Genomic DNA, 144,179 nt, shown 5'->3' on the forward strand with positions numbered 1-144,179 from the left:
CAAAATATTTCCATTACTTTTTAAAAGTGTTTTAAAAGTATTTTTATCGTACTATAATATTATATCTACAATAATTTTTAGACATTTTGGTGTCTTGATTTATAGAAGCTTGATTTATCTGTTTTTAAAGATGTTTAAATACCCATAGAAACCCATTCACTATAAAACTGTGCCATTTTTGCTTAATTCATTTAACAAAAATAACTGTTTAAAAAAAAAAAAAATTAATTGGCTATTTAATAATATCACTTCTGATTTTGATTGAAATTAAGATATTCATGCATAAATATTGAATTAAATCATGGGTCCCACTTTATATTAACAGACTTTAACTACTAGTTACTTACAATACACACAAAAACAAACACAATCTACTTATTATGTTAATTTTGTATTGCATAGCACTTCTGGTGCTATTGAGGTGGGATACTGGTAAGTTAGGGGACTTGGTTGGGGGTATGTGGAGGTTAATGGTGGGTTAGAGTGTAAAGGGTGGAGTAACACTTTACACACTATGAATCATTTACTAAGCATAAGCATCTAGTGAATTCATTATTTGTCAAGCATTAACTCCACATTAATAAACGTTAGTAAGCAGTTTATAACTGCAGCTGCAAATGCTCTATAATTGTATTTTTATACTTTGTTAATGATTTATTTTTCATTAATAAATTATCGCATTATTTACAAACCATTTGTATTTAAGAGTAGTTGAGGGTTTTTAGGATAATTCAGAATGAGTTAGTAAATTATTAATAAACTATTTAAATCTAAATTTATATATCTTATTATTCTGGCATATATTAATAGTTAACTAATATGTTAATAAATGCTTTATTAACTCAACTTCATGCGATTTTGTGACCTAATCTAAAGTGAGGACTAATGGTGCTTTATAAATCCCTTATAAATGACAAATAAAGGCTCAGAATCAAGTGAACAATAATCTTGGCAATCTTTTCTAAAAAGTAAAATTACTGTAAAGTTTAAACAATGCTGAATGACAGGAGTGTCAAAATATGACATAAAACTGGATAAAACAAAAACAACAATATAATAATTTAACAATATATTAAAATGCAAACTCTACAGAAATTTTATTTTAGATAAGGTTGCAAAGATTTATTTTTTTCATTTGAAGTACAGTTTTATTTGTGTATCTTTAAATGAATATGAATGACTAATGTCATTTTTCCTGTTTAGAAATTAACTGAGCCTTTATTTGTCATTTATAAGGGATTTATAAAGCATGAATAGTCCTCACTTTAGATTAGGTCACAAAACTAGATGAAGTTGAGTTATTAAAGCATTTATTAACATACATAGTCACCATTAATATATGCCTGAATAATAAGACATATAAACGTGGATTTCAATAGTTTAATCAATCATTTACTAACTCATTCTGAATGATCCTAAAAACCCTTATCTACTCTTAAATACAAATGTTTTGTAAGTGATGTAATACTTAATTTAGTAATAAAAAATAAATAATTAACAAAGTATGAAAAATACAATTATTAAGCACATTTTAAATATGCTTGTAAGTCAAGAATAGAGCATTTGTAGCTGCAGTTTTGAACTGCTTACTACTAACGCTTATCAATGTAGAGTTAATGCTTAACAAATAATGAATTTACTATTTGCTAATGCTTAATAAATGATTTATTGTGTGTAGTTATTATAAAGTGTTACCTAACTTATTTTATGCAAGTTTTTCAATGCCTGTATTTTAGTGTTTAAGTTTTAGAAGTTGCATTCACAGCATGACTTACACAAAACTTTAATTATGTCTCATCTTCATCTTTTTTTATTTTTTTATATAACTATAAGACATCTAACTTTGTCAGAGTATATTCTGGTCAGTAATTATGCCAATGAAATCCTCACTGCCTTGAGCACAGTGTTTGTGTCTAACCATAGTGTTTTTAAATGTATGAGAAAGTCTGAAGTAAACACCATTTAAGAAACACATCTAAATGGGGTCAGATGAACCAATACCAGCCTAATTAGACTGGATGTACTTCAAGTCAAAATAAAATGAACATTTTCTTCTATTTTCTAACAGCATGTTACTTTTTTCTGTTGATGAACACTGTACTTTTCTTACAGTACTGTATTTTTACATAACAGCTTGCTATAAAGTGTTGCCTTTGTGTTTTTAAGTTAATTAATTACACACACAGTTAATGTCAGAATTTGCCCTCCTGAATTATTAGCCCCCTTTATATTTTTCTCCAATTTCTGTTTAACAGAAAGAAGATTATTTCAACACATTTCTTAACATAGCAGTTTTAATAACTAATTACTAATAACCAATTTATCTTTGAAATGATGACAGTACATAATGCAACAATGACCAGCGATCTAATCCTTACAGATTGCTGGTAAACTCAAAGATTGTATAGAACTACAATTACGTCTGTATATGGACTACACGATCCAGTCCTGCACCACACACACACCTGTTCCAGTTTCCCACTGCTTGCTAACACACACAGCTGAAGCTGTTCAGAACTGATTACACTGACTTTAAAAGCAGCACAGAAACACAGCAGTTGTGGAGCCTTGTTTTACAGTTTTGGGACATTACGACGCAGTTTCCTTGCCTTGCTTTGCCGTGTTTTTGACCCTAGCCTTGTTTTTTTGTTAATGTTTTCTTCTGCCTGCCCGTACTAACCCATCTCCTGTGTTTTTGACTACGACCCTTGATTTGCCTTCATACATCTGTTTGCTCCTGATTGTGACCGTTGCTTGGCTGATCATTCTCACTAATCCTGTGTTTGGATCCGCACTAGTGTGTAAACGTCCCACTCACATTACACATATTTTACTAGATATTTCTTAGGATATTAGTCTTCAGCTTAGTCTTCAATTAAATTTTTGGTAAATTTAAGGCCTAACTAGGTTAATTAGGCAAGTAAGGGTTATTAGATAAATCATTGTAAAACAATGATTTGTTCTGTAGACCATATATATATATATATATATATATATATATATATATATATATATATATATATATATATATATATAAAATATTATGAAAAATACCTTGCTCTGTTAAATATCGTTTTCAAAATATTTGAAAAAAATAAAAAATAAATAAATAAACAATCCGTTCACACATATTTATGAAAAATACTTAAAATGCTGTATGCATGCCAGGCCTGTAGTCGTCACTTTGTGAAAAAGCACTTGTGCAGATAAATAATCTACACCACGGTTGTTCTGTTTTTCCAAGTACTTAATAATGCACTTTTGAAACAGATGCGAAAACAACACAACTCTTGCTATTTCTTAACACACCTACGATACGGGTCTAGTTAAGAACACATTTTGTGTTGTTTTGAACTCAACCAGCGTGTTATTCTTCTAAACACAGACTGTGTGTTAAATTATTTAACGTTTTGCCAACAAACATCGAAATAAACTTCCACAGAAACTATTGGAATGCTTGTGGTCAAGTTCAACTCTGCTCTAGTGTCATGGGCGCTACTCAAATGTGCATTGACTGTCTAAATCATTCATTGCAACAAAATACATTTTGAGAATTAATTTGAATTTTGAAAATGCATAATTATAATAAAAAAATAACCTGACATGTTAAAATGATTTAAGCAGCAATCTAATTGGCTGAAAGTTAACACACATTGTGTTAGGGAGACTGTTGTTGTATTTCACTTCTTCCCTTTACACACAATCAGTTAAAAAATACACAGGATGTATTAAAATAGCCATAAAACAATGTTTTATGTTAATGAAATCATTTATTAAAAAGTTTCATCAAGTCTTTTTTTTATGTGTAAACATAACCGATTACAAGCTCACATTCAGATCAGTCTCTATTCAATCACCAACAGATGGACTGAAGCAAGAGTTAATTCTTTATTTTATCTTTATCTATGGTGATGCTTTAGATATGAATGCCTCAACCAAATAGCTTCAGCCTTTAAATTCTGTTTATCGTTTCAGGTTTGTTACAGGTTGTTGTAGACTAAATCACCATTATGAACTGTATGCCAAAGCTGAGTGTCCTTCTTTGAATGCACACTGGATTCTAGACTCTGGTCTACAAGGCTCTTCTTGGTCTGGAGCCTTTATACCTATATGTTCTCTTCTTTACAGGTAAAAATGCCCTACGTTCAAGTGAAATTTAGCATTTGTCTGTTCTCCATGTTCCAAGTGAAATAGGGAAGCGAGCTTTCAGTCATGTCGCCCCCTCATCCTGGAATACTCTTCAGTCTGAACTGAAATATCTGAGCTCATCCCGATAAAATCATCCCACTCTGTCCTTTATGTCAAACAACAACGATCCATTTCTGAATGTATGTGTTTTTAATATATTGTAATGTGAATGGCTGAATAACCAAACTGTACTTTATATTATTTTTCTTTTCTTTGTTTTTAAAAAAATCACATGCTGCAGACCTCTTGGCCAGGTCCCCCTTGTAACATAAAAATCTCTGATAGTAAGTTTGTAAAGATTTATCACTACTCCAGTTACACTACAACTTTGAGAGAGATTAGTTACCTAGAAAACTAATCAGTTTAAAAAAAAAAAAAAAGTTTCACATCGAATATGATCTAATTTACATGTATGAAAGAAGCATTAGTTCACATATGCGAAAGCTACCTGAAAGTCTTCCTGTGACTGGTAGCGTTGTGTGGTTTTCTCAGCTATCAGCTCATGTTTGACGATCTGTGCTTGCACCCTGCTTTTCGCAATGATTAAGAAGCGCCAACGTTTGCAGCCTCTGGGATAACAATTTCATTAACGGAGGCAGCCATGTAAACAATCTTATTGGTGGCCAATCCATTTTCCTAATTGCTAAAGCCTTCATTAGGACATTTTATCTGGTCCAGTTGCAATTCTGAAAATGTTAATGGACGTTATTATGCTATTATGGTAATGGGCATTACTCTTACACACAAATACGCTTTGACATTACAACATTTTCCACATACAATTCAGCAACAAACAAGGAAGAGACAAATAGTGGCTGGCAGCGACGGAGACGCTAGCATTATTCAGCCGCCGAAAGCGTGGATAATTAACAGGTAGCTATGATTTGTTGCTGTCATAGCAGGAATGCTCTCATTGGTGTAATCAAGATCTTGACTCCAGTCTCAAAGGCTTTTTTGGTGTCAAGTGGTGCGACTACGTCAAAAGTGCAACCTCCTTTTTTTCCACTAACTCTCTCTGCCCTGTTCATAAGGAGTGAGCCCTATTGCAAATTCCTGCCCATGGTGCACCATGTCTAACCTGATTATCACTTGAGCTCAATTATCAGGTCACCCGCAGAGTGTGTTACTGCAGGATTATGGTTTAATGAGCTTACCTATAGGAGTTCACACAAAAAGCATCACCCCAATTACATACAATATTACATTCTGATGTGCCGGCAGAGATAGGAAAGGGGGGAAAAAACACACCTTTTCGAGTGCAGAACTGCCAATTGTAAAAACATAACCAACCCTCACCCATCCTCCCCCTCCACCACCACACACTCGCGACGCCAAAAGAATAACACTCCATCTTGATTGCATTCTCATGTGAGACAATCAGCAGGAATAGACAGCGCCTTTTCTTTCTGTTTCTTATTCCCGCCACATTTTCCTCACCTCACCCTGATCGCGACGGCTAATGAACAATCTCACCAAGTGACTAACAAGCCCGTTTCAGTAGCTGGTCTGAAAAGAGCTTTCACTCAGCCAATGGACAATGGCTCAAAGAAAAGCAGCAACTAGTCACTTTACCCCATATCAGCATTTTTAACAAAGAACTCAACTATAATGGAGTTTGACAAGAACATTCGAACATTCAAAGTTGAAGTCATGCTTCTAAATGAAAAAAGCCAGACTCCATTGCTATAATGCACCGTATTGATACCAAATGGCCCCCCGGGGTGAGTGATAAAGGGATCTAAGAGAGATGGATGGTGGCGTCTCATCACTGATGGGCTTCCAGTAAATATGACATTAGAGCACAGAGCGTGTATTAGTACCAGTAAAAGCTGATACATTAAAGGACTGAAGATGCATTAATTGAGACGGTCACAGTTAAAACCATCAGACATGAACTACATTAGCGACTGGGAAACGTTAAAGCGCTATAACTTGTAGAGACGCCATGCTTCTGTGAGTACAACTCTAATATTTATTTCACATTGAGTTATGAGACGAACCATAAAGATGCATCCTGACCTCAGAAAACTACTAGAGAAACCAATAGAAAAACATGCACTGTACTGAGCAAATTTGTTGGTCTGTATAGCTTCAATTAGGAATATGCATGCTGTTCTTTTGACACCAAATCAAAAGGTTGAATGGAAAGATGCAGAAAGCCTACACAAGATCTTAATAAATGTAACAGTGTGGGCAGTGCACTGGAAGAAGAACTATTAAATCTCATAATGAGTACAGTACTTTTGTAACTTGGCTATTAGTTTTTTTTGGTGTCCGGAAAGTCGAGAAACTAAACAGCCATCAGAGACAGAAGCTTTGTGTACTAAATAAGTTAACATTGGTAGAATGTTGTCAATGCTGCCAATAAAAGTGATTTATTAAATATTATTACACGGCTCTCTGGAATACTTGATTATTAAGAGACTCGTCAGAAAGGCAAAGGTTAAAACATGAACAGACAGGAGTATGCAGGTAATCCAAAGCATAATCAAAGTTATAGGTGGATGGTCAAAGCACCACGAACAAAGGTCAAAACATGGCAAAGATAACACTTATGCTTTCCTTACACCAGACGCGAATAAAGCGTCAAGCATGAGTGATTTTCATGTTAAGTCAATGAAAAGACACAAATAGATGTCCTGCGGTGCGAATGAAGTGGCACGAATTGATCATTTTGTGTGTTTGACGCACTAATTGAGTGTATCACATGAGTTGCTTGAGTTGGAAAATCTAAACCAAACCAATCAGGAGCTTTATCTTGTAGGGGTGTGATTATGACGTAGCGCCTGTTGTTGGTGTCCCAAGGGGAAATTCTCTGGTCGACAGTGGACAACAGTTTATTAAACTCGGCTCGGCTCAGTTGGAAGCACTTCTGAAAGCCTCCATCATTCAGGTATAGTTTCTGGAGGAGTTGATAAATTCACAGAGCTGGGTGCACCTCTGAAAGGGTCTAGCAGACTCAGACACGGCTCCAAACAAATATATATGCCGTTTTAGCCTTTATGCTCTTACTAAAACCCATGTTAGCCATTTAGCAATTAAACCAGAGTCACCAGGCAGACAGAAGCCCTGACCATGATGAGAATCCGTGTTTATTGTAAGGTGAATTTAACAACAAGACCCAGCAAATAGTGTGTATAAGTGAGGTGTATTTACAGTCCTGGTAATTAGTCCTTATAAGCTTAGCTGTTGGTTAGCAATCAGTAGTGATCTGGAACTGGTGTGTGTGAGATACAGGATGGGATATGCAGTCCAATTCAGCGGCAGATGTATAGTAGGGTGGATGATAGTAAGTTTCCTCCAGTGATCTGCAAGGGCTAGATAGCTGGTGATTATGATGACTTAAATTTGATTGGACAATCACAAACAACGTACGTTATTCCCAGTTAACGATTGGTGAAATTAATATGACAGGCTTATTTGGGTACTACAATTTTTCTGGAACAAACATATTTCTATTTCTGTCACACTGCTTTTCTTGACAGTTTGGCACCATCTTGGTCACCATCAAAGTTTCTTTTAAAAGGCTTAATAAAATAACCAAAGTGGCCAAATGTTTAATAACAGAGCTGGTAAAGTATTACAGCTTAGATAAATCTTTTGTGGCAAGTATTCATGAAATAAGCTTTGTGTTGGCCTGCTGAAAAGTCTGTATGGCTTTCTTCCCTGAGAATAAAAAGATTATGCCTTACTTAAAAGACTTGGACTTGAATTGTATGCATTTTTATTCCAGTTTTGGACTACAAAATAAAAAAATACAAAATAAAAACAATGTTTTAAAGTCTCTTTCTGGGATCAATAAATACACTTTTGACAGTTAACTGAATTGTGAATTACCACAAAATATACAATATCATTGATTTTATATCATAATAAAGTCTACTTAGTTACATGCTGAACTTTTCCCCCTTTGATTAATTTGATTAGACTGAAATATAAAAATATATATATATATATATTTTTTTTTGATTTCTGTGACTACATTAAATAAACTCCTTCAATACGATGATTCACCTACAATAATTATAAAAATTAACATCACCCACTTGCATATATGCATGACCTTTTGGCTAAGAGGCTTCTGATTCTTAAAATTATATTACACCACTATTTTAGTGGTTTACTCATTCTCACAGCGCCACAGGTAAACTAATCTGCCTAGCAACACTATCAAAGTCAAAGGACACACAACCAATGGCACGTGCTCCCATCTGCTATTTATTTGCAATGCAAACAAGCTCATAATGCAGCACACGAATGCAGTTAAATGAAAAAAATAAAATAAAATTCAACATGCAGTTGTAAACAAGTGCCACCTGGACATACAAACATTAAATCTGCTTTCAGAGTACATTTACACGACAGAAATGCATTAAAAATAAAACGTTTCACATACAAATGGATGGTATGTGTCCTCACAGATCCGCATAAACAACTAAAAACCACTGTATTATGCATACAGGTCAGTAATGGGCAATGTCTTTGCACATACAGTCCTGTAATCTGACATGGTTGTTCTTGGTTGTCAAGTACTTACGCATGACTGGAGAGCATATAAAAATGACATCAATGTATTATTTGTTGGGAAAAAGTAAATTACAAAGAAATAAATCTTTTAAAAATATTTTTTTGTCTTTATTTTCATAAAGAAAATGTATACATATTGCTTAAAGGTGACATATTATCTACTGTTGAGTGTGATATGTTTTGCATATTAATGAAGCAGAAAGTCTTATGCTTTTAACGTTGTGCACAGCATTTGTAGAAAAAGAGGATGTATGTATGGGTGCGGCCAATACATACTGGAGAATGGACTGGAGAACTGGAGAATGATTAACAAGTGTCGAATTTCATAAAAGTCCACCTGTTATTATATTAGCTACCTATATAAGTTGAAGTCAGGAAATGAAAGCTGTTGCACACCCCTAAATGTAACTTGCATTGAATTGAGGACAACAGAATACTGTGAATTCATTGTGAAAACCTCTTTAGACCTTTTTTATTGAACATGCATGGAGTTGACTAGATATTTCAACATATATTTAAAAAACTATCCATCCATCCATCCATCCATCCATCCATCCATATTTGAAAGCAATGTTGAGTAAACTCTTATTGCAGGAAATATATTTACATCAACATGTCAGAAATTTGTCAACAAACAGAAATATTATACTGGTCCTCAAAAATTCTCACAGCCGTTTGATTGTTTTCAATGACATTTGCTTCTCTGCCAGGCTGTTGATAGGCTTGTCGTTTGCAAACGAAAAGGTTGCCTGAATCATATAGATAGCCTTGTTAAATATGCTTTGAGAACAGAGGGAGACAGCCCAGTATTCATCTCTGTCACTTGTGAACCGCTGACTGACATCCTGTGGTCTGGCTTAAGACTAACAGGTACTAACTGTGACAGGTGAACTGAAGTTGCTCCCTGTAGAAAAGGCACAAAGGACCAGAAGACACAAGATTTAGTTGACAGCCTTCTTTTCAAACTTAATTTTCAGGAAATGTGTCATTGCTCATATCACTCTTTTTTTTTTTTTTTTTTTTTTTTTGATATCATTGCAACAATTGCAAACTGAAGATCAATTTATCACCCACCGTTACGTCAAATTGAATTGGAGCGTACACTGCTGGTTTTGCCATTCAGCTGGAAAACTAGCTTTCACTACTTTGATAAGGTAAAATTACTTTTTAAAAAGTCAAATTAAACTTTAAAATTACATTTTATGTCTTAGTTGCTACTAAGAACATTTCATCCTCTTTTTTGCCACCGACAACATATACGCCTCCATTAAAACACATAACGATGAACTCAGTAACACTGCTTTTTCTCTCATTTTGCAGGATAAATATTCACTCCTTTTTTGCTCAATATGGTTCTCGAACAGTGCCATGGTTTATGAAGCTAGCAGCTACACAATTAGCAACAGATGGTGGACATAATACTTCTAATTGTCAGATCTATATTATGTGCAGTGCTCAGAAAAATGTTTTGATCCAGCCGGCATCTTATTTTTCAAGACGCTGAAATCCTTGTGCATCAACAGAATCTGCGTGCCAAAGCAACAAGCAAGAATTTGATTTAGACAACCCTGACAACTATTTTTTCTGAAACATATTTGCATGTTTTTAATGTGATTTAGACAGGATTAAAATGTCATGGCAAAATATCTGAATATTAGAACCTCATTAGTTGTCACGGGCAAGATAAGAACCTCAATAAATCCTATTTAAAACAAATAAAAATAAAGAGTCACACTTTATTTGAATGGTCCATTTGTTGAATTTAAGTTACATTGCATCCACATGCCAACTAATTTTAAGTAGATTATAAGTAGACTGTTAGGTTGGAGTAAGTTAAATGTCTGTTGAAGGAGCAGTATATACATATTAGGGTTGGGCGACGTCAACCAATTTGGCATCTATTGTGATGTTTAATGTAAAACATCGCGATGGACAATGGCATCGTCGTTGTGGGCGGAGGTGAATTATTATGAAAAATTAATTAATTCATAACAAATTAATTATTTGAAGCCTACTGTTTCAACTACCTGACCCGCATGGTCTTGGTTTTACCCATAACCAAATAATAAATAAAGAAAGAAAAGTTACACACAAATTACCACTTGTCAATAACTTTTTCCACTGGACTGTCAGGAATAGGCAGAATGATCCGGGTCTTTAAAATGGCGTCAACAAACTTGATGGTAAAAAGGTACACAACCAACAGGAACTAACAAACAGTATTTGAGGTTTTTCTAAAACTATTAAGTACAAGCTAGAAGCTAGCAGGTGCGCAGTAGGTAGTGTTGTCGCCTCACAGCAACAAGGTCGCTGGGTCGCTAGTTTAAGCCTCGGCTGGGTCAGTTGGCATTTCTGTGTGTTGTTTGCACGTTCTCCCTGCTTTCGCGTGGGTTTCCTTCGGGTGTTCCGGTTTCCCCCACAGTCCAAAGACATGCGGTACAGGTGAATTGGGTTGGCAAAATTGTCCTTTGTATATTAGTGTGTGTGTGTGTGTGTGTGTGTGTGCGTGTGTGTGTGTGTGAATGAGTGTGTGTGTGTGTGTGTGTGTGTGGATGTTTCCCAGAGATAGGTTGTGGCTGGAAGGGCATCCGCTGCGTAAAAAAAAATGTGCTGGATAAGTTGGCGGGTCATTCCGCTGTGGCGACCCTAGAATAATAAAGGGACTAAGCCAAATATATATATATATATATATATATATATATATATATATATATATATATATATATATATATATATATATATATATATATATATATATATATATTATTTGCAACATGTTATGAGCTGTCAAACAGCATGTGTATTTCCTAATAAATAGCAAACTGTGGCATGCTGCAAAACATTTGCATCTTGTTTTTTATTGATGATGTCACCAGCGACTAGTCGATGTCAACTCAACTTTGATAACATAAAAGTCACACAGAGAAAAGAGTGTGTCTCCTACAGTTGCTTTGTCAAGTCCACTCCCCTGTGTGGAGCACACTCAGAATTGCACAAGGTTTTCCATAAAAGTGTTTATAATGTTCTCAGCTGGTCTTACTGTTAGAAAAGTTCAATAATCTTAAGACCCATTTGATCTCTGTGAAGAACCTTTTGTGTAGGATGGAAAAAATAGTAATTATTTTTATCATTAAGCATAACCATAAGAACAGTGGAGGTCAGATTGACATGTGCTGACTGATTTTTCACAATGAACGATTTCTATTCTATGCATATTGTTTAGTGTATATATTTGACACTTTTGTGTTACTATTCTCTACACGTTGTCTCACCACTGGGTTGCGTTCAGTGAACTGGAACTTTTTCCAGCAATGACGTTGGAAATGTTCAATAGTTTTTCCCTCTTTTTTTTCTGTAAGCACAACTTTTAGGGTGTATGTGCCTACACAGAGACAGACTTTCAAAAATAAACCCACAGTGCTTGAAATAAAAAAAAGTGACAACTAGCCCCTGTTTTCTTACATGCTGTAGGTTTTAAAGAAAATAATCTAATAGAACAGCAGAGAAATGAAAGACACAGAAATAACACTTAGTGAATTCATGCTCATTTCATAGCCTTAATGGCATCTACTCTTGGATGGCGAACCTCCCAAGAACATTTTAATTAACACAGTTGTCTGTGCGTCTGGCCTCCGAACTCATGTACTGTGCCCGCTCTCATGAACTGACAACCCGCGAACAAGAACCAACCACAGCACGTCTTTTAAAGAAGGTGTTGGATTAAAATGAAAAGAAGTGGTGGTTCCTGCCTCACTAAAATAGAAAACGAATAACACATACAAAGGAATTTCATGCAGGAGGTAATGATTTGGTTACGTTTATTTATATTGCTAAAGCTTGTCGCAGAAAACAAAATGATTGTATATTAACTTTTATTCGCTAAAAAAAAGCAGCAATAAAGAACACAGGGTTTTTCTTCTTAGAGAAGTGTAATAATTATGCTGCCATCCAATAAACTTGTGTTACAGGGGAAACTGTACATTATGTATGGCTTGCACATAAAGCCAGCGCTTAGTGCTGTGTGATTTAGACAGAATGCAGACAATTAAACTTCAACGCTAAAGCTTGAAGGTAGAAATGATAGGATTTTTAAATAACAAGGACTTGTGGTTAAGGATAAATGTACTGTAGAACAGACATGACACAAGGATGCATTAAATCCATCAAAAGTGGCACTAATTTGACAAATGTCACATACACTCACTGGCCACTTTATTAGGTACACCTTACTAGTATCGGGTTGGACCACATTTTGCTTTCAGAACTGCCTTAATCCTTCATAGCATTGATTCAACAAGGTCCTGGAAATATTTCTCTGATATTTTGGTCCATATTAACATGATTAGAGTTGCTGCAGATTAATCAGCTGCACATCCATGATGTGAATCTCCTGTTCCACATTACCACCTCCCAAAGGTGCTCAATTGGATTGATTTCTGGTCACTGTGGAGGCCATTTGAGTACATTGAGTACTCATTGTTATGCTTAAGAAACTAGTCTGAGATGATTTGCACTTTGATATAACGCGTTATCGTACTGGAAGTAGTCATCAGAAGATGGGTACACTATGGTCAAAGGAATGGACATGGTCAGCAACAACAGTCATGTAGAATGTGGCCTATTTGGCGCCAACAACCATGCCCCTTTCAAAGTCACTCAAATCACATTTCTTTAAACTGCAGCAGATCGTCTTGACCATGTCTACATTCCTAAATGCATTTAGTTGCTGCCATGTGATTGTCTGATTAGAAATTTGCATTAACGAGCAGTTAAACAGGTGTACCTAATAAAGTGGCCTGTGAGTGTATATTCCAGTTACAGAAGTTTGCATGTCAAATAAATGCTGCTTTTACTGTGTGGTCCATTGATAATGATATTCAAAGTTTTTTTTTTTTCACACTTTAAAAAAAAGTAACATTATTTTGATAGTGCGTTTGTTAAATTTAAGTTACATTGCATCTACATGCCAACTAATTTTCATTAGATTATAAGTAGTCTGTTAGGTTGGGGTTCGAGTTAGTATACTTGCAACGTTTGTTATAGTGATTTAAAGGTCTGTTGAATGTCTGTATCAACAGATATTAAGCACACAGTCTACTACAGTTTTTCTTGATTGCTTTGATTCAGCCGTCAACTGAAACTCCACATTTTCAAAACAGTTACCACACAGGCCTAAACAGCGGCACTCAAGGTCAAAATGACACATTTTGCTAGCGAAATGCTGTGACCATGTAAAAAAAATTAAATATGCAACAAAAGCTAATTTTGCATTCAAACAAGTAAATGAGCTCTTTTAATCAATCATTACACAATGGACAACAACATACAGATATTGTCAGTGCCATTTGTTGTCTTTCTATTTGGGCTGTCAAATTTGCCTTTTTGCAAAGAATTGGATCCAAAATAAGATTTTTTATTTTTTTTTATCAAACTGTGGCTGAAAAAAACTGAAATACTGTTAAAAAAACAAAACAGACAAAAATAATAAAATACTGAAAGTATTATAGAAAACACATGTAAACCAAAAATCAGGCAAATCTATCAGAGTAGAAGACATAGCCGCTATTGACCTCTTCCATCCATGCTGGCAAAGAACAACACAGACCGGCCACCTTTTTTATAAGGTTTGCAGACTGAAAGCCAATTGAAGATTGTGTCAAAGTGGCAAAACAGTGCTTCAGTGATTTCATACTAATCTTGATAGTTTCTAAAAGTTACAGCAGGAATAGATGATTTCTGTTTGGTAACCATAGCTAAAACAAAGTTTGAACTGCTTTAATGACATCTGTGTTTACTGTTTTGAAAAATGGTGGGGAAAATGTGTCAACCCAATGAGAAATAGTTTACACATTTTCAAGACAAGTCTTCTGCTCTGCTGGGATAGTGATTATGAAAATGGAATGGATCCTTGTTTCTTTAATCAGGTCAAAGCAAACAAGAAAAACTGTAATACCCAAATGGACCATTAAAATAAAGTGTTAGCTTTTTTATTTTAGGTATTACCATGTTTTTATGGACTTGTGGATATCAGCATGCTAACACATTTGTCCATATATCTTCACAATAGCACAAAAATCACATTGTGAATAAAACCGCCCAGCTTTTCCCCCATTATTTTGATGTCAAATGTTTCTGACAGTGATGAACATGGTGGAGAACCCAACTGCAGCGAAAAGTGAAGTTATCATCAGATTTTAAATGATGGAAAGGCATGCAGGACAAAACTCAAGATGTTTTCCCTCAACATTAGCAGCGGTCCTGCCAGCACTCTCTCCTCCTGTTCCTCATGGGCCATTTGTTTGGCTGGATGAAGCCATGTTTCCAGTTGAGGAGCCAATCAAAGAGCACGGAGGCTCTGGGCCAGTGATGAGTTTTTCTGGCTGGCCCTGTCTGACAGCTGTCCTATCAATCCCACTTTGTGTTTCCTAATTTGAAGTTGGTACAGAGCCCAAAAGCAGATGTGCACAGAAGACATAACTGGGAATACTACCTCAGCGCTCACCCCAGGACAAGAACAACAGATTTTCAATATGAACATACAGTTCCATGCACATTTTACAAGATTACACTTGTATCTAATACATCTCCAGAAAATGTCAGGAAATAATCTTTTTCTACTGATTCTAAAGATTATGCATAATACAGTTTTCAGAGTAACTTTGTTAGACATCTGCCGCCAAATCACTAAAATGGGACAGTCATAAATCCTTTGAATAGCAAACCAAGACCAAACTAAAGGGTAAATCATTTACCATGTAGTCATCTGGCAATCTATTCAAAAAAATCCTGTTTCTTGAAATACTACTCTTAGGTCCTCAGAAGCAAAAATCACAGGGCTTGTTCACACAAAAGCAGAATACAGTTGTCAGTGCTGTAACTTAGTCCTTAATTTAGTTACGTTCACACACAATTTGGTTATTTACAGGACTGACAACTGCATCTGACTGGACTGAGTCCTGCAGTGCGAGTGGAACGAAATTACTAGTCTTTCACTTCAGAGATATAGATACTCAGCACGACATGTACTGTACCCACCTAGCATGCTCTGGGTTATTACTGTATAGCATGTGTACTTTAAAAAACCTGCAGATATGAGATTTATGTCATATAAAGTCTTAGATCCAGTCAGTTTTCACAGGTGCAGCTCCCTCCATTTGTGTGAACAGCTTTAAGAGAAAATGGACTTTACTTCAGATATAGAATATATTGAAACCAAGTGTCTTATAAACAAGTGTGTGAACAGGACATTTCATCCTTCATCATTTCATCATCAGTCCAAATGCAATTTATGAGCATATCCTTGTCACAGTCTTGTCTAGTGTTCATGTCGTCACCTTAGAATTATAAGGTTCTATCTGACATTTAAAAGAAATCAAGTTATTGATATTTAAATTATTATATTCTTAGTAAATGACAACTTATTTATATTATGAGATGGGTTTTTATTAGTTATTTACATATTAAGACTTTTTGTTTTAAAAAACAAATGTTACACACATACTGTTTGCTGTATGGAATGCTAACTATTTGAAGCTCAATGTCTCAAAATCATTCAGAACGCAGATAGAACCTAATAATTCCAAGATGATGATGTGTCTGTTGTCATGTGACGTCCTAGTGTGTAATTCCATATGGTTCTGTGTTGTTCCATGTTATTTTGTGATGATTGTGCTCCTTTCTTCTGTTTTCCCACCAGTTAGTTCCATGAGTTTTACCCATGTACCTCCCCTGTGTGTTATCAGAGTTAATATGCCCTTTGTTTTTACATTGCATCCAGTAAGTATCCATAGTGCTTCACTTTTTCCACATTGTTACAGCCTATTCCAAAATAGATTGAATTTATTCATTTCCTCAAAATTCACACAATACCCCATAATGACAATGTGATTTTTTTTTTTTTCTTCATTGTTGCAAATTTATTAAAAATAAAAATATATATATCTAGATCAGCCTTGCCTGACTAAAATAGTTTTAAAATATAACATTACCTGTCTGAAATAAATACTTCAGCCATGGTGTCATGCTTCGTCCAGCATGCAAAAGTAACTCTAATATTTATTCAGGATTTTTAAAAATTTTGATTCAGCATTTAATTTACCGCGACCGTGTCTCGTGTGCACATAAACGCGTAGCGCTTATGGCAGATCTGCATGAACAGAGATGTACAGATTTACATATCTACCTTTGTTGACAGACAGTTTGGGCTACTTATCTTAATTTTGGGACTTGTTGGCCTGCCAATGTTTAATTGGATGAAAATGTTTTTGTTTTATGACTTCTTTTCATATACATACATTTAGATCATTTACTTGAATCATTATTATTGGAATGTGAAGAGAATCCCCTGCTGCACCTTTAATGTGCTGTTAGTTAACACTAACTATTTTAACAATAAATACTGTAGTAAAAGTTCTGTTCATTGTTTGTTTGTTAATAAAAATATTAATTAGTACAACATGCACAAAAAAAAAAAAAACTGCATGTAATTACATATATGTTGACCCATCCTTTACGCCTTAATACATTAAGCCTACCAAACCTATCCCCAATCCAACCCCTATCCCACCTAGCACAAGAAATGTTGTGCAGTTCAATAGGAGTACAATGTGCTTATTTTCTGATGAAAGTGCCTACTGTACAGTAGTAGTTAAGGCCACTTCTTTTTAAAGTGGAATCGAAACAGTGACTCCAGTTTTCTTTAAAGTCAGCATGAGGTTGAAGAAGTTGCTGAGACTTTTATTTCAGCATGTGGATGTATTTTCAACTAAAACAGGAAATTTCACATGAGCTTTAATTCATCACCAATGTAGCACACTGTTATTACATCATTACAATCTAAAAAGGGTCCACAACAGACATTAAAAAGGATATTCCTCCTTATCTTCACACAGGGTGGACATGCACAGAGTCAAGGATGTGTTGGGATTTAGGGTAATTTTTAGGCCTGGAGCAATGGCAGCAAATCGGAGAGGGACTCATTAGGAGTAGAAAGGTGAGTGTCAGCAAGGCGCTCAGGGGCCTGTGTGGGGGAAAAGGGCTACTGAGCACTGGGACGTGGTGGCCGCAGGCGGGGGTATTAATTGAGAGAGATTAAGTTGCTCTCGCCCTCGCCTTGACAACACCATCAATAAGGGCTCTCGAAGTCGTCCCCAGACTGATGTTCTCGCTGTTGCACAAGGAACTGTGCGACAGGGAGAGCAGCTGGCGGAGGACCTGTCCATGGGAACGCAGGGCCGATGAAATTGAATATGGAACAAGGTCACCTGGGTCGCCCCGCATCCTCGGCGCATCGCCCCGATCACATCAGTTTGAAGGAAAGTGGATGTGCTTGATGCTTAGATTACTTTGGGAGGATTCGCGTGGACAGGTGAGGCCAAGAGGATATTGACATGGAAGAGACTATTGAGAAAAATGAATGACAAAAAAAATAGCAGGGAAGCTGTGGTACAGTTATGAGATTCAGGGAGTCATCTCTTTTTATAAACAGCAAAGCAAATTAGTACTATGATGACTATACTATGCTAGCAATAAAAAAATGATTATAACAAGGTAACGCTTTAGTTTAGGTCACAGTTCAAATAAAAAAAAAAAGTTAACTAACACTACTAGCTTAATAAACTACTGATTTGCTGTTTGTAGTCAGTAAGGTAAACATTTTAGGTTTTGGGTAGAATTAGGGATGCAGTATAAGATCATACTTTAAAACTACTAACAAACAGTTATTATCCCCTTTCACACAGTGGTACCGGTAAATATCCGGAAAATTTCCGGAATGTCTTTACCCGTAAATAAAAAAAAAGCGCTGTTCACACATGCAAGAATGTTACGTATTTTTTTCTGGTAAAGACCATTCAGACATCCATTCCAAAATACCGGTAAATTCTGACATCATTAACCAGAAATGAGCTCTAAACGGCTGCGCTTGTATTTGTAAACATTTGACTATATTACAAACTCTGTGAATGGATAAGTATTGTGAACAACTTCGATGAAAACATATAGTGAAACACTTTCGCATGTCCAGAAGTTAATGGTATGCGTGTGTACTGGCGCTCACATGCACACGCCTCAGAGCTTGAAGGTAAACAAACAAGAGCTTATCATAAGCTTTTTACCAATATTTTTTACACCGTTGGCATTAGGAAGGACATAGAAATGTTATCTGACTAACATCTAGCAGCTAAATGTGTCTGGAAATATATTCACAGGCTTTTATTCTAATATACCACTCTGACGTGAATGCGTCTGAGTGTTCTGATTGGCTATATATATATATATATATATATATATATATATATATATATATATATATATATATATATATATATATATATATATATATGTATATATATATATACACATATAATTTTCTATTCAACTTTTTCTAATCAACTTGAGTAAACTTTCATTTTTGGGTGAACTCTCCTTTAAGACATGGTGCTTTGCAACTATGACAACTAACAGGCATTAGAAAATTCATTATTATCAGAGCCACTGATTGGAGTATGCATGACTAATACACTACATTAGCTCAAAACAAGAATGACATTGTTAGTTTTGAATATTAACACTTAACACTTTTAAATGGACTATATTTAAAAAGAAATTAGCTGATTGTAGAAATTGCAACCTTGACCTTCATTCATCAAGGGTATGCGTGTACCTGTTCCTTACAGAGAACTTGCACAACATACATTTCAGATTTCAGATACATTATTTTATTTTATTTTTTTATTTTTATTTTTAATTTTTTTGTCATGGCCATTACAACATCTCCCAATGGGAAAAAATAAATAAATTCAGTGTCACTTTATTTGGTCACACTTTATTTTAAGCTAGTAACTATTTATTTAAATTAAGTATTTTTATTCATGTGCTTACTATATGGTTGTGGTTAGTATCTAGGTAAGGTTTTAGGTTAATTACATGCAATAATGCATATTTCCGTGTACATTAATTAGTATAGTAAGTGTAGGGGATGTGTAACCAAGTTAAAGTGTTACCCTTAATTTTGATGGTTCCTTTAACACATTTTCTTGATTTTAAGTTTTATTGCAACTAGGACTGCACAATATCATTTCAGCATTGAGATCGCAATGTGCACATTCGTAATAGTCACATCGCAAGGTATGGTTGAGTCTGATTTATAGTTGAACAGGAGCCACAGAATTGTATTTAATTACTGTATTTATAAGTTATTTATACGACTTATGGAAAAAAAATTCTTACATGTAAATTTTCATTAATTTTTCCAAATATTTATATTTCAAAGTAAAAACTTTTTTTTTTTTAATTGCCCCACCGGTGGATAATATATCTTGTTTTTAGAAAAAAAAAAAAACTCTTAATTTTGATTTATTTCTTCTGAAGTTGAAAACAATTTATTTTTACTAGATTCAAGAATTTTTTCAATATTTGGACTAGAAACAAGACAAAGCAAAGAAAAGCATCTATTTGCATTATGATTTTTAAATTTCTGTACCTGAATACTGTTAGACTCCCCACATTGTAAAAAAAAAAAAAAAAAAAAATCCATAATTTTACAGTTTAGTAACGGCCGTTAAATTACAGAAATGTACAGTAAAAAATTACAGATATTAAATTACAGAAATGTTCCTAAATTTAAAATTATGGTAAATTTCTGTAATTTAATATCCATTTTTTACAGGTAAATTTCTGTAATTTAACAGCTGCTATTTTACTTTTTAAATTTTTTTCTGGCACCCTAGCTGCTGGAAATAAACCGTAAAATAACAGACTTTTTTAAGTGCAGAAAAATCATCAAACAGTGCTATCCGAACTATTAGTTGGCATTTAGTTGCAGTGTAACTTAGTCAAAAAAGACCATCAAAATAAAATTATACCATATTGTCATGTAATTGCAAACTATTTTAGTCGACAGAATGTTTAATCAAGGAACCAAGTGTAACCAAATAATATTTTATGATGCACACGCCATCTCAGTATAGGAAAAACATGTATATTTTTGGATACATTATACAAAGAGCAGAAAAGCGTAAAACAAATCCAAAAACAAATCAAATGATGTCCTTTGGCTTACATCCCATTTCTTCAATTAAAATGCACAATATTAAGATGGACTCAGAGTTTTCATATATGTTTGTTTCTCACAGGCTGCATTCTTGGCATCTAGTGAAGCAAGTGAACTTGAGTGAAACTTTGTTTTTTAGGACTAATGGTTAATGATGTGTGCTGGAAAAATGCCAGATAAGGAAGTCGATAATTCATCTCAATGCGGAATAATTTAGAGGGAATAAAAAACTCATGATGGCAGAACGCCTCAGGGCTGGATTCCCTCAGCATTTGGCAATATCTTTGATGATAGAGACATTCAAAATAATTAGAACTGACAAAAAAACAGCATTTACAATTGTTTGACTATTTAGGACGGTGATAAAAATGATTTCTCATCCGGGAGAAACAGATGTATTTGACAGCCGCATGGTGGTGTGCTGCGGTCCTCTTTACGTTTATAATTACAGCTCAAATCCATGTAATTGTTTCTTTTGTTTGCATGCCAATTTATCGAAATTGTTACAAATGCAAAGTGCTGAACCAGTAAATTAGTTAGACTGTATCTTAGTGTTTACTACTGAGTAAAAATGTCCTCTTTTTTTAATTACTCTATTCAAAATACCTCCTATTAACGACACACTTGAGAAGACATTGTTTATTGTTAATCTCTTTTTTGTTCGTCTTGTTTTTTTTTTTTTTTTTCAACTTACGACAGCTGAAGAAACAGCACATATTGCAAAACTGAAAAAGGTTTTCAATTATTCCTTTAGCTGATTTGCAAGTATAACAGCTGTGGTTACCAGATAAAGTCATCAAATATTCAATCTGTCATATTGCACAGACTAGTGGGTTGATCTGAATTATTATATCTACACATTTCCTTGCTGTTCAGTCGGCTGACAATTAATATTAATAGGCATGAGCGAGAAACACGTCTCGGAAAGAATGCATTCTCAAATACATTGACCCGCACGTGAACCTGAACCAGAAATTTATAGGAAACAGACAAATACATCACTGTAAAGCAAAGAGAGAGAAATATCATGCATCTCATTTGCCATCTAAAACAGCCACCTGGAATTTCATTTAAACATTTATTTGAGCTCAACATCTGCATTCCTCGAATCAAAATCACAGTCAGCCCTCGTAATATTTAAAATGACAATTTGCAGATTTCCTGACGATTGCTTTTGAATTAAATGGACTATTATTAAGCAAAACGCAAGTATAAAACATCCAAAAGTATTAAACCAGGAGATGGTGTTGCCTATATTATCTTAAAACGGCAAGGAACTATTTAGAACCATCATATCTGCATATGATTTCAATCTTTGAAAAATATATTTACCCCAAAATAAAAATGTCGAAATATTACTTATACTGAACCTTACAAACCTTTCTTTCATCACTATAAATATTTGTGCAAACTGTACTTAATTTAATAAAGTAATAAAACGTCTCGGGTTACGTATGTAACCATAGTTCCCCGAGAGGGAACGAGACACTGCGTCTAACCAGAACGCTAGGGGAACACCTCTTTTATACGCGTCTTGAAGCACATGTGAAATCAATCTAATGTAATTAAGCAGGTGTCGTCAGACCAGAGAGTATAAAAGCCTGTACTGAGCATTCAGTATCAACTTCGAATTTGCTTGAAAGAAGTAACAGGCAGAAGAGAGTATGGCGGAATACGCAGTGTCTCGTTCCCTCTCGGGGAACTATGGTTACATACGTAACCCGAGACGTTCCCCTTCTAGGGAACTTCAACACTGCGTCTAACCAGAATGCTAGGGGAACGCAATACCCACTAGGCCAGACTCACTGCTGACTGTGAACGCACACTACGCAGTGAGAATAGAGGACCCTGGTGAGGGGTCTACATCAGGTTGATAGTGACGCACAAATGTATGTTGAGTCGACCATCCTGCCGCCAAACAAATGTCAGAAAGGGCTGAGCCCGAAATAGAAGCTTTGGAGGCCCCGACAGCCCTTGTGGAGTGGGCCTTAACAAATTTAGGTGCAGGGCGTCCAGCAGCCTGATAGGTAAATGAGATAGTCTCAACTATCCAATTACTTATTGTCTGCTTATTTGCCGGACTCCCCCTTTTTGAGGGTCCGAAGCAGACCAGTAACTGTTCACTCTTTCTCCAGTTGATAACCCGGTTAACATATGTATTCAGAGCTCTAACTGGGCAGAGTAAGTTTAACTTCTCTTGGTCCGACGACTGAAATGGGGGCGGGTGAAAGGCCTGTAGCACAGCAGGTCTCGCCACATGAGTGGGCACCTTAGGCACGGACCCCGGTCTGGGATAAAGAAAGGCTTTGGACATGCCTGGAGCAAACTCCAGAAATGAAGGTGCAACCGACAAAGCCTGGAGGTCACCAACCCTTTTCAAGGAAGAAATAGCTAATAAGAAAGCTGTTTTTAGTGTCAGAAACTTATCTGACGCCTCCTGCAGTGGCTCAAATGGGGGAACAGAGATGCCCTCGAGCACCAATGTTAAATCCCATGTCGGTACCCTGTGTGTGCTGACAGGCCTTAGCCTTATGGCTCCACGAAGGAAGCGACGAATTAGCGGATCCTGTCCTAGTGACTCATCATCTAGGGGAGAACGGTAGGCCGCTATAGCTGACACGTACACTCTCAGAGTGGATGCAGCTAACCCAGCAGACAGGCGATCTTGGAGAAATTCCAGCACTGAGGCTACCTGGCAGCTGACTGGGTTCAGCTGGTGTTCTCTGCACCAAGCTGAAAAGAGAGCCCATTTTAGGGCATAAAGCTTCCTTGTGGAGGGAGCCCTGGAGCTTAGAATGGTCTGAGCAACCTCGGTTGACAGTCCATACTCTATGAGGTGGGCCCCCTCAGAGGCCACACCCACAGTTTCCACAGGTCGGGTCGGGGATGAAGTATCATTCCTCCCGCCTGGGACAGAAGGTCCCTCCTGATGGGGATCTCCCACGGGAGACCCGCCAGCAGGGATATGAGGTCCGAAAACCAAATTCTGGTAGGCCAAAATGGGGCTACCAGCAGTAACTGTACTCCGTCTTGACGGATTCTCTCCAGGACTCCTGGGAGCAAAGCGACCGGGGGAAAAGCATACAGACGTAGCCTCGGCCATGTCTGAACCATGGCATCCAGTCCCAGAGGGGCTGGATGCGAGAGAGAAAACCACAGTACGCAATGCGTGGTCTCTTGGGAAGCAAACAGGTCTACCTGCGCTTTTCCGAATCTTTCCCAAATGGTCTCCACCACCTCGGGGTGAAGTTTCCATTCCCCGGATCTCACCCCCTGCCTCGACAGGAGATCTGCTCCCATGTTTAGATGGCCCGGGACATACATTGCCCTGATGGACAGAATTTTGTTCTGGGCCCACAGGAGGATCCGATGTGCTAGTTTGCATAGCATTCGAGACCTCAGACCCCCCTGATGGTTGATGTAAGAGACCACCGATGTGTTGTCCGTGCGGACTAAAATATGATGGCCCCTTAGATCTGGGAGAAAGTGTTTTAAGGCCAGAAACACGGCCATCATCTCCAGGCAGTTTATGTGCCAGTAACGATGATGTTCTCCCCATCGTCCCGCTGCGGGAAGCCCCCTCAGGGTTGCTCCCCAGCCCGTTAGAGAAGCATCTGTCATAAGCATAACACGATGACAGACAGCCCCCAACACTGGGCCCTGGGACAGGAACCAGTGCATTTTCCACATACTTAAGGCTCGAAGGCAGCGCCGCGAGACCTTGATCATGCGGAAAGGATTCCCTTTGAGGGAAAACCCCCTGGATTTGAGCCACCACTGCAGGGGTCTCATGTACAGCAGACCGAACGGAATTACGCTGGCTGCTGCTGCCATGAGACCCAACAACCTCTGAAAGTGTTTCACAGTGATGAACTGGCCTAGTTTGACTCTGTGTACGGCTGACTGAATTGAAGCGATTCGTGGCGAGGACAGACGTGCTCGCATCGTCATGGAGTCCCATAGCACACCTAAAAAAATGGTCATTCTGGCTGGAACAAGCACACTTTTTGCGGTGTTCAACCGAAACCCCAACCTCCTGATATGGGTGAGAACGACATCTCGATGCCGAACTGCCATATCGTGAGTCTGAGCTAGAATTAGCCAATCGTCTATGTAGTTTAGGATACGTATACCCTGCATACGAAGTGGAGCTAGTGCCGCTTCGACTACTTTGGTGAAGGTTCGAGGTGACAGAGCTAGGCCGAATGGAAGAACCCGATACTGGAACGCTTCGCCCCCGAAAGCGAACCTCAGGTATTTCCTGTGTTGGGGAAGGATGGAAATATGAAAGTATTCGTCTTTCAGGTCTATCGTCACGAACCAGTCCTCGGACTGAATTTGTGACACCACGTTTTTGATGGTTAACATCCTGAACCTGAGGGCCCCGACGGACCGATTAAGATTTCTCAGATCTAATATGGGGCGCAATCCCCCATCCTTTTTGGGAACTATAAAATACCGGCTGTAAAACCCTGACTCTCTGTTGAGTGGGGGAACACGCTCTATTGCGCCTTTCTTTAATAAAGCCAGTACTTCCTGTTCCATAACCAGAGCCTGTTCTGGCTTCACTACGGTGGGTGTAATACCATTGAAGTGAGGTGGGCGTGCACAAAACTGTATTTTGTAGTCTTGTTCCACTGTGAACAGGACCCACTGAGACACCATCGACAGGTGTTTCCACGCTGCCAGAAAATGTGCTAGGGGTACCAGCCTCTCGAGACTGGCCTCTGGTTGCTCTTGGACCCCCCGAAGAGGGGGTGGGGTCCCCAATGCCCTCAGACACTGAGGAACACCCACCCCGGGAGACACAGAGCCCCCCACCAGCATACGTGGTGAGGTGGTCTCTCCCTTTCTCCACGGACCCTTGTTTAGTGAGGGCGTCGAATAGTGCTCTCGATGTCCAGGGGGGGCTTGGGAAGCCTGACTCCCAACACGTCAGGACTTCCTTTTATCCTTCGCCTTCCTCGAAACTATTATAGTCCTCGTGGGAATTTTAGGGGAAGGCTCAGGCTGAGAGCGTGCTCTCCAGGCCCTCTTTTTCTGAGGGGGAGCCCGGGAAGCCACGCTCTCCTTTTGTACCGCACGGTATGAGGAGCTGGTTGACGGCTGGGGCTGTCTTTTAACAGCCCCTTGACTTTTTGGTCTTGGGGGAAGAAAGTCCCCGAGGGAGCTCGAGCGTTTTTTGACTCGGTCAAAGGATTCGGCGACACGATCGACGGCCTTGCCAAAAAGCCCTGAGCTCGATATTGGAGCGTCCAGGAAAATAGCTCTGTCTGTTTCTGACACCTCTGCTTGTGTCAGCCAGAGGTGCCGCTCAGTAGTCACCAGGGTGGCCATAGATCGCCCCAAACTAGAGGCCGCCTCTTTAGTAGCCCTTAAAGCTAAATCCGACGCCCGAAGAGCTTCTCGAAGCTGTTCGGGTGTCGCTCCCCCGCCATCTAGGCACTCTTTAATTAGGTCAGCCTGATATGCCTGCAACACTGACATAGTGTGCAGGCATCCGACAGACTGACCAGCCGTCATAAATGCTTTGCCGATAAGACCTGATGTTATTCTTAATGGTCTAGACGACAAAGGAGGGACCCTTGCAGATTTTAAATCTGGACGCAGATGACGCGCTAAATCTTCTTCTATTAAAGGCATTTCTTTACATGCTTTTTCCCCAAGCCCACGAACTGCTGAATAAATAACCGTTTTCGGTGTCATTAAACGTGCTGAATAAGGATTTTCCCATGATCTCGTAACAGCCTCATGTAGCTCGGGGCAAAAGGGGAGGTCCCTCAGTGGAGGATCTACTCTGCTGGGTAATTCTCTTTCATCCAGCATTCCTGTCAGACGCAGCTGTTGCTGCTCACGTGCTGGCTGCCACTCTATTACGTCAAACCTGTCAGCAGCACGTGAAATCACCTCCACTAACTCCTCATATTCCACTGACTGGGGCGGCAGATTCCCCGACCCTCTTTGCGTTTGCTGCTGCGGCGTCTCTGTTTCCTCGGAAACGGAGGACGCCGCCCTCCCACGAGGCGCAGAAGAAACCGCAGAGCGTGCTTCTGACGCTCCCGAAGGAGGATTAGATCTCACGGATCCAGAAAGAGAAAGGACAGAGTCCGTCTCCATCTCATCCGCCAGATCTAGCTGCGAATCCCACGACCGAAGTCGACGCTCAGCCTCAGCACGAGCGGGACCCGAACCGCGAGGGGAACGCGCCACGGGAGCTTTATTAAAAAACTCCCTTCTACTACGCAGCACTTTGCGGGAGAGAGCGTCACAGTGCCCACAGTCAGCATTCTCAAATGCTGCCAGGGCATGCTCCTCTCCCAAACACTCTAAACACATATCATGTGAGTCACCAGCCGTAATAAAGCGAGGGCATGGAGGCACACAACGTTTAAAGTTTTTTTCTGCCATATCAAAACAAAAAAGTAAGTTGTCAGTTTTTTTGTTTTTTGTGTATGGCAAGTCAGTAATGAAAGTTCGCTGAAAGAGGGTGTATTTTCACGTGCGTGCTTCTTGAAAGCAAAGAAGTTGATACTGAATGCTCAGTACAGGCTTTTATACTCTCTGGTCTGACGACACCTGCTTAATTACATTAGATTGATTTCACATGTGCTTCAAGACGCGTATAAAAGAGGTGTTCCCCTAGCGTTCTGGTTAGACGCAGTGTTGAAGTTCCCTAGAAGGGGAACAGCTTTTAATTACAGGTTGAGAACTCAAGGTTCAACAAAAGTATGCAATGCTGTCTTTAATTGTGCATTTTAACTGTGGATTCAGGAAACGTTAATGGTGCGACCATAGTTGGCTAATAATGCTTTTGGGAGACATAATTGAGATTTATCATGTGAAATATACTGAAATGTAAACTGTTTAATATCATCTTTTTTTTTTTTGTCCAGAAATGCAGAGGAGTGTATAAACATCAACTTTGAAGACCACATTTATTTAAACAAATCCCTAATAATATTCTATATTTATATTCTTCTATATTTTGTACATTTAAAATAACTGTTATCGCTTTCCGGAGATCGCTGTTTTCCACTATACTTGGACTACACTTCCGCCTTCTCCTGGACTACATTTTCATACATGCACTTCTCCCAGACACTCACGCCTGCTCACACATTTAGCTTAATTACATTCACCACCTGAACCTGGTCATAGACTGATCACACCACTTATAAGCCACTCATGAACCCATCCTGTTTGCAGAGTCTTGTTTAGCCTAGTGACATTACAACGCGTTTCCTTGTCTTGCCGTGTTAGACCTTAGCCTGGTATCCTTGTTATCCTGTTTAGCCGCCTGCCTTTCGACCTGTTGCCTGTTTACCGTTTATGATTCTGGACTGCCTTAATATACCCGTTAGCACCTGTATGACCACTGCTTGCCTGACGCTGAATAAACCTGCATATTGGATCTTACCTCAAGTTACATCTGTCATTTCCTCCCCGGCCGTTACAATAACAGTTTTCTAATTAACTAAAGGCAACAGTTATGAGACTGTAATTCTGCAGTCTTGAGTGCCTAAATATTCCAGAAATCATTCTAATGCCAATGCAGAATTGCTGTTAAAGAAACATTTCTACTAAAAACAGTTGCGCTGCTAAATTTAATCTGATATTTTTCTCAGGGCCATTTAATAAATAAAAGATCATTTATCTAAAACAAACCTTTTGAAGCATTACACATTTATAAGTACCTCTGATCAATTTTTACACATCCTTGCTGAATAAAAATATTCTGAAAATATTTCCAACCCTGCATTTTTAAATGGTGTATTGTGCATACTGTACACCACTTTCGGTGTGATTTAACAGTCCCTTTTTACAGTACAAATTGTATTCATAAAAGATTTACACAAACATCAGTCTGCTCTTGATGAATACTGTAAATAAGAGCTATCAATATTCAGACAGTAATTCCTATTTTAAAAAAAGACATTTAAAATTATTAATTCACGAAGTCCTTGAGCAACTATCACATAAACAAACAAACAAACAAACTAACAAACAAACAAACAAACAAGCAACCTCGGGTCATCTTTAAATGACTTACTAAACAAATGCATGCAAAAGCCTTCCTAGTTACGCAGCCTTCCTGTAAAATAAATCTCAGCATGCCACAGCATACAGCAATGTTCCACATGACAGCTTTCCAGTGCCCTCAGTGCCCACCTGACAGCGTCTGTGGGCGGGCATTACTTCTGAAGAAGTCTGTTGATTATGTTTGTGATGGGAGCTGTCATTACAGCAGTTCCACACCTGTGGAGCCCAGGTGCGCCACTACATTCATTTACGGCACACTGAGAATTAGTCCAACCGCTCCGGCCAGGAGAGGACAGACTCCACGGGGCAGAGCAGAGGGAAATAAATTACCATTTTCACACAGAAGAATTGAGACGGAAGAGAGAAGTCAGTCCTCCGCACATGCCTCCTCAAATTAGGTGCCACCTGTAATTCAGTTGCCCATGAATCTTCAGCCAAACCGTTGGCTTTGAGGCTGGCACGGTATTAGTTATTAGCCACAGGAGCGCTTTGAGGACAAGAAAAGGCATATGTCAACTGCCAGGGGAATGGGTGCTCATCTCTGGATTTTAGTCGAGTCTGACTGCACACGAAAGATGCATCTGAGTTACGATGACAGGATGCAATGGCAGAACTATAGGTCTTCTGTTGACCATGACATGCATTAGGTTGAAAGTACCACAGGGTGACAGGCGGCGGAGTAGAGCGGCAAAGGCGGAGATAATAATATGCTTTACCTAAACTACAAACACAAGCCCCAGAAATGGAGGACAGGCTGGCAGGAACATGACAACACACTGAGCGCCTGATTGGATTGACAAGACAATTAATTCAGAGTCAAAGTCGCCGTCGTTTCACTGTCATCTCTCTGCTGTGTGACTGGAGGAGATATGAAGCACGTGCAGACCATGTAGGTGATATTTACCAGACAACGGCTTTCACAAAAGTTTTGGGATGCACATGAAAACATGCAATGCAGTGTTAAATCAGAGAAGATGTTGTAAGGCAGTTAATACAGAAATAAACATTCACACTTTGCATTAACATGTAATTTCATGTTACATGTTTTGAATCAATGGGATTAGCCCAGTGGTGTCCAAACTCGGTCCTGGAGGACCAGGGTCCTAGAGAGTTTAGCTCCAACCCTAATCAACCACACCTGAGCTGTCCAATCAAGCTCTTACTAGATAAACTGGAAACCAGGTGTGTTAAAACAAGTTAGAGCTAAACTCAGCAGGACACCAGCCCTCCAGGACCAAGTTTGGACACCTCTGGATTAGCCAATTATAATAATAATAATAATAATAAGAAGAAGAAGAAGAAGAAGAAGAAGAAGAAGAAGAAGAAGAAGAAGAAGAAGAAGAAGGAGGCGATTTTATTTATTTTATTAACATCTTTAGATACTAATTCAAGCACACTTAAATTTATTCATGGTGTTTTTTTTTTTTTTTTAATGAATTAACTTGGAATCAAACCACTGGCTTCCTGTTGCTTTATCTTTTAGAGATTATATTATTATATTATATTATATATATTTTTTTATACTTTAGATTATTAAAATGCAGCATAATTATTGAAATTGACTATATGAACTATTAGATTTCTATAGAATGGCCACAGCAGTCATTCTGACCATTCATATAGTACAGGGTAGAGTTGCCTCAGCTGATCGTAAGTTCTTTCTCAAGCTGCGATCACACTGCACTTTTCTTCCCATAGACTTCCATCCGTACGCATGCGAATGCGTCAGACTGAAAACGCAAGCTCATGCGGCAAGATTCACAGGTCGTTGCATTAGAAAGTTCAAGCTAAACTCTGACCTGCTAAATCACATCACTCGATTGCGTGAGACCAATCAAGGATCAAAACATGACCTCTCTGGACAGAAATGGAAAATATTGGACCAATCGCTTTGTTTTTTTAAATAATCATCTTGATTTCTAATCATCTTGTTCAATCCTGCCCCTTTTTGCAGCGTCGTACAACAGAATTTCGCATGCTCAAACTCTAGTGTGACCGCAGCTTTAATCTGGAATGTAAAGTTCACACTAGTTCACACTTAGTAACTACTAGCTAATTTGTAACTAAATTTGTTCTCACAGCATAGTCATCTCATGCATAGTCACATTAAATGACATATTTTCCAATAAAAACATTTAAATCAATAAACTGCTTTAAAATTCTGCAACTAATGCATCGATGTATAACGGTCCTATGAAAATTTAATTCTAAATGACATTTTTCAAGCACATTGAATTACAGTCAGCCACTAATAATAACAAATGCACACCTGCATCGCAAGCCATGCACACAAAATACACATGAAGTTATCAAAACATTAAACTTAATTTTTTTTATATATATTAAACATATGAAGCTACATATGGAAGAGCAGGAAGAAGAACTCAGTTATAAAGAAATTCTCGTTTTAATTGACAGTTACAATTAAGACAAAACACTCCTTAAACTCTTACTATTACACTCTTCTTTCATAAACCGAAATAAATGCAAGATTTGGGAGAAAAATTAAGGCTGAGGGATCATTATGATCAAGAGCTCCTCAATGTAAACTAATCTTGCTGTCATCTCTTTTCTACTGTTATACATGTTTGGAATCTAGCGTTACATTTAAACTAAGTTCAGTGGTGCAACACAAAAATATTTAGTAATGTGCAAGTTGTGACTTAGTGTTCCTTTAAGTCACAACTGCAATCGGCCCCAGACGAATAGAATAGAATCAAATACCGAATATATTTTGTCACATCATGTTTAGAATCAAAGAATGAAGTATTGTATGTCTGTCATTTTGGTTTAAGAAGTCATTACCCTAAAATACATTATTTTATGTGGTACAGCCTATAATTGTGTATGAGTTTAGATCCTATTGGCAACATGGTGGCGCAGTTAGTAGTGCCGTCGCCTCACAGATAGAAGATCAATGGTTCGAGCATCGGCTGGGTCAGTTGGCGTTTCTGTTTGGAGCTTGCATATTCTCCCCGTGTTTGCGTAGGTTTCCTCTGGGTGCTCCGGTTTCCCCCACAGTCCAAAGACATGCGGTACAGGAGAATTGGGTAGGCTAAATTGTCCATAGCGTATGAGTGTGAATGAGTGAGTATGGATGTTTCTTAGAGGTTGGTGCAGCTGAAAAGGCATCCGCTGTGTAAAACATATGCTGTATAAGTTGGCGGTTCACTACGCTGTGGTGACCCCAGATTAATAAAGGGACTAAGCCAAAAAGGAAAGTAATGAATGGGTTTAGAACTAAAGGTGTGTACCTCACTTTGATCAGCAAGCAGGAGTGCAGTGCAGTTTTGGTGCAGTGCAGTTATGTTTTTGTTATTAGAAAGTTGAGTTTTTGTTAGCAGAATGTTGCTAGGGAACAGAGACAGGCATATTCAAAGGCACAGGAAAAAGTAGTGGATGCTGAAATGCATGCATAATGACCATTATGGCCATTCAAGGTAAAAATACTCAGAACTCAAGTGCACTGACCACTATAGACAAACACTTGAAACAGTGGGTAGCCATTTTTCAGAGGTGTCGTAATAAAAATAAACCAATATTGCAATATGACTAGTGTGATTATCACACTGCAAATGCTGCAGTATAATTTAATAAAGGTTTAATGATGCTTTAAAATTAAGTATGCCACTGTGTTCTTCAAGTTTTTTTAACCTAATTTCATAGTTTTGAATTGCACTTTGAAATAATACAATGGAAAATCCCGGCTATTATATATCAAATGGCTGTATTTACCAGATGCTAATAACATCTAAATAATAAACAATTAAAAATTAACTGGCTAGTAAGTAAACCACAATGAAATATTTTGATGTGTATCATATACAAGTACTTTTTAAATTCCAAAAAAAATATAAAAAATGTACCACTGAGATCAGATCAAACAGCTTAATTTGATAGGTTTCATCCTTGACATCCTCGAGAGTTATCCCAGGTTGAACAGTCCCTCGTTCTGTGTGGTCCACTGGGATTTGGCTTTTCCTGTTGCTCAAGGCTCACCTGGGGCCTAAACACCTTGACTAAGCTCTAACTGGGGCATGAGCTGCATTCATGCACACCGCCTGCACAACACACTCACTTACAAATGTGGAACAAGCTCCAGTTTGTGTAAAAATATGTTTACATTAGCCGTTAGCTGAGAGATACAATGGCGTTACCTTTTCTAAATTGCCACTCTATTTTTTTTTTCCATTTCAGTCAAATTCGAAACCTCGAGTGAACCTGAGAGAGCACTGAGCCAAACACGGGTGTGAACTAAAAATCTTCAAGTAGACAAAAGCACACAAGAGAAAAGAGAATGTTAGCATCTAATCAAGTGAAACGCGTGACAATGTGAAACAATATCAGATGTAAAACAAGAGGAGCATTAAGTGGGCTTGAGGGAGCGAGAGGATTCTCCATTTAATTTCCAGCACTAAAAATACTGAATGAAAAGCACAGTGCAAATGACTCAACACAGATATGTAAAAAAGAAAAAAAAAAGCTAAATTAATCACTGCTGTTTTGTTTGTGGGCTTCTCTGGAGAGGCTACTCAAGCTAAAGCTGAAAACTAAAGCAGCTCTTCCTGTCCAAGTCTATATGTGGCTTCTCGTCAGTATGCTAGCAGTGTCCATTTAACCCTCGGGTTGGTGACTAAAAGCGTCTCCTGCATCGAGGGACTGGAGTTGAGCGAAATGACATCCTATGGAGCCGGCGTGATTCTGGCACTATAGGACTAGCATGCACCATGCATCAATCTTTCCCTCAATCAATTGCCTTAATGAAGAATGGGCCGGAATTAAATCTAAACCTCTAATAACACTAATGGTGGCTTTCTTTTTTTTCCCAACAGTTAGAAGCCAAGTGGCTGAAGCCTCAGGGGAAATACCCTTCTCTCGAACCATTTATAATCAATGATTAGCTACTGATCAGTGATTAGCCAGGCCAACTTTAGACTCGATCAAAGCAGAGGAGCCCGCAACCTTAACATTCAGACGTATCTCCTAGACATGAACTCAAATATCTGGTTTAATTTCTGTTCCTTTTGAAAGTCATTTAATAACTTCCTCTTGTCGGAAATGAAGAAACAGCGGGATGGCAGAAAATCCTGGCACACTCCGTGCAGTCAGTCTAAGTGGTAATGTAATTTTTTTTCCAAGGCTAATGGACTTGGATATAGCGTTTTGCTTTGACAGAGCAAGACGAGAAGTCAAAGCGGCCACTAAGAATAACCCTGGCGGCATAGGAGGAGGTGATATCAGTCAATGAGCAGAGAAGAAAAAAGAGAGACATTTACCTTTCCTGCCTGTCTTGGAGTTGATACATGGATGGAAAGAAGATGCCTTTTAGTGTCCTCCCATTCATTAGGAGAGTCTCGTTAATGCAGACCCCCAGGTAGGGCATCAATTTCTCCAAACATCTATACCTTCGGACCCATTAATGTGACAGAAGAACAAGATCAGATGGCATGGCTCGGGACTTAGATGGCATGACATACAAACCATACAATTGGCAGAAGGCTCTGAATCATAATTTTATTCATGCAATTCAGCGTCACATGATCTAAACCACCTGTTTTATTTCTATGGCTACATTCACACTTCTTAGTGCTCAAATCAGATTTTTTTTTCCCCCCATAGCTGTTCACGTTGTTGTTTTAAATGTGGCCAATAGCAGATATGAAGTGTTAACTAATCATGGCTAATCATACATCAGATCATACATGAGACTAATCATACATCAGATCTGTATTAACACATACAAAAGTGACTGGTAAGAATTAAAAAACAAAAAAAAAATCTGATTTCTTTCGAATTGCACTGTTCACACTGTCATTACAGGAGGGTTGGATTTGGGCCACAGTTTTCTGCCGTATGAACATAGCTGAGACAAATTAAAAGAAGTGTGACTTCCTGCTACCAATGGGGCTGCAAATAAATTCAACACAGGCTCATCCGAAATATGTGCCCAGGGCTTTTGAGAATTGAGAAATATGTGCTCATGGGTATATATGTCTGCATCTTGAGTTTAAAACAAATGCTACGGGCAGTACCACTGGGTGGGGGATACAGCCACAACTTCCAGGAGACTTGGGATGTCTACATGGTTTTTGGTATCAGACAGGCTGGTCTGAGTATTTCAGAAACTGTGACCTAATGGGATTTCCACACATAACTACAGAGAAAGGTCAGAAAAAGAGAAAATATCCAATGAGCAGCAGTTCTGTGAGCACAAATGCCTTGTTGAAGCCAGAGGTCAGAGAAAAATGTCCAGACTTGTTTGAGCTGATTAAGAGACAACAACCGAGGCATGCAGAAGAGCATCTATGAACGCACAACATGCATGTTGAACCTTAAGGCAGATGGGCTACAGCATCAGAAGACCACACTAAGTGCCACACCTGTCAGCTTAGAACAGATAACTGAGACTACAATTTGCAAAGGATCAACAAAATTGGACAATAGATGATTGGAATATGCCTTGTATCAACAGTTCAGGATGGTGGTGGACTTGATAATGGCACGTATAATTAAATGTGCACCAGTAACGTATTTGAGGTTGTCAAAAATGTACACAGCTGACATGGATTTGTGAAGAAAAATAAATAAATAAATAAAAATCAGCCTTTATGTACTCTAGGGCAGAGGTTCTCATCGTTTTCACTTCAGGGCCCACTTTCTCTGATCATTTTTTGAAGGCCATCCTGTCTGACATTTTCTCTAAAATGTTTGTATGAAATGCTTATTTAAACCTTTATTTATTAACATATAGAATACATTTGTTTTGCCTTCTATTATTTTCTATTATATATAATAATATATAATTATTAATAATATTAAATAATATATAATAATTATAATAACACAAAGTTTTTGTACTAGTTGTAGACACGATCAGGAGAAAGTGCATTACTTTGATCATTTTAATATAGCATATTAACTTTTAAAGACCTAGAGATATTTTGTGGGCACCTAATGGGTCTATGTTATTAATATTTTTTTAAAAGCAGTTTTATTGTTATTTTAGCAGTCAGCCTTAAGTGTCTTATATTATTTTAAACAGGGGAACCTGAAGCTTCAATCTGTATCATTTAAAGGTCCAGTCTAAAATATTTTTTGGTCCAAAAACATATGAACAGACAAAAAATATTCCAGAATTTTAAGAAAACCTTTTTTTTTTTTTTTTTTTTTTTTTTTAAGTGGCATTTTCTAGTTATTACAAACAAAACCTTATGACGTTTTTTTTTTTCTTCTTTAGAAATACACGCTACAATGTTTTATACTTCCAAAATAAATTGTGTCTACATCCACCATTCACTGAGCAAGTTATAGCATTTTATTTCAATATTATTCTAAGGCATTTTTCAGTGGGAAAAAAAAATTGTGCATTTATTTACTGACCATGTATTTGCCCAAAAGTTTTGGGAATGAACTAAACAGAAAGATTGTTACAAAATAACAGAACACTGAAGCAATTTGACTTTTTCCAAATAATATATTTTCAGTTACCATAAACAACACCACTTATAATGAACAAATATAGAATAAGAAAATAATAAATAATGCGTCGAAGTCCAAATAAACATGGTGCAAATCGTCAGTAAAAAAAAAAAAAAAAAAAAATAGATATAAATATTTACTATACTACAAATAGTTACATAACTAAACTAGATTCAATATGGACCATCCTTAGGTTTTATGTGCCAGCATATGGTGTTGACCCTGCTGCTTCCCAACTTTTGCATTGCATACAAACAGCCGCACCGTCATTTGCGTCCTTTGAAAACAGCAAGACCAGCACTTCATCTTTGCTGTGTCACTGTTTTGTAATGTTTTTGTGCTGTTGTGCATGCAAAAGTACTTAGTATGAGAATTATTTCATGCAAAACTTTTTTTTTTTTTTTTGCATTTTATTTAACCGTGCTTAAATGTATAGCCTATGTCTCATTCCAGGTTGTTCAAACAGCTGATTGCTGGTTCACAAAGCGAAAGCTATGCTTATTGGTTGAGAGAGAATGAGTTTGAACCAATCTGGGCATGGAGGAGGGACAAGGCATCATGTCTGGTTTGTCCGGAGTCACAAGCCACGAGCGTTCCTTTGTCAAACCAGCTTGGTCAAAATGTGATGACGTAACAACACTAATTCCGGGGCATATGAAGGTCAGTGAATGTAATGTTGTACAGCGATGAAAAGCTGAGACTCTCTTCTTTATGCCAATCTTTGAATTGTATCAGCGGATCGGATCAGCGGATCAAAAGTTATTAAACATTTAGGAACAATACTTATGTTTAGCCACAGGCACCTGTTTCGGTCATTACGGGTTAATAATGTTACATGTAATAATGTTACATTAATAATAATTTTACATGGCCTACCTGCAGGATCAATGAGGCCACTAGGGGGCCACAGCTGACTGGTTGAGAATCCCTGCTTTAGGGTACATGTTTCTCTGTTCTCAAAAATGAAGCCCTGGGCACATATCTCCAATGAGTCTGGGTTGAACAAAGTCAAATAACCTGTAAAAAAAGAAACACCAATTCAGTGTTAGTCTACAGTACAAAAGTTTTCAAAAAATACAATGTTGTACACTATAAACATACACTGTACAGACTATATGATTATGAGGCCATACAAAAACAATTGATCAAATACATGATAAAACTGCAGCTGGGTAACGTTCGAGGTTACAGAAGTAACCCTTCGTTCCCCGAGGAGGGGAACGGAAGTGCCATGAATGGGAGGATTCGGATCAGAAGCCGCTTATCTGGAGAGTATTGAACGGGCCAATGAATGAAATTAATTGGCAGCGTAAGCTTGCGCAGGTGTGCGACATCTGCAATTATCTCAGCATATAAGCACACCTGAAGCCAGCAGATGACATCCTTTTAAGCTGAAGAGACTTTCAAACAGCTAAGGGACAGTCATTATGGCGACGGAATATGGCACTTCCGTTCCCCTCCTCGGGGAACGAAGGGTTACTTCTGTAACCTCGAACGTTCCCCTTCGGTTGGGGAACTTCAGTGCCATGAATGGGAGAATATGGAAAGCGCCATAATGACTGCACCTTACCAACACCCCCGATGAGGAGATAGTCAAGCAAGCGTGACGCACCCACATCATGGGGGGCGCGGTCCTCCAACGTGTCCCTGGCCCTAATTTATCCTACTTCAACAGAAGTTTTACGGATTTAGATATATTTTTTGGGAAGTCGTGAGCATCTAGATAATTCTAAGCGTGCAATCCCGATAGGGAGGACGCTGCGGAGGCCATCCGTTACCCAAGGGGGGGATAGATGGCAGAATTTACCTATGGACTAGCCCTAAAAAGGGGGAGTACGCATAGCAAAAGAGTGGTTAGCGGAGAGGGAAGACACGGGTCCACCCAGGGGGGGGACTTAACCGTGGCGGAATAAGCATATGGGATCGCCTAGTGGGGATCACGCATAGCAGGCACCTATACCCAAAACGCGGGCTGACCAGCGGGCAGACCTACAACGTAGTGGGCCAGCAAGTGACTCCTCCGCTGAGTCAGTGCTGGGGGCCACGGAGGAATCTGCAGGGCTCACCTGACGGGGAACTTTACTGACAGATAAAAAAGGCGCACGTACCTCCGTGTTAGGGAGAATGGCGCCGCAAGCGTGTTTCAACACCCTACCGAGTTGTCTCCTCAATCACCAAAGGGTTACCTAATACCCTTGAGGAAACCGGCTCCACTCGCAGATTGTAAAACCTTGCAAATGTGTTGGGTGTCGCCCAGCCCGCAGCTCTACAGATGTCTGTTAGAGAGGCGCCGCGTGCACGCGCCCAAGAGGATGCAACGCTCCGAGTGGAGTGTGCACGAACTCCCGGGGGACACGGCTGACCTCGACTCGAATAAGCGAGTGAAATGGCATCCACAATCCAGTGGGATAATCTTTGTTTTGATACGGCACTTCCCTGCTGCCGACCGCCATAACAGACAAAGAGCTGCTCAGATGATCTAAAATTCTGAGTACGGTCCACATAAATGCGCAGAGCGCGAACTGGACAAAGTAAAGAAAGGGCTGGGTCTGCCTCCTCCGGGGGCAGCGCTTGCAGGTTCACTACCTGATCTCTAAAGGGGGTGGTAGGAACCTTGGGCACATAACCGGGGCGGGGTCTCAGGATGACGTGAGAGTAATCCGGCCCGAATTCCAGGCACTAGTCACTGACCGAAAATGCCTCCAGGTCCCCGACCCTCTTGATGGAGGCCAACGCAACCAGCAGAGCTGTCTTCAGGGACAGAAATCTTAGAGATACTGATTCGAGTGGCTCAAAGGGATCGGATCGCAGACTCGTGAGAACGAGGGCGAGATCCCAAGAGGGCATGAGAGGGGGGCGAGACGGATTAATTCGCCTAGCACCCCTAAGGAACTGGATGACCAGGTTATGCTTTCCCACGGTGCCGCCAGCTACCGCGCTATGATAAGCGGAGATGGCGGCCACGTAAACCTTGAGAGTGGAGGGCGACAGCCTGCTGTCCAACTTCTCTTGAAGGAAAGAGAGCACAACACTAATCTGGCAATTTCGGGGGTCTTCTCTGCGAGAGACGCACCATTCAGTGAATAGACTCCACTTCAGGGCGTAGGCGCGCCTCGTGGAGGGGGCTCTAGCCCGAGTGATGGTATTAACCACCGCAGTCGGTAGGTTACCTAAGTCTTCCTCGCGTCTAGGGACCACACGTGGAGGTTCCAAAGATCGGGGCGAGGGTGCCAGATGGTGCCCTGTCCCTGAGAGAGTAGGTCCTCTCTCAAAGGGATCCGCCAGGGGAGGGCCGTCGCGAGGAGTGAGAGCTCTGATATCCAGGTCCGGTTGGGCCAAAGGGGCGCAACTAGCAGAATCTGTTCCTCGTCCTCCCTGACCTTGCACAGAAACTGCGCGAGCAGGCTCACTGGGGGAAACGCATACTTGCGCATGCCCCGAGGCCAGCTGTGGGCCAGTGCATCCGTGCCGAGAGAGCCCTCGGTCAGGGAAAAAAACAACTGGCAGTGAGCGTTCTCGGGGGAAGCAAACAGATCGATCTGGGCCTCCCCGAATCGCGCCCATATCAGCTGAACAGACTCGGGGTGGAGTCTCCATTCTCCAGGGCGTAACAGCTGTCGTGAGAGCGCATCGGCTGCACAATTGAGCGTGCCTGGGACGTGAATGGCGCGCAGCGATTTCAGCCGCGGGTGACTCCAGAGGAGCAGACGGCGGGCGAGCTGAGACATGCGGCGAGAGCGCATACCCCCCATGCGGTTGATATACGCCGCCGCCGCCATACTGTCCGTCCTGACCAGCACGTGTTGCCGCTCCAGCACCGGTAAAAAGCGGTGGAGAGCGAGGAACACTGCCAACAGCTCTAGGCGATTGATATGCCAATGCAGCTGGGCACCCTTCCAAAGGCCCGCAGCCGCATGCCCGCGACACACGGCCCCCCAACCCGTGTTGGAAGCGTCTGTTGAAACAACAACATGGCTGGACGCCTGTCCTAGAGGCACACCGGCCTGTAGGAACGAGGGGTCGTTCCAAGGGCTGAGGGCGCGGCGACACAGCGCAGTAACCGAGACCCGGTGTGTGCCCGCGTGCCATGCGCGTCTGGGGACCCGATCGTGAAGCCAGTGCTGAAGTGGTCTCATATGGAGCAACCCGAGCGGCGTGACGGCGGCTGCGGATGCCATATGCCCCAGGAGCCTCTGAAAGAACTTCAGTGGGACCACTAGTTTGCTGTCGAGCTCCCTCAGACAGTTCAGCAACAGGCGAGCGCGTTCCTTGGAGAGGTGCGCTACCATGGTGATCGAGTCCAGCTCCATCCCGAGAAAAGAAATCCTCTGCACGGGGGCGAGTTTGCTCTTTTCTCGGTTGACCTGAAGCCCCAGTAGGCGGAGATGCCGAAGCACCTTGTCCCTGTGCATAATCAATTGCTCCCGCGAGTGGGCTAAAATCAGCCAGTCATCGAGATAATTGAGTATGCGAATGCCCGCGAGCCGAAGGGGCGCTAGGGCACCCTCCGCGAGTTTGGTGAAGACCCGCGGAGACAGAGAGAGCCCGAAGGGGAGGACCTTGTACTGCCACGCTCGACCCTCGAACGCAAACCGCAGAAATTGGCGGTGGCGTGGAAGAATGGAGACATGGAAATACGCGTCCTTCAGGTCTATGGCTGCAAACCAATCCCGAGGACGAACGCATTGGAGAATGCGCCTCTGCGTGAGCATTCTGAACGGCAGCTTGTGCAGACAGCGGTTCAAAACGCGCAGATCTAGGATTGGCCGTGACCCACCGCTCTTTTTGGGTACGATGAAGTATGGGCTGTAAAACCCACTCTCCATCTCGGCTGGAGGAACCGGCTCGATTGCACCCTTCGCCAGGAGGGCAGCAATCTCCTCTCGCAAGACAGGGGCGGACAGGGGGTTGACCCTGGAGAAATACACGCCCGTAAACTTGGGGGGCCGTTTCGCGAACTGAATCGCGTAACCGAGTCTGATTGTGCGTATGAGCCACCGCGAGGGGCTGGCCCGCGCTAACCAGGCAGGCAGAGCCCTCGCTAATGGAGTCATCGCTACAATCGCTGACGTACCAGCGGTGGGGCAGCGCGGAGTGGGTGTGCTGATCCGGGAAGCACGAGGGTCCCGCGGAAGAGCTGGAGGAGAGCGATTCGCTCTGGCTCCGCACCCTGACTCCGGAGAGGGGGCTGGAGGGCTGAGGAAAGGGAGACCGTCCCCCCAGCGCTCGTGAGCCACTGGCGAAGCACGTAGAGTCTGCGAGCCGGAAAGCAGCGCGTCCCGGACTGGCAGAACTCGTGCAGTCACATCCGGGGAAGGGAAAAAGTGCTCTTTTACTGATGTTTTGGTGGCACTGAAAAGTACCGTTGTTATCGGGGCCCCGCCCTCCAGCGGGGAAAGAGCAAGTTTCCTCTTCTCCGGATGGCCTGTCTCAGGGACGCTTCGCAGTCCGTTTACCGGACTTAACGGCGCCCTGGGCAGGAGGGGCTGCCTGCTTTCGAGGTGAACGCCGCGCCCGCTTGGCCGGAGGCGCAGGCGGGGGCGGGGCAGCACTCGTTGGCGGGCGCCCTCGGCGAGGAACAGCGGAGGTGGATGGCTCGGCGGGCGGAGCGGGCTTACGGCCACGCCGATAGATGACATTGCCCATCGCATCCGACTGCTCTTTCACCGCCTTGAATTCCTGGGTGAATTCACCGACGGTGTCGCCGAACAGGCCAGCCTGGGATATGGGCGAGTCAAGAAAGCGAACTTTGTCAACGTCGCGCATATCGGCCAGGTTTAGCCAGAGGTGGCGTTCCTGAACCACAAGTGTGGACATCGTCCTCCCCAGCGCACACGCGGCGGACTTAGTAGTCCGAAGAGCATAGTCGGTCGCGGTGCGCAGCTCATGTAATAAGCTTGGGTTGGACCCGCCCTCGTGCAGCTCGGCCAGCGCCTGCGCTTGGTAGCGCTGGTAGGTGGCCATCGCGTGCAAAGCAGAAGCAGCCTGGCCCACAGCCTTATAAGCTCTGGCTCCGAGGGAGGCAGACAACCTACAGGCTTTGGACGGGAGGCGGGGCAAACCCCGCCACGTAGAGGCGCCGCGCGGACAAAGATTGACCGCGATAGCGCGCTCCACTGACGGGATCGCCTCATACCCCCTGGCAGCTCCGCCGTCAAGGGCGGTGAGGGCGGAGGCACTCGCAGCACGGGCAGAGAAAGGTGCCCTCCAGGACTGCGTGAGCCTACTGTGCACTTCCGGGAAGAAGGGGACAAGAGGCTTCGAAGGCTTCGCCTTCTGGTCCTCTACGTAGCACCCATCTAGTCGGTCCGGCCGCGGAGCTGGGGGATAAACCATCTCCAACCCCACGGCCGAAGCAGCCCGGGAAAGCACGGCTAACATGTCCGCTTCAGGATCCGATTTGACAGCGCTCACCTGCCCGGAGGGGGCGAGCGGGTCCGGATCTTCGTCGGACAGTGAAAGCCCACCCTCCGATGCCGCGGAGGACATCTGATCTCCGGTGTCAGCGAGTGTGAGAGCTACCATCTGGTTAGACGGATCACTCTCACCACCCGAAGCTTGGATGGAGCGCCGTGAGGAGCGAGAGGTCCGCGAGCCCGTGGGCGGCGGATTAGCTCCCGCTGAAACCCTCAGATCTGCCCGAGCGCCCGCTGCTTTTTTAGAGCAGGAGGCAACTGGGGTGGCTCGCTCTCTTGCGAAAGTTAGCCGCGATCTTAGCTGTGCAACGGTCATGGCATCGCAATGACGACATGAACCGCCCGCGAGCACCGCATTAACATGCTGGACCCCCAAACATGCAATGCAGTGATCGTGTCCATCATCCGGAGACAGGAAACCCCCGCATCCAGAAACGCACAGTCGGAGCGCCATCCTGAAAAGGACGTGCTGCACGACTGTGTTGCTCTTTTAGGAAAGTTGCAACTATACGCACCGCTCTGGAGGACCGGACCCAAAGAACCGCAGGCAAGGGAGTAACCCAGCTCGACCGTCTGCCACCGCGAAGACCCACTCTGGACCGGGAGACACACTCGTTCGCTCTGAAGTGCTGATCAGCAAGAGGAACCCTCATCGACTCACTCAGAAAGGATCTGAAGCGAAAAGGATGGCGTCTGCTGGCTTCAGGTGTGCTTATATGCTGAGATAATTGCAGATGTCGCACACCTGCGCAAGCTTACGCTGCCAATTAATTTCATTCATTGGCCCGTTCAATACTCTCCAGATAAGCGGCTTCTGATCCGAATCCTCCCATTCATGGCACTGAAGTTCCCCAACCGAAGGGGAACAGGTACATTAGTTCTATAATTAGAATTAAGCTACACATCACATTTTATGAGATTTTTTTTTATGACTGCTGCTCAACACCTTCCTTTAAACCAGCACTGAGTGCTTGAAATGACTGCAATCTAAAGTGGATTTTGATTATATGGGCAGGCATGCATTATTTATGGTCTTTTACAATTGATTTAACATTTAGCATAACATATAAAGCATAGAATGTATATTGCATTTAGCTTATTGAGTCAGCTTTAGAACATCTCTCATGGTTGTTCATAGATGTGACTCTAAAGGAAGTGTGAGGAAGTGTTAAGATGAAGCGTAGATGTCATCATCTGGAAAGTATGGAGACTTGTTTCTGCCACTGAATAAAAAATTTAAAAGGCAAGAGCGATATTCTGACTCATAACACATGCACACATGGAAGAAACAGACACACAGTTTCTGCTGTTTCAAGCTCTTTAGATCACATATTTCACATCCATTTTTTGAATTTTTAAAGCTTGTTGCTGGGTGTGATGGAAAACAATTCTACACACTGTTTAAAAAAACAAAAACAAAAAACTCACTCAGTAATGCTATGAATGATCATGGGTGGATGGATCTAATGTTTTAAAGCAAAAATGAAACCCTGAAGCAATAGGGTATATACAGACGTATGCAAAAGAACTTTGAATTTTGCATTAACCTGGTTCAAGCTCTTTCGGTTGTATTTTAATTTCATTACAACATCAATGCTGTAAAGGAACCTTATAAAATTGAACAGTCACATCAACCATTCACTGGAACTGTATCGGTATGGGAAAAAACACTAGCTCTGCCCTATTGAAAATCTTTGCTAAACACAAAAGAAGATATTCTGCTAAACAAAGCATTGACATTCTTAGTGGGGAAAAATACTAAGGTAAAATCCATGGCTACCAGTTTCTAACATTCAATAAACTATCTTCTGTTGAGTTTAACAGATATAAGAAATAATAAAAAATAAGAAATCATTTTTCATATTTAATTTTGCATAAATTTGTTAATCAACCTTAGTACTGAGTAAAACTACTAAATATATATATATTTTTTACAAAATTTTTATTTATTTTTATTGCCAAATTTATAAATGATGTCACTGATTTGGCTAAAAAAAAAACACAAAATGATGTATTTTCAATATCAAAAGTAATTTATTTTAAAATTATGAACGTGAATTGCCAGACGGAATCTGTGGACGTTTTTTGCTATTTCTGCAGAGAATTTTGGTAAAAGTCTGTGGATTTCTGCTGAATTATTTTGGCAGTATCATAACTAAAACCTTAATATATGAAATAAAAATTATATATTTTGAACATCTATTTAATGGTTTAAAATAAAAATCCAATTAGATTCACTTTATTCGTTAAATGAAGCAAGTTTGTATAATGTATCTAGTAAAAGACAAAAAATATTGCTGTACAAACTGCATTGTACATAAATCAGATAAACATTTTCACTTTAGTCCATAATATTAGTGAAATTAATAAAAAAATAAAAGCTGAATAAATATAGATTTACACATATTTACTCAAGTAAATAAACAGTTAATGATGGGCTGGAATTCTGCGCGCGCAGATTACGGGTGGGCCTAATGATTAGTAACACTATTGGCTTTGATACATTATTAGATTTTCGCTTTTTCTCCCTAATTTACTGTTGGTGGCTGTTTTTGCCATAACTACATTTGATGGTGTATAAACACAGTCTTTGTTTTTGTTTACTCCATGTAGTTCTGAGAGCTGAGATGCATATTTTGATTTTCTCGAACACATCAAGGTAAGTGCAGGACTCTCACACTCACACAAACAGACACACACACACGCGCACACTTTATTTTGCTGTTATACTGTATATAAAGTTCAGAAACAAGCTTTTTTTTTTGTACAGTTCAATCTAAAGGGTTAATGTTGCAAACTGACGATCAACAGTAAAAATATAAGGTGTCATGATTTTGTAATCAAAAATAATGTGGTTATAATAGAAGACAATGTGGCAAAAACAGCCACCAATATATACTTTTATATTGAAAATGTCTTTTTTTTCTCACCAAATCAGTGACATTCATGAAACTGGAAATTAAAAAGTTAAGATCCTGTAATTTTATAAGCAATGTAATAGTTGATCAGAACAGAGGTTGATTAACAGATTAAAACTATATGATTTTTTTATTTTATTTTATTTATTTTTTTTAGATAATGCATTTTTACAGCAGTTTAATTTTGTGGATGTTTTCATCCATAACAAAACAAGAGGGTAGTCAATTTGCCCAGAGTTTATTGTTGAGTTAAAAAAAATAATAATAAAAAGTATTTTCTCAAAATATTTGTCAAAATAAAATGTGTTGCCACAAATTGTTCAGCTATCTAAAACACAAAAATATTTATGTCTAAATTAAGACACAGAAATCAGCCCAGAGTGGATGAAAACATCCCCAACAGTACATAAAGGTTAACAAATAAAGTAAATAAGATAAAATAAGATTTCAGATAAGGCATTGATAAAGAGACTTTATTGATGGGGTTGGTTTAATAAAGTATGACAATAAATGCACCTCAGTCATCTCTTTTCATTTCTTTTTCTGAAAACTTGCCTCCATGCTTCCCCATTGCCTGTGGGGAAAAATAGGATGGGGTGCAAATGTCTGGAGTTTACAAAGTCTCTCTGAAGAGGATTCAAAGTTAGCTTAGCTTTCATGTCATAAAACACTGTCAAAAAAGTTTGTGGTGTTAGAAGTGTCATACAGCCACCCACCATTAATTAAAGTGAGATGGGTTTTCTGAGGTAGCCTACATTTCATCTTTACCCTTAACTACGCAACTATTTGGAGAATACGGCTCAGGCCACAATCATCTATGAAAATTTGTCAGAATTAGCAAAGCAGCTTCTTCATAACAAGCTTCCTGTGAGATGAATTCAAAACCACGAGGAGATCAAAGCGGGGGGAAGCCTATAGAGAGTAATAAGGGGAAGAATCTTGCAGATTTAACCAGAGATAATCAGGGAAAATCACAACACATTGTTTATTCAGAAGACGTCCTCTCTCGTCTGTCCATGTAGCTGTTTCACAGCTCTGAAATATTATTTTGGGCTGACCAAAACAGAAGAGTTAGATTATAAATGACACCCAATATGGGGATGTCATGATTAATTCTGATGATACTCAGATCGTGGATCGAGTTGGTGATTCTCCGTAATGACAATACATTTTATTTCCTGAACAGCTGTCAGGTCTCTGAGACAGGCTGCTAGGGAGTGATGAGTGCACTTTGGCAAGTGCAATAATGAAAACATTATTCCCCAGATTGATATTTCTGCTCGGGAAACAATGTCAGTAGCTCCAAATTGAATTCTTCATAAAATTATCACTACCCCCTTGGTTTTTAACACAATAGTGTTTCAGTACATACTAGAAACGTACAATTAACAGTTGGAAGATCATAATCTTGATTCAAAGACTCACATGATGATCTTATTTCTATAATAAAACAATTCACAGGTAAGATCATAGCAGACATTAAAATCATGACATGGAAAGTTAAGAAACGGTCTTTGGTATTTTAAAACACAAATTAATACAATTTCTGTGTAACAAAATTACTGGGATAATAGATTATGAACAAAGATGTTTACAGTATTAGCAGTATGTGGTCATAAATACCACAAAAATGCATTTGCAATTGAACATTGATAACATTTACATGCATCATAATAATGGAATTGCAATAGAATTTTGGAAATAATCAGATGTATGCAAAAAATAAATGTAAAAGTGTCATACTATGGATTATTAAAGGTTCATATTTTGTTTGTTGGAGTCCCCAACAACAGACTGACTCATTCAAGGTCAGGCTGATGCATGTAAGGTCAAACCCACCTTCATCTTCTTATAATATTTTATAATATAAAGGATTTTTTTGTACCTTTTTTGACTGACGTACAGTATTATGTGTTTAGTGATTTTTTTTTTTTTTTACAAATCACTCCTTTGTCTGACACTAATCTGCAGTGATTGGTCCAATGATCCAGTGTTTTGATTGGTCTACTGTAGCACATGTTGGAAACAGAACGCCTATTACAGATTGCAGTCTGGTACAGTTTATGCATGCTCCCTATGCAGAAATGTATTGATTATGTACAAATTGCTTTATTCTTTATCATAACACCAAGTAATAATAATAAACATTTATTAATAGAAACAATTCTGTGCCGTAGTAAATGTTGCTTTGACTGCGAGACATGCATTCTGAGCGTCATCCTTTGGTCATCGCAGTAAAAAAAAAAAAACCTTGCGCAACTCTTAAGCCATTGAAATGAATGGGTTTCACGAGTGAACATAATAAACACAACTACAGAGAACAAGGCGGCAACCCTTTTATTCATAGATACAGGTTGTGGTCTGGGGGAAGAAGATTCTTTTGATCCTTTTTTTAATAACATGTGGCCTGTGAATCCTGCATTTTGTGGTAGGTTACTGCATTAGTCATCAGTAAAATGACAAGAACACAGGACAAGGATGGAGCTATACTGGTGTATTGTTGTGAAAATGTACTCTAACCATTAATTCCTCACAGCCTCATCTTTAGGCAGTTAAAATTGCCTAAAGATCACCAGAAATCCACCACAGTGTGGTTGGGGCTGGGGGTCATGTTTTCCAAGGTCTGCATGTAAAACAACTGGGCAGCCAAAGTTTTACTCATTTGTTGAAACTAAAAGGCTAAAGATCTGTCTGAAGATTAACTCGAATCGATAATTCTGAGTAGACTCTTTCGTTTTGAGAGTCAGTAACCTTATACTGTACATGGAACATTTTCAGATTTCATCCACTTACAGTACATCAGTGTTAAGGTCATTTAACACCTTTGTGTCATTATTACAACTCTGACCAAAGTGTGCATGTGTGCAGATACCTTGTATAGGTCACGCAACATCATGAAAGAACTTTGAGATGTTTTCCCTCCTTTTTGAATCATTAAACTGTCAATACAAGTCAAAACTTTTTTTTTTCAAACAAAAAAGTCAGAATTGTGAAATATAAAGTCAGAAGTGTGAGAAAAAGGTAAAATCTCAGAATTTAGAGTTTGCATCTCGCAATTCAGACTTTTTTCCTCAGAATTGTGATTTTATTTCCTCTATTTTGCGAGTTTACATGCTCTCGCAGTTTTGAGTTTACATCTAGCAATTCTGACTTTTATATCTGAATTGCACAATATTAATAAAAAGTTGCACGCTTATTATAGCCTGTTTCCACTAAGTGGTACGGTACGGGTCACTTTTATCAGGTTTGCGTTTTCACTGCCAAAAGGGTACTAATGGTTCACCTATGGTACCTTTTAGGTGGGTATGGTACTGTATATGATATGGTTTCAGTCGACATCATTCTCGCTCGAGGAAAAGTCAAAGTAAAGCTGTACGGGTCCTTCACATATCATATGAGAAGCACTTCTCACAAAACAGATGCTCTATACACACAAATACTTTTGGATTATTGTTCATTACTAACCTTTCTATGAATATGATTTGATTATACCTGCAGATCATTGGTAAATAGCCTACTGTAGCATCTGCAATTATGTAAAAATGCAACATACTGTATATGAACACATACAGACTCTTACAGTCACCGATATGTTACCAATTACAGAACAAAACTACACACAGCATAGATTCAGTCCTTATTTAGGTTCAAAAACAACATGCAACATATAGCCCACAGTCAGTGCAAACCTCTCATCTGTATCTTTAATCTTCACCAGCACATTTAATGTCTTGAATTCCATCATTCCGATTTCATAATAGTCCAAAAAATTATGATAATACTTAAAACATAGCAGTTTGTTCAAGTTTTAGGTTGCTGAAAGAATCATTTGCTCCCTTTGTTGTTTCAGGCTTCTCCTTTGTTTTTTCTCGATTCACTCTCACATTTGTCCATTTCTGAAAAGATGTCAGAAGCACTTCAATAATCACGCGCACATTATTATCATTAGCTCAAGTTCTCCATTTCAAATATATACTCACAGTGAGTGCACGCGAGCTCTCTCGAGAAAGTTAAAGCGCTCTCCGTTTTAGATGGCCTTGTAAAACAACAACAGGACTTTTACGAGTGACATTTCTCTGTAAACAAATAGCATTATTTGTGTTTCTGGCTCCTCCTTTTGGTACCCTTTTGTCGTGCTAGGTATCCTTGAAAAGGGTACCCAAAAGTACGGTATGGTTCACTTTTTGATACCTTTTGACAGTGGAAACAGCTTTAAAAGTGTACCGACCGTACTGTACCACTTAGTGGAAATAGGTCATTAATCAAAAATGTGAAATACAGAGGTATTGCAATTCTGAGAACAACAAGTCAGAATCATGAGATAAACTGTCCAACATCAGAAAAAGTCCAAATCAGAAAAAATATATATATACTCTGTTTAGATAACTATAACGATTCTCAATTTACCCATGCAGCTTCACATACTATCCACTACTATAAAAATTCCATTAGAAGTAAAATGCAACGGATACAACATCTTTTCTGTTTCTCAGTCTAAATATTATGCAGTTACATAACTTATTCACAAGGGCCCCTTCTGTTTTTCGAGCCCAATTTAGGAACTGTTTTAGGTCATGGCAGATTACTTATGCAATCAGTTCATTCACTACAATAATTTAAGACATTCAAATGCATATTGTTCTACTTACAATCCGAGATGCAGACAGCACACCAAACGAACACGGAGGACGAGCCAGCAGCATGTCCAACAACATTAGCATCTTGTGTCAGGACAACACATCAAAAAGAATCAGAAATGAGTCGGTTCTAGTCTCTGACTGGCACAAACTATCTCCATACAAATTCACTGTGTCATTGTCTCATTATTTGACGTTTTCCTGCAACTCCATGCATAATAATGACGCCTTTACAAAGTGAATTATCAAAGCGGCCTCAGTCTTGTTCACATTCAGTCAGGACAGAGGGAAGATCACATCTCTGATGTCTGTGATGACAGCTTGATGTGTGGAAAGGCAAGCGGGAACAAAAAAGATGGCTCATAATGATATGGAATAAATTATGAAACATAAAATGTGTCAAGTGTTTAATAATGTTTGTCTGATGGCAAATTTGATCATCTGATAATTGCCTCATGTTTTTGTGCGATTTAAATTGTTATCTAAAGTCATCCAAGACAGTGACTACAAAGTCTAACATCACTGAAGTGTCTTAATTAACATTTATTCTAAAAAATACATAGTTTTATACATCTAAAATATTCAGTTTTAGTCTGTAAAAGCACAGCATGACTAAATATGTTTGTGCTTTGTTCAATACTCATTAGGAAAATCTGCTTGACTTTAATTAGTCTGAGATATCCAAATAAGAACATTTTCAATTCAGAGAATATATTCTACATATTACTAATATCAAAGTTCTACAGCAAATCTACGCTCATTCGAAACCACATAGGAGATTTGTTCCTTTTTTCCCCTTCTAAAAACAAATTTCTTTGGTTGGAAACAACACATTCGCCTGCATCTCACACTCTGGAAAATATAACAAGCTCTCACATTATTATCACTTCATTTGGGCCAAAGAAAAGTGAAGTAGCTTTTTCACCTCTGATTGTGTTTGAGTAGGAGGAGGCATTCTTAAACAGGAATAATTGAACATGAGCATATGCAGGTCACAAATATACATCCATATGCTCTACTACGGAACGGCTTGTGTCAGAAAATTATGAATATGCGTATGCGGAGCACCTGCCAGCAACCAGTTTTGGGGGAAGTTTACAGCAATCTGCAAACTTTAAATGTCAAATCCAGATCAATGAGATCTTGAAACAAGCTAACAAAAACTTTTTGCTGGCCTTTTGAAGAAGAGCTACGCTTGTGAAAACAAACTTCATTTCATTTCAATTTTACAGAAGGTGTGGAAATGAATTTTGAAGGTGAACTTGTCATCTCACCATATGCTTGGTATTTCTTGCAAAAAAATCGGTTAGTGTCCCTTCAGACATAAGAGCTGCTGAGGTCAGCACACTGAAACGAGCCTCAGAGAAGACAGGGATATTGTTTTCTTAGCATTCAAGAGTAACCTTACACTGCACAGAGTGGCCTTTAAAAGGCTTCTTTAACAGAATTTGATGCAAAATAATGAAACTTTACAGAAGCTAGCATATTCCTCTGATGTATTCAAGTGATATCGAAAACTGCATTCACAAAATGAATGCACACAAATGATACTAGAAAGTCATAATTAGAAGGGGAATTTTTTTGTTTTGTTGTTTTTGCATTCCTACAATGCTATAACAAATATAGATGTTTTTCACAATATACATGTAAATTAATTTCTCTCTCATTTCATTGAAGATATATTTCCCTGTAATTGTGAATATAGAACTGTAACTGATTGTAGTATATCAGTTCACCTTTGGATCAACTGATAAAACACTAGAAAAACTTCTTGATCATGCTGAACCTCCATCACAAGCTTGTCTTTAGTAGACAAGATGTTGCTACTGGTAAGTTTTTACTTAGTGTTTCATTTAATTGATGTACTTATAAGTTTGTATGTATGCATGTGTGTTTCATTGTAAGTGATAGATTATGTATGGATGTGCAATCATTTCATTGATTTGAGAGATAATATATCATTATTTTATATACAATAATTTTATATACAGTATAATTGTATGAGTGTTTGCGTCTCATTTTATAGGTAAGAGTAAGTACAGTTTCAGAAATAAAGGCATGCAAGCTTTGCACTGGGGGCCCATATTGGTAACTGTAAAGGGCACCTATTTTACCCCTTTTTTTTTTAATTTAAGATATGTCCTTTGTGTCTCCAGAATGTATCTTCATTCATTCATTCATTTTCTTGTCGGCTTAGTCCCTTTATTAATCCGGGGTCGCCACAGCGGAATGAACCGCCAACTTATCCAGCAAGTTTTTACACAGCGGATGCCCTTCCAGCCGCAACCCATCTCTGTGAAACATCCACACACACACTCATACACTATGGACAATTTAGCCTACCCAATTCACCTGTACCGCATGTCTTTGGGGGAAACCGGAGCACCCGGAGAAAACCCACGCGAAGGCAGGGAGAACATGCAAACTCCACACAGAAACGCCAACTGAACCGAGGTTCAAACCAGCGACCTTCTTGCTGTGAGGCGACAGCACTCAAATGCGTCCACTGCCTCTCCCAGAATGTATCTGTAAAGTTTCAATTCAACATACCCATCAGATTATTATTAACATTTCTAAATATGGGAATTTTGAGATCTGAAAACACTGTAGCTGTTTTTATTTCCTGTCCCTTTAATGCAAATGAACTGGTTCTCCCCGCCCTCTGTTCCCATGTGCATGTCAGAGCCATAGAGATCTCTCACGCCATAGAGGTTTCTCCTGTCTCATGTCATATGAACAGCACAGTCACAGATACGAAGCAAGTAGATCTCCCATTTATGAGAAATACTACAGTAAGAACTTTCCCAGTGGTTATTTGATTTGGACATTTTTTTTTTACCTTAATTCAAGACTTTCTGCAATGATAAGTCTCACAGAATGCAGATACAAAGTTCACGTGCACATGTAACGGAGGCCAGCTAGTGAAGTGCTGTGCAGAAAAAAAAACCTCACTCCTCTGACCTCTAAAGGTGCTCTAGCGTCAGATGCTAGAGGCTATGGTTTTTAGCCTCCTTGGTAGAGCAACCGATTCCCATGCGGAAGGTCGCCAGTTCGAGCCCAGCTCGGAGCGGGTTGGTTGGTGTAGGACCGGTGGGGGTTACACATGCACACACACGACTACATGATTATACCCGTTACTATGGTGACATGTTAATACGCGGCTGTCAATAAATCCGGTGGGCATAGAAAACCACACTCCTACTTCACGTTGTGATGGGCCTCAAAATTGCAAGGATTTAAATCCTATTTTAATGTCAGGAAATTTAAAAATGAGACTTATTGGATTTAGGGTTGGGTACTAAAACCCGGTGCCATTATGTCACCAATACCAATGTAACTAATGTAACTTTGGTGCCTAATTTTGGTGCCACTGGTGCTGCGACAAGTAAGGGGCATCAAGAAGTACAAAGGCACACGTAGGTACACGTCTCTAAATATTTATTTTTAAAGAACTTTGAGGGATACGTACAAAGTGAGCGATTATAGTCGTTTGTCCTTGTTGTTTAGGGCAGTGGTCCACAACCACCGGGCCGCGGACCGGTACTGGTGCGTGGATCAATTGGTACCAGGCCGCACAAGAAATCAATAATTATTTCCATTTGATTTATTATCTGTCTGAACAATCTTTTATTTTGAAAACTCTTATTTTGAAAAATGACCATATTTTATCAATTACATTTCGGTCACTTGAGCGCCCACGTTTAACCTACCAGCAGCAAAATAAATAAGAAACAGACATCTTTGGAAAATTTCTTTGCTAAGGCCAAAAGGCCCAATGAAGGACTCACAAACTGCCAGGAAATGGATCCCCAACCCATTTGTCAACAAATTAGGTGAATCGAGCATGGCTGTGCAAAAAGATTAACTGATTGAGATCGCAAATGACAGCGGCCTTTTAGGGACCACTTGCATATCGCTTTCTTTCTAGAGTTCGCACAAGCAAGTTGTTTCCAATGGAGGTGTCCGGCTTGCACGCATGCATGACGTAACAAGAATTGACGGAGCAGCTTCAGTTATTATGGAATATACATATTTTGGTAAGAACAGTGTTGCCAACTTATTAAGAGGTTTTTCAGACCCTCCTAGAGATAAATTTAAAAAAAGCGACTAGCTTTTTTGAACTGGTCAATTACCAGGCCTAGAAGGAATTGTGTGGAACCCAGGCATTTTTGCATGTAAACATTTCATGCATGTTTGTTTAACCATCCATTACTTGTTTCAACAATAAATGCTGCTTCTCAACATAACACTAACAGCATTTATTGTTAAAGAAAAAGAAGACGAAGAATTCAGATGAGAAAAACCTCTAAATGCAGTCTGACATTTTCTTCTGAAATTATAATTTTCCTCAATTATTTTGCTTTAAAGGCAATAAAAATAAATTCTTCGTCACTATAAATGTTGGAGAAAAATTCAAATTTTAGAAGAAAATATCAAACGGCATTTAGAGGTTTTTGCATCTAAACTCTTCAGATATATATATATATATATATATATATATATATATATATATATATATATATATATAGACATTTACAACTATCCAAGTTCCATCTACAAAAAAAAAAAAAGAAAAAAAAAGCATGGATGAACCACTCATTTTATTAATAAAAAGCTAAATGATACAATCAAAAGCATTTTCAATCAAAAGAAACACATTTTAGATTTGCTGATGAAACAGGGCTTTTGGGTTTCATAAAGCAAGATTAAAAAAAGTCTTGAAACAAAAAAAAAGTTAGAAAATACTGGCGTACTGAAAAAAAAAAAACTCAGACGCTTAGATTTAATTGCTTAGTTGAAATGGCATACACTGTAAGACATAAAGCGACTGTGTCGATTTATCCAATGTAGTCTTTTGCTTACACAGGAGTCATTTTATTAATAAAAGTGCATTACAAGTGCTGCTTTATCGAGGATAAACAATTTTGTTTTGATTACTCAAGCTGAAATTGCTTTATGTTTGTCAGAAAGGCTATGTTCTGAATTTTTTTGTCAAATCAGATCTTTTCCAGCAGACTGTCTACACTATTTACAGCAAGTAATCAGTTTAGATTTATGTTTCCAGACATAATCAACTGTAGGTGTAACCACATTTGTTGGAACTCTAAACAGTCCTTATAGACCACTTCCAAATCAGTGTTGGACACTTGAGGAAAATGCTTCAACTTCATTCTTTCCGTCTTTTTCCTTTGCCCCATGACACTTTGCATGAATAATAGGAGCAACCAAACAGTAACTAGTGACTAATTTGTTTAAACGGGGTAAGGCAATATTACTCTACTCATCCTTAAATCAATGAACAAAAGGAAAATTCAAAAATAAAGACCATTCAACAGCATACCATGAATAACTGAAGTGCTACAGTTTAACTCTGTAATTTATTTCCTGAAAGATATGGCATAAAAAAGGTTCATTAACTTTAATATTTAAATGTTTTTTTTTTCTTTTGACAATTCAACAAAATATCGTATTAACCTGCTTCAGAAACATTGAAAACACTGATAATGTGGAATATAAGTTATTGACTATTACATTTTGAAGCATCTGTATGAAAACAAACATGGAATTTAAAGATTCCTAGTGCATTCCACTGAACTATTCATAAGATATATTGTACATTAAATCAGGATATCTGATCCACAGATGCACAGTATATATTACAGTCTACTCGTCAACAAAGGGAAAATGAAAACATTCAGGAGAAAAAAAAAAACAAGCAATAGACTGAAAAGAGATTGAGCAATTGATATTTTTTGCTATACGTTAAAAAAAAGTTTTCCACTCTTCTCCTATATATAAACAACAAACACAAGATATAAAATATACAGCTCATCCAAAGGCAAGAGCATAAACAATAGCTGAATCACAAGAACAAGATTGATTCACTCAATCTGAATTTAACTTCTCAAAACCAGAAATGTCTCTCAAAATCTAAAATGTGACCCACTCTCTAAACTATAAAATCAAAAGAGGTAAGGTAACTCAAACTATGAGGAAACCGATTGCAACAAACCATTTAAGTTCAAAAACTAATCCTAATGAGTACTGTGAACTTAATTCATTTGACTAAACAAAGCAATTTGAGCACAATAAACCCCAATAAATGAAGAGAACTCAAACCAACTGAGTACTGTAAAACCCAACATGTTAAGGCAACTCAAACCGTTTGAGGGAAACCGATTGGAATAAACCATTTGAGTAAAAACTAATCTATACGAGTTCTGTGAACTTACTCCATTTAAGTTGAAGTAATGAGGTCTTTAATTCATTACCTTCAACACTGAGTTCAAAACTCTTTTCAAATGAGTAGACTTAACTTTCAGTCAATTTTGAGTTAACTACACTCATTTCAGTTGATAAAGTTGACGGTTGGGTTTTACAGTGCATTTAAATTATTTAACCGAATGGTCTAAAGGTCATGGCACAGGTGCACGGGCATGTCTGAATATATAATATGAAAATGAAAATAAATAGTGTTGTTGGAAGTACTCTATTACTCTAGATTTAACTTATTACAAAAGAAATTCAAAACTGTTTCTCCCACCCATCTAACACAGAATAAATGTTTGTAGAAGGTGCATAAAAAATAAAATTAAAGGCTTATTATATATGCATAACATAGTGTTATTTGGAATCATAAAACGGAACTGGCTGGAATAAAAACATTAAAGCAAGGTATACATGGACAATGAAAGCAAAGGAGAAAAATCATTAAATAAACAATAAAATTAAATAAATAAGATTGCTTGTCAAAACGCATGTGAAAATCTATTGCAGTTCAGTCTGCATAAATAGTGTGAATTATTCCAGCATTTTGTTAAAAGTAGACAATTTGTCACTTAGTGAGAATCTCAGTTCCTCTATGTGTAACATATTTCCAAGTTGGAAGACCACATGGGAAAGCTAGGTTGCTGCCAGAAATGGTGTTAGTGAGTGGAGGTAACCTCTAGTCTGTGTGGGTCCTAAGGCCCCAGTATAGAGAAGGAAACTCTATACTGCTCAGTGAGCCATTTTTCAGATGATATGTTAAACTGAGGTCCTGACTCTCTGTGGTAGTTAAAAATCCCAGTTTAACCCCAGTATCCTGGCCAAATTTTCTCACTGGCCTCTGTCCCTCATGACCTCCTAACCATCCCCATATCATTCTGGCTTTATCACTGCCTCCTCTCCACCAATCAGCTGGTGTGTTGTGTGCGGTCTGGCGCAATGTGACTGCCGTCGCAACATCCAGGTAGATGCTGCACACTGGAGGTGGACGAGGGGATTCCCTCCTCTAATGTGTAAAGCGCTATATAATTGTAAGGAAGTTTTCTGGCCCATATTTTAGAGGTGGTCACAGTATCCCCTAATTTGAATTTTTTTTATATATATATATTTTGTTTTTGCAATACATATACAAAATTGCTTGTGTTTAGTTTCTACTGCAAGAACTGTCCTTTGCTCCTAAAAGTCCAGTACCCACTTTCATTATTTGAAGTATGGGAAAAACAGTCTGCATGCCCAGTGCATGGTCTAAACGTGTTTGTTATCATTCTTTTAGTGAGTTATGGGTGTGTTTTTGGCATAACATCAGAGTCTCCCATTCTCTTCAAGAATGTTTACATATTTACATTGCTGACATGGTGAATAGCAATTTTCGCAGTTTATTTCAGTTGCCTCAAAATAGCGACGTGCCAACAGTGGGCTTAACACATCTCATAATCCTGGACCAGGCTGTATCCTGAGCAGCTGCTGTGGATTTTATGGAGGAGTGGAGAGCATGAGACTGATTCCTGTGATGTTCCAGGGACAGACAAGTCTTTACTGAGTTCCAGCTTTCTCCAGCCTCCGGCACCTAAACTGCAGCTCTGCACAAGACGTTTGGCCATAGGAGAAATGGTCGTGCCCAACTGAGCCTGGTATCTCTCAAGGTTTTTAATTCTTCATTTTCGCCAATTGATGAAGTTTTTTCCTCGTCACAGTTACCACTGGCTTGCATGGTTCGATGGATTTGCTCTTCAGTTTTTGGCCTCTCAGTAGTGATTATTAAACCACAATGAACTGAGCTAAACTGAATTGAACCTAAACACTGAAAACTGGACTACACCGTTTCAATTTTCTATAATTTTCTATGTGAAGCTGCTTTGACACAATCTACATTATAAAAGTACTATACAAATAAAGGTGAATTGAATTGAACCTCCTTTTCAGACCAGCATGCCGATGGGCACACAAATGGGCACAAATACATTTGCTATTTAAACAACATTGCACAAGATGTAAAAATAATACCTGCGGCAGGCTGAAACTAGCAAGAAAAAAAAAACATTTTCACTGCGCCTGCTGCCGCATTGCGCCAGCTGTATGATAAAGCCCTAGGAGAGCAGTGGATGGGGATTTCAACCCTACAGCTGAAGAGCTCCTGACAGCAGACTTCATTTCCAGCCTCAAACTCAGCAGCCAGTAATTATCAAGTAACCCCGTACACATTGATTAGCTGGTTCAGGTGTGCTTGATTAGGGTTGGAGCTGAAATCTGCAGGATAAGGCTCTCCATGAGCAGGTTTGAAGACCCCTTGTATAGACATTATACAGACTTTAAACATGTGGTCAATTTCATCATCAGCGAAACTCAAGAGACCGGAAAATCTGCATGGATATAGAAAGATGTTGATATGAGATGCTGACTAAATAGCTTAGCGCTGACTGGAGAAATGGTAATGAATGTACAGTACATTTTTAAAAAACGCATGGCAAGGTTAGAAGGGTCCCAGTGGGGGATTTTTAAATGGCTTGGATATAGGGTGATCACATTTAAGTCAAAAATATCTTTTAAAAAAAAATGTTAAAAAGAAATGTAAGAGCTCAAATATTTGGGAATGTACTGTTCCATAACATGAATACATTTATAAAAAACACCTATAGACCTAGTTTTAGGCTGTACGTATTGTGGTGTAGAGTGCACTACACAATATTAAAAAAGTTGCAACTTCAAAATACAATTCTGATGCGTTTTTTAAAAATGTCATGCTTAATTATGTATTAACATGTCAGTTTAAAGGCACAGAGGCTAAGTGGTTAGCACTGTTGCCTCACAGAAAAAAGGTTACTGGTTTGAGTCACAGCTGGCATTTCTATGCAGAGTTTGTATGTTCTACTCATGTTCGAGTGGGTTTCCTCCAGGTGTTTCTGTTCTTCTTCCAGTTCCGAAGACATGCATGAATTAAATAAACTATATTAGTTGTAGTGTATGAGTGCGTGTTCACAAATCTGTATAATAATATAGGTATGACACTGGTATTACAGGAAGGTGTTGAAATGAAGACATTGCTGATGTCCACATTTCTCAAAAATCTTATAAATCACACAGAATGAGTTTTTTTGTTGTTGTTGAAAAAATAAAACTGTATTTAGTTTCCTGTGAGGGTTAGGTTTAGGGGTAGGCTGGGGGTAATGGAAATAGAAAATACAGTTTGTACAGTAAAAAAAAAAAAAAAAAAAGTGGAAACCTAAAAGTAATGTCCCCACAATTCACAAAAACAAACATATGTGGATGAGCGATTGTATGGGTGTTTCCTGCTGTAGTGCTGGGTTGGAAGCCCACAGAACAAACTTACTGTAAATTCCCAAAATAAAAAGTACACATTACACATTGTCACTTTAGATTTATAAGGTTCCATCTGCGTTCTAAATGATTGAGACATCGAGCTTTAAAGGTTTTGCATTCAGTATAGCAAACAATATTTGTGTAACAGTTCTCTTTGGTACTGTATATTGACATGACAGAGACCCTAAATCTACTCAATGCAAATTAGCAAAATTATCTTACATAAAAAAGGGCAATTGCAGATGGAACTTTTCATTCTTTTTTTTTTTTTTGTCGTTTTCCACTTGGAATTATAAGGTTCTGTCTGGCAGATCATTAATCGAAGCATTACTTATCGAGAAATAATCACAAAAGAAAATTGAAAATTGGTGTTGTAACTATGTTTATACACAAATAAAAATATTTAATATATTGCATTTTATTAAAAACGGTTTCATTTTTAGTAAAATTTAAAAGTAAATATTCACATTTCATCTTGATGTCAAACAATGCTTGTAAACCATCACATTTACACACATCTTTCAGTTTCAGGTTTCTTCTCAATTTTGTGTGGTGCAGCATTATTTAGTCAACTCTGATTTTGTATTTCTTTCTGGTCTTTCCCACTGTCAATGCAGCAGTCTGGTAGAATGACAAAGAAAGCTAACTCTGATAAGTCCTCGTGTGTGTATTTGAAATGCTGATTGGCTCACAAAAAGATCCTTATTAAAGCAAGCTAAAGTTCGACTATGTAGATAAAACCTTTTCTGTTTTTTAAATAAAAAGTCTTAAAATGTAAACCGCTTATAAAAAAAAAAACATCCCATAATGTAAATAGGTTGTCATTTAATAAGAGTATGTCAACTCAATTTTGACAAAAATGTCAGACAGAACTTTAATATTTCTAAGGTGACGTATAGTTATTTTTGAAGATACTAGTATTCAGCTTGAAGTGCAAAAAAGGGCTTAACTGGGTAAATTGGTTTAAGGTAGTAAGTTAAGAAGGGAGTAAGGAAGGTAGGTTAATTTGGCACATCAGATAACATAGATAACATAGGGGCTAATAATATTGAACTATATATATGCAAAGTTTAAATTGCTGCAGTTGAAAAATATTATAGGAGGTATAATTATTAATAAAATAAAATGTATAAAATGTTGTGGAAAAAGTCCCTGATCTGTTTAAAATCACATGCAAAATATATTAAAAATATAATAAACAGTAAAAAATAATTAAAGTTATAAACAGTTGAAGCAAAAAATATTAGCCCATTTAAATTATTAATTAATAGCCCCCCTGTTTATTTTTTCCCCAATTTTACGACAAGTTTTACAACAGTTTTACGAAGAGTCAATTTTTTCAACACATTTCTAAACATAATAGTTTTTAGAACTCTTTTCTAATAACTGATTTATTTTATCTTTGTCATGATGACAGAAAATAATATTTTACTATATATTTTTCAAGACACTTCTATACAGCTTAAAGTGACATTTAAAGGCTTAACTAGGTTAATTAGGTTAACTAGGCAGGTTACGGTAATTAGGCAAGTTATTGTATAACGATTATTTGTTCTGTAGATTAACGGAAAAATATAGCTTAAATGGGCTAATAATTTTGACCTTAAAATGGGTTTTTAAAAATTAAAAACAGGTTTTATTCTAGCCAAAATAAAACAACTAAGACTTTCTCTAGAAGAAAAAAATATTATTAGACATACTGTGCAAATTTCCTTGCGCTGTTAAACATCATTTGGGAAATATTTAAAAAAGGAAAAACAATTCAAAGGGGGGCTAATAATTCTGACTTCAACTGTATACAAATATATTAAAAATGGTAAAAATACCAACATGAATAAATGACATCCACAAAGATCATACTACTTATTTTCTTTCTGTCATGTACCTGACTGTAATCATGTACACAGCATTGTGTTTCTCATTCAATAAAGTGAATCAGCTGCCAATCTCAGTGGATCTCAGCGGGATCTCAATGCCTATCCCTAATGTACACTAATGTAGCCGAGCCACTTTTTCAAAAGATCACCCAACATAAACATAACATTTAAAAAAAATATCTTACCTAACACATTCCTCCAAAACTTTTCTTCCCTTTCACTGGACTCGCTTTCACACCCGTCTGTACACAGTGGTGATTTATGAGACCCAGAACTAAAGATTGCAACATATACACTTTTTGTTACATTTACATTTCAAGATGTACAAAAGCAACACTTCTGCATTTCTGTCCAACCTGTTGCAGTACTACAAGTAAGAACCACAGCTCTTTTCTCAGCCTTCTTATCTTGTCCAAGCCTAACGAGCAAAATAAGAACTTGCTTTGACACAGCCCATTTTAAGCACAGTATCTAGTTTATTTGTTTTCTTTAAGCGTTCGAGTGGCTCCCCTTTTGCCTGAATTCCCTCGCTATTCTCACACCTGCCAACCAATCAGCCATTAATCATCAGCATTATACGCTCAGTGCATCTGCAGTGCAGCATCAGCCTCGTCCTACTCAGCCTCATCAGAATCTGTCTGTGGGAGTTCAGTGAGGAAAGCTAATGGAGATTCTGGTTCCTCTGCCCGACTATAAAGCTCTTTATGTAAGCTCTCTCCTGTCGTCAAAGCTACGATCCTCTTCCTGCTATTCCAGTCTGTTGCATACCTCATTTCAAACCACAAATGAAGAATCCCAATCGCACTTTCTCCATTCTTCACTAACTGCTAGAAATTTCCCAGTCCAGTGATTTCTTTGGGACTGCTAATCCGCTGGGAAGGAGAAGACTTTACCTCGGTCTTTGCCAAAATGATGTCACATTCTTCTTCCTGCGCTGGATCAGAGCTTCACATTAAAGTGGTGGAACAGATTTACTTTTATTACTTTGTTCTACAGTATTACAATCATGCATCATACAACAGGGGTGTTCAATCCTGATCCTGGACAGCCAAATATCCTTATCTCACATGGAAACGTAACTATTTCACATATTGTCGGAAAAGTGGCTAATTTGTACATATTCATACAATTTCATTCAAATGAAAACATACAGTTTTAAATAAGTTGCATGATGCCAGTACACCAACCCTAACCTTATTCCTCATTGGGGGATGATCAAATTCTCCTATATCGTAGGAATGAGGTTGTACAAATGAACACAAATTAGCCACTAATTCAAAAAGTTACAAGTTGCTGTGAGACGTGTTACTGTAACGGCATTACTTTTGACGGTAACTACATTGTAAAAAAAAAAAATCCATAATTTTACGTAAAATAACTGCCATTAAATTACATAAATTTACCGTGAAATAACTGATTTTAATTACATAACATTAAACGTAAAAATAATGGCTGTTAAATTACATAAATTTACCATAGAATAACGGATGTTAAATTACATAAATTTTATGTAAAATAATGGCCATTAATTTAAATAAATTTACAGTAAAATAACGGACATTAAATTACAGAAATTTACCATATAATAACGGCCGTTAAATTACAAAAATTTTCAGTGACATAACAGCCATTAAATTACAGTAATATACCCTAAAACAATGGATGCTAAATTACAAAAATTTCCTTAAATTAAAATTTCTGGTAAATTTCTGTAATTTAACAGCCATTATTTTACCTTTTTTTTTTTTACAGATTTTTTTTACAGCGTACTGTGACATTACTTCTTAAATATATTAACCTTGTTACCATTACAATGATGCGTTTGTTAATTAAATTAATTAATTTTGGCTGCAGTCTAGCCTACATCTTCCTGTTTACAACGGCGACACACTGGAATTGGTGGATGTCAACAAACCATTGTAAAGAAGACGCGTCGTGTATGAGCAGCCAGATTGGACAAAAGTAAAGCAAAGCAGAGAGAACGGCGAGATTCTGAAGTGTGCATCAGATGGACGATGTTCTATCCCATAATGTAAAGAATGTACTTTTCTAATGACGGAGTAGTATGTTTAAATTCAAATGCAGTACTAATGAGTAGTAGGCGGTTTTGGTTTTGGTCCAAGTGTGTGCACGAGAGAGACCGAATGTGCGCGAAGTAGGCCTGGTGTGCGTGCTAGAGAGACTAAATGTGCATGAGAGACCAAGAAACTGTTAACGTTACTATTATTAATTACTATTACTAGCATGTTTGTTTTTGAAATAAATGAGCACAAATTTGACATCCAGTTGTTAACAAAATTGATTAGTTTAGTAGACAGTGACAAATTTCTGTTATATTTTAGAACACGTTATTTTAAACGTATAGAGTTGTAATGCTTAGAAAAAAAAAGCTCAGATCTTTTTTTTTGTATTAAACATTTTTTGTAGCAGTTGAATATTGAATATACAAAACTTTGAATATACACAGCTTACTTTCTATAAGTTGCTCACATACCATGTTTAATTTGTGGTTAATTTGAAAATTGCTCATAGATTTCATTTTGAGCAGCTGTTATGTTTTTATTTTGTTTAAAATGCACACAATTTATGGTTGTCTATAAATCTGAGTTTTTTGGTTCCGAGTTTCACCAAACTGATTCTGAATGATAATTCAGATTACTTTACTTTATTCATTCATAAGGTACTGTGTTAGTTGTTGAACATCACTATTGTATACTGAAGCTGTGAAGAAATATGTTCAAGGGTTAAATACAAACTTTTATGACGCTGAAGCAACTTTAGTTTTTGCTTTTTGGTCTCTGAATATATTATTCAGCTGTTTTTTAACCTTGTGATATTTTCATTTTTATAGAGTAGCGTTTCATTAGTATTGAAAAATTATTTTTTATTTAAGTTTGTCTTTTAATTGTGAGAATGCAAATTATTTAAAACTGTGAAGCTGATCAACATCATCATGCAGCACTTAAGTGACGTTATAAGGGCAATAATGGGAGCATTAAAATGGTCTTTGGGAAAGTAACTAAAAATTACTTTAACAGTAATGCATTACTTTTTGGTGTAGTAAGTAATCAATAAAGTAATTGAGTTACCTTTTAAATTAAGTAACTTACTAGTTACTATTTTTCAGTAACTAGCACAACACTGGAGATAATGTTGAAATAACTTGCTGATTTTAGCTTACCTTGAAGTTTTTAGTAAGTCTGAGGACCTTAGGCTTGTTTGAGATGAACCACACTATGGTTCCACCAGCTGGTTGCAGGAGTGAGAGAAGGCAATAGACTGTAGCTTAATCAGATACTTCAAGCTTTCTGTAGAGTGCTGGACTAGGTCAAAATTTTTTTGGTGTCTGAAAAAAAGGAGAGCATCTTATTTTTTTTTTATCTGTTTCTCCAGGTTGCAATATCTGCATATAATTCTGCTGTCATTTTAGCTCATAAAACACATTTTTAAATTGATAGTTTTACCCAAACACAGACCTATCAATAGTAAATTAAAAAAAAAAAAATGTGTGTGTGTAGATATTTAACAATGTAAATATCTCTACAAAATGAGGAAATAGATTGTATAAAGACAAATAGAAATCAAACCATAGATAAAATAAATTTATAAAGGTATCTCAAATTAGTTATTTATTTATTTTTCTTTTTAGTCCTCATATATTTTCAAAACTTAAAATTTTCATGGGTGCTCACCACAAACACACACGTAACAGGTACTATCAGAATTTTTCATATTTATTAACAAACTATAGGAACAACAAGAAAGCTGATAAGACCAGACAAAGACCAAACAAAACTAGGGAAGTATAAATAGACAGGACATGATTTACTTAATTACAAACAGGGGTGTAAACACAGGTTGAACTGATGAACAATAATAAAAGGCGGGAAAACTGAACAAAGGAATCACATGACATAACAAAAGCACATGGAACAACATGACATGGGGAAACACAGAACCTGACAAAAAATATAGTTCACTTTTTAATGATACAACGTTACATTTGATTTATTTATTTTTATTTTTTTCAATATTGTTAGTGTATATATAAAATTATTCAAATATTAGAAAAGCGGTTAAAGGTGCTGTATGCTTTGACTCTTCTAAAGCATAAAAATACCATAATATGTCAGATATTTAGGAAACATATGAGTGAACATTGTCATTTATCTGAAAAACAATGCTGAAGTCAGTTATTCTGCTTTGAAAATATGCATTATATAGTGAAACATTTGTCTTTGTTTTGGTCTTTTAACCATCCCAATGCCAGTTTAGCCAGTTGTATTTCAGCACCCTGGGTTGCCCTGGTGGAAAACCAAGGTTCTAAAAGTGTGTCCGCGACCAAAATGTGACGTCTGGTGCACAGTAGCAGACTCCGAAATGAGTCGCAGAGTCAGAGTTCCACATGAAGTGGTTATTAATTAGCAAAAAATATATATTTTATGAATGCAACCATTAGGTGAGCAAGTTGCATTACAACCCCATTTCCTAACAACACACTACGTGACTAGATTTGCAGTGATAAGCAATTTGGCTGTTTGCACCAGACAAAACATGACAGAAATTTAAATACAGCCAAGTAGAAGCACAGAGTAGTGCACTTCAACGAAATGGTAAGGTTTATAATCTAATTAATGCATAATAAACCTCTTACATGTACATGCTGAATCACTGATATCTGTTGCCGTTGGACTCACTGTTCTAAAGTTCAATTTCAAATGATTTATTTTATTTTCAAGATCTGAGGTTAACTATCTGCACTGCTTTCAGTAGTATGGCAATAAATGGCATGTAAAATGGCATTTAAACTCACATTATTAGCATTAACAGTAAATACACTAATGAGGTGTGCTTGGGGTGATCACTGCCATAGTTTTCTAGAAATAGAAGCCGCATCTATAGTATAAATTTCTGGTGTCTGTTAGAACAAAACTACTTTTAATATGGAAAATATATCTTTTATCAAGTCTCTGCTTTTATTTAGAACACAGTTTAAATCAGCCTTTAGGCTCAACAGTCAGGTACACTGCTGTTGGTGTTGTCAATCTGGCACTATGCTTTTGTTTTAAACCAGGTGTACAATACCCAATTCAACCACTGGGTGACAAACTTACATACTGCACTTTTAAGTAAAACATTTTCTTCCAAACTTTTATAAATATACAAAAAATATATATATATTTAAATAATCTAATATATATATATATATATATATATATATATATATATATATATATATATATATATATATATATATATATATATATATATATATATATATATATATATTTCATGTTTAGTAACTGCAGTGGCTGGCCTAGGTGCCTTGCTTTCATTTAGAAAATGTGTTGATGCAACCTACAAAATTCTACACCACTTTTTTCAAAGTAACTCTCTAAAACCACCCAAACTCATTTTTTCCTTCTCCATAGAGAAACATTACTGAATGAGGTGGACATACATCTACTGAAAGCTGATTTCAATATTCAGGTTTATGCTCCCAGTTGCCCTTCAACATCAAATGTCTATCATCCTCTCTTCAACACACCTGCCACTTCATGGTGGGAAAACAATTTGATTTTATGTTTACAAGACGCTGTCCCATACCTACAATCCCTGTTACATTGGTCCATATGTTTGACAACTTCATCTTCAAGACAGACAATAGGGGATTTGTGGGGACCCTTTTATGAATAAATATAATATTAAATAAAAAGCAGAATAATCAAAGGCTAGAATAAGTCCACTGGGAACGATGGTATCCTCACTGTCAGTAGTGACTGCTGGATTGTGCAGGGAAAGCAGCAGGTCCAGAGGTACAAAGCAGTCATTGCTTTGTGTTGACCTTGATATGGACCTTATTGGCATCAGATGTGAACTTAAACCAGACAAAACAACACAGATTTTATGAGAAATGCATCATTCATCACAACTCCCACAGCACTTCTCCTTTTTTATTCATACCAAGTATTACTAAAGCTAAACTTTCAGGCGCTCCCAGTGCTATTTCTCCTGTGGAGTTGCAGTTTTCATATGCGGCCCCTATTGATTCCTCTTCAACTTCTCTGCAGATTTTGTGCACAAATAGCCTTAAAGGGATACTGAACCCAGAAATAAAATGATACCTCATAATAGTACCCATTGATTTCCATATTTAGTAATGGAAGTCAGTTGATGCCAGCTACCAGCGTTTTTCAAAATATCTTTTTTTGTGTTCAAAAGAAAATTCACCCCCTCTGTAGCATTTGGCACCTTCTGCACTGCAGCAACACTTTTTTCTTTCGCCATGAGAATTTGCTCAAGCAATTGTGGCCATTGTCTTGGTAATTATAAAGCTGCGTTCACACCAGATACGGAACGTGCATCAAGCGCAAGTGATTTACATGTTAAGTCAATGCAAACGCGTGAATAGATATCCTGTGACGCGATACGCGTGGATGAGGCGGCGCGTATGACACAAATTGTGCGTTTGACGTGCTTAACGCGCGTTTTGTGCGAATCGTTCGAGTTCAAAAATCTGAACTTCAGCGGACATTTGTGCCGCGTTAACCAATCAGGAGCTTGCTTTTATGGGGGCGTGATTGTGACGTATCGCCTGTTGTTGGTGTCCCGAGGGAAATCCTCCAGCCAACACCGACAAAAAGTTCATCAAACTGGGCTCGGCTCAGAAGCACCACTGAAAGCCTCCATCATCCAGGTTAATTTTTTGAGTTTATGAGCTCACAGAGCTGAATGCACCTCTGAAAGGATCTAGTGGACTCAGACACGGCCCTAAAAGTATCTACGCGGTTTTTCAGCCTTCATAAAGCACATAAACACAATTATTTTCTTAATAAAATCCATGTTAGCCATTTAGCAATGAAGCTGGAGTCACCAGGCAGACAGAAGCCCTGCCAATCACGTGAATCAGCGCCTGTTCTGAAATGAATTTGACGCGCAAATAAAGTGGATCTGACGCGCAAATGAAGCAAGTAAATTCAAATGTTCACGCGGCTATTTTCGTGCGAATATCGCGATTTTCCGTGTCTGGTGTGAACACAGCATTAGACGTGCCATATCCTAATCTCTTGCTTGGCTCTGTTCTTGGTTCATTGATGATTCCATGATATTGCCAGTAGCTGTTTTACCTGATTTTCAAAAATAGTATATCTCTTTGTTATTATTAAGGACCCTACCATACACTCTGTGCAATAAGGCACAAGACGTGTTAGGCACAATTTGTTGCAATTTTCAGACCAGCGCAAGTTGCGCAATCCTAATTTTCATGCTTTGCAGCTCATTGTTTAAAACTGCAAATCAATTTGTGCCACTTTGTGGACTCTTGGGTGTGCTGGTCTAAAAATGAGGTGTGTTAAAGCACATTGTTGGTGCGTTGCTATTCTGAGAAACTGAAATAGACTATGTCATTAACCAACAGAAAACTGGGCTCTGTTTTAAGGATCTATGTGCAAAGACTAAAGCTCATGGCGCAAAAGCATTAAGGGCATGTCAGAATCCACTTTTTCTATTTTAAGGACGGAAAAATACGCTCTGCGCCCCTGCGCACGGTCTAACAGGGTTGAGCTTATTCTCTTAATGAGTTAGGGTTGTGTTTTGAGAATAAACCAATCAAAGTCTCATCTTACATTCCCTTTAAGAGTCAGTTGTGTTGCGCCATAGCGCATTTGCTGTTTGCATGGTGAACTTTGTAGGTGAAAAAACTGAATGCTTCACTAGAGAGAAAAGTGTTTTTAAATTTTTCAGTTTATTCATGACAATTTGCAATTGTATAATGTTATTATTATTAATAGCAGTATTATTTATTATATGCATATTTATATTTGTTTTAATAAAAAACTATTTAGATTTGTCCACCTGTCGAGGTGGACTTTTTCTATTTAAATAGAAAATGTGCCATGGTGCGATGCAACTGACTCTTAAAGGGAATGGGAGATGAGACTCTAATTGGTTTAATGCACGTTATGCTCAAAACACACTCATAACTCATTAAGAGAATAAGCATGTTAGACCATGTGCCGGCGCAGAGCGTATTTTTCCATCCTTAAAATAGCAAAAGTTGATTTGGACACGCCAATCATGTTTTTGCGCCATGCACTTTAGACTTTGTGCCTGGACTGATAAAATAGAGCCCTTGTTGTTACCATTTGTTAACCCTCCCCATACAGTTTTATATAGTACTTGGACCTGGAAGCCACTTCGCATGACGTCACACTCAACAAGCGGATACACATGCACAATTACCTCAGAAAAAACAAAACAATGGTGAATTACAGGACTGTATTTGTACTGGTATACTGGGTGACATTAGCAGCATTTCCATGCCAGGCCAGTGCGAGCCAGGGCTTAAAACGGGCTGGGCCGTGGAGGTTGAGCAGTAAGGCCAAAATCATGTCGTGTTTCCACCAGGCCAATAACTCACAGCGCATCATGCAAACCCCGCCCCTAAATTTGCTCCACGAATAAACCGTCACACAGCCCATACATGTGAGTGGGAATCAATCGCAATATCATGAAACGATGAAAATTAAGACAACCAAGTTGTTATGGTGCACGACAGTATTTGGCATGGTACATCAAGTGGTCTCGCCACTAACAAAGGAATGACCCAGACCACCATCCATAATATAATACCACAGAAATGTATCCTTTAATAACTCTGTAAAAAACGTTATTTATAACATCCTTTGTTTTGGTTAGACGTCGCCAAACATTCAGCCTAAATGCCCTGGAGAGACATTTTTTTTTCCCTAGGCTATATGACACTATATTTCACAGTTTTTTAGGAAAATAAATAAAGGATGTTGCATGTTATTCAGCGATCTTAAGAAAAGGAAACCGTATATGATTCAGGACATAAGAGCAAGTAATAAATCATAGACCTATATAGGTGAGCTCGCATACAGCAGCTTTCCAAAATCCCCAAAGCATAACTACGATTTAAAATATTAAATATCCTTCTGATAAAGCTCTACATTTAAAGTTACATTTTTTACAGTTTCCCACATCATAAAAAAACATAAACAGTAGTTTGAGGTCATAGAACACTTTTTTTTTTTTTTTTTTTACGTGCACCAATCCGTTTATAAAGCCGTGCAGAACTGGATGACAGAAAGGAATTAAAGGGTAGCCTAGTTTCTAATGATTTTGCTCATCCAAAAAATGCTCTGCACGATTTGATTAATATCATCGTAGTCAAATACTTTAAAAATAATATTTAAAAACTCCTTTGTTGTTTATTGTTTTTAGAAATTATCTAAAATCTATTTCTATATCTAAAATCTATCTATCATATATGTGAAATGAAAGTTTAAATTGCCTTAAAACGGTTTAATTTATTTCTATTGTACATACCTAAATTGCTATAGCTTTTGTTTGTTTTATATCGCTTTATTTATTTTATTTGTTTTTATTATATCTGATATTTGTAATTTTTTTAATTATTTCTGTAGCCTATAGCTTTTTTATCTTGATAACACTACAAAAGTGAACACATATTTACAAAGTTTTATGTATATATCAATAAGTATTATTTCTGTTGTATTCATACTTTATATTATCTCCCAAGTAAAGAAAAAAAAACAGCCGCTCACGACATCAATATGCTGTCAAGCGAGAGCTCTTTCGGCCGGTCTCTCACACACACATACATGTATATAAACGCGCACGTTTCATGCACAAACACATTTTTTAAGCTTGACAAAAACCCTCGACAACTAAAAGTTACTGGCAGCTGTGTTTTTAATGTGGTGTAATGATTAATATGCGTTTTTGAAACATCAAGGAGGACGCAGCAAAGAAATATCACTTATTAAATTAAAACTACTTTATTGTTTTATACAACATCCTTACATTTAAAAGGGAAACATAAGGGCGATCTTAAGCAAAAGACCCCTATAAGGTATTTATGGAATAAACTGACCAGTAGCTATGTTTTTTCTTTCCCTTATTTATTTATTTTTCGGCACATATACTCATGCGTGATGGGAAAACTAGTGTAATGACAGCGACACACCACCTTGCAAACTCCGCCTTTGCTTTCACTCCACCCCAAAGCCCTGAGCTAGCTCGCTTTGGCTCAAAATATTCAGCGGGCCGAAGAGGCCGATCGCTGGCCTGGAGAAAGCCCTGCTCTAGTTCAATTACGTACTGTAAGTGACTATGGAAACGTGACTGGCCCTGGCTCAAACTAGCTCGCTCGTTTTAGGTGTGATAGTGGAAACTATTCATTGGCTATTGCTTCTACTGCGCTGGCATTCAAATGGCCGATGTTAGACATTTTTGCTGTGGATCTTTGTATTTTAATTACAAAGTTTTTACAAACTTTTGCAGAAACACAAATAAAAACTGTCTTTGTTTTTAATAGGATGTTGCTGTGTAAACATACCCTTAGCTGGCAGTAACTGCTAGCAATAAACTCAAGATAGTTGCCTGAGATGTGGCATGGCAGGTAGCACTCTTGTACTTTCCCAGATAGCATTTCTGGCCTATAATTTTGCCAAAGGTCTGTCCCTTCTCTACCTTCAATCTTTCATTCAATCTGTTCACCTCAGTATGGTCATTGTTAACAGCCTCTATATCCTTTCCTCCACCTTCTATACACATTTAGGAACATCAATGTTTAATAAAACAAGATCGAAAAATGGCAGACTAGTCTATTGGCAGCAACACTTTCTCCCCATTCTGGACACATGCTCTCTAGTATAAAGAATGATGCAGCCTTGAAAAAAAATGTGTGTATGCTGAAAAATTTAACAAAAGTTACATGGCCCTTTCAGAAATAAAAGAACGAAACATATACTTTTTTATGACTTTGAGAAAGATGTTAACACAAAGAGTTTGCCCTTTCATCATGTATCGACAACTCTCCTTGATATTTTCCCCATCACGCACAACAGGTATTGATGATCTCCTCAATGTCACAATAAAAATCCATTTCTCTGTGTGCGTTGGTTGAAATTGTAAGTGCCTTGTTGTTGTCTCCCCACGAGTGCTGTTGATGCTGTGTTTCTGTTGTTGAAGCTGGCAGGGGTTCTGTCACTATGAAAAGGCTTCACACCGCCTCTCAGTCTGACCTGCACACAGCACCAGTCCGCTCACAGTCTCGGCCATTGATCTTCTCTGCAGCCTGGCTCGCCATGACCAGAACTTAGAAACAAAAGACTTTCCCTTTTCTGATAGACGGCCCTTATCCACAAAATGACTATGACCTCAAAAGACACGCAAGTCTGACATTAAGCCCAGAGGCTGTAAGAGAGATCTTATTTTAGTAAATAAATATTATGCATTCAGCTCTGTGGTTTATTGTATATGATGTGAATGGGAAATACTTTCTTGTGAGTTCACAAGAGCTAATAAATTAAGAGAGTGGCAAAATTCCAGGAATTTTCAAAAGCTAGAAACTTTGCATGGGAATTTATGGGAATAACTGAAATAAATGAGTGTTAAATGAAATAAACTGGTCATTTATATTGTTATCCATGCAATATTTTGCAATAACTGCACTAGTACAGCCTATTCAACCATCTGTATTACACCACCCACATAGAGTGACAGCAGTACAATAAACTGTTTAATAAATATTGCTGCTGTTGGACAACATAATGTACTTTTAAGACTTTTTAGTTGTTTAGATTGCAGCAGATTATTTATAGGGATAATGCCAATTTTAAATATTTAGAATTTCTAAGATACAGCATATCGGCCCCCATCAGCCTGTCATACTGAGCAGAGGTACGATGACTGATGCTCCGCCACAAGATGGCGACATAGACCGTTTAATAAGCTCTTAGAGGAGAAAAACTCAGCGTAATTTCAAACTACAGCTGATCAAATAATTATGAACCAGGTTAGTGACATTCAAAGTCGATCTCTTTCTTTTGTATGCTATAGTGCTGTATTTATACTATAATAATCTGCTAGTGTTTTTAATCTGTAGTGGCTTTTTCTCGGTTAATTATTGTTATATCATAATTGCAACAGAGAAATACAGGGACATTTCTATAGACTGGTGGAATTTCATACCGTTCAGCCTAATAATCTTAAAATGTGAGCAAAATCCCCTGTTTTGTCATCACTTACATTGACATTACGCTAGAGAATCATTTAAATACTAGCTCTAAACAATGTAACGTTTGTAAAGTAGCAACGGTTTCTGCTGTTCTGATGTCATCTGCAGATATGAATGAATAACAGAGGAAATAGTAGACTTTCTGTGTTTGATTTATGATGTTGTGTATATACGATTATGTTGTGTATATACAGCCATATCACACTGCAACTCGTGTGATATGGCTCAATATATATATCAAATAAGTATTGCAGGATAATCTGGTCAAAAAATAATACAATGTCTATACCCTGCATATTAAACAATAACATGCCCTCAGGAGAGTGAGATTTCGCATTTTCTAGGCACTCAATACCACACTATACTTGTTCATAGCAAAGCCACATTTCTGCATCTTAGTCCAAACAGTCTATTCAAGTAGGGTTAAATATTACTTGCAAAAACATATTTTATCAACCAAATTTTAAAATGTATTTTGACAGCAAAACAGATACGTCAATTGTAAGAAAGCACTAATTATGTGATTATTTCTTATTTTCTACTATAATACAGAATTCGGGACTGTTCAAAAGTGTGTACACATTACTATTTTTAATGTGCTTAAATGCTGATCAAGCCTGGATAAATATATGATCAGAATACAGAAGAAGAAAGTAATATTGTGAAATAATATCATTACAATGATTTTTCAGTTTTAATATACTTTAAAATATAATTGATGTAGGCGACGCAGTAGGTAGTGCTGTCGCCCTACAGCAAGAAGGTCGCTGGTTTGAGCCTCGGCTGGGTCAGTTGGCATTTCTGTGTGGAGTTTGCATGTTCTTCCTGCGTTCGTGTGGGTTTCCTCCAGGTGCTCCTGTTTCCCCCACAGTCCAAAGGCATGTGCTACAGGTGAATTGGGTAGGCTAAATTGTCCGTGTTGTATGAATGTGTGTGGATGCTTCCCAGAGATGGGTTGCGGCTGGAAAGGCATCCGCTGTGTAAAAAAAATGTGCTAGATAAGTTGGTGGTTCATTCCGCTGACCACGGATTAATAAAGGGACTAAGCTGAAAAGAAAATGAATGAATATAATGGTTATATGTAATGCAAAGGTGAATTTTCACCCCATCTCTCCAGTTTTCAGTGATACATGATCCTTTAGATACCATTAAATAACCTTGAACCTTATTTCCATAATCACATTTTCATATTCCAATTGGAAAATTTCCCAGGAAATGTGCCTGTAAAAACTTTCTGTAACGTTTATGGACATTTATTCGAATTTATAAAATTGCAAATTTGTCCTTTGCAACCCTATTAATAAGGGATCTGAATCTTTATAAAACATTAAACTTTTCTTTACAATTTCCTTACATACATTTCATTACATATATACTTACATGTACTGTACGTTAATAGATAATTAATAGTTAATTAGAAAGATGTAAAATTATTTACATTGCAATTCTCTACTATTTTACTCAATTTCAAACAAATGAATTGTTTCAGAACAGTCTAAAACTAAAATGCCGACTAGTAAAATTAGCTATGTTTCCATCCAAAATTGAGAATTAACTTTATGTGCAAAACTGGAACATCGTACAAAAGACATGTGATTAAAGCAGCGTTTCCATCCAAAAGTCAAAGAGAACAAAATCGTGACTTCCTGATTGATTAGTGCCAAATATCAACAGTAATTTGAATTTTCTAAAATGAATTTTCTATAGTAGGAGAAGCTACGTGAATCTTTTCCTTATTTAATAAGTTACTTCCTCCTCAAAAAAAAAACAATGCCGACATGCAGTGAACACGTGGTGGAGTTTGAAGTGTTTTCATTGTAGGTTATGTGCATATTTTCTTATCGAATAAAAAGTTTATCCTACTCAGTTATGCACAATTGTTTTTTTATACGCATTTTCATAGTTTATGCGCATCTTGCCATTTTCATCAACCAATTTTTAATGTGCAAATACAAAATGTGCTTAAAAATGGGTGGATGGATACGCAGCAAATAAAGCCATGTTTTGGAGATGCATTTCCAGAGGCATTTTAAAGAATGTTAATTTTATTACACAAAGTAAACAAAACATCAACCTTCATTTATTTTCCTTCCTATTTTTATCCTGCTTCATGTTTTTGCTTGTCGGGTCATCTGTTGGGATATTCATTAATTTTCATAACCAAATGCTGGCTTTAATAAGCTTAATCTGTTAAGTTTTATCACTGTCTTCAATAAAAATAAAAATAAAAACTTTTTAAAAAGACATCATACAGTCTTTTTAATGTTACATGGTCTTTTCATAAAACATAAATGACTTTCTTAAGCCCTGATACCATGCTTACTGTTTTTATCTTCCCTCTCCTCGCCACACTGCATAGTTGCCAAACATTTCAACGTCTAGCAACTTATAGAGGAAGGTAATGCTACATAAACTTCATAATGTACTGTACGCCGCATCTCTTTCTCCAAGAATACACCCACACTGAATATAAGACGTGAGATTCTGTACTGTTTAATGGACCCTGGAAAGCAAGAGCCATTACACACTGTTTTTATGGCTTTAGTAAGGGAGGTACCACATAATAGGCCCAGTGTACCAAGAGTTTCAGACGCCACACAATAATGAAAGGTATTTGCCTCGTCGAGCATCGCTCCTGATATACAGCAAATTCAAAGAGACAAAGCATAGCGACAGCCTCCCAGTATTCATAAGGACTCGAGGAGGAAAACATTCAGCGCTGAAATAGACCCCCAGTTTGTATGCGGTACTGATAGTAAAAACAGAAGTTGGCGTAATGAGTGTGGTTTGCTTTACTGAGAGTCTGAATCCCCCTGGGAGACTGACAGTCTGGAGGTGAGCTGCTCTTCAGAATTCGTGAACGCCTGTTTACACGCTCATCTCAAATTGTGAGTCTTCGCCTCCCTTTGTTATTGTCAAACTCTTCTGTTGTTTAGTTTGTAAGAATGAACACGAGAGACTTGAGATGAATTTGGGTACGTGCAGTCAGATTTGTCAGAGACATTTTTCTTAGCGCATAAAGATCGTTTTCATATTCAGCGTCTGAAAGCATGACTCATGGCTCCGAATACTGCAGCAGAAGGGAGCTCCTCAACCACTTTGCTAATTATCGCAGATTGAATCATTTTTTTTTTTTTTTAACAACTGAGCTCAAATGCAGTCAGTAAAGAGAGGGATCTGTCTAAATCATTCGCACCATGCAGGGGAAATGGCACTTGAAATTTCAGCAGAAAGTTAATTATTAACCTTTTTCAATCAAATGGATTTTAAAATCCAATTCTGTTTGGATTTTGGTAAAAAAAAAAACAAGTTATGGATTTAGTAATGATTGAAAACTATATGAATTTTCCCACTTCATAAAATAGGAGAACTTCACCCACATTGCCATGATAACAAAAATAGCGCCTGAAGGGTTCAATTTGCCAGGGATGAAAGAGACATATGAAAGCATGAAAATAAAGACTGACATTAGCTATAATCTGTAGACGTTTTGAATAAGCACATTGGATATGGCGTTTTGAAGTCAAGACTCGTGCATTATCTACTAGCACAGAAGTGAAAAGGAAGTGACAAGAAGGAGAATTTGCCCTTGTTGGTGTCAGCTCAATCAGCCTCCTTTGGAGGGCACTGTTTTGTGGCACAAACATATGCTTGCTATCTCAGCTGACCACATGTCCAGGCCTTAATAATATCTGACAGTAAATATATAACCTTGCCATCTGCTCGTATAACGCCGCTGTGCAAACCGAAAGCACTAGAAACTTACAACATTTCAGGATGGCACCCTAAAGGAAAGCACAATAAATCGGCAGGTCACGCGGGTCAGCACACTCAGTCTTCATTACTTAGATTAGTTTAATAAAGCTGCATGGAAATGAGACACCTGGAGGATGTTCCTCTAAGCAGCATTTCTAAAATGGTTTTATGTTTATGACCTGTGCAAAATAAACAGATGTTGAAAAACGGGGAAAAAATAAAGTCGGTGTCCACACAGCATGCATCCTGCATTCAAACCAGCAAGACGGTGAAAAATGCAGTGGAACAAAACATGAAGACATATTGAGCTCTCAGGCTTATTGCCAGTTAATTAGCATTATTAAGATATTGATAAGGAAATGCAGCTGACAAATGTCTGAAGAACAATAATGAAAGGATGCAAAAGATACAAACACTTTTTAACCTGCCTCGTAAGCTAAAATTTGAGGGGAAGGTATACCAATTTTTATTATTATTATTTTTAATTATTTTAATTATTTCAATTCATCAAAGAGCTTACAAAATGTATATAGAAGTCAAAATAGTGCCAGGAATTCCTCTGTCAGATGCTCAAAAGGCACAGCTTTAAGGAGATGTTTGTGATGCTTGTATTAAACTGTAACATTGTTACAAAGATGGGAAAAAGCAGGTATGCTTGAGAATTCTGTGCTTCTATGGTCACATGGTCACATCCTTCCCTGTTTTTGGTTTGTTTACATACATTTGGTCTGTTGCATTAATATTTCTGTCAAACAGCACCAAAGTTTGTTTGGAGTGGACGGAGGCCAATCTTTTGAACGTTGATCCACTAGTTTGATGCACACCGAGTTTAAGATGCATATTCAGATGCACTTATACATATTAAGATGACTGCACTTCAATCAATTCCAAGCGTGTTCAAGAAAAAAAAAAGAGCAGAAGAGGTTCGTCAATGTTACCACGACTGGGGTGGAGTGACAGGAGACCACAGGAGGTAAGATCCACTATGCAGTTTATTCAAACGTCAGGCAAGCAATGGTCATCAGGTGCAAACAGGTATATACAGGCAGTCCAGAATCATAAACGTAAAACAGGCTAAAGGTCGAAAGGCAGGCGGCTAAACAGGAAAACAAGGGTACAAGGCTAAGATCGAAACACGGAGAAACAAGACAGGGAAACGCGTTGTAATGTTACTAGGAAAACAAGACTCTGCAAACTGGTGGCGTGAGAGAGTGGCTTATGAATGGGATGTAATCAGTCTGTGAACAAGGTCCAGCTGGTGATGCGATCAGGAAACATGAGTGAGCAGGTGTGCGTGTTTGGGAGCAGTGCGTGTATGAAAATGTAGTCCTGGGAAATGCGGAAATGTAGTTTCAAGTTCGTGTGAGAACCAGCGATCCTCTGGGAAGCGATCGCTGGTTGTGACAGTCAAAAATCATAACAATTTATTGGAAACACATTAATATTTCGATTCACAGAATTCTGTTATCCTCAATGCAATGCAAAAGTTACATTAAGGAGGTGCGCAACACTTTTTATTTCCTGACTTCAACTTATATAGGCTGATATTAACAGGTGGAGTTTAGTGAAGTTCGTCATTTGTCAATCATTGTCCAGTTCTCCATTGGCTCTTTTTCCATGAATTTTCTGAACAACAATAAAAGCATAAGACTTTCTGTGTTCAGTTTTAACACATTTCTTTAGACAGGAAGTTTCTGTAGAGCTGAATTAAATTTTAGACCAGCATTTAGCTACAGTACTTCTGCAAAATTGCTAATTTGTATGCACTGCATCCCACACACAACAGTAGAAGTTCAGTTAATAAATGGCCCTTAAATGACCAATACAAATAAATGTTTGATGAAAAGAAAAAGAGACAAAAATAATTTAAAAAAACACATTATTTTTTTTCCAACACACTAAAAGAGTGCCAACAACACTCTGCCGTGAAACAACCAACCATTTGCTTTAATCAAACGAAAGCTGCCAAGTGTGAGCACTGAAGTTGACATAAAAAGGACATTGCAAATGCAGTAAGATGGCAAAATATTATATTTTTAATATATTTTTTATATTATTATAATAATTATTATTATTATTATTAATCTACTATGCATTACTATACAAAAAAAAAAAAAAACATCAAGAACATCCAGCAGCAGTTTTAGAGTGTATGTGTATATAGTTGAAGTCAGAATTATTAGCCCCCCTGAATTATTAGCACCCGTTTATTTTTTTCTCCCAATTTCTGTTCAATGCAAAAAAAGTCAGATTTTATGTTTCACATTTTTACTGCATTTGCTCTATACAATGCTAATTTATTTACAGAATTGTGCAAAATAATAAATACACCCTTATTTACAACAAACATAAACTTCCTTTGAGTAGAGCTGGGCACAACAGAAGACAATATTGCAGTACATATTGGAACTGAACCTACAACACACACAGGTCTGTAAATCATTCATCTAATTGTTTAATTTTTAAGACATTTTCAGGTAAATAAAGATTGCTGGACAGATTTTGACAACTAGTTCACCATTTTTGTATGTAATGACTCAAGTAATGAAATGAGGACTATTAGTTTGATGTAGAATGACTATTCAGCATTTACAAGTTTAGTTCATTTTGACTGACATGACATAAGCAAATGATAATGTTCTAAATAGCAGAGAGTTGTATGAAAGCAATTGATGCATGTCCAAAAGCATTTGCCATGTGTTGGAAGGAATGAAAAACTGCTACTAGGATGTGCACAAATGACTAATTGTTTTGAGAAATGCATTACCTGTTGTGCAAATGTAAATAGTGTTGTGAGAAATGCACCAAAGTGACTGAGAAAAACTGTAATATCTGAGACATATGAATTTGTGAAGCCCTTGACTATTTTAATGCACAGTTGAAATGCTGTGTATAACGAAAGAATGAAAAAGAAACAAAGCAACAGACATTGCAAATGCAAGAATGTCTTTGAAAGGCCTGGCACAGTAACATTTATTTATTTTTTATTGAAGATGAAGTAAACTTATAATGTAATGTTTTATAGCTTCAAAAGCATTATTGTTTAGTATCAGCAGGACACTAAATTACATCCATTTTCTGTCTTAGGTATATATATATATATATATACAACTAAATATCTAATATTTTATGCAAAATGCAAGCAAATTAATAATAATACACAAAAATATGTATATTTTATATATATCTTGTCCCATACATGACCTCATTTGCCCTATTTTAGGTGTGACTTCTGCTAACCAGTTTTGGCCAATACTAACAAGTATTAAACATAGAAAACATACAATCTGATGGAAGAGAAGTCATCGTTCGCTACTGTGTCTTTTTTAAAACATTTTACAAGAAACTTTTATTCTAAATCTTGAACCTTATTCTTGAAACAAAAGTGTAAAGCACCAAAAGCGGCCCATATCAAAATTGATTTGATAGTCAAAAAGTGTGCTTATGATGACCAATTCAGAATAGTGCTTAAACTAAAATGCAGTATTTAAATTTCATAATACAATAGAAAATGAGGCGTATACTTGCAAAAAGGTCCACAGTTTGAGAAAAAAGAACCACCCCCTTCACAAGGCTGGCTATAGGCCTGTTCAGACCCCATCCTCCAAATATATTTTCTCTGTAGCATTTCAAGCAAACACATTGTGGAATATTTACAATCAAAATATTGTTTAAAACAGAGAAAAAAAAAATCTGTATTTTGAAAGGTTTATGCACAGACCTGGGGCCTCATGTATTAACGCTGCGTACGCACAAAAACTTTGCGTACGCCAGGTTTCACGCTCAGAATCGCTCACGTTTGGATTTACTAACAATGAACTGAACGTGGGAATGTGCGCAGCTTCACGGCAGCTTTCTGGCAGGCGTACGCACATTTTTTGTGCGTGTCTGTTTTATTTCCATTGGCGACTCCAAGAGGCAGTTGTGTTAAATTCCTCTCTACAAAGTGTCTGAGCCTTGCAATGGCAGCTGTATGAGACGGGTTCAGCAGGTATATAAGGTTTCCATACCATACATTTGACCAGCTAAACATTAAAGCACAATTTGCAGCAGTCGCCTGTTTTCCCAATGTAATCTGAGCAATCTACCGCACGCACATTGCTATAAAGACACTATCTGAAGATGAATTTGCATGCGTGAATCAGAAACATTTCCATTCAATAAATGTGCAAATAAAATATGATGCTTATTGATATGAACTTATTGATGATTCCTACTTGTCTTTCTCGTGATAAATAGTTGGCAAAATCTGATATGTAGCGGGGGAAAAAACAAGAAAGAATTCATCAGACGCTGGATTTGAGCCGAGTTCATGCTCGAACGTATCAATTCATGATCACATGCGTCTTACGAGTAGCGCCACTGAGACTGTTAAGCGTCATGCAACATTTTACAGATATAAACCACACTATTTCTTTTTTTAATGCACTCAGTGCGATGTTCAGACCCAACTGTGTTAACCGCATCAGCTAAACTCTCCCACTCTATTTTTTTCTTTTGTTGTTAATTCCGGAGAACAAACTTGCAAATAACACCGCTTTTCTCCGGTCTACCTCCGAAAGCAGCACCTCCAATTCACATTCTGTTCAAAGTTTCTCTTTTTGCTTGATTTTGCCATTGCTTTTTCGTTGGGTTTTTCCATTAGCATAGTCATTAGCATATTCATATGGGGGAGGAGGCAGGGAGGGGTTTTGTGCTCGTGCATGTTGCGCTCTGTTTCACGTTCATTCAGATGTACAAAAGAATATGCGTGAGATTCGGCGTACGCAGTGTTACATCATACATCTGAAATTTTTTTTCTGCTTACACACATTTACAGCTTTGTGCGTATGCAATGTTTTAGTAAGATTTCCACGCAAGTCTTCGTACATGAGGCCCCTGTAGTTCAGCAAATCATTGTTGTGTAAAGTGTATCTATTTTTATTTTTATTTGTTTTGATGAAAAAGGTTTCATGTAAATTTCACCTTAAAATCAACTGATCAAATGATACTCAGTTCCATTAAAGTGTGCCAGAATGAGATATTCAGCTGCATCCTCCACAACCTAACACTCAGAACTGACCCAGCGGATTCCTAATCACACTGTGCAAACAGTGTTCAGACCAGACTTTGCGCCATTACCTGATTGGCATAATGCTTTTAGTTTATACTCCTTTAGTCTACAACACAGACAGCACGTACTGTATTGATAAATGCTGCCATCAGCGGGTGCAATTCATTCCTACTGAATTCCCCCATAAATATCCAAATGCGCTTTGTGTGTAATTAAATTTCATCTCCCTCTAGATTAACAATTTACATATACTCAATCACCTACTTAATCATATCCTACAAGATCAAGTCTGTAATTTTGAAAACAAAGCCGACGCAGTCAAATATTTAATTGCCGAGCTAGAAGTACAGCTGTTTTAGGAGAACACAACATCCTGTGATCAAACCTAAAGCAAAAAATAAAGTTCGGGATGCTAATATCCTCCAAGATATCAAGTGATGTATTTGCATATATTACATTTATTTGCTGACATCACGAGAATAAACAAGTTGCTGAAAGATAGCAGGTGCAGCATGAGAACAGCCAAGTGATTTCCTGCCACCCTAAACACAGCAATCAACACATCTCACTGTGTTCCATTTGCATTCAGACTCTATAATGATGCTCAGTGGAACAAAGGGGATTTTCGACAGGAGTCTGAGAGACATCATCGCTGAAAAAGGCACCGAAACACAAGAAACCAGAGGATTGCTGGGAATCAACACATAATATAGCATCATTAGCCCCTTAGCATGTCATGGACCAGATGCTCATTCATAAAGGCTGAATATTAAATGCGTACTGTTCTCTCTCCATTTTTTCTGCCCTCTGTAAACATTTTGAAGCACTTCAAACCAACAGACAATGTTCCTAAATGCTCAACAAGGACTTCAGCTGTTACAATTTTTCTCCATTGGTTTGACTCATTTCTTGAAACAGAAATTACATTCTCAAAAATATAAGATCCTTTGGCAAAAAAAGTGTTACAGTTTAGCACAACACTATAGCCAGCCTGATCTCACGAGAAAACGTAAGTATTTTACGTTTTGGCAGTTTAGTGGCTAATTCGTACGAATTCAGTCGTAAGGAAATGTACGATTTTAAAAAGGAGGCGTGGCACCTAACTCCACCCCTAAACCCAACCATCATTGGGGGATACGCAAATCGTACTAAAATGTACAAATTAGATTGTACGAATTAGCCACTAAATGAAAAAGTTACGAATTGCCGTGAGATTGTGTTGCTACAGCTCACTTGCAAAAGCTCATACCTTTCCCAAAACAGTTCACTCATGTGTCAAAACTAAATTTACTTCTTATTTACAGTTTTTCTGCTTTGGTGCATTTCTCACAACAATCTTTAAATCTTTATTTTACTGAAAATAAATGTTTCATGAATGATTTACAGACCTGTGTATGTATGTTGGTTCAGTTCCAATATGTTCTGCAATATTGTTTACAGTTATTGTTTACAGTTGTGCAAAACTCTACCCAAAGAAAGTTTATGTTTGTTGTAAATAAGGGTGTATTTATTCTTCTGGACAATGCTGTGAAAAAAATTCAAATTGTAAAGAGCAAATGCAGAAAAAATGTGAAACATACATATTCAGTGTCTTGTACTCAGATACACTTACTAAATGCAGTGATGTCTAACTTTACTGTATTTTTAATTGGCTGTGCTAATAGCATATAGTACTATCTTGAGCATTTTCAGGAAGTTTCACCAAAATCAGACTTTTTTGCATTGAAAAAATGTACAGAGTAAACTGACAAACTGAAAACATGACAAAGCCATTTGACTATCTTGTTCATAAACAATGGTGTCAGGACTTTTCATTTTGATAATACTGAAGCTTTGATTGACATGAATACTTGCTTTTGAGGTATAAACTATGCATTTTGAGCATGTGACGTGCTTTTGCAGGTTATCAGCTAGGTTTTGCAGTTTGTACTAATTGTTTTGAGAAATGCATTAACTGTTGTGCAGAAATGCACTGGTGTTGTGAGAAACGCACCAAAGCGACTGAGAAAAACTGTAAATAGTCAATGCCCCCAAAATGCTTTGTCCCTTTAGCATTGTGTAAGCACAGCAAGTCAAAATGTTTAGATGTTTTGTCATTATGGCAAAGGACCACTAAAATATCCCTCATGTCCACCTTACAGTCTTAGCCCAGTCCTTCATTGACAATGGTTACTGTACTGTTTTTGTCTAACAGAATACAATTGTGAATAAAACTGAAGAAAAGAAATAGGATTTTAGGGTAAGAGTAGACTCCAAGGTTTGATGTCACACACTGCACTCTTACACACATACTGCCAAGTAAATGGTAACTCCTTTTTTTATTGTATGATCAACCACACACAAAGTAATTTCCATATATCAGAGCCAAAAGCTATAAAAAAAATACAAATAAATAAATAAATAGCTGTAATAAATTGTAATCAATTGTTCCAAGGATTCACCTACTGTATGGTTCTCATTCATAAAGGCTGAATATTAAATGCGTACTGTTCTCTCTCCATTTTTCTGCCCTCTGTAAACATTTTAAAGCACTTCACACCAACAGACAATGTTCCTAAATGCTCAACAAGGACTTCAGCTGTTACAATTTTTCTCCATTGGTTTGACTCATTTCTTGAAACAGAAATTACATTCTCAAAAATCTAAGATCCTTTGGCAAAAAAGTGTTACAGTTTAGCACAACACTGAAGCTCACTTGCAAAAGCTCAAACCTATCCCAAAACAGTTCACTTATGTGTCAACACTAAATTTACTTCTTATTTAAGTAGTCAATGCCCCCAAAATGCTTTGTCCCTTTAGCATTGTGTAAGCACAGCGTCAAAATGTTTAGATGTTTTGTCATTATGGCAAAGGACCACTAAAATATCCCTCATGTCCACCTTACAGTCTTAGCCCAGTCCTTCATTGACAATGGTTACTGTACTGTTTTTGTCTAACAGAATACAATTGTGAATAAAACTGAAGAAAAGAAATAGGATTTTAGGGTAAGAGTAGACTCCAAGGTTTGATGTCACACACTGCACTCTTACACACATACTGCCAAGTAAATGGTAACTCCTTTTTTATTGTATGATCAACCACACACAAAGTAATTTCCATATATCAGAGCCAAAAGCTATATAAAAAAAAAAAAAAATAGCTGTAATAAATTGTAATCAAATGTTCCAAGGATTCACCTATTGTATGGTTTTCATGGTATTTTGGTTTTGACTAATTTTGGCAATTGAACAGACTATTGTCCATGTAATGACATATACAATGAAATGACGCTGACACATTTTGCAAAGAATAACCATTAGACTGAGAATTGACAATCAGTTTAGATCAACAAGATCTATTGACTAGAAAATTGTGCTAAATGTACGTTATCTGTACTTAATCATTTGCAAAGATATACTTAGACATTTGCAATTTGATGAAATGAATGAGTAATTCAATTCTGTTGTGAACAATTGCCAAGTGGTTTGGAGGTTTGTCCGTGCTGTTTTAAGAATGTAATTTCTGTTTCAAGAAATAAACCAAACCAATTGAGAAAAACTGTAAAATGAAGAAGGCTTGACCTACAAGGCAGAGACTTTAGTGCAAAAATATTCCAGCATTTTTTAATAGCCTTGGTTAATTCTCAAGTACTTGCTTATAGATTTATATCCTTCAACAAAGAGTTCTTAGGCTGTGAAGCAAATCAACCTGTGGCGTGATAAACCACAGCATTTTATTTGAAGCCAAAAATAAATAAAAAAAATGAAACATGTTCAAAATAAAAGCCTCACTGCCTTTACTTAACGTCTTTTATGTGATAAAAGGTGTGCGTTTGCATTCTTGTTGGCTGTTCTTTTGCCTCTTGTAAGTGTGCAAGTACTGATTCCCAGTGAAAAGTGTGCATTTCAAACATGCAGTTGACAAATAAAATGAAATATGGAATGTTTTACACTACATGCACTCAATAATCAATGCTGCTAATCTGTGCTTCTAATAACTGTAGATTAAATACAGTAAGTAGGTTAAATTAAGATTAGAGTGTCAATCAATATACATTATTAACATGTGAGTATATAAACAAAATTGTCATTTAAACATTTAAATAAATGAACAAACCTGCTTGAATTTGCTTAATATTTTCATAAATACAAAGTAGTAATCGTTTAAACTGCTTCTAAAATTGTCTGGTACAGTTCGTTACACACACACACAAACATTTACATTTTTTTTTTTTTTTACAATATCTTTATCCCCTATTATATTTACTTTTTTATCGTATTGTTCCATGAAACACGAAAATAAATGATCACAGGATGTTGATTGAAACTGTCAAGCTCACAACACGTACTTGCCTGGAGAAGCGAGAAACACTTGCTGTGGTACGGAAAGAGAAAATGGACAAAGAACTCCGTCTGCAATACCACTAACGGCAAAATGGGGGAGCCCTCAAACACTAATATATTTTAACCAAGTGCTCAAGTATAACTAACATGTAAAAATGAAAGTTTCTTTGACCACTGTAACATGTTTCATATGCAAAAGCATTTCAATTTCATTGGCTGTTGTTCTTGCTGACAGTCCCAAACACATTTAAAGTGTGCAGTAAAATGCAAAACATTGTAATGTTTATATGTGTACAAAACTTAAATGTACTTTTTAGTTCTCCTTCAGTATTTATTATTATTATTATTATTATTATTATTATTATTATTATTATTATTATTATTATTTATTGATTCATTCATCTTCTTTTAAGCTTAGTCCCTTTAGGAATGAACCGACAACTTATCCAGCATATGTTTTAAGCAGTGGATGCCCTTCCAGCCACAACCCATCACTGGCAAACATCCACACACTCATTCACACTCATACACTGCAGACAATTTAGCCTACCTAATTCACCTGTACCGCATGTCTTTGGACTTGTGGGGGAAACCTGGGCACCTAGAGGAGACACATGCAAGCACGGGAAGAACATGCAAACTCCACACAGAAATGTCAAATACCCTAGCCAAGGCTCGAAGCAGCTGCTGTGAGGCGATCGTGTTACCCACTGCACCATCGTGACGCCCCTATTATTGTTGTTGTTATTATTATTATTATTATTATTATTAATGTATAAATTATCTTAATTTACTCATTTATTTGTTTGATATCATAAAAATATCAAAAAAAACATTATATACTAAAATCTCTAAGTGCTTTATAATGTTAGCATTTTTCTTAGTTATCTATGTTTATCTTCGGTTATGCAGCTAAAATCACAGATAAGTTGGAGCGGTTAATGCTTCTCTTGGCATATATCACTTTGATGCAGATACAAAGATTTTCTTTTTATTTATTTATATCAGCTTTACTGTAAATTTGACAGTTTTGTTGGTTTATAAGACATATCGACATAAGACTTGTAAGACTTGTTTTATGTGCAATGTGTGACATGAATTATGAATAAAATGATCTGTTGTGGATATTCTGTATGATGCTCAACTTCTCTGGTAGGCATATTTTATTTTGCTTACAGCTGACAACCTCGCATAACAACTGCAATTATTATTTTTGCAATGTTTCAACATTGATTAATGCCAACGTTGTTGGTGGTTGCTCTATTGATAATGCATTTTCAGTGCAGCATATCTCCAGGTAATCTGGGATATTTAATTCAATATAGCCATAAATCCTCTAGCTCTTAGTGCACTGGAGTGCATCTCATGCCATAAAATTTGAAGGTGTTATTGAACAAGCATGCATATGCACATTGTGATTTACACAAGTAGGACATATTCTTGGAAAATCATATTCTGTTGTTTCTAAAACAACATTCCTGTCAACAAATCCAAGCCTTATCCCAACTTTACCCCAGAATGACTGACTGACTGATAGAAATGTTGTTCCAGGAAAAACAAATGATGATTCAGTAGCATGTCCTACTTTTGTAAATCATGTTATGGCTGTAGAACCACAGCAGGCATTATTAGTCATGAACATATCTGGCCATATTGTGCTCTCCGAATTAAATTACCCTTTTGTGTCCAGTGGCCTTTCTCATACATGCAACTCTGAAAAGAAAGAACAAATCAGAAATAGATCAAAGCGGCCCTGGGCTTAGAAAGTCAGAATGTTTAAATTAAAGTCGCTCTCAGTAACTGGGCCTCTTTCTCTAGGGTGCAGGGAAAAGAGAGAAAAAAAAAAAAAAACAAGTGCAATTTTGGAGTGGGTGCAGTTGCTTGTTATCTGGCCCTTTTAACTCGGGCTCTTGAGGGAAGTGCAACCTTTATCAGACATCACTGTGGAGAGCCTGGCTTTTGGAGGATGTGTGGTCTGTAACCATCCGTCGGCGTTCCCGATGCATGCTCAGAGCCTCTCCGATGGTCATTTTCCGTGCATTAGCTTGATGAGAGTCATGCACCGGGGGCTTGCCATGCATCCATCCAATCATCTAGAAATGTGAAATCATGTGAAGGGAAGATTCAACACCTTGGAAAATGTGGGTAGGGAATTGGTCTGTGTTTTGCCTCAGAGCATGAGCACAGTGTGCAGTGAACAGTAGCTTTATGGTCAGTGAATAGAAAAAGTTCCGTCTTCAGGGCATGGGCTCGAGCAGACTGTAGAAACAAGCCGACATTTCCATAATGGAGGCTGTCTGTGTGATCTCGGCAAATAGACTGGGGGAAGGGGAGCACCGCGAGGACCCGGCGTTGCAGCAATTGTAATATTAAGATGCATTGAACAATACTCTCTAATTCTCTTCTCAGCTGATCTGTCTCGAGTGTTTGGTTTCTCTTTCAGTGCCCGCAAGCAAACAATTACAGTACCTATTGAACTGCATTAACGTGGCGTAATGTGCCCGATGCAATTACCAATTCTAATAACCTTGCCCGTTTAAATAGAGATGGGGCAGAGATTGCCACATGGAACGGGTAATGGTTTGAAGTTGATCTCCGCTTTTTTTATTGCGTTAATGAAAATGTAGTGCGCTGATTTGCCATTATTGGTCCATTGGTGTATGACATTCAGGCATAAGAGAGACCATTTTTAATGATGCAGATGGCAGGTCGTTTTTCATCCTTCGGGCCATGCACTTTTGTGAAAAGGAGATACGAGAGGGTGACCAGTACTGGGACGTCTTATCTATAAAGGGAGAACTATTTCACCAATTCAATTATACTATCTGCAAGCATAACACATCTAACCTCTCTTGAGCGAGGCATGGGAAGGAAGTCAAGACACTTTGGATTTACTTATCTGCTTGTATACATCCTCCAACTACAATGCAGCAGCAGCATCCTCTCCCTGCATTACACTGATTACACCATTAGACAATAGCAATGACTTTTTCAGTCATCTATCTCTATTTCATCTAATCTGATTGTTAGGCCATTAGCTACCATATGGAGATGGCGGAGATTGTGTGAAAATGTTATTATGCTGTGGAGCACTGCTAATTTCTAAGATGCTTACATTAGGATGAAGACTTAATAATTACGTAATATGGATGGGGCTTGGAAAGATGCAGGTTTCATCTGATCCTCGTCTCGGACTAATTGTCAGTACTGGCATATACAGCGATTCAGCATGGAAAGGATTATGGCATAAATTGAACACAAGGTCATGATTTGTCATTTAACCCTTTAGTACCTAATTAAAAAAAAAATGTTTTTATGCATGTAGCCTTGTTTAATGTGTCCTATATGAACAATGTTTTCCATTTCCTCCAGGTTTTTTGATTTAAAAAAAAAAAATTGCATTGAATATGCGTCAACTACAGTTGCCTGTAGGCAAACATACTGCAAAATAGGAGGAGAACATTTGGCAACTAAAAAAAACTGCTATTTAAAAGATCAATTTATATTCATAAACACATTTATTATATTTAAATTAGAAAACTATTTGATTTGAACCCTCTGAAAATGACCTACAGTATCATATAATTTCATGAATAAGAAACTGATCTATTTGTTTTAAAGTGAATAAACACACTTGTTTTTCCTAATTCTGTTTGTGGAGTTGTTTAATGATCCTGATGAGCTGAGATTTTGAGAGATTTATTGAGTTTTCAGTTAAGTTCCTAAGGCCATGTCCACGCGTACACAGGTACAAACAAAAACATTTTTTGAATAATGCTGGTAGCTGGCACCCATTGACTTCCATTGTACTCTTTTTTTTACTTCACTAGAAGTCAATATGAGGGAGAGTAAATTATAAGGTAATTTTCTTTTTTGGTTGAACTCTCCCTTTGTGCAGAGTGTTTCTCAAGATAAGAAAGATTTAGCTCAACATTCAATGCTTCTACTCCATGTGATGTTGACAACATGAGCCAACTACAGGGCAGACATTTTTCACAAGTAGCCAGCAAAGACCATGTTTTAGGGATAAGTTACAGACGTGAAACTGACTTAATTTTAGGAGGTATCTTGTTTCTTCATTCACTATGAGCAAAAATATTTACATTCATAAATGCTAAATGGACACTAAATGGAAAGTTATATATATATATATATATATATATATATATATATATATATATATATATATATATATATATATATATATATATATATATATATATATATATATATAAATAAATAAATGATATGATAGCAATAATAGGGACATTATCCTTTCAAACCCACTAGTGAAAGCTGTCATTTATTGATCAATGCACAAGAAATTCATTCATTCTCCTTCGGCTTAGTCCCTTATTTTTCAGGGGTAGCCACATCACAATAAACCTCTAATTATTCTGGCTTATGTTTTACGCAGCGGATGCCCTTAAAGCCACAACCCAGTACTGGAAAACACCCATACACTTTCGCATTTACACATACACACTCATACACTACGACCAATTTAGCTCATCCAATTAATTTATACTGCATGTAGAAAACCGGAGCACCCGGAGGAAACCCAGGTGAACACGGGGAGACAATGCAAACTCCTCACAGAAATGCCAATTGGCACAGCCGGGACTCAAAGCAGTGACTTTCTTGCTGAAAAAGCGACAGTGCTAATCACTGAACCACCATGCCGCTCTGCACAAGAAATACTGAATATAAAATCACTGTCGAATGAAAACAATAAAGAGATATTTAAGAGACACAAATCACTGTTAATGACAATGTCATTGAGTCTGCTTCAGTGTTGATTACAACTAAAATAAAAACCATTTGGAGAGTACGAGAGTCAACGCTTGTCTCGGTTGGTGGTTTCCATAGCAATTAGGTCATAGTGGTATTGGCAAATCCTAAAAATATGGCCATGTCTGCAGTGTTTCTAAAAGCTGAGATTACTCTGTCACAGGGCAGTGGGTTTGGGAGAAGCCCAATCATAATGCTGGATTTGCTCTGAGAACTCCCTACTGATTAGGGCTCAACACCTCAAGTGACATGCTTCAAGTGCAATTTACTAAAGCCTCGTCTACTGCCTCTGAGAAATCTGGCAAAGCATTACTGTTATCTGTGCAAATTCTACGATCACAATATACACAAATGCTAAATGCAATTCATATATTTTTTAAAAAATTCACAATGAAATCTGAGTGCATGGCACTATCCCGAACAGCAAACTTAATATCCATTTGCGGTTTTAGGGTGAAAGCCATGTGCATGTCTCTACAAAGTCCCTCATGGACTGTGGATTTTAAGTCTCAACTACAATTTTATATTTTTGAGGGGTTTCACAAACATAGTGGCCACTTGCCATGTTGTTTCTTTGTACATCATGTTCCAAGTTTTGGACAACAGATGGTCTGAAAATATTAAGCAAAAATCTCTCAACTAGAACTTTAAATGTAACATGTAACATGATTAAAACCATATCCATAATTCTTTATACTAAAACAACCATCATTATTAGCACTATTATTTATTGTTATTAAAAGCCTAAAACTTATGATGGACCCTGCTGTGATATAGATGTATTATTATGCCATAACTGTTGCTCAGTGAAGTGATTGGTGGTCTTTGAAAGGTGAGTTGTTTTTTGTTTATTTTAAAACCTGATTACACAAAAAAAAAAAAAAAAAAACATCCCTATCTCAGCAGGGTCCGTCATGGTTTTGGGTCCCCTAGAGTCATTTCTGTTGTGTTATTTGCAAGTGTTGTGACCAATGTGCAGCGCATTTCTTTAGTCATTTGCGTTTTTTTTTTTCAGTTGTTTGTGTTGTGACCAATTTGCAACATGTGTGCTGTCAAATTGATGAAGACCGTCTCTTTAATTGGTGGTGTTTTTTTGTAATTGCTCGTGCTTTCTTACATTGTAGCGTTTTAAGCTCTCTTGGCCACCATAAATAACAGCCGATTTGAATGTTATATCCCTCAATTGAATGGGCATTATCAGTCATTATTAGCTGACAGATATGGGCCAGTAGCCTGTGAGCCTAACAGTGTTTTCTCCAAACAGTGTTTTCTCCACACTGTGAGCCTTTCTCCACTGTGTCTAAACCCATCCATAACAGTAATGTAAAAAACAAATCTTGAGTCTTCTCTATTAGTATAGCTGGTTTACTACGAGAATTATTGATATTATTTATAAATTTCCCATTTATTGTATTTTATGAACGTTTACCCCTACCCGATATAAAAACAAGTACATATGTATATATGTACAACTTTGGATGGAAGTACAGCTATTAACTCATGTACAGTCATTCACAAATAGTGACTCATTTGGGAGCATAAGATTTGTTATGAATGACTCATTGAAATAGATTGATGCAGAAACATGGCACCGAAAAAAAAACTGCCACTGGTCCCTGTTGTCTGCTGCTTACAATGGAATTTAGTTAAACCATGATTACAAAATTTGCTAAAATTCAAGCATCTTTTACTATTTATTATTTAGTAACTGGTTTGAAAGATTTTTTTTTTATGTTTCTCTTTATAAACTATTACTTTAGTTGATATTTTAGTTTGCCCAAACTTGACACACAAAGCTTAACATATTAATTTGATTTATGCTTACTCTATAATTTTAATAATTATTTATATATTGATAAAGGGCCATGAAACCCCCTCTTTCGGTTCAAGTCTATCTCAGAATTTTTTCAAAAAATGCTTCGAGATGAGCGTGGAGCTTTGTGAGCAGAGAGAAAGTGGGTGTGGCCAGCAGAGGAGGGGAAAAATAGTGGAGAGAACACATGTCAGTTGGCTCGCAAAATGTGACACAAACTGTGTGGAGACCCATGATTTTATAGTTTACAAAGTTAAAATGCAAAATAAATAAATAAATAAATAAATAAACAGGAAGTAATTTAACATCCTGCTACATTTGTTATTTGTAATTTCATTTACATATAACCACAGTTTGTTAAATCATCATAAAGATAATCGTGTTTATATAAACACGATAAATGAGAAAGACTTCTCTCCTGAATCCCCAGGTCTGAATGCAGACAAATAAGAGATCTGTGCAGCAAGTCTCCTTAACCAAACAGTCTAATTTAACCATTAGCGCTGTCGGTAATCTGAAGGGTTTTAAACATAGGCCAACACAGCAGCACAGATATAGGTGATTTGCATGAATGGTAACAAACTCAACTGATAAAAGACAAATTCCATCATTCTCTAATTCTCGTACAGCTCTCCCGACAAAAATGCTTGCTGCAAACTAAAGTTATAATATGATGTTAATCTTACTTTGACTAAGCATGCTATGAAGCAGAAAGGAGAGATAATGAGACAGGGAGGTAAGACTCAATAGCATTATTCTCGGCCATGAGTCGGGTCTAAAACAACAGATAATTATATGAAACATAAGTAGTTGACATCAGAATTATTAGCCCCCCTTTGATTTATTTATTTTTTTTCTGTTTTGAATATTTCCTAAATTAAATGTTTAACAGAGCAAGGAAGTATTCAACAGTATGTCTGATAATATTTTTTTCTTCTGGAGAAAGTATTAGTTGTTTTATTTTGGCTAGAATAAAAGCAGTTTTAATTTTTTTAAACATTTTAAGGTCAAAATTATTAGCCCCTTTAAGCTATATATATTTTTGATAGTCTACAGAATAACATATTGTCATGCAGTAACTTGCCTAATTACCCTAACCCGCCTAGTTAACCTAATTAACCTAGTTAAGCCTTTAAATGTCACTATAAGCTGTATAGAATTGTCCTAAAAAATATCTAGTAAAATATTATTTACTGTCATCATGACAAAGATGAATGTTATTAGAATAAAGATAAGCCCAAGCATGCATATAAAACCAATTTCAATTGAGAAATTGTTACCCTTCCAAAATGAACAAGAATTCGCCTTTTATGAACTTTTCATTGTTGAAGAAAAGACAGACTGGTAAATTAATACTCTGTCTTAAAATAAGTTAATCAATATTAATGTCTTCTATATTTAGCCACTGAATAAAAGGAATAATTTAAGCTCAAGTCACATTGCATTGTTTTGTCACTGGATGGTGTTTGCTGAATAAGTATTACATACGGCACAGAGGAACTGAATCACAAGTCTTCAGTACTCAGGCCAGGCTTCACCTATTTGGCTTCCTTAAACACACTGTTGATTTTTCCCATCATTGATTTCTGGATAATTCCACATAATTACTTTTATCTGAGCAGTCCTGATAGCAGGACATTTTCCGGCTGGGACTTTCCTCCCCAGGGCGATGGGGTCAAGGTTTCTAAGTGCTTGTTTTTTTTTCTTCCACAATTAATTAAACACAATTAAATACTTTGAGCGCTCGTGGCAAAACGTGTGATAGAGAAGCTCCAACACACACAAAAGCACAAAGCTCGCTCTCTCTCCTGCTTGGGTCAAGCTCAATCATAGCACATTTCCGCTTAATCTAGCCGACCACTTGTGCTGCAGTCATTTATGCTAAGCTCTGTTATTAGCTGACTGAATGGACAACGAGCGAGTAGGAATCACCGCTTTGCAATTATGATAGGTCTTTCAAATGAAGCATGATGATAGACACGTTTCAACAGATCTCCCTGAAGTTGCCATGTCAATGGAGTTAATTTTTCATTTATAAATGCATGAGCTATTTCATTAATATGTTACAGTATCGTTAGAGAAATCAAACCGCTCACCCGTTGCTATACTGAGAGTTGTTCACTTGGAAAAAAAAAATAACGATAATAAAAAAATACCCCTTGAGCGAAATTCCATCATAAAGCTTTATGTTATAGAGTAGCAACAACAGTTTTATCTCTGCAGCTGTCAGGAGCAATTGGACCAAAATGAAGGCCATTAGCAGGACAAGCAGAGCGGGAAAGACTGAGTCATACTGTTGATTTTTTGATACTGCAAATCTGCACCTGTCACTTGTACCCGCTTCTATCACGTATTACCTCAAAACACATCCACGGGCTTATCGGAGACTATTTAGATCTGAGTGCTTTTGTGAAATAGAGTGAGCGCTGAAACAGATTGTGAGTTTAGTGAAAGGTGCCCTTACAGCATTTGTTTGTAAATGGAACAAATAATAGATATTTTTTGGATGACCTTGTAAATATTACTGTTTTTTTAAGCTATACGCATAGATATAATGGATGATTGTGAAATTCCTGGCCAGCAGTGGTGGAAAAAATACTGAATAATCATACTCTAGTAAAAATAAAACTTGCCTAAAAATGTAGTGCAAGCAGAGTAAAAGAGATTATTATAGATTGTTATAAATATTATTCAAAATATGAGTAAAAGGTAGCCCTTAAAAGTACTCAAGAGTATTGAGTATTATGCTGTGAAAGGTTGATGCGCTGTTGATGCGCTTACATGCAGTTTGTGCAGAGATGTATAAACGTAACATTCTGTAGTACATATAGTGATCTTTCTATATTAATTTGTTCGTTCCTCCCTTCCTTCCTTCCTTCCTTCTTTCCTTCCATTGTTTGTTTTTAAGTTCTTCCTTCATTCATCTGTTTGTTTGTTCCTTCCTTCATTCATTTGTTCCTTTCTTTGTTCTTTCTTCATTTGTTTGCTCATTAATCGTTCGTTCATTCCTTTGTTCATTCATTCATTTGTCTGTTCCTTCCTTGAATCCTTCCTTCAATTGATCCTTCCTTACTTCAGTAATTCGGTCCTTCCTTCCTTCGTTCAGTCCTTCTTTCCATTTCTTGTTTGGCCCTTCATTCGGCCTTTCCTTCCATTCTTCATTTAATCCATTTATTGATTGTATAAGGTTGTTTGATGTTTGAAGATTATGGTGATCTGTCCCATTAATCTGTGTTGTGTTTGTTAGGTATGGATGTTTCCCAATACTGGGTTGCAGCTGGAAGGTCGTCTGCTGGGTAAAACATATGATGGAATAGTTGGCCGTTTATTCCGCTGTGGCGACCCCTGATGAATAAGGGAATAAGCTGAAGGAAAATAAATGAATGAAGATGTTTGTTAGGAATGCAACGGTTGTTGCAGGAGTAATACATCTACAACACCTGATGACAGCTGTTTTCTAAAGAAAACATTTGCTGGAATAGTTAGTTCATTCCGCAGTGACGACCCCTAATAAATAATAGACTGAATAAATGCATGAATGAATGAATGAATGAACGAATAAACGACTGAACGAATGAATGTGTTTGTTAGGAATGAGACGGGTGCTGCAGGAGTCATTCATGTACAAAACCTGATGACAGCTGTTCTTTTAAAAAACATGCTGGAATAGTTGGCGGTTCATTCCGCTGTGGTGACCTTTGATAAATAAGAGACTAAGCTAAAGGAAAATGAATGAATCAATGAATCAATTAATTAATGTGTTAGGAATGCGACGAGTGCTGCAGGATTCATTTATGTACAACACCTGATGAGAGCATGTCCCTTAAAAAAACATCTGCTTGACTAGTAGGCAGTTCATTCTGCTTTGGCGACCCCTGATAAATAAGGGTCTAAGCTGAAGGAAAATGAATGAATGAATGAATGAATGTGTTTGTTAGGAATGAGACGGGCGCTGCACGAGTCATTCATGTGCAACACCTGATGACAGCTGTTCTCTTAAAAAACATATGCAATAGTTGTCAGTTCATTCCGGTGTGGTGACCCCTAATGAATAAGAGACTAAACTAAAGGAAAATGAATGAAGGAATGTGTTTGTTAGGGATGCAGCAGGTGCTGCAGGAGTCATTCATGTACAAAACCTGATGACAGCTGTTCTCTTTAAAAATATGCTGGAATAGTTGGCGGTTCATTTCGCTGTGGCGACCCTGAATAAATAAGGGACTAAGCTGAAGGAAAATGAATGATGGTGTTTGTTAGGAATGCAACGGGTGCTGCAGGAGTCATTCATCCACAACACCTGATGACAGCTTTTCTCTTAAAAAAACATATGCTGAAATAGTTGTTGGTTCATTCCGCTGTAGCGACCCCTGATAAATAAGTGACTAACCTGAAGGACAATTAATAAATAAATGAATGAATGTGTTTGTTAGGAATGCGACGGGTGCTGCAGGAGTCATTCATGTACAACACCTGATGACAGCTGTTCTCTTGAGGGAATGCAAGACCTCTTTATGACCTGGAAATCAATATGTCCCCGCACTGTAAGCATTGCACCATAGTAACATTCAAGGTATTTGCAGTCAGAAACATCATTCCTGTTCAAACTGAAGGGGCCCCATGTGACTCTCTTAGATTTTCTGCCAAGCGAATGTAGTGTCTTTGATATTTGAGTTGCATTTGCACTACTACTAGACTAAAACTTCTTAGGCTATAGTGACATTAAACAATATTCGGTGGTTTTTCACAGACAGGACCCAGTTTATTTTGTAGTAATCCACATGATTAGGAATTTCATGTAACCCAGGCTCATTTTGAAAAAGTACCCCATATACATTTCTGAAGAGAGCAAAATACGTCCCAGGAGCTTTTTTTTTTTTTTTTTTTCTTACAGTTTTTGCGAATCCACCAGAGGCTATTGTGTACACTCTTTAGTCGAGTAACTGACTGACTGACCGACCGACCAACCGATCCCCCTCCCCCTTTCCTAAACCCACCCAATAGTATTTAAAAAAGCACCGATTGACCCACCCACCCCTTTCCACATACCCAACTGACAGTGTTTTGAAAAGCAATCCAGAAAAGAAAAAGCCCTCACCTGATATTTTTACCACATTTTCAGATTTCAGATTTTACTTGTTTATTTTATTTTTTTGGCTTTTGTTTTTGTTTTGCCTGTTTCTAGAACCACTGGAACCCTGTCATCGTGGTCATCTCCGTTTGACCAGTCTGCCGATGTACGCGTCGAGCTACCAGACAAACTAGTAACAGCTGAAAAACTATCCACATGCAGGTAAGCGGTCAACTGCTAAGCGAGAAAAGGAATGTTGACATATCGCCCCGTAGCATTAGTTTTAAAGATGAAATGCGACCATACATAGCTCTGACTACATAATTCATGATCTCCAGAAATGTATATAGGGCTACATTTTTAGAATGAGGCTATGGTTGATTTCATAGGAGCTCAATATGTTTCTACAAAAAGATTAGGCAAATTCACAGCGTCGTTTAATCACAAAAGGTCACCAAGATTCCACATGCGTTTTTCTCAATGGCTTAATGTTTATGGGATCAAAATCCTGGCAAAAGTTACAATGCGCAAATGTGCAGAATACAGACTACTGCACAAACTAATTGGAGACCAAGAAACAATGAAGTCACATGCAGAAAGATAATAAGCATCAATGAAAAATAAAAATGCTTTTAGATTTACATTGCACAAAACTGAAACTCAAGGGCAGAATGTGTGAATAAAAGTAAAGGGGAAAAGACTGTAATCACACAACACATTTTACCATGAACAGAAAAACTGATTTTGTTTGGACTTAGTAAAAACTTGAATATCAGGTTTCAGTTTTGTACAATGTAATTCTAAAAGCGTTTCCATTTTTGATTCACGCTCATTATCTTTCATTACGCAACCACATTCTGCATTTAGTTTTCGCATTTGTACATTTGCACTGTCAATTTTTTGATGTACACATACTATTTTTTGATCCCAAACCATGATATATTTGGCGGGATTTTGATTCCATACAGGTTTTCATTAAACATTAATCTAATTACAGTAGTGTTTCATACATCACAAATCTATTGACAAAAGTGATTGGCCCTTTTATTATAAAGATTTAAAGGCACCATAGAAAGCATTGATGACATATTTTAAATTGTATTTATATAACTATATAGAGGGTAGGTAAGTGCTGAAACTATGCAGATTTAGTTTTACAGGTCTATTTTCAACTGACAAATTCAAGCCATTTCAATGGGGAAATTAAATAGAAGTTAAGTCACATTTACTGTACAATTGTTGCAGCCAACATCTAGTATTTAAAAAAAAAAAAACAATCCAAACAACTGTGAATTTCAGTCAGAATTTAAAAAGATGCTCTCTTGAAGATTTTGTATTGTGTTCAAGTTTAACAAGCAGATAGTTTTAAAAAAGCAAACCATGTTAACAAATAGAAAACTGCTTGGTTTAAAAATCCCTTGTGTACCCAGCCAAAATTTCAGTGTGGGGCCAATGTGGGCCCCATATGGGCTTGAAGCATGGGCACAGATGGGTTTGTCCATTGGTTCCACATGAGCCATATCTAAATCATCCCATATGATTCTCACTTTTAACCTGACTGAGTGTATTGGGCTGCCCACATTGGCCCCATTTTATTGAGCACATGTGCTATTTACAAAAGCCCAGTATGGGTTTGTCAATAGGTATTGCACTGGCCCTGCATTTGTGTGTTTTGAGGCAACAGGTTACATAAATGGCTGTATATAAGCACTGGTGAACAGCCTTCATGAAAATATAAAAGTGGTACATTTTTACATACAGTACTTGGGATAATTTTAGAAAAAGTAATCAATCTTAAAGATAAAAAACCTGTTTTTTCCTACTGTTAAAACGATGATTGGGTCATTTTTGACGCTTAAGTCAACAGGAGGGTTAATTGCCTAACATTTTTTTAAGGTATAAACAAGTATTGGCGACACGGTGGTGCAGTAGGTAGTGCTGTCGCCTCACAAGAAGTTCGCTGGTTCGAGCCTCGGCTAGGTCAGTTGGTATTTCTGTGTGGAGTTTGCATGTTCTCCTTGCATTCGCGTGGGTTTCCTCCGGGTGTCATGCGTTTTTGACATGTCCAAAAACATGCAGTACAGGTGAATTGGGTAAGCTAAAGTTGTCCTTAGTGTATGTGTGTGAATGAGAGTGTATGTGTGTTCCCCAAAGATGGGTTGGAGTTGGAAGGGCATCTGCTGTGTAAAACATAAGCTGGATAAGTTGGCGGTTCATTCCGCTGTGGTGGCCCCAGATTAATAAAAGGACAAAGTCGAAAAGAAAATAAAGGAACAAATGAAACATGTATTTTAGGCATGAAATCATTTTTCCCATTTGGAGGTCCCATGCAAGTTATTTTTATATAGGTCCCACATAGCTAAGATCACATGGGACCCACATATTTTCCCTATGTTCAGCCCATGCCAACATTAAAACCCATGAAGCCTGGATATAACCCATATGGGACTCACATATCAATATTAATAGTCTCATCTGCTTTTTATTACACAATTAGGCTACAGAATTTAGGCTTAATAAAATCTAAGACTAGAAAGAAAATATAGAGAAAAAAAAGAAAGTACCATTTGATTAAAAAAAAAGTCTTTGGATTTAATTTTTAATAGTGGTAGGGATATATTTGATCAGCTAATCTGCTTCTTATTAATGTGGTAGGTTAAATAATTTAGACATAATATAAATCCATTAGGCACATTGAACAATTTAATGCAAGAAGCTTTGTTATTTTTGCATTGTTTTCAGCCTTAGATTTGCTTGCCTGCACATAAAACTTTAACAAACTGTTTACAGAATTTGCTATCACTTTCATAATGCGTTAAGTCACATTAAACTAAACAAAGAAACATTGCGATATCATCAAACAAGGCAACATTGAATGTTTAACATGTAATTCAGTGTTAATGGTTCAACTATACACGCCTGTATTTAACCTCATAACCATACCTGTATACTTCCTTTGCCTTCATATAATTTTATGAGTGCATTAAGTGACAAAATAACACACACACGCACGCACGCACAAATAACAGGCTTCAAAGTGGTCATGTGAATTTGCCATGTCATCCAAAAGTTGTTGAGGCTTAGATTGAGCTGTATTTCATACATCATTAGAATTTTACAGTGACTGCATCTTTTCATGTGAGGATAAAAAAAGTCATATAAAATTACAATATTACGCAGCAGAGCCTTACTCGGTTTAAAAGTGACTTTCTCCATGAGCTGTTTCAGTCATTATTACTGTACAAACAATAGACAGTAGATTTCTTTCTGTTACCTTTACACTTATAGATCATTTCAATGTGCCGATGTCACTAACCCATGAACATTTCTTGTTGTTGGCTATTTTATAACTATAACAAGAGACAATTTAATCATATCTTAATGTTACAGTTTTTCTCAGTGGCTTTGATGCATTTCTCATAACACTATTTACATTTGCACAACAGTTAATGCAGTTCTCGAAACAATTAGTCATTTGTGCACATCATAGTAGCAGTTTCTCATTCCTTCCAACAAATTGCAGATGCTTTTGGACATGCATCAATTGCTTTCATACAACTCTCAGCTATTTATAACATTATCATTTGCTTATGTCATGTCAGTCAAAATGATATAAACTTGTGAATGCTGAATAGTCATTCGATATAAAACAAATAGTCCTTATTTCATTACTTGAGTCATTACATACAAAAATGTTGAACTAGTTGTCAAAATCTGTCTAGCAAATTTTATTAAAAAAATTAAATCTTTATTTTCTGAAAATGTCTTCTAAATTGAACAATTTCATGAATGATTTACAGACCTGTGTATGTTGTAGGTTTAGTTCCAATATGTTCTGCAATATAGTTTACAGTTGTGCCCAGCTTTACCCAAAGGAAGCTTATGCTTGTTGAAAATAAGGGTGTATTTATTCTTTTGCACAATGCTGTGAATAAATTAGAATTGCAATGAGCAAATGCAGTAAACATGTGAAACATACATATTCAGTGTCTTGTACTTAGATACCTCACTAAATGCAGTGATGTCTAACTTTACTGTACTATTCAAATGGCTGTGCAAACAGTGTAAAGTGCTGTCTTGAGCATTTCCAGGACGTGTCACCAACATCTGACTCTTTTGCATCGAAAAAATGTCCAGAGTAAACTGTCATAATGACAACATGACTAAGCAATTTGACTATCTTGTTCATAAACAATGGTGTCAGGACTTTTCATTGTGATGACACTGACACTCTTATTGACATGAATACTTGCTTTTAAGGAATGAACTAACCATTTTGAGCATGTGACACGCTTTTGCAGGTTATCAGGGTTTGCAGTTTGTACTAATTGTTTTGAGAAATGCATTAACTGTTGTGCAGCAATGCACTAGTGTTGTGAGAAATGCACCAAAGCGATTGAAAAAAAACGTAAAATAGCTACCATAGTATTATTTTGCAATATGTGGACCTTTTTAGATTCTTGAAAGCTATAGATATCAAAAATCGAATGCAGGAAATACAAGATTGTTATCGTTTACAACCCTCAAAATGGTCAATATAATGGTGTAAAAAGTGTTGTAATTTAATTCTCCTTGTGTTTCTCTGTGAGGCAGAACTGTCACCGGCGCACTATTAAAAATGTACCGTATGCATGATGCCCTTGTTTGCACTCCATATGAATTCCACCTGATGTGATTTTCATCATATTATAATACATTATTTAAGACAGCGGGAATCTATTTCCCATTGACGACAATAAAGTAAATGGCTGTCAATCCATAGGAATGCCTCCATTATGTTAAATTGGCCCTATTAGAGGACATTTAGCATATTCAGTCCACTCCGAGCTGACGCACATTCAGCCACTTCCATTCTTGCTGAGCCTGTTTTGCAGGAGAAGGAGATAACAGCCAATCCCCAGTTAATAGCTACCTCTTGCCCTTTTCCTCATCATACAATGGTGAACAACACTTGATCTTGGTCCACTGAGTGAATACATTGAAGCACCGGGAAGCAGTTGTTTTTATTTTTTTTTGCGTCGCAGTTAAGAGGGCAAAGGTTAATTTAATAATGTATTTTTTTGTGAAGCAGTCGCGTTCAGTTCTGGCATGGTTTGGACAATTATGGGAAGAATACGAGGGAGAAATTTGCATGTAGTGGTCCTCTAAAAGGCACTGCATGTTATTCACAGTGGCTCATTTAACATGGCCATTTGACTTGCACTTCACCAAGGCAACAGTATTTTTATTTTTTTATCTGTTTTAGTACAAAAGTGGTGAGCATTATTTTAAGCAGTTTCACTGTAAAGCCGAGTAACTGTCAGATACCTACTGCACTTAATTACTCTTAAGTATGAGAGCTTCTGAATGACAGAACATCCCATTGGTATAATTGCCATTTATGCAATTATCCTTACATACTGTACAGTTATTTTTGATAGTCTGGGCAGGGAAATATAACAGCAATTCTTGAGCCACCATAAGCGGATATCTGTAATTTGTTTATTTTGCAGGGTTTATACAGTCAAGGAAAACCTGGAAAAGTAATGAAATTTCAACATGGCATTTTCCAGGCCTGAAAAAGTTTTGGATAAACAAACAAAACCCACAAGGTTTTAGAAAAGTCATGGAAATTACATTTACATTTAGTCATTTAGCAGACATTTTTGTCCAAAGTAACTTAAGCTGAGGTCACACTAGAGCTTGTGCTTGCAAAATTCTGTGAAAAGAGGAGAGGTTAAACAATATGATTAGACATTAATAAAAGTAAGCGATTGCTCTATATTTAAAATTTCTTATTTTAAATTATCTTTTATTGGTCTCACGCAAATGACGCAATCATCTGATGTGATTTTGCAGGCAAGAATTCACTAAGCTTGAACTTTCGAATGCAGTGAAATGTGAAACACGTGCTTGCATTTCTGGTCTGCTACATTCGCATGACTATGAACAGATATGTATAAAGTACTAGAGACCCAGACTTAAGTAAAAGTACAAGTGCTCTATCAAAAAAGTGACTTTAGTAGAAGTTGAAGTGCACTTTAAGCACCATATAAGTGGAAGTACTAAAGTATTCAACATTTTTTGTACTTAAGTATTGCAAGTAGTTTAATTCAAAATTTACTACTCAAATGCTGAAAGTAAAAGTACAAGTATTGTGTAATGTAGTTATTAAAGAAAGCAGTCAAAAGACATCATATTGGTTTATTTATTGGTTTATTTTATTTTATTTATTTATTTATTTATCTTTTTAAAAGGGGTGGGGGGGGGGGGGGTAGGGGGGCACGTGATTAAGCAGAATGAAAAGAAACATGGCTTACAATTAATATGAGGGGGTCACCAATGTCGTTCCTGGAGGTCCAGTGCCCTACCCATGGTCAGGTGATGACGTGCTGGTGACGTATGTAATACTGTTTCCAGGTCACAACTCATTTGAGTTGAGAAATCATTAGTTTATGATCACTTTTTTATTCATATCACACATAAAAGTTAATTTTATATCAAGTCATACTGTACACAACAATCTCTGGGCTTGCAGCATCATAAATACCAAAATTATAACAATTTATTAAAAAAATTTATTACTTTCTGGCCATTGGATATTAGGCATGGACATTTATATTGCGATTGTGATTTTCGAAAGTATTAAATCACTTTGTAAACGTTAATTATTATTATTTCACGAGTCTCCCCATTCAGTTGAATAGAGCGCTTGGACCAGGAAGCCGCTTCGCGTGACGTCACACTTAACAAGGGGACAAGGTTTAGCTCCAATTTCCCTCAACACACCTGCGTGGGTGTTTCAAGTGTACCTAGTAAGACCTTGATTAGCTTGTTCAGGTGTGTTTGATTAGAGTTAAAGCTAAAATCTGCAGGACACCGAAAGTCCAGGAACAAGTTTGGTGATCCCTGATCTAGGATAAAGTTTTTCTCTCGCCCTTACACCACAGATCTGACAGATTATAACAGGTTTAACACACACCTTTCAAAGTTGTGTCACAAAAACACTCCGTTATCCACTCGAAACGCTATTGAAACCAATTTTCTCTTCCTGTTCAAACACACCTAAACTCATCAGCACATTAGAAGAGACTGCAAAACCTGAAATCAATAGTTCGGATAAGGGAGACATCCAAAACATGTACTGTTGGTGTGCCTTCAGGAACAGGGTTGGGAAACACTGGTTTGACACTAAAGACCGGATTAATAATGCTGAAAATTCCAGACAGTTGTCTGTAGATCATGATGAGTGTTGTCTTTTTGTTTATGCATTTAAAATGAAATATCTAGTAGATCTAACTTATTTTCAATTTCTTTTTCATACTTAGACTGTTCATACTCCTCCAATTCATCAAATTTGAGTTCTCTTCATACCATGCTGATAAAACGTTATAGATTTCATGTTGAAATGGTTTCATTTACTGCATCTGAAGTTGTATCTCTGAAATTTTTGACATTAGAACTTTCAAAATGAATCATTTATACAGTGCATTGCGACACAGACAACAATTTGGAACCAGTTTAGAAATAACCATAACTGGTTATGATGTACTTGCATTCACGTTTGTTTTTTTTTTGTTTTTTTTTTATGTTATTTATTGAAGTAGCATACAATGGTGAGGTGGCAAGACATCAACTATTTCAAAAACCCACATCTGGGCACATTGAGTATGTTTACATGGACACCAATATTACGATTAAGACAATACTCTGATTAAAGCTGCGTCCCAAATGGCACACTATACACTATGCACTCATGCACTATGTACTTATGCACTTACACACTCAACAGGATAGTATATGTATGTAGTGTCGTCCCAAATGGAGCACTAATGTTTTTTTACTAAGCGGAAATTCCAACCGTTTCCCTGATGACGTTTGACGGTTGCCAAATCAGTGAAATAAACGACCAAATTATCAAATAATACCTGCCGTGAGTATAACCGCATTCACCATCGGGAGGCGCTATAATCACTCTCGTAGGAGAATTTTGCTTTCACCATTCAAAATAAATAAAGTTATTCAACATGTGCGTCCGAAAGCTCTGCCCCTTTCGCTACGTAAGCAAAATTGCGGTCGATGAGTGCGTAAAGTGTCCATCATTACACACTTCATTTTAGCGGCTGAATGAGTGCATCATCCGGGTAATTAAAGTTCACTTATTATTTTTTTATTTTTAAGTGTGAACACACTACTTGCACTATTTATACTACAAAATGGCGTAGAATAGTCATAAGTATGCGATTTGGGACGCAGCTTAAGAGTCTACCAACAGTGATTTTTGGTTAACCTAATTTAACTAAAGTCATAATCAAACTAAACAGAAATCAAATTAAGATTAAGATTGGATTATGCAGATTTGATCAAAATCTAATGTTTCAGTTGTCACAAGGCATGCATGAAATGTTCCTGAATGAAAGTGAAAATGCCAAAATGCAGTTAAAGTCGACAAATTAAAAATGAAAAATTCTAATTACATGAAACTATGGAGGAAATGTGGCTATAGCGTGTTGATGTAATGACGTTAATCAAATTATTTGCTACAACATGTATCATGAAAGGGACATTCAAAAAGTAACTCATGTAAACACCTTAATCATATTATTGACTTATTCAGAATAAGGCAAATAATTCAGTTAAATATGATATCGTAAACATAGTCATTGTGCTGCTGTAAGTTGTGAGCTGCTTGCGAGGGAAAGTTTTTAGCTAACACTAGACTAACCAAGAACCCCTTTGTCATTAAAAGAGCACACTGTAAAAAAAAATAAAATAAATAAATAAATAAAACTCTGAGTAGTGGAACACAATGCTGAACATGTTGTTGCTTATTTGATGTTTGAAATATTCAAGAAGCATGTTTGTTGAGCAGGTAAAATTAAAGGTTCAGTTCATATTATATATGTGAATGATTGTTACTAAACCATGAGGCCAGGGTTGGTTAGGGTTCGTATGTACATCCAGTACTTACACCAAACTTTAAACGTATTGTCACCTGACACTCACCACACTAAACCAATTTGGTGACAATGCCACTTTTATACAGTATACAAACATTAGTCACTGGCCACTTTATTAGGTACAGCAGTCCAACTGCTCGTTAATGCAAATTTCTAACCAGCCAATCACATGGCAGCAACTCAAAGCATTTAGGCATGTAGACATGGTCAAGATGATCTGCTGCAGTTCAAACTGAGCATCAGAATGGAGAAGAAAGGTCATTTATGTGACTTTGAACATGGCATGGTTTTCTGGTGCCAGACGGGCTGGTCTGAGTATTTAAAAAATGTAGGGGAGATTGGGTCTAATAATTCAGGGGGCTAATAAGTCTGACTTCAACTGTATACATGTCTGTTATTTTAAAATCACACCTTATTTGAAAAATCTCACTATTAATAAATCAATAATGGACTTTATAAACTCCTAATTTGCTTGCTAATACCTTTGATTACTGTGCCGAGTACTGTAGTGTGGCTTTATGCAAAATAATACTGTCTTTTAGTTCCATTTCTTTCTCTTAATTCCATTGCTGGCCCCCTGACCCTTACTTTGACAGAAAGCATTTCAGTAGCAGTGCAGTGCATTTAGATCAGTGACAGTTGGATCAATAAAGTGATCTAAAGGGAAAGTCACTGGGGCCAGTATGAAGATAGCCTGTGTCATGAGAGCAACAAGGCAATTCATAGCCTTCACAAAGCATTCAGTGTAAAGACTCCGTGACCTCATTTCCACTCACAAGGGAGAAATGCACAGCTCTGTGATGTCACTGAAACCTTCTGAAACAATCCCTGCTGAGCACTATGCAAAAGGTAGTATGTCGCATGAGTGTAATGTGTGCTCAGTGTTCATGATGTAGTAGACAGACGCTCCCTGGATAATACACTTCTGAGAGTCTTCAGCATGTGGTATATATAACATACACTCCTATTGAATTCATTTTAACTACATAAAAAAAGTCTGGTTCTCCAGTACAAATATAAAGAAAGAAAAATAACTACAGTAAAATAATCTACGGTAGTTGATATGACCATAAAGGACCCCAAATCAGGAAAAATTAGAAAACGCAAACAAAAAAAGAAAGAAGTGATCTCTAAATTTACTTTAAATTATATTTAATTGGAGACAATATAAACAACATTATTTAATGTGTTCCTCATGATTTATTTATTTATTTATTTTTAAAATTTTGGTTCTTGCAACGCATTAAAAAAAATGGAACAACATCGCTTTTACCACTTTGTAATGTTGCCATTCTTTTTAAAAGATGCCACTTAAAAGATGTTTAAGGAATGAAGACACCAAGTGATGAAGTGTTTCAGGTGTAATTCAAAACTCACCACACATTCTTCATTGGAGACAGGGCAGGATTGCAGGTAGGCCAGTCAGATCCTTGTCTCTTCTTTCTGCAGCCAGAACTTTGTAATGTGTACAGAATGTGGTTTTGCAGTCCCTTATGGAAATATGCATCAACATCCTTATGTACTTTTCAGCATTAATGGTGCCATCACAGATGTGCAAGTTACCTTTTACAAGGGTATCAACACAATTCCATACCATGACAGACCCTGGCTTTTGCACTTGTTGCTGGTAATCGTCTGGATGATATTTTCGTCTTTGGTCCGGAGCACATGGCGTCCATTTCTCCCAAAAGATATCTGAAAAACTAATTAATATAACCACAGTACACATTTCCACTATGTGATGGTCCATCCCAGAAGCCTCCGAGCCTAGATAAGTTGACATCACTTCTGGACCCTGTAACATAGGGCTTCCTTTTGGCACAGTACCGTTTTAACTGGAATTTGTGGATGTCACTACATGTTGTTGTACTTGACGATGGTTTGCCTAAGTAGACCTGAGCTCATATGGTGATATCGCTTACGAATAAATGAGGATTCATAATGCAGTGCTGCCTGAGGGATTGGAGATCATAGTTGTTCAGTTTAGGCTTGTGTCCTTCTCCTTTACGCACTAAAATTCCTCCATATTCCTTGAATCTTTTAATTATGTTATGCTCTGTTGAAGTTGAAATATCCAAATGTCTTCCTTTCTTTCTTTGAGGAAAAGTGTTTTTAAACATTTTAATAGTTTTCTCACGTATTTGTTGGCAAACTGGCTGCTTTTGAACCAAATCATAATTACAATCACCAGTTCACATCACCTGTTTCAAATCACATCAATATTTAACCAATTTACCCAACGCAATCTCATGGTAATTCGTAACTTTTTGATTTAGTTGCTAATTTGTATGAATGCGTACATCTTATTCGTACAATTTAGTACAATTTTCTCATCACCCAATGATGGTTGGGGTTAGGGGTGGGGTTGGGTGCCACGCCTCCTTTTTAAAAATCGTACATTTTTCTATGACTGAACTTGTACGAATTCGTACGAATTAGCCACTTAACTGACAAAACGTAAAATACTTACGCTTCCTTGTGAGATCAAGCTGATTTAACTGATTACTAGCCCTATATTTTTTAGAATGTGTTGTAGGTCTGAATGACCAGAAAGGATATTTACAAATATAAAGTAAGAAAACAAACTTAAAAGTAAACAATTTAAGTTGACCAGACAAAACATGAAATACTTCATGTACATATTGTCTGCAATGAAATACAAGTCAAAATAAAATGGATTTAGAAATCAATATTCTCTTTTTTCCACACTGTCCCAACTTTTTCTGATTTGGGGTTGTAAATAATATATCATTCTTAAAATAAAATCACAGTGTGAATACTAAGCAAAACAGAAATAAATGTATCACACTTTTATTCAGATGTATGCAGGGCTTCACATTAACACCCGCCAACTTGCTAAATGCGGGTAGATTTCAGAGGTGGAGGGTAAGACTATGGCAGATTGAAAATAATTTTCCCGGATAATAATTCTTAAAAGCAGGGTTCCACAATAAGGATGGCCCAATATGCATGCAAAGGCACCTTTTAAAATTGAGAAGCAACACAAATGACAAAAATAATTGTGTTCGTGCGAGCAAAAGAAAGCAGGTGAATACTGGAAAAGAGGATAATCACTCTCTCTAACAGCTGATGTGATGCGCACGACTGTTTAAAGGTTCAGGAAACACTGGAGAACTTTTTTTTTTATATTAACAGATTTGTGTGTGTTGAGCATCAGTTAAGACAATGTTAGCACCTGTCAGCTGTAATTGTGGGGAAAACTGGATAATTTTGAGCTTTTGTCAGCTAATTTCAGCTTCCAGGTTTAAAATGATTTTTGGGGCGGGATCAAAATCGGCGACGTGGCGCAGAACTGCAAGTGCAATGATGACGCATCGGTTTCTCACTATTATTCATAGCGGAGTTTTCTTATCCTATGAGAAGAGCCGGCTGCTTCATTATTTATGAGACCTGCCAGACCTGCCAGAGTCAAGTCCGAGCTGTGAGACACAGACCGACAGTTCATGAAGGCTCATATGTGTTTGTTTCCATGATCCACGGGGTTTGGTGCATGTTTTCCCCCGCGATCTTGTCAGGGCCGATCATACAGCAAAGCTGTGTGTGTGTTGCTAGCATTTTTGTCGGGATAGCAGCACGAGAATTAGAGAATGGCGGACGCTGTCTTTTATCAGGAGTTCGTTTACATTCAGACACATCACTGTGCTGCTGTGTTCGCCTAAATCCTCCAGATTACCAGCAGGGCTAACGGTTAAAATAGACAGGTCAGGAGAGCTACTGCACTGAGTCTGCTGGATACGGGGATACATTTATCTTTATAATGATATAAATTGTGGTTATGTGTATATGAAATAACGAATAACAAATGTAGCTGGGCATTAAATTACTGTTCATTTCTTTGCATTTTAACTTTGTGAACTATAAACTCCTGCGTCTCCTCTTGGTTTGTCTCATTTTGTGAGCTAACTGACAACAACAGTTGTTTGCTCCCCTTCTCCCCTGCTGGCTACGCCCACTCCTGCCCGATGCTCGCAGAGCTCCACGCCCATTAATCATGCATCTTTTGAAAAAATTCTGAAGTAGACTTTAACCGAAAGTGGGGGGTGTCATGGCCCTTTAAACCGCCTGCGCGGTCTCGATTCCTTGCATGAAGCAACCTTGCCCAGAAACCCAACTGTTGTGATCGGTTCTCTTTCAAATAGACTAGAAAAAAAGTGAAGAACATGCACCCACAGTCTTACTGCTATTTTAAGAGCTCCAGATTTGTCTTTTTGTAAGCAGCAACGGTTGCTTTCACTTTAACCATTCTTTGAACAGATTATTAGTGGTGTGTTAACGTTAATCGTGTATGTGATTATTTTTTTTTATTATTGCATACAGTTTTTCAACTGCTTCCTTTTGTGTCAATAATCATTTTTTACAATAACATTGCTTTAATGGAAAATTAACTTCCTATTTTATACTGGTGATCTGGGATCTTCAGACAGTACAGATTATTGTGCATATGTTTTGTTAAATAAAAAGTATAGTATACAGCAATATTTTGCTTGTTCTGACACATTTGAAATTTGTGGCTTAGAAATAATAAATTTTTATGTTTGGTGTGGTCAGAGATACATTAGGTAAATCCTTCATTTTGAGCTCTGCAAATTCATGTGATATAAAAAAGAATTGTAATACGACATGAATATGAATATGAAACCATGACCCATTTGCTCATGACTATTAAGCAAGCTCATCCACGACACACAAAAAGTAAAATGAATGAGGAAGTAATTTTAGCATGTCAAATTCATTTTTATATGCATATATGGCATGCTAAAATGACTTGATTTAGATTTTGTGTCGCCAAAAATAACATTGTTGCTTGTGAAAATGCAGAGAGGCTATCACTGTTGAAAAACTACTAGCCGCAGTGGCTGTGATCAAAAAAGTTAATGTCAAGCCCTGTATGTATGATGACAAAAACAACAGAAAAAAAAAATTCCTTACTACCCAAATACCCAAATGAAATCAGCTGAATTTCACATTATTTCTTGCTTTATGTTTCAAAATTTCTTGATTGAAGAAAAGTCACTTTAATGTGCATTACATTTATTTTACTTGGGTATATGCATATTTTAATAAGCACTTTAGTTCATTTCTAAGAACATGTCAACCGTGGTAAAACAAATCATGGCTTATTGCTTTCATATTCATTAGCCATGCGACCCTGACTCCTGAATGTGTTTATCGTATTTGATATTTCCTTATAAACTATTAATTTTTCATGCAAGAGACTTCAGGAAATGAAATTCATAAGCTTGCTACTTGTCAAATCTGCTCTTACTGAGCTAAGCAATAACTTTCTTGACAGCTTACTACAGGATGCACAGTAAAATGAGGCAGTTGAAGCTTCATTTGAGATCAGATTTGAATGCAGACGCGGCATATAATAAAACCCCAATCCAGATTCACCCGTTTACAGCCCCTAATTCAAATGCTGTTCCGAGTCACACATTTCCATTCATTCTACAACAATAACGGGGCAATTATCCAGGAGCTCATCTTGGTTTAGTAATAAAAACACGCTCTAAGAGAATGGAAGCGTTAATTAAACATTATTTAACAGCCTGACAGTCCTGTGTGCTGTTTGCAGTTTCCCCGCATCACTCTCTTGTGTACTTCCTTGACCTTGTGAGGAAAATAAAAAGAAAAGCAACAAACAAAAAGGATAACGAGACGACACAAATGAGTTGGCCGGATTGTTAATTGCATGCCCGATATAGGATCCATCCTCTGATCAACAAACAAACAAGATGACTATGATAAGGCTCGGAAAGCGTGATTGGAGCTGCACAATGCGCAGATTGCAGAGAATGCTTTTGTCTGAGGGTAGCCAGGCATTTGTTTATCCCTGCATTATTCTGGCTGTGAGAGGCACTGCTGTACGTGGGTGTTTGTAAAGAGATGGTCCATAAGTCTGCAGGCGAGATATGGCGTTCTAGATCGCAGAATGTTGCAATTTTATATAACAAAGGCTTTATGCTAATGTTAACACGTGTGAAAGGAAATAAGCCTGGACGTTCGTTGCTCGCCTCATTTCTCACATACCCGACGGCCATCATCCGGGTTGTCCAGGTTCAGAGAGAGGTGATTATACTGTAGCGTGGACAGCAGGAAGAGCATGTTTTAGCTCTGTGGGATAGAAGTAGCGGGTGCAAAAAAATCGAAGCATCCGTTCCAGGGAAACAAAATGGCACAAGGGAGTGCTGTGATTGCATGGGCCTGTGAGTCACAAAGTACGATGAGGAAATCTTACGAGTGCTGTTGTCCGTGTAAATGAAATAAATAAATAAAATAGAAAGCAGGTCAGCTTATGGCAAGCCGTTCATTTTGTTAACAACAAAGTTGAATCGTTAATGTCAAGAACTGAATTGTTGCTATCGAAAATGCTGAATGTTTGATATCAACTGTTTTTGATTACATTCTAACCAGTAAAACAATATCATTCTTGATATCTGGGATGTGTTTTCACCATAGCTGCTGTTCAAATTCAATTGTTGATATCAATAATTGATTTCTTACCTGTTTAAGTGAAATTCCTTAATTTTTGATATCAACAATTTGATTGTTACTAGTAAAAATATCCATCCCTGATGTAAAGAATTTAACATCACTAGTTGATATTTTAATACTTAATAGCCACAATTACACATTCCACATATTATTTCTGATATATAAACATGTATTTCTGATATCAGCAATTCGCTTGTTAAGTTGTGACGTATGAAATACTGTTTCCGGTTTCAAGCCGCTACTCATCTGAATTGAGAACATATTTGTTTAGGACCACTTTTAGTCATATCACACATTAAAGTCATATCAGACACCAATATTTGAACAATTTATAAAAAATTAATCACATTCTGTTGATACTGATATTTGGCATTTTCGAAAGTATTACATCACTTTGTAAAGGTTTATCATTACCATATGTTGAGCCTCCACATACAGTTTGAGATCAACATTATGAAGCTGCAGGCCTGGAGACCCACACTCAGGGGTGCGTTTCCCAAACAACGATGTAACTCCCAGCTGGACTATCATAGTATGATGCTTTGTTTTGGAAAAGAATGATCCAGATCCATGGTTTGAACCACGTTAGTTATAACGTAAAATGCCCATAATGATGCTCTAAACTGTGTGGTAACAATTTCTTTAGAGAAGAACCCTGTAATTTCTTTTTGCAAATTATATTGCTTTACACGCACACAAATTTAAAATAAATCCAATATTATTTTTGGAAAAAACACGCGTTTTTTTTTGGAAAAAAACAACTCGTTTTTCATATTAATTAAAATATATGTAAATGGCAAATATAGGGTATATGTTTCCTTTACAAATATTATTAAGAACATTACATATTCTATTCTAAAACATAAAATCACTAACAAAAAGCTTACACATATTCTAATTATCTATAAATCATATAAATAAATAAATGAGGCTATATATTAAGAAATTAAATATAATATTTATTATTTATTAGGAAATAGTAAAAAATCCTACTTTAATAATAATAATAATATTAATAATAATCTACTTTACAATTCGACACATGCAAACCACTGCAAAAATGTTCTAACCAACAGGCCCATGTCATATACAGTAAAGATACAAAGTCATGGACAAAAGTGAAGAGAGTTGGGGAGTCACGGAAGAAAGTGAAGAGCGGGGCGGGCAGTGGTGCGTGTGAGGAGGGGGATCTGTAAATGAGGTGCCTTAAGCCCTGAGTGTAGGCGATTGTCTTTTACATAGTGGACCAGTACATCAGTACATCATTAAGCTGCAGGCTGCAGCGAGGACTGTCTTTGCTATTGGATCTCTGGACCTGCCACTTTACTCGACCCAACAGCAGATGGCACTGTCCGAGAAAATGATCAGTCTAAAAGTGCTGGTGTGAGCGTGCAGGTGTGAGCGTGCAGTTGAGTCTCCAGGCCTGCAGCTTAACCCCACTCTTTGATATAGCATTTGAACATGTGTGATGTCACACTTATTAAGCCGATAAGGCAAGTAATTTCTGATATCTAAAATGACTTGTTTTATTAGTAACAATCACATTCCTGTTATCAGAAATTAGCATTGTCACTAGTGACACTATTTTTGATATCAATATCTTTGCAGCCTATATGGTGAATTAATTATAGTGAAAATATAATAACAGATATCAAGAATTATATATTTTTTACTTATTGAAATGTAATTTCTGATATGAAAACTGATTGATAGATATCAAAAAATAAACTATTGAAATCAAAACGTGATTGATATCAACAATAATCAATTATTTTCATAAATTTTCCTACGGCTAAGTCTCTATTTTTAGAAGTCACCACAACTACCACCAACTATTCTGGCATATGTTTTTAAGAAGTGGATGCCCTTCCAGCTGCAACCCAGTAATAGGAAACACCCATACAGGCTCATTTACACACACACACACACTCATACACTGCAGCCAATTTAGTTTATTCAATTCACCTATAGAGCATGTCTGTGGAGTGTGGTGGAAACCGGAGCACATGGAGGGAATCCACATAAACATGGGGTGAACATGCAAACTCCACACAGAAATGCCAACTGGCCCAGCCAGAACTCGAACCAGTGACCTTCTTGATGTGAGGTGACAATGCTAACAACTGAGCCACCGTGCCGCCCCAATCAGCAATTAATGATATCACAAATTAAAAAAATATATATATATCAAGAATTGAATTGTTGATATGAAGAATTTATATCCTGAGAAGTAAAAACAGCTTCGAAACAGTGTGTGTCAGCACACATACACACACACACAAAAACAACAATTGTACTTCAGCAGAAAAAAAAGGTATAATGTTTTAACAACAGAGAAGCCTGGGAGAGATATGACTCAAGGACAGGAGGGGAAATAACAGAGGAACATCTGAGCTAATCAGTCTCATACATACAGGATGGCAGAATAATTCTGCATAATGATGTCAGTCACACTGAAAGGTGAGGGCATTAACACTGCAACGATCTGAAACCACTCGTAGTATGATGGTCTAGCAAGCACTGCCTCAAAGTTGCTAGAAAATGACCGTGGCTGTCTCGCTCAATAACCTTTGCATGGCTTGTGTGAGACCTTAAGATGAAATATTCAACAGTTCTTCCCTAGCTGTGACAAAACCCCTGGATTTTTCCCCGGCTTCAAAAAGCATGCATTTCCAGTGTGTTTGTAGTCACATACTGTGGACTTCACCTGAGTGTGCGGTAACCCGAAAGCTGTCTAAGACACATCATAAACGGACACACATGAAAGCAAGCGCTCGTTTCTCGGTTTTATTACATAGTACTTCAGCATCATTCAGTTGGCAAAGTGGCGTAAAAAACATAGTTGTTTTTATCTTATCTAAATAATTCATACATACAGGGTACCTGGCACGATAAAAACATAAAACATATGTACATGTACATTACATGATTTATAAATAGTACTGATTTACAGCATGTACAATTTTTCAAAGCATGTTTTTTTTTTCGACTGCATGAAAAAAAAAAACAGTAACATCATGGACTTCCTATGCGATTAGGATTCAAGAACTGAAATTAATTAAGAAGGGGCAATCTGGTGGGATTCAGAGCTTTGTTGAACAGATGTTACAAAAACACCAGTTTCTCTTCATCACTTTTGAATAGCTCTGCATAATTTTTTTTTGTCTTTTATTTCTATGTACCAACTTGTTTTAATGCATATTTTTATTACACTGTATTTAGTAATGCGGTTACATGCTTTCAGAGAAAAAAATAAAAATAAATAAATAAACTGCAGTTCTGCTTAAATTTCTCCACTGTGGTGTTTATAATTAAATGTGTCTACATTAATACTTGTTCATAGAGTCATTTTAGTCATTTAAAACAACCTCGATTATAATTCTGTAGCTTTTTATTGATTTATTTTCACTTTAAATAAAAAAGATTTCTAAAAATATATGTTTGAGCATAATTATTAAGAATTAAGTACAGTCTACTTTCCATATGGCTATTCGTTAAATCAATAAAGCTAAGTCATTAATTCCAGTTCAACACATCTCCTTTGAAAATGAAAGGATTGTGGGAATTCAAAGAGACAGATTTTCATCTGTTCTTTTCTAACTAGCTAGACTTGCTTTCGGATTCAAGTATCTTAGTAGTTAGTGTTTTAAATAAGTAAATGAATCCTTCTCTTGAGTTTAGTCCCTTTCATCTGATGCAAGCAGGAGAAATTGAATCCTTTGCTAACAAAAACGAACTTCTGTTTTGGAGTTACCCTGAAGCAGGATTTCAATAAATCTATGTTAAATATTTGTAGGATTTAATCATATTACCAGCAATTCATCACCAAGGTTTGTAATATGTAATATGTAAATCAACTAGAAATATTAATACAGGAAAAAAAAAAAAAAAACGGGGAATCGCCTGCTTCTATACGTACGATTTTGGTTAAAATTAACTCCACATGCCAGGTCATTTGGTCATTCTTGAATGAGTAAACCTTTTATATTTATAAAGGTCTATTAACAGCAATTCAAAATAGGTAAGGACAAATAAAATTCCCCACAGAAATGCTACAGAGCAGGGTACTCCATGTCCTACAGATCATTTCAGAAAGATCTAGTCTATGCTCTCCTAATTCAAGCAGGTTACAATATGAGGGATTCGGGAAACACCCATGGATGGATTGCAGTTGGTAAGTTTTGTGCTTCTTTTCAAATATGTTAGGCAACAGCATGTACGATCTACAATTTGAACTACATAATAAACTACACAACACATTCGGTAGTCTGAACTTGACTGTGATTCTGTATTTGAGGATGACACTGTCTGTACTTAGCAAAGTAAGAAATAGAATTTGCTCATTTTAGTTCAACTTTTGACAGTCACATTCAGTTTCACCATCACATGCTATGGGCTTTTTGATTTGCATAAAAACTACTCATATGAATGAGCATGTGTGTGTTCAATGCTGTCGTAGCACATGGTTCACTTTCCACTAGCCTTTGAAAGGCATTTCAGTGTTATATTTAAAGCAATTAATACACACTGTTGTCAGTATGATTCTCTTTTTATGCCTTCCAACATGATGAATGCCTAGGTAAGCTGTGTATACTGCATATAATGACACTTTGATTCATATCATTACTAATTGCAAACAGCGACCATCATATCTTAATATTGTCACTCTAACAATATTATGTTATGTCTAAGTACAGACTATTAGGTATATTCTTTTATATATAATTACTTCTTTCTATAAAGATGCACACCTAAACAGTGTATTGAATGATCATTCTGCCTTGGATCTGATAATATTGTGGTCTTTAAAATTAATAAAATCTGTAATAATCTTAATAAAATGTATATCAGAAATGATCAGGTAGATGAGTTATACAGTTTATTTCCTAATAAAGTGTTGTGCAGTTCTTTTCTGCAAGAAAATTTCTACTGACAACATGGCACAGAAACAGCATCCTTTCCAAACTGCAAAGACGATTCTTTTGTATAATACCCATTGGCTACTTCCTATCTCAATACTCTAACTAAGGGAGCGATGCTGCAGATGTTTCTTTCACTACTGCAGTGCAAATGCATTTCGTTACAGAAAAAGCTGCAGAGCTAGAACAGAGACTGCAGGGGGATGACAGCAGGATGAGGGGTCAACATAGGCGAAAACATGGCAGGTCGTGGCAGGGCATGAAAGGTTACAGTCATTGGATGAATATTAGGGGGCGCCACCACGGGTACCTGTGGAGAGGCCACAAAAGGAGAAGCGGTGGGTGGACAGATCTCAGCTCCTAGTGAAAGTCGAGAAACAGGCACTACCTGGGGGTAAATGGGTGGCTGTGGGGGCAGGAAAGCAGCATGGTGCTGTAGTATGGTGTGACGTATTGTTATAGAGCCGGAAGGCACAGAGGGTGACAGGTGAACTGGATGGAGGACAGCAGATGACATGGGCAGATGTGGCCTGTGAAGGACAGATTTGAGCTTGGTGGGGAAAACCTGCTGGTGTAGCACCTGTCCGTGGCTCTGTATCTGCAGGAGACAGTGTCTCTCCATGCTGTCTGAGGGGGCTGTGAATGATGGAGAGTGTTGGAACAGGCTGCCGGTGGTGTGGAAGCACTCTCTGCTCAACTTCTCCTCAGCCTGAATGCCTAGGTGAAATCTCTGCGGTGGGGGTTGAAGGCTATGCTGACATGATTTGTCTTGGGTGGCTTTTTCAGTCCTCTGCAGGGCTAACTCTCTCACATCCAGCAGGCAGGCCTGAGCAGCCGCTGAATACTTGTTACAGTTCTTTAAGGGGGCTTGTGCTGCTTTTGACTCACTATTCTCTTTTGTTGGCTCCGCCAAGAGCTTTGAATCTGTCTCTAGGAGATTTGAACTGCCCTTGGTGCATGAAGCATTGATCTGAGAGGAGGAGCTCTGCTGCCCGTCGCTGCTCTCCACCACAGTGTGACCCAGGGCACTGCTAATGGAACTAAATGTCTGAGGATCAGCCGTGCAGCTCTCTCCATCATCAATACTGCATGAGTTTAGGTCTGACCTGTTTGAGCTGTCACACGTGCCTTTTAAAACAAGGCATTTCATGCTCGACTCAACTGTGGCCTTGTCCTGTTCTTCCAAAACAGAGTTGTGAACAACGGGACATTCAATTGCAAGGCATGGGGTTTGGTCTTGATCCTGTGTCCGCCTTTGTCTTTTCCTGCTTGTCCCATGCTCACAACAGGTAGGTTCTGTGCATTTATCAGAAAAATCTGTCAGTGACTGACAGGAGTCACAAAACTCATGTCTGTCTCTTAGAGATTCTGAACACGGTCTTTTCAAACTCTGCCCTTCACATGCCCCATCTCTGTTAGTCACTAGTGGGTTAGGATTCTCCTCTTGCCCCCCTTCGGCTGAACCGGATTCATGAAAGTGAGATGTGTCTCGGTTACGGGGATACTGTTCTATAGACGTAAGCTCCCCTGCAGTTGGATTGTCAGGCTTTTCCCTGCTGTTCCCAAGCACCTTTTCACCATCGGCACAGAACTCATCAGAGAGAATGATGCTGCCCGCTGAGCAGTTTACGTTGGCTGCTGCCTCCTGCCTTCTGCTTCCCACGCCTTCCTCAACTACGGTAGCTGTGCTGCTATCCTCAGCCTGATTTTGAGCTGATTGCTTTGACTTCTCTAATGGATGCACTTGCTGTGAAGTGGTGCCTCTAAATTGGCTATCAAGTCCTTTCACACACTCAGGTCGTCTGTGGAATTTCTTAGATTTCACCATACTGCTCTCTGTCTCCCAGTGTCTGTCTCTCCTCCTCTTCCGCCTTCTGCGTTTTCTTTTAGCATGGCTCCTGTAATGACGTTGATCCCTTTTCCGCAATTTCTCTTCCACTCTCTTGCTTGCATGAATCCAATCTTTGGAATGTCTACACTTGTCATGTGTTTTCAACCTGACACAACTCTCTGTGTCACTTGAATACTGATAACACTTTCTGACCTTGCCTTCTGCTCCTTGGCTGGGACTGTTTCTGGGGGTGGCTGTAGATTCCTCGATGTGCTTGTCAGAGTGGCAGGATTTGAAACCTGAGCAGACAGATAATTCCTCATCAGTTTTGGGCTCAGTCATCTCCTGGGTGTCGGCAGACCTTCTAATCCGTGTCCTCTTGAAGTCAAAATGGAGGGGGTTGCAACTAAAAGACAGGGATGGCTCTGTCCTTGTGAAGGACACCATCTCAGAGGGCCACTGGAAGATGGTGTTTCCGTCCCTGCTTAAAACAGAGAAAAAAGGCTGGCTGGGTTTTGTGAAAGCATAAGGTGACTTTGCAGGTGCTTCCTCAACTTTCTCTTCTCTTTGAGAAGAATCATTCTTAGGTGGCTCATCTGAGAAAATCTTTTCGGGAGGCTCACTGATGGCCAAGCACCCCTCCTCTGTAACACCACTACCCTCTTCTGTCACATCCTTAGAGGTCTCAGATTTACTTTCAGCACTGCTGCTTTTTAAGCTCTCAACAGAGTCTTCAGATTCAAGAACAATATCAGCACTGTTCAAACAAAAAGGGGAAGTGTTTAACGGGGACATGGCAGGACTAGGAACATTCTCTGAGTAAACAAGCAAAGCACACAAATCTGTTGCCGTTGATGAAGGGCTTTCCCCTGCCACAGGGATATCTGATGACCCCTGACTTTCGGTGCTGTCACTTTTTTGGAAATGCTCGCTCTGCTGGGTGTCAGTGCTGTAAATTGCCTCCTCACATTTTAGTACTTTTTCCTCCATGGGGGACCCAGGGAGGTCAAGCTCAACAGGGGGTGTTCTGAGTCTTTGTCTGCGGCTTCGCTCCATCGACCCCTCCTCCGTGCTCTCACAGAAAACCGCTGCTGATGACTCAAGCTTAACAGTTGCTTTCTTTGGAAAGGAAAAAGAGAATGCAATTTTGCGTCTGAAAGTTTGCTTTTTGGCCCTCCCATTGTATGACCAGGGTGACTGTTTACTAGCTATGCCACAACTGCTGGAATGGATCTGACCCCCCGAATCTTGAGCCATGCAGTTTTGGTTCTCTTCTTGGGCATCATCATCACAGTAGGACTCCCTGAAAGAACCTTCCACTGCCACTGTGGTAGACTTAAACATAGGACCACTTCCTGGGGCACTGCATCAGAAAGGAGAGGAACAAAAGAAACAAAATATAAGAGCCAGGTTCATTTACACTCATCTAACAGAAAAATGAGGTGACAATTAGATTTGGACTCCCTAGGGAAACCTGAGGATTGCACAGTACTACACAAAAATACTTTTCAATTAAATCACATGCTGCTTTGATGTTTTAATTTGCACGTATTAAACAAAAAACTAGTCTGCTTTATTTTAGACTATATTATATATATGCATACCTTGGTAAACTGTATATAAATATATATATAAATATATATATATATATATATATATATATATATATATATATATATATATATATATATATATATATATATATAAAATAAAAATAAACAAAACATCCCCCACCATTGCACTTCTCTGCGTTGTTCAGCAAGCTCATGTAGGCGTCTGAGAGCTCTCTCCTGTTTCCTCTCGTTCTTCCTGGATTTGGAGGCCACATTGCGGGCAAACTCTCTCTGCTTTAGTTCCTTCAGTCTCTGGGGAGGGACAAAGAATATCTCATTCATTCACCTATCTCAACATGTCAACCATGCCAAAGCAACAAAAGCGATTCGAAAAATAATCCCCTTCAACACCATGAATCTTTTATTCCATGCTTTAACAACCTTTCATTATCGAGACTGGGTATCACAGTGCGCTATACACAGCAAAAAAAAGATTACAAATCTCTTCAAGAGAGGAGGAAGGCAATTAAGGTGTTTGCACACCAATGTTATGTTTCATCAAATCCATTTTCTGCGCAAATGAAAAGAAGCTAAGGATGAGGTTGCTAAACTCCATGAAATTGTCCTATTTATTTGAGATAAAACTCAGTGATGCTAATTTGCATTTGTTTCCAGGTCTAAAAGGCATTGTGCTTTGAATGTAAGATGGATGGAAGCCATCACGAATGTCCAATTCTTGGGCCATAAACGCATCTCATCGATCAGGATTTTGTCTGTGCACACATTACGTGGCCACAGTAAGTCCGTTAGATAATCGAAATTAAGTTCCATTAATATTTCACAAGGATATGATATTTATGGGTGTTTAAAAACTACACTCCTTTTGAAAGCACCAGACGTCTCCAAGCAACAACCAGCTCTAGAACAGTTATCACATCCAATTAATCCTGAAAGCTTTCATTCAATTATCCATTAATACTTGATGCTTAGCTTTAAGACAGCAGACAAGCTCTTCTGAAAAGCATTTTTATTGCACTACAGGCTACATGTTGTACTTTGGCGAGGTAGACTTTATGCAAGCGAAAGCTGGTTTTTCCAGGCAGCCAAGAAGAGTCATCTGGCCCAACATTACGCATTCCACTCAGGTTGCACAGTTATACACAGTTCAGTGGCGCTGTAACCTCTCTTATTTGAGAAGGCTTCAGTGATTGCATTTACCGTGGCTGGGGCTCATAGTCAGGGGAACGCAAGGCGGTCACATCAGATATAATTTTGTCATGTTAAAGGGCCGCTCAGTGTGGAGTGGGCACATCAGGGTAACTAGTTTGATCCCATCAGGATAGGGTCTCTTTGTGCACCTGGCCTCTATCCTTCAGCACATATCTTGTCGCTCTCTGCTGGCACAGTATGGGCAAACTCAGGCCTGATCTGCTGCGCTGGTTCACTGTCAGCCAGCCTTGCAAAAATAGCAAACAGGTTGGCGTGGGCTATATTTATTTGACTCTCAGGTGCATTGCTTGGAGGAGCTGTTCTTCATTGATTGTTAATGCATTTGGCGAGAGAAGCCCTGGAATGAGCCGTTAATGCATGTAGCCTGTATTTCACATGACTGGATGTGGTTACATCATTTATAGTAGGATGCAGCCCTGATGTGAAAGAGCTGTACGGCAAATACCCAGTGAAATCCTTTCATGTACAGTGGGGGCAGAAATGACTGACAGGCCACTTGAGAGTGAATGAAAATTTTAACACTGTAATTTTTTGACTGGACATGTATCCTTAATTAAAAGCAACACTGAGACCAGTCAGAGGGAGACGGCTTGGCAGTGATGATTCACACACTGACAGAAACACCAGGCTTTTCTGTAGCTCTGAGCTTTCTGTGGGGCCTTGGGTCTCCCGTACTCCATTATATTCTCGGCAGACATGCCCTGCCAGCTCCCGGGGGTTGCTGGGAAATTGTGCTATTCATCCATCAACCCCGTTTGTTAAGACGCTGAATGGTTGGAGTGTGTTCTTTTTGTAGAATAGTTTGAACTGTGCTGATAGGAGGCCGTGTGACAAACGCATCTGAATGACACGAAACGGCAAGTACAGCACCCGTATCAGACAGCAAAGGGGAGTGGCTTTTTCTCTTCATAATCCGTTCATTTCACTTCTTTTGTGGTGTTCAATAGCAAGGTCATGGGTGGAGGGTTTGTAGATGGTGTTCAGTCAATAGTTCAGTGAGCCCTGTTATTGACAGCGCAGCGGGCCCTGGAGACTCCATGCATTTAGTTTCTGAGTGAGTCAGAGCATAGGGGTCAGGGCCGATATCAAACAGCAGGACAAGTGGTAGAATTAAAGCTTTAACATGCTATTAAAGGTTACACTGCTATTTTTGGATGCTGCTGGTTCTTAAATCAACATACACTGAGTCTGAAAAAGCAATCAAGCTACAATATGTTTGTTTGCTGCAGAATATATCAGAATTTAAGAGTTCTATCTATCTATCTATCTATCTATCTATCTATCTATCTATCTATCTATCTATCTATCTATCTGTCTGTCTGTCTGTCTGTCTGTCTGTCTGTCTGTCTGTCTGTCTGTCTGTCTGTCTGTCTGTCTGTCTGTCTGTCTATCATTTTCAAACATTATTGGGTGTAGATATGTCTGGATAATGTTCTAAAAAAAATGTTGTTTGAACCACTGAACAAACCAACCCAGGCTCATTCTGAAAATGTAGTCCCATGGACATTTCTGGAGACTGCGAATTATGTAGCCGGAGGTACGTATGACTGCATTTTATTTTTTAAGCGAACACTACGGGGGCGGTATGACGCCTTTTTTTTTGCGCTTACTGGTTAACCGCCTACCTCCATGTGGAGGGCTTTCCCACTGCAACCATTTTCACGAGTTAGCTCGTCGTGTATGTCGGCAGAGTTGAGACGCAGAAAGGAGCTGACCATGATAACAACTGGGTTCGAGTCTGGGGAAGAGTGGTTCCAGAAATCAGGTAAGACAAAAAACAGAATCCAAAAAATAAAAAGAACAAGTTCAAAACAGGGTGAGAATGTGGTAAAATCCAAAAATGTGGTAAAAATCAGACAAGGGCTTTACTTTTTCTGGACGGCTTTTGTAAATTGTTGGTTGGGTTTAGGGAAGGAGGTAGGTGGGTCAGTCGATTGGCCAGTCGTCCAGTCAATTATTTAGTCAGTCAGACAAATGACAATCGACAGCAGCCTCTGGTGGGTTTACGCGAGAACAGCGCGGGCGCAAACGGTTCTTGCGAGAGACGTTTGAGATACAAAAGAGCACACACAGCGGCCTCTTGTGGTTTTGCGAAAAACAAAAACTGCAAAAATACCTCCCTGTATTTCGCGGTCTCCAGAAACGTCCACAGGACTACGTTTTCAGAATGAGCCTGGGTTGCAACCAACATAACTTCATCTGAAACGTTTAGTATTATTTATTTCTATTTTAATGTAATAATATTGGTTAGGGCTGCTCAATATATTGTTATAGCATCGATATCGTAATGTGTGCATCTGCAATTGGATGAACATGTCGCAGAATCAATAATGTTGATTTGGGATTATATTTGACCAGGAGCCATGATATAGAACATGGAGTCATTGGAGATTTTTACCATAATGGAGCACCTGTTTATCATTTACATGTTTTAAGGCCTGTATGACTGTATGAGCATATTAAGAGAGTTTAAAGCATTCAGGCACAAGGAACTGTATCATTTGAAAAATGTTATATATTTTATGAAAAATATTTAATATTTAATTATATTATTTATGCTATGTAGTGATAATTTACATTTGATTACTCAATTTCTGTACCTGAATCTTTAACAAATAGAGGTATTTAAGTCATTTGGTGAAATTGTAATCGTATCTCAATATATATCGCAGAAAAAAATAAAATCCAATATCGTGCAGCCCTAATATTGATTTTTAAATACTACGATCCATGTCTTATTATTTGCTGTTTCAGTTAATGTGTGATATTATAATACTAATATATAGTTAATATAAAACTCTAGGGATTATATATCAGTAAACTAAGACTATAATAAATAATTTTAACATGAAATGTAATGTTATGACATGTTACTTATGCATGTAATCTAATGTCAATTTGTTATGTAAAACCATTTTTTTCTATAGTGCTTACTACTATATTACAGTTTGTAATATGTAACTCTGCTGCTAATTTTAATCAGTTTTGTAAATACAGTTTTTCTCAGTCACTTTGGTACATTTCTCAGATCAGAATTGAAATATGCAAACAAGTATCTACATTTCTCAAAACAAAATGTACAAATAATAAAATACCCTGGATTACCTTAAAGTCAGTCTCTTGCACAAAATCCTCAGTTATTACTATGGGTTCTTACTAACAATACTTGTCTCTCAAAAATAAACATTTGTATCATTGAACATGTCAGTGCCATCAGAATGACAAATCTTTGTGTCATTGTGTTGTAAATGAGGGCGATGCCAACCCTCTTGTGCACCACCAGAGGGAACCATCGCCAGAATTCTGATTCGACTCACGGACTCAAAATCCCATAAGCCCTGCTACCTGGCACTGATTACGGTCCAGGTGCAACTCATCAGCTCTCGTGTATATATACCACACTCACGCTCCGGTTCTTTGCGAAGTCTTGATTTGCCTGGCTGTCATTTCTGAGCGTTCCATACTCCCTGCTTCGGACTGATCTGTGTTTCTGACCCTGTGCTTGTTCTACGATTACGAAAGACATCTGCCTGCCCCTGATCTCCAGCCTGTTATTCTGACCAGTAAGATATCTGCCTGCCTCTGAACTTTTGCCTGTCCCACGTTCTGTCTCCTGGATTGCCCCTTTGTGTTTGTTTGTATGTGTGCTCTTAATAAAGCTTGCAAATGGATTCAATGCCTTCTGACTCATCACAACAGAAGACTTCGCCACTACAGAATCCAGCAGCTTTAGCACAAGTCTCGACTGAACTTTCCGCTCAAGCCACTCAGTTAGCCACCCATCATCAACAACTCACCCATCTAACTTCTCTCACAGAGGAACTGGTGAGAGCTATGCAGCAACTCCGTCATCCGAATCCTGCAGTTATCCCGCCTGCTACCATGACAGCTTCTCAACCAACGCATGTCTCCAATGCTCCGGCTACCGTAAGTCCCCGATTAGCTTTTCCTGAAAAGTTTGATGGGTCACCTTCTCGCTGCAAAGGCTTCTTATTGCAATGCAAACTATTTGTTAACCAACAACCTGCATTATATCCCACTGATTCTAGTCGGGTGGCTTTTGTATGCAATCTGTTAACGGGGAAAGCGCTGGAATGGGCTACAGCGATATGGAAGGAGGAGGAATGTAACTATCCCACATTTGAAACTTTTCTCAAGCAATTTCGGGAAGTGTTCGAACACCCAGCAGATGGGAGAAGCCCCGGTGAGCAGTTACTTTCTCTTACACAGGGGCGTAACACAGCTGCAGAATACGCCCTGTCATTTCGCACTCTCGCCGCTCAAACTAACTGGGTTGAGGATACACTGAAGACACTATTCAGACGGGTTCTGAATACCAATCTACAATCTGAATTGGCTTGCCGTGACGAAGGAAAGAAATTGAACGAACTCATTGAACTTACCATCCGTCTTGATCATCTGATTCGCAGCCGTAGAAATCCTCGCACACAGCTCCATGTTTCAAGTGACACGCCCCCTGATGAACCCATGCAACTGGGTTTCACCCGTCTCACCCATGAAGAAAGAATGCATCGATTGCAAAATCATCTATGCATGTACTGCGGTCAATCAGGGCACAGGAAATCCACCTGCAGCGTACGACCTCAGACACCAGTTCAATCGGTGAGTCCTTCCCATGTTCCTGCACTTTTCAGTGTACTGATTCCTGTAATTATTAAATTTGATAAAAGAATGATTAATACTACGGCTCTTGTCGACTCTGGATCTGCCGGAAACTTTATATCTAAGAAATTTGCTTTATGTCACGAACTATCTCTCAGCTCATATGATTCCTGTCTTGCAGTGGAAGCACTAGACGGTCGTCCTGTGGGTGAAGGACGCATCCGTATGATTACGAATAAGCTACAGTTACAAGTTGGTGTTCTACACATTGAAGAAATGCAATTCTACATTATTGATTCAGTTAATCATCCACTGGTGTTGGGACTGCCCTGGTTAAGGCGACATGATCCTCATATCTCCTGGAGGGACGGACAGATATTGCAGTGGAGTGAGTCATGCATGAAACAGTGCATCCAGCCCATTCACAAAATTCCATTACGAACCACCAATGTGTTACCTGAACTCGTTGATGAACTAATCCCCATTGAGTACCATGACTTACATGAAGCTTTTAGCAAACAAAAAGCTACTCAACTTCCCCCACATCGACCAAGTGATTGTGCTATTGAGTTAATTCCAGGTTCAAGTCCTCCAACGGGTCGAATATTCCCTCTGTCACAACCTGAGCACAAGGCAATGTCTGAATATATCGACGAGGAATTGGCCAAGGGTTTCATCCGCCCTTCTACATCTCCTGCTTCAGCTGGATTCTTCTTTGTAAAGAAGAAAGATGGCAGTTTACGTCCCTGTATTGATTACCGAGGGCTCAATGAAATCACCGTAAAATTCAGCTATCCATTACCCCTCGTACCTCCTGCCCTGGAACAATTAAGAAAGGCTAGATATTATACCAAGCTTGATCTTCGCAGTGCATATAACCTTGTCAGAATCCGTGCTGGTGACGAGTGGAAGACCGCGTTTTCCACCACTAGGGGGCACTATGAGTACACGGTAATGCCCTTCGGCCTGTCAAACTGTCCATCCGTGTTCCAATCTTTTATGAACGATGTCTTTCGGGATATGCTGGATCGCTGGGTCATCATTTACATCGACGACATCCTCATATATTCAAACACGATGAAGGAACATGTTGAACATGTACGTATGGTGTTGCAACGCATGATTCAACATCGTCTGTACGCCAAATTAGAGAAGTGTGAATTCCACCAGACACAGATCGCCTTTTTGGGATACGTCATCAGTGCAGAAGGGATTACCATGGATGATACGAAGGTACAGGCAGTTCAACGATGGCCGTTACCCCAGAATCTCAAGGAGTTGCAGCGATTTCTAGGTTTTGCCAACTTCTATAGACGGTTTATCAGAGGCTTTAGTTCAATAGCCGCACCATTAACAGCCATGACCAAACGAAATTCCCACAAACTATCCTGGTCCTCTGAAGCACGCCAAGCATTTAGCGATCTGAAGACTCAATTCACCACAGCTCCTATTCTCCGTCATCCCAACCCAGACCTACCTTTCATTGTGGAAGTGGATGCATCCAACACAGGAGTCGGTGCTGTGTTATCTCAACGTCAGGGTCAACCATCCAAAATGTATCCATGTGCCTTCTTCTCCCGTAAATTGACCAGCGCAGAACGAAACTATGATGTGGGAAATCGCGAATTACTGGCAATGAAATTAGCCCTGGAAGAATGGAGACACTGGCTGGAGGGGGCTAGCCAGCAATTCACCATATTAACTGACCACAAGAATCTGGAATATCTTCGCTCAGCCAAACGTCTAAATCCCAGACAAGCTCGTTGGGCTTTGTTCTTCACCAGATTCGACTTCATTGTCACCTATAGACCCGGGAGTAAAAATAGTAAGGCAGATGCACTTTCCAGGCTATCAGAGGATAAAACCCCAATTAGTGATGAAACCATTATTCCTACGAACTTACTAGTGGCTCCAGTACAGTGGGACATACTTACCGAGATCCAAGAGGCCAACCGAGAAAACAACCCTCCAGTAGACTGTCCGAATCACCTGATTTTTGTACCCAATAACATACGTACCAGATTACTGACCCATATTCATGACACTCCCAGTTCGGGGCATCCAGGCATCACGGCAACTTTGGAGTTAGTCAAAGCCCGTTTCTGGTGGCCGTCCCTCACGAAGGATGTAATTAATTATGTTCAGAAATGTAAAATTTGCCAAAGCACGAAGGCATCTCACCAAACCCCTGCTGGCCTGTTACAACCACTACCGGTTCCGCAACGGCCCTGGTCCCATATAGCGGTGGACTTCATTACGGATCTCCCTGTTTCCCAGAACAACACAGTCATTCTCACGGTGGTTGATCGTTTCTCCAAGGCTTGTCGCCTAATACCGTTGCCCAAATTGCCCTCTGCCTTTGAAACCGCAGAAGCCCTGTGCAATCATGTATTTCGAATGTTTGGCTTACCTGATGATATCGTCTCAGACAGGGGATCCCAATTCACTTCCCGGGTATGGTCCGCTCTCTGTAAAAATCTAAATATTAATGTTAGTCTCACCTCAGGGTACCATCCTCAATCCAACGGCCAAACTGAACGTATGAATCAAGAAGTCATTCGATTTCTACGTTCATACTGTCATCAGCAACAGCACGACTGGAGTCGCTATCTGATGTGGGCAGAATATGCACAAAATTCATTAATAAAGCCAGCCACGGGTATTACGCCATTCAAATGTATTCTTGGCTACCAACCACCCCTGTTTCCATGGTCCGGAGAACCCACTGAGTTACCTGCTGTCACGGATTGGCTGCAGCGGAGTGAGGATGTCTGGAACCAGGCTCACAGACATCTCATGAGGGCAGTCAGGAGGAGAGAGATTCAGGCGAACCGTCACCGACGCCAGGGACCCACGTATCAACCGGGGCAGTGGGTGTGGTTGTCGACACGAGACCTTCGTCTGAGATTGCCCTGCCGCAAACTCAGTCCCAGGTATGTAGGGCCATTCAAAATTGTACGCCAGATTACTCCAGTGTCTTTTCGCTTAGCCTTGCCTAATCATTATCGTATTTCTCCTACTTTCCACATGTCATTACTCAAACCCGCTGGTGGTCCACGAGAGGAGGCGGTTGAGGAGGAATCGGAAACCAGGACCCCTCCACCTGTCATGATCGAGGGCGAGGAAGCTTACCTCGTTCGAGAAGTGCTGGACTCTCGACGTCGGGGTGGCGCCCTCCAATATCTGGTGGACTGGGAAGGGTACGGTCCAGAGGAACGGTCCTGGGTGAATGCTAGAGATATTCTAGACCCAACTCTCACGGAAGAGTTTCATCAAAGGTTCCCAGAGAAACCAGCCCCCCGACAGCGCGGTAGACCCCGGCGTCAGGTGCCTTCTCGCTTCAGGAGCCGCTCGCAGGAGGGGGGTTCTGTTGTAAATGAGGGCGATGCCAACCCTCTTGTGCACCACCAGAGGGAACCATCGCCAGAATTCTGATTCGACTCACGGACTCAAAATCCCATAAGCCCTGCTACCTGGCACTGATTACGGTCCAGGTGCAACTCATCAGCTCTCGTGTATATATACCACACTCACGCTCCGGTTCTTTGCGAAGTCTTGATTTGCCTGGCTGTCATTTCTGAGCGTTCCATACTCCCTGCTTCGGACTGATCTGTGTTTCTGACCCTGTGCTTGTTCTACGATTACGAAAGACATCTGCCTGCCCCTGATCTCCAGCCTGTTATTCTGACCAGTAAGATATCTGCCTGCCTCTGAACTTTTGCCTGTCCCACGTTCTGTCTCCTGGATTGCCCCTTTGTGTTTGTTTGTATGTGTGCTCTTAATAAAGCTTGCAAATGGATTCAATGCCTTCTGACTCATCACAACACATTGTTTACGGATAAGACAGTCAAAAGACTTAGTCATGTTGTCAATATAACAGTGTACTCTTGAGGGGTGTTCTGATGTAAACTATGGCTACAGTTTTAATGACAAATATTTTAAACTGAAGGTTACACCTCATGTGAAAGTTTGCTATCAAGAGACTGGACAAGATTCACATCTATGCTTTTTATGTTTGTACTGTAATTTGTTGACAGACCACGTCATTTGGATACAGAAAGGAAAAGACAACACTGCATAGCACAAAAAAAGAAATAATAAAATAAATAAAATAAATGTGAACATAGGACAGTCTCCGTAGGGAAAGCTGTACATGGAGTGGTGTAGGAATTACAGTGCAGACTGTTCCTGTCTGTTGGACCACAGATTCTCATTTACATCACAACATTTGTTCTTCCATTGTAACATTGTGTTGTTGTATTTTTCCCCCAATTTCTGTTTAATGCAAAGAAGATTTTTTTCAACACATTTCTAAACATATAAGATTTAATAACTTATGTCTTTGCCATGATGACAGTAAATCATATTTTTCTACATATTTTTTAAGATACTAGTATTCAGCTTAAGTGAAATTTAAAGATTAAACTAGTTAGGGTAAGTTTGGCAAGTTAGGGTAATAAGGCAAGACAAAAAAACTTTTTTGACATTTTTACAGATTTGTGTGTGCTGAGAATCATTTAAGACAACAGTAGCCCGTGTTAGCTTTAATATTAGGGGAAAAAAAAACTGGAAAATTTTGAGCTTTTGTCAGCTAATTTCATCTTCAGGTTTAAATTCATTTTGTGGCGGGATCAAAATCGGTGACATGGTGCTCGTCTCCCTGTCCAGAGATGACGCGTCAGTTTCTCATTATTATTCTTATCCTATGAGAAGACCCTGTTTCTTAATTATTCAAGACAGCACGGTAACAATTTAGAATAACTATCCGTTATAACTAGTTAATTAACTAGTTAGTTATAACTAGTCCATTAATAAACTGTTAGTTAATGTGTTATAAATGACTTGTTAAATAAAAGTTTATTATATAATAATATAGAACTGTGATTTATAGATGGCCAAAAGATAACTTACAAGCTGTTAGTTAACAAGTTATAAATTACCTGTTAACTGTATTTGAACGATTTCTAACTATACCTAACACATAAGTAATAGATCATGAACAAGCTGTTAGTAGATTACCTGTTAAGACTTGTTAAGTATCAGTTCATAGTTTATGCATGTTATTGAGACTATATTCTAAAGTTGCAACTATTCTTAATTTATTAACTGTTAGTAAATGAGGAAGAGTTGCAACTAGAATAACATCCCAATATCATACATAAACTATTAACTGATACTTAACTATTATATTAACTCACACTTTACAGCTCAGTTGTTCACAGTTTGTTAACCATCTACTAATACCAGTGAAATTTTATAGAACTTTTCTTATAAATTTTATTTATTTTGTTTTCATGTTTAGCACAAAAAGTGCCCAAACCTCATGGGTTTGTATTATGTTGTATACTGCTGTTCTGCCAGGTAATGGCTCAGTATGTGTGTTTCTATACATTAAACACAATGTTCAACGGTTTTTGCAACTCACTTGAAAGAGTTTAGGAGCAAAATTAAACAACCCTCACCACACACCAGCTATTGGTGGAGTGGAGAGACAGTGATAGAGCCAATTCAGTGGATGGGGATGATCGGGAGGCCATGATCGTAAGGGCTGAAAGAGGGATTTTTCCAGGACACCGGGGTTATACCCTAGCTCTTTTCACGAGAAGTGCCATGGGATTTTTATTGACCACAGAGAGTCAGGACTTCGGTTTAACGTCTCATCCGAAAGACGGCGCCCACTGACAGTGTAGTGTCCCCTTCACTTTTACTGGGGCATTAGGACTCACGCAGACCACAGGTTGAGCGCCCCCTGCTGGCCTCACTAACACCACTTCCAACAGCAACCTAGTTTTCCCAAGTGGTCCCCCATCCAGGTACTGACCAGGCTCGACCCTGCTTAGCTTCAGTGAGTAACCAGTCTTGGGCTGCAGGGTGATATGGCTGTGAATAATAGGGCTGTTAATAAATGAAGAATAGTCGCAACTTTAGAATAACGTCCCAGTAACATATATAAACTATTAAGTGATATTTAACAACGCTTTAGTAAGTAATTTACCAACAGCTTGTTCATGATCTATTACTAATGTATTAGGTGTAGTTATAAATCATTAAAATACAGTTTACAAGTCATTTTTTAACTAGTTAACTAACAGCTTGTAAGTTATCTATTGGCTAACTATAAGGCACAGTTCAATAATATTATATAATAATTAACAAACTATTAACTTTTATTTAACAAGTCATTTATAACTCAATAACTAACGGTTTATTAATGATCTATTAACTAGTCATAACGGATATTTATTTTAAAGTGTTACCGACAGCACTTGCTTTTAGAAGACAGACCTGCCAAGTTGTGAGACTGCAGCTGCATAAGGCACATAGTATTTAGTTGTTCATGAGGTGTTATTCCTCCTTTACTTTGTTAAACATTATATATATAATGTATATATATATATATATATATATATATATATATATATATATATATATATATATATATATATATATATATATATAGTAACTGGCTCCTTATAGTTGGTGCTAATAGCCTAGAGCACATATACTGTACCAGTATTATGCTTCGGGCATCCCAAGGTTTAGTCCCACCTTGTGGACCTTTTCACAAGAGAGACAGCATCAGCTTAGAAAGATTTATCCATTCATCTTTGCACCTTTTTCGGAATTTAACTGCAGAATGATGCTCTTTTTTCATTTTGCTCCATGGATCTGATTACTCATGAGACTTTAAAGCTATTCTCAGCAAAAGTTCATGCATGTTAGGTTTATGGCTTAATAATAAATTTGCAGTGCTTATGAACAGGTCAACAAAACTAGCACCCCAACTTGTTTACGCAGCATGCTGCTGAGAAAGAGATTTAACATCACCCTGAGAAAAGGGGATAAGCAACAGAAACAAACAACAACAAAGCACCAGGACTTCAAATTGTCCTGCCTGCTTCTGATCTATGGCCTGCTAAATTAAAACGCTATAAGACCACCACCTCTCAGTCGAAGGGGAAGCAATTTGTCTTGTGCTGCATGTGCACTCCAAAAAACATTTGTTGTCATCTTCTAAAAACACTCTATTATTGCCATGCATTGCATCAAGGGGCAGACAACAGGCCCATTACCTGCTTGTGAGCGTGGTCATACGAGTTGATGTGGTTGTCAAACTCTTGATGCTTGTAATACTGTTTGTCACACAGCTCACAGTAGAAGTTGGCCTTGAGGTCCTCCAGGGCTTTGGCCAAGGTTTTTTCCTTCTCAGCATAATCCTGTGAAAGCAAACAGAATAATCCATCAAGATTAAAGTTTTCAACTTTCTTAATGTTTTATGAAAGCACACAGTTTAGAGTGACCCGTCATTAAAAAGGCCTTTCAATTAATTTTAGATTGTACACATACCTTAAGGAGGAATAGTCAATTGTTTTCCTCAGAACATACTAGATATCCTAGGGTTCAATGCTAAGGATTTTTTGTACTGGTTCGATTGAAAAAAAACAAACAAACAAAAAAAAAAAACTGTGATTTCTCAGCCATATATTTTAAATAATGTGTCAAAAGCCAAACATAATTGTATACATTCACTTTTTATTCAGCAGAATCTTTCTTTAAATACAACTGATAATTCAAAAAATTACATTGTGATGTAAATACATTAAAAAAAAGAATAAACATTTCTTATACAGCCTAATTTCAGTTGTCAAGTTTTGTAAAAATATATTGAATTAATCAACTTGTTTAAAAAAATAAAAAACTTTGACTAGAATTATGCATTATAGGCTTACATTATAAAGATAAATAACAGATGAACTGAGACTGCAGTCTGATCCTGAAGCAGATCGATGTTGATCTTTCATTCGAGGTGTCAGTGCATAAATGAACAAAACAATTAGCGTAATACAAAATATTATAAGATTGAAATATGGAAAAAATGATCAGATAGCAATTTCTGTTAATTTTCCCAACGGATAAAGAGAACTATATTTCATCTTTCACTTTTGTATTCGTCATGAAACACACATTTGCTGGTAGGAATGACATCCCACTTTACACTCTCAGAAAAAGGTACAAAGTGGTACAAATAATGCTCCTTAAGGAAGTTTAGTACTTTTGTTTTTTACCTCATATGGTACAGAAAAGACCTCTTATAATACTGTTCTGTACCTTTTATGGTACAATTAAATTGGAGATACACAATTGTTCTCATATAAAAGGTACATAAGTACAACTCCTTTACTACAATATCAATGAAAATAAATATTACTGGAAAGGCAAAGTGATTTCATGAATAATTTCCATATTAAAACATGAAACTTCATTTTAAAGCATATGTGTAAAGAAACTTCTATAAGTCCTATAATACAAAAATGTATCTTTTGATTTTTGTTTTAATATTATTATTTTTTAATCTTTATTTTAAATTAGAACATGTGTATTCACACAAAAAGAAATGTTTTTCTAAACTAAAACTTTGTTTAATAAATGTATTTGATGTTTTTATATTTAATGAAAATAAATTGACACATTTTAGTTGAAGCAAAATGCCTTTGAATGGTTCTTGAACGAACACATTTGACACTGTTAAGGTACAAAGTGTCATCATCTCACTGTAGTGGTACACTCATGGATCAGATTTGTACCTTTGATGAGGGTACGATATTGTATTTGCAGATTTTGAAACCAATGGTCCATTTTGGTTTCCCATGGTACAAACTGCAATGGTACATATTACTTTTTTTTTTTTTTTTTACTAATTTTTCTGATATTGTACTCATACGTTCTTCATATAGCCATATATGCTTTTACACAATCATAACACACTGTGATATAGCCTGTTTCGTTAGTTTGTTGTATCATTTTGCTTTCTCACTACAACTGATCCATTCTAGAGCTCGTTTCAATCGAGCCGAGACTACCTCATTCAGGTGATCTCGGACTGATTGATTTGGCGTTGATCCAAGCACAATTGTGGTATTCACATATGTCAAACAAACCATGTTAACTGGGAAAACGAGACAGGTTTCGAAACAAACATCTTGGTGTGAAAGCATCCTATTTGCATGCTATTGGCAAACAGTTGCAGCCAAATTAAAGTTTAGTGACAAGGCAACACTGGCACAATCAGTCTAGTAAAGATCTTTTCTACTGTCCTGAGCATCTCGCACGCTGGCCCTGGGCCATCGGGCAGTCCTTATTTTAAAGCCCTGGTTCCTGTCATATTTCCCAGTGCTGGGTTGCAGCTGGAATGGCATCCACTGAATAGAGACTAAGCCAACGAAAAATAAATGAATGAATTTTTCTGTCACAATGATATCTATTCTTTATTTGTGAGGATGAATATTTGTGCTGCTCTCCTCTGAAAACGATGCTCATAAAATCTCGGCTCCCATGATGCCATGCTCATTTTCTTCCTCATCTTTAAAACTCTTTATTAAATATTGATTTACAACAAATCTTAGAAGGGAATACTTTCACCGGGGGCAGATTGTATCTCAAGTCTAATTCTACGCAGTGGATGTATGGGAACTTGCAGATTTAAAAACAAGACTTGAAAAAATAGCTATTCCCAAAAGGTCTCCAATACAAATGACCACAGGGAAGTGGAAAACCACTTCCATTTTAATTGGAATCGGCTCACTGTAAAATCCATCGCAGAGTCAAACGTGAGCCTGTCAGTTCTGTGAAAAACAGCTCGCAGATGAGGACTAGTAAATCAGCCAAGGATGATTAAGTCAACTATCAAACTTGTCAAGCAGAATGAGATGGCCAATAAATGATATACGATTGTTATCATCAGTCAAGAGCCGACAAACACATGTCTGGTGCTATTACTGACATGATCGTGAGCGTTTCACAACTGCATCAAAGCCATTAGACTGAGAGACGGGGAAGCCCGGCCCATTCAAATGATCCGATGCCTCGTGAAAATAGTCTGTCTCTCACTCATCTTAGGTGAGAATACGCTGCCGCTAAACACGCGGCTGTGATATGCAAAAATAATAACATCCCTCTCACCCGTTCCCACTGTGAGGCTGCATGAAACAATTGGCGTGTAATTGTATTTAATAAGTGGCTAGCTTACAGGTAATGAAAACTGAATCGCTTGATTAGCTGGGAGTGCTAGGAAAAGTGACCCTCATTTTCTTTAGCTCAACAGCACTGAAAGGTTAGACCAAAATCGCTTGCTCTCTATCAGGGAATGGTTACTCCTTTCCGTAAATGCTAGGACTGCTGTGTAGCAAGCTCTAGTTTTAAAAGACTTATTAGCAGCCCTGGATCTCAAGATAAACAACAGAGTCGGGGGAGTTTTCACATAAAAAAAACAACAACAAACAATCCAAGTTGGTTTTTGCAACTTACTTAAAAGAGTTTGGGAGCAAAATTAAACAACAGAACTAATATGTGGAAAGAAGAAGCCCACAAAACAGCAAATGATGTGGTGTGAAGCTGTGAACTCATTTACACAGCAGATAGATCTAATCACTGCATGGGGGGAAGCAGCCACTTAACAACAACTTTGTGTCAAGCTGAGAAATCGCCCATACCTCTCTGTTCCTTTCTGGATTTTAGAAGCGAATGGGGTTGCTCTCAAGGGCATGTGACCATAGGCAAAGGCAAGGGTAATAAAAAGCGAATAATAATAAAAATTCATGATCTTTAGTGGTACTTTCTAAGGCAATGATTACTATTACTGTTCCTCATACTTAGCACTTCAAACAACACTTAGGATTAAATTACTGCTCATAATGCATCTCCAACTGTTTCCAAGAGAGTAACTGTAATACCTGAAATCAGTTGTAATAAGCGTTGTGCTACAATTTTTTTTAGAGATATGATTCAAAATGAAAACTTTAAATTCAACAGCCTTCTGTTCTTCTAAAATTAGCCTCCTATGTTTATGTTCACTTATTTCACATTAAAGACAATGAATACAGTGTAAAAAATAAATATTGAATGGGTCATGTTTTTTTTCCCTGGGAGTAATATTTCTAAAGGAGCTGTTGACATGGAATTAAACCAGATTTTGGTAAAAACCCAAACAATACAAACATAAAAATAAATAAAAATTTTAAGTAGATAAATTTGTTTTGTGATAAGAGTGAAATGACACAAGTAGAAAGTTCTGAACTACTCAGATGTAATTAATACTTTATATAAAAGGTTTGTTTTGGTGATGGAAGCTTAAAGAGACTTCAACAGAGTGTAAACATCTTGATGGTTTTCTGTGTCTCATCTAACAAATCTAATCTTATTTTGTATTTTCTATTTGATTCAAGTCAGGTGATTGGCTAGGCCATTCTTCAGCTTGATTTTCTTTCTTTAAAACTAATTGAGAGTTTCATTGGCTGTGTTTTGGATCATTGTCTTGCTGAAATCTCCGCCCTGGTTTCATTTTCAGTTCACACCTACATTAACAGGATGATAAAGCAGCTAATATTATTGTACAAAGGACAGAGGGTTGCTGAACAGCTACGAATAGATTTTATCTGCTGTCTGGACGTTGACTGCTGTTCTACGCCTTCCGTTCTTCATGTGTTCAATACTTTTTTTCATGTGTCATTATTATTTTATTACACAAAACCTCATTTGTAATCTAATTAGTTTAGTTGTCTTTGCAAAAATGGATTTATTCGGCTGTTACCAACATCTGGTAAAAATATCAAGTCAACTGCACCTTTAAAAATATGTTTTCTGAGAAAAATTGTGATGTGTTCAATACTTATTTTTCTCGCTGTATAACGTATTATATGTCTTAAAATTACTGAACCTACACATAGAAACCTGTGAAAAAAAGCAAAATTTTGAAGAACATTTCATATAGGAACTAAAGGTTTTTGCATCTGAACTCTTCAAATGCTTGTCTGTGAGACATTAAATTGGGTAGAAAAAATATCATAGACTATAAACCAGAGAACTTGCTAGAGATTTGGTACTGGGCTCTTGAGCTAGAGATTTGGTGCTGGGCTCTTGAGCTAGTAAACAGAATGCCCTAGCATTTCCAAATATGCTGTAAATAAATTTCAAACTTTCTTGTAATCCATGAAGCCTATTTCTTATGATACATGAAGTTTTGGACTAACATTTGTTTATACAATATAGTTTATAAAATATATTACAACATTTTTTTTTTCTGATTTGATTCCTTCTGTTTGTGTACTGTAGGCCATGCAAGAAAATCAGCAATCAACATTGTTGCCTGTAGTGGGATTCCTGGGTAAGTGATTGCAGTGCATTCTAAAATCAGTGTAAACACACATTTTCATAGTACATTTGCTTCCTTTCATGCCCCAAGCAAAACAAATGAAACTCCGGCCTTAGACCAACATCATCAGTGATGATATTTTCCATTCAGAGGTCAAAGAAGTTTGAAATACTAAAGATCCCCAATGATTTATTTCTTTTCTTTCACTTTTCTAACGTTAAAAGAATGCCTAGTGGGAAAAAAAAAAAAATCTCTCAAAAAAGGCAGAGAAAGACAGCAAAGATAATTACAGGCCCGTATCCAGGGGGTTTCGAAAGACAAAGATCCAAAATTTGTTCCATAAATGAGTTATTTTGTCCTATTTTGACTGCTATGCCATCATGAATTGTGAAAAGAACCCTTTGAAAAAGGCTTTAAGATCGAGTGGAACCCTTTGTTGGCTGTTATGACTTCAGCTAATCAGTTTTGGCCAATGCAAACAATTATTTTTCAGTCCAGCTGTGCAATCTGAAGTCATCTTTCGCAAGTGTATTGTTTTTAAATAGAAAAGCATATCAAGTAATTTTTATTCTAAATCTGGGACCTTATTGCATCAAAAAATGACCAATAAAAAGCTGTGAAGCACCAAAAGTGGCCCATATTACAATTATTTTGAATACTAATTCGGCTATCGTTGTTATCCATGCATTTTTCAAACATCAGTATTATGTTTTAATTTTTAATTATTTAAATGGCCAAAATTGTTGGCAAGTTTGTTATTTACCTAATAAATGAAACAGGCTACATTTTTACATTTAAAACTTTAACAGATTGCTATTTTTTTCTAATAATATGATGTAATAAATTTGTGTTTTTAAAGTAAGTATTTATTCATATTTATTTATTCTAAATCATCAGGAAATGTTTTTGGTATATCAAAAAGTGTGGTTATGATGAACATCAGACAAGCTAATCCAACTAAAATAGTGCTTAAAATGTCTCTAAAATGCAGTATTTCAATCTTATAATAAAAAAGAAAATGGCAAAAAACTGCAAAATGGTCCACTTTTTGAGAAAAAAAGAAGCACTCTTTATATCAGGCTGGCTACGGGCCAGAATTACCTCACCATCACAACCTAATGGTTGTTCACAGAACTCAGAAAAGCAGAAGAAGACTTTTCCAAAACTTTTGAAACTACCCATTTTGCCTAATTGTGTGACAATTTGGTCTTTCCTTTTGCTGGAAGAATACCAAGGTCTTTAAGTATCAACAAATGGCTCCCTTTGGGTTAATGACTTAAGCTCCAGCCCGTAAGGAGGACACTCTTTATATTTTATCATAGTCTCGAGACTAACCCAATGCCAGAATAATTAACGCACGCCACATTTAGAAACATTTTGCAAACTAAACATTTGTCTTTTGTTTAATATTTGTAGCAGCACGCAGACTTCAATCTGGCATTCCATTAAAACATCAAAAGACAAGGGTATTTACATACAGTGGATTACTGCCTGACTTAAAACAAATCCTGCGATGGGTTGACACACAGGGGGTGTTCATATAAATAGCACACTTCTAAAGCATCACAATGAATCTCCCAAATCTGAAGCGCTACTTAACATGGCTTCTCTCTCTGTCTCTTTTTTTTTTTTTTTTTTTTTTTTAAACCAAACATCAAGCATGAGAACACGAAGCGTTGAAGATCAAATGGCTCTTTATGCATTTATGGGACTACCAAACAAGGTCAACCACAAGGGTGGGAACCACAGAGCCACCGCACATCAGAAATTTATTGAAACATAAAGACAAAATATGATTGACACGAGCGGTGATCAGAGTGGCTGTGATTGCTCTTTTTATAGCATACCTGGGTTATGAGTGATAGCTTTTATGTGGCGTTAAAAAAGGGTCAATTGCTGAGCGGATTGTATTTTGGTGCAAATAGAGAAAATGAGGACGGTCCTTTGCTAAATCGCATCAAGTGATTCATGAATTAAACAAAAAGTTAAACCCTGTCTCAAATAAAATTAATTAAAAACAACGTGTTGATTAATTAATGCTTATTTCCAGAAGCTGTAAAACAATATCTAGTCAAGAAAATCAAAAATGCAATTTCACCGGGGATCAGTTCATTTTTTTTATACAGTTTCACGCATAATTTAGGAGGAAATAGAAAATATTAACTTTGCATATCGCTCAAGGGCAAATCTGCAGTAAATCTCATGCATATTTTCAGCCTGTTCTATTAATGACTAAACGTTTTCTACAGTAACCAGCAGAGATGGCAACACTTATAGACAAAGCACAAACTAACAACTTCTAAAGGCCCTCGCTCATTCTGAGCTGGAGTGAAAAAATTACATATAAGGAATAGCTTCTCCATTTTAAATCAGTGTTCAGTGCATGTCAAGCAGTTTTATCAAGTTTTAATGCCAGTTTTAATAACTTATATAATAATAAAAGGTGGTTTTGGCACATTGTTATTTATTATCTAATGTTATTATTCAAGCATGTCAATTACATAACTAAATAGAGTAAAGCTAAATTATGAATGCTATCTTGATTGAACTAAACAACATTACATTACCTTTATGGAACTAACTGGTCACACTTTACAATAAGGTTCATTAGTTAATGTTAAGTACTGCATTTACTAACATGAGCAAACTTGTATTTATTCATGTTAATAAACGTTAGTTAATGAAAATACAGTTGTTCATTGTTAGTTCATGGTAACTCATGGTGCATTAACTAATGTTAACAAGCATGGACTTGAATGTTAATAATGCATTAGTAAATGTTCGATTATGATTAATAAATGCTGTACAAGTGTTGTTCATGATTAGTTCATGTTAGTATATGCATTAACTAATGAACCTTATTGTAAAGTGTTACCAACTAACTTAAGTTTACTAAAATAAATATTCTTTCCTTAACTTAACTAAACTCTGTTGCAAGGAACCTGTTGACATAAAAAAATAATTAAAGCCAATTAAATTTTGTGAGCGTATTTATGATATCACAAGCACATCAATAAGTGATTGGCTTTTTTATATACTGTATATTAAACCTGCTTAGTATTCAGCAACTATGTAGAAAAGTGAACTACCAGGATAAATAGCAGCCAAGCACTGTTTTTTTTCAAGGTTTAACACCTTAAAAACATTTACAACAAGACTAGTGTTGTAGCAATTTTTTGAAAGTGCGTTTTATTTAAACATTCACTGTTGGCATTTTGCTTTGTTCTTCAGTTTGAATGTAAACATCGTAAAAGCATGGAAAATTAAACGGTAGTAGGCCGGAAGAATAGAAGTGGGTCTGACCGAAATTTTTGGCTGATTTTTTCACATCTTCAATAGTTTGGTGATAAATAAATTCATTTTCTTTTCGGCTTAGTCCCTTTTTTAGTCTGGCGTCCCACAGCGTCCCACAACTTATCCAGCATATGTTTTACACAGCCGATGCCCTTCCAGCTGCAACCCATCTCTGGGAAACATCCATACACACTCATACACTACGGACAATTTAACCTACCCAATTCACCAGTATTGCATGTCTTTGGACTGTGGGGGAACCCGGGGCACCTGGAGGAAACACACACAAATGCGGGGAGAACGCCAACTGACCCAGTTGAGGTTTGAACAAGCGACCTTCTTGCTGTGAGGCGACAGGACTACCTACTACCTACTTCTGACAGCTCATCAAGATTCTTTGCATTCATCTTCAATGCCTCCTCCATCATCTTACCCCAAACATGCTCAATAATGTCTGTCTGGTGACTGGGGAGGCCAATCCTGGAGCACCTTGACCTTCTTTGCTTTCCGGAACTTTGATGTGGAGGCTGAAGTATG

General features: G+C 37.9%; 1 protein-coding gene and 1 long non-coding RNA gene across 19 annotated transcripts in view; both read right to left on the minus strand.

Annotated features, from left to right (window-relative positions):
* Positions 1–17,435: 17,435 nt before the first annotated feature.
* LOC141376077 (uncharacterized) lies at positions 17,436–65,499 on the minus strand. Its single transcript, XR_012385186.1, has 5 exons — positions 65,412–65,499; positions 64,901–65,065; positions 37,163–37,303; positions 34,084–34,212; positions 17,436–18,114 (listed from the first exon to the last, which is right to left on the minus strand). It is a non-coding gene; the product is annotated as an uncharacterized lncRNA (long non-coding RNA).
* Positions 65,500–116,816: 51,317 nt separating this feature from the next.
* znf804a (zinc finger protein 804A) overlaps positions 116,817–144,179 on the minus strand; it is a 265,574-nt gene continuing 238,211 nt past the window's right edge. For 17 of the 18 annotated variants that reach the window (XM_073912068.1, XM_073912065.1, XM_073912072.1 and 14 more), the window contains 3 exons: positions 135,274–135,417; positions 122,529–122,659; positions 116,817–122,157 (listed from right to left, as the gene is read on the minus strand). In XM_073912068.1, the coding sequence (XP_073768169.1) occupies positions 119,145–122,138 (2,994 nt within the window). In that variant the 5' untranslated portion in view covers positions 122,139–122,157; positions 122,529–122,659; positions 135,274–135,417 and the 3' untranslated portion in view covers positions 116,817–119,144. 18 annotated transcript variants of the gene reach the window in all.

Source organism: Danio rerio, chromosome 9 (assembly GCF_049306965.1).
Source record: "Danio rerio strain Tuebingen ecotype United States chromosome 9, GRCz12tu, whole genome shotgun sequence".
Classification (NCBI taxonomy): Eukaryota; Metazoa; Chordata; class Actinopteri; order Cypriniformes; family Danionidae; genus Danio; species Danio rerio.